At 51.1% G+C, this 135,197-nt stretch overlaps 3 protein-coding genes, 1 long non-coding RNA gene and 1 pseudogene across 6 annotated transcripts; 1 reads left to right on the top strand and 4 right to left on the bottom strand.

The window, feature by feature from the left end:
- The first annotated feature begins 2,982 nt into the window (after nt 1–2,982).
- Nucleotides 2,983–9,001, top strand: TRNP1 (TMF1 regulated nuclear protein 1). Of its 2 annotated transcripts, none has more exons than XM_059690653.1 (2): nt 2,983–3,970; nt 8,277–9,001. In XM_059690653.1, the coding sequence occupies exon 1, from the start codon at nt 3,129–3,131 to the stop codon at nt 3,819–3,821; it is 693 nt and encodes a 230-aa protein (XP_059546636.1). In that variant the 5' UTR covers nt 2,983–3,128; the 3' UTR covers nt 3,822–3,970; nt 8,277–9,001. The 2 variants fall into 2 exon arrangements, with proteins under 2 accessions (XP_059546636.1, XP_059546638.1); XM_059690655.1 differs by lacking the exon at nt 8,277–9,001 and adding an exon at nt 6,265–8,227.
- Nucleotides 8,995–20,234, bottom strand: TENT5B (terminal nucleotidyltransferase 5B). 2 transcript variants are annotated; one of them, XM_059690651.1, is made up of 2 exons: nt 19,799–20,234; nt 8,995–13,928 (listed from the first exon to the last, which is right to left on the bottom strand). In XM_059690651.1, the coding sequence occupies exons 1-2, from the start codon at nt 20,057–20,059 to the stop codon at nt 12,906–12,908; spliced, it is 1,284 nt and encodes a 427-aa protein (XP_059546634.1). In that variant the 5' UTR covers nt 20,060–20,234; the 3' UTR covers nt 8,995–12,905. The 2 variants fall into 2 exon arrangements, with proteins under 2 accessions (XP_059546634.1, XP_059546635.1); XM_059690652.1 differs by lacking the exon at nt 19,799–20,234 and adding an exon at nt 19,431–19,466.
- Nucleotides 20,235–46,618: 26,384 nt separating this feature from the next.
- Nucleotides 46,619–47,612, bottom strand: LOC132229111 (large ribosomal subunit protein eL24-like; annotated as a pseudogene).
- An 8,993-nt stretch (nt 47,613–56,605) lies between these two features.
- On the bottom strand, nt 56,606–62,819 carry LOC132231470 (uncharacterized). Its single transcript, XR_009452064.1, has 2 exons — nt 61,233–62,819; nt 56,606–57,603 (listed from the first exon to the last, which is right to left on the bottom strand). It is a non-coding gene; the product is annotated as an uncharacterized LOC132231470 (long non-coding RNA).
- A 4,962-nt stretch (nt 62,820–67,781) lies between these two features.
- On the bottom strand, nt 67,782–118,897 carry SLC9A1 (solute carrier family 9 member A1). The gene is made up of 12 exons (XM_059690650.1): nt 117,753–118,897; nt 81,001–81,461; nt 77,631–77,881; nt 76,641–76,858; nt 75,196–75,398; nt 73,406–73,495; nt 72,932–73,002; nt 72,639–72,812; nt 72,252–72,366; nt 72,036–72,137; nt 70,196–70,268; nt 67,782–69,599 (listed from the first exon to the last, which is right to left on the bottom strand). Exons 1-12 carry the CDS (start codon nt 118,102–118,104, stop codon nt 69,268–69,270), a joined length of 2,442 nt encoding a protein of 813 aa, XP_059546633.1. The 5' UTR covers nt 118,105–118,897; the 3' UTR covers nt 67,782–69,267.
- Nucleotides 118,898–135,197: the final 16,300 nt, after the last annotated feature.

Below are 135,197 nucleotides of genomic sequence, written 5' to 3'. Positions count from 1 at the left end.
CTCCCCACCCAACTGGACTTAATGTCTGCTCTGTGTTCCCAGAGCCTCTGCGTTTCCCCATCCCCAGTAGATAGCTCGCTGAACTGCCATCACATGTCTGTATGCCACTTAGCCTGTTTGCTCCCTAAGGGCAGGGTCCCATCTGATCATTGCTGTAAACTCCAGCAGCCAGCCAAACAGAGGAGGTAATGATCAAATGTGTCAAAGAATGAATAAATGAATGCATGACGAAGGGGACTTTTCTATTCTCAACAAGCTTTATCTACCCTTGTATTATTTTTCAATTCAAACAAATGTTTATTGGATGCTTTCTGGGGCCAAACATCCTACTTAACTTCAGCAGAGTCTAATGATAAGCAAAACCAGTCTAGGGTGAGAGACTATTAAATAAGTAAATAATAAACAAGTACATATATATCTATAACTTGTGGGAAATGCCATAGAGGATAGGAAGAGAGGACATATCAGAGAATAGCAGGGAGATGAGCTATGACTTCGGGCTGGGTCAGATCTGTGTTTGAATTCTTGCTTGACCACTTATCTGCTGTGTGATCCTGAACAAGTCTCTACTTCACGGGGCTTTGGCTTCTCATCAGAAAGAAAAGGTTGCTCATGCTCCTTTCTTGCTTTCTTTTTTAAAAAAATATTTATATTGATTTCAGAGAGGGAGAGAGATACAGAAACATCAATGATGAGAGAGAATTATTGATCAGCTGCCTCCTGAAGGTGCACACTGGGGATCGAACCCACAACCTGGCCATGTGCCCTGACCGGAATCAAACTGTGACCTCCTGATTCATTGGTCAACACTCCACCACTGAGCCACGCCAGCCAGGCTATGCTCCTTTCTTTCTTTCTTTTTAAAAAAAATATATTTTATTGATTTTTTTTTTTTTTTTTTTTTTTACAGAGAGGAAGGGAGGAGAGAGATAGTTAGAAACATCGATGAGAAAGAAACATCAATCAGCTGCTTCCTGCACATTCCCTACTGGGGATGTGCCCGCAACCAAGGTACATGCCCTTGACCGGAATAAAACCTGGGACCCTTCAGTCCGCAGGCCGACGCTCTATCCACTGAGCCAAACCAGTCAGGGCCTATGCTCCTTTCTTATGTATGATGTGGGGAGATAGAGAACATTCATCCACTAAATAAAAATAGGCTGAGTATTTCTTCCTACTTAGAGAAAGGGCTTTCCCAAGGTCACCCAGATGGGCCCTGTGTGGGATTTTAACTGGTTGGTTCTCTGGATCTGGCTGGTGGTGGGGGTAATTCCTAGTCTTGTTCCCCTTATTCATCCCCCAGAAGTTGGGAGCAGTGATCTGCCTGCTTCAGATAAAACACCTGTCAATCTCCCCAGAGTGATGATGATGATGTGTGTGTGCTGCACAGGGAAAGACACAAGGTTTGATGACACAAAGGAGCTCATTCAAAGGGATCACACCATTAAGCAGGTCATTCCGTCTTACTGGGGGCAACCTGGTAACTCCTGAGCCTCCATTATCCCCATTGAACCCCTGTGAGTCCCAGAGGCCCTGTCTCCTTCACTGAACTTCCCTTCTCCTTCTTCCTCTGTGACCCTCTAGAACCAATGCACCCACTAAACTCCTCCCCCCTCCCTGGGCCGTCAGTCATTGAACCCCTCTTCTTGCCCTCACTGATCCCCTCTACTTGTCCTCCAGTGAGTCTCCACCACTCCTAGACACTGAACACCTCCTCCCTCACTCCTCCTAAGTCTTCCTTCCTTCACAGAGCCTGGTCCCCTCATGGATCTCTCTGTCCTCTCTGAGCCCCTTCTGAGCTGCCTCTCAGGAGCCCAGGTGTCTCGCCCACCAGTCCTAATCACTCAATCTAAGGCACCTGAAAGCATGGAGGGGGCGGCTCCCTGTTCTCTTCCACATCAAGCCCGTGCAGCTCCCCCATCTGCCTCCTCTTCAGCCTGGGCAATAATCACACTGGCCACACTTTTGGCGGGTCCCCCTGAGCCCAGGGTTAGCTGCAGTTCCCAGTCCCTCTGAACTAGTTTCTAGCCCTCCAGCCTCCGCCCCACCCATTACAGGGACTTCCCATCTCTGATGGCACCTTTAAAGGGATGGAAACGGAGGCAGGGCCCTGGCGTCTGGGCCAGTGTTTAGAGAGGGTATGGCAGGGTCATTTCTGTTCTGGGGGAAATGGGCAGGATGACAGTGTTCCTCCCCAGTGGCAGGAGGAAACCCAGGTATCTGAGCCCCCAGAGGGCGTACATGGCTGAGCTGCTCCCATCCAGTGGTCCAGATTCAGCGACCGACCTGCAATGTGACCTTGGGGAAGGCACCACTGTATTTTCTGGGTCTGTATCCCCTCTGTGTAAAGGCGTGAGATATCTCCTGGGAGCAGCAAACAGGAGCAGGAGCATGGGAAGAATTTTGCACACTGTGGGGTCGGGGGCTCCTCTGGTGGGTCCATCAAAGTTTGCGAAAGCCCAGAGGGACACAGCGGCAGCGCTGTAGTTTGTTTTGCAGGCGCAAAGGGCCTGCCTGATGGGGAACAAACCCTCTCCGATCCCTACCAGGACTCCAGTCCCCCCTCTGTGTTAATCTCTCCACTGCCCCAGGGAGATCGGAGGAGGGGGTCCTGGTGGGCCTTGTGGCGCAAAAGACCAGGCAGAACCGATTGGACCAAGGGGTGCGGTACGGGAAGGAGCACTGTGCAGAGTTAAGCCTCCTGAGTTCTAGTCCAGGCTCTCACTGTCACATAGGCAAAACCCTCCCCCAGGTGGAGACGGGAGTCCATGATTCCTAAGCACCAGCTCCCAGAGCTTATGACTCGGGGCCAAAACAGAGAAGATGGGAGAGGTGGTTGGAGACCGGATGCCCTAGCAGCAGAGCTGAGAGGGACGGAGGACGACCTAGAGGGTGTGGGCAATGTCGTGAACGGGCGGGGAAGAGGCGGGGCCAGAGCATGCCAGCCCTTGATTGGCTGCGCTGGCTAGCGCTCCGCCCGAATTCTATAAGAGGCACTGGCGGCTGGCGAGGCGCGGGTGCGGGGGCTGCGGCCGCTTCGTGTGCGTTCTTGACGTCCATCCTCCCCCGCGCAGGGGCGGCCGGCCTAACCCGAGGACCGACTGCAGCAGACCGCCGGGGGGCGGGGGATGCCGGGCTGCCGCATTAGCGCCTGCGGCCCGGGGGCCCAGGAAGGGGCAGCGGAACCTGGGTCGCCGCCGCCGCCCCCGCCCCGGGAGCCCCTGCCATCCCCTCAGCCCCCGCCCCCAACTCCGACCTTGACCCCGGCACCAACGCAGGCCTCGTCGCTGCCAGAGGGGACCCCGGCGTCGGAGGGCTTGGCCGAGGGGCAGGAGGTGCAGCGCTGGCGTCAGGGCGCTGACGGGGGTGCGGGGGCCACCGGGCCGGCAGGGGGCGCGGGCGGCGGCCCGGGTGCGGCGGGGTCCGGGGGGCGCGCCCTGGAGCTGGCCGAAGCGCGGCGGCGACTGCTGGAGGTGGAGGGCCGCCGGCGCCTGGTGTCGGAGCTGGAGAGCCGCGTGCTTCAGCTGCACCGCGTCTTCCTGGCGGCCGAGCTGCGCCTGGCGCACCGGGCCGAAAGCCTGAGCCGCCTGGGCGGCGGCGTGGCGCAGTCCGAGCTCTACCTGGCGGCGCACGGGTCGCGTCTCAAGAAGGGCCCGCGCCGGGGCCGCCGCGGCCGCCCGCCCGCGCTGCTCGCCTCGGCGCTGGGTCTGGGTAGCTGCGTGCCCTGGGGCGCCGGACGCCTGCGGCGGGGCCGCGGCCCGGAGCCGGATTCGCCCTTCCGCCGAAGCCCGCCCCGCGGCCCCGCCTCGCCCCAGCGCTGACCTCAGCGCCGCGACCCCTGGCCACCCGACAGGCCGTTGCCGAGGCGCGGATGGAGGACTGCGGACCGCGTCACTGACGCGGATGGATGGACTGGTCGGTCACAGGAGGAGACGGTCGGGCGGCCGGGGGACCAGTAAAGGAGGCTGAGGTGCGGTCTTAGCGGCTGGTGCTTCCGGGGGCGGGGGAGGATGGTGCGGGGGACCGGATCTCCCTTCCTGGGGGCGCCTGGAGCCCGCTGGGTCCCTAATAAAGTTGTCCACCTTCTGTTGCGGCCTCTCCCAGACCTGGGAAGCGAGGCGGTAGCACCAAGCCCCTATTGTAGAGATGGACAGATGGAGGGTGCTCAGACCCCAGGACGGTTTGCCAGCAAAGTTTGACCAGTTGGAGCCCGCTGCGCTGACGCAGCACTCCCTCTCCTCCCCTGCACCTGCATTGACTTTGCCGAGTCCCTTGGGGCTGTAAGGCGAGTCTTGCCCTTGAGGCTGCTGTTTTCTGACACCTCCTAGCGCCCTACCTTTGGGCGGACAGAATAATGAAGTCCCAAGATGGGGTGGGGGCTGGTACTGAGCTCTCTCCTAGGCCCCGGTTTTCCATTGGTGAGATGGCATCCCAGAGAGATTGAGGGGTTTCGTCCCACAATGCGGCAGCCCTTCCTCTTCTAGGAGAGGGTTTTTTCTCCTGCCCGCATGCAGCTCAGCTCAGAGTACAGCCTTAGATAACCAGTGTTTGGAAACTGCCTGAAGCCTCACTTGTTCTCTGAGGGACCCCTCCCCCCCAACTTGGCTCTAAAATGGCTCTGCCAGGGATGGAGTCAGGTAACATCTTTTAACAGGCCCAAGGGTGCAGGTATGTCATTGGCTTCTAGAAAGGGGGTCCTTAAAGGGCCAGACCTGAAATGAGCTCTGCTTCTCTTCCTGTCCACATGCCCTTCAGGCTCCCCTTCCCCGGCCCCCACTCAGCTGTGAATGGCCTCACTGCTGCTTTGCTGCTCACCAGCTGAGTTGACTGCAGCCTTCACCTCCAGGAAGGGCTGTAGTGAGGTTAACACAGGGCAGAGGTCTGAATTCTCCCCCATAAATCATGGAAGAATGGTTTATTCTCTTAAATCACACCTAGAAACAGCCAGGTGGAGTCAGGAGCTAATTTAAAGTCCTCATTTTGCAGAGTGGCAAGGTCACATGCCAGCAAAGGGACAGAACTAGATCCCAGGCTTTCTCTTCGTGTCTCTCCCTGCGTAGGGGCAGGGGCTAGAGAGAACCGATGTCCAGCTTGTCCATCATGTGACCTGGAACAACTCTGCCCCCTCTTTGGGCTGGTTTCCTCAGTCTCTCTCTGGATATAGCTGCCCCTCCTCATGTCAGGACTTGGGAATGGGGAGGTGGGGGTAGAATGAGAATGTCCGAGTCAAGGGAATCTGGTTTAATCTTAGAGTCCTGAGGGTCAGGTGTATTGCTCTGAAAGGCAGAGTCCCAGGGGCTCTCACCTGGCCCTCCATCCCCCACCAGCCTTTTCTTTCCCCAGGTACCAAACTTTTGGGTTGGTTTCTTAGCTAACAGCCAGGCCTTCCTGAACCCATTTTTAGCTGGGGAAGGAAAGTCCAGGGGAGGTCTCAGAGACTGAGGAGAGCTTGGGGACCAGGAGAGCAGTAGGTGGCCCTGACATCCTCTGGCCCCCCCAGAGAGGAGAACCTTCTGAAGCTACTCTGGTCTTTGGGGTCTGGAGGTGAAGAAAGGACAGTGACTTTGCAGGAGTGACGCAGTGAGGAGCTATGGCCACAGCACTGGGGTGTAGCCAGACTGTTTGTTTTCTGGGTTGCACAGAAGAGCACTTGGTCCAGAGAAGCTTTTAGCTAATGGTGTATAGTGCTCTGTGCCACCACAATTTTGCCTTTCTCTGGGATTTATTAGTAATCAGCTTTGTCCTGATTTGGAGGTGGAGGTGGGGGGAGGGAATTAGAGATGGTAGGAAATGGAGATGGTCCTGGAGTCACAGGCAGCTCTGCCTCCTCCCTCCACTTCCAGATGTCCCACTGCTTCCCACCAAGGACCTTGGCCATGTCACGTGGCGCTCAGTGGCTTGAACCCCAGCTCTTGGTTTAGTGCTCTGCCCACTACCCCCTCAGCCCAGGGCCTCCTCTAGGAAGCTCCATTTTCTTCTCAATCAACAAACATTGACATCTACTCAGTCCAGAGGCTCAAGAAGCAGCACTTAATCAGAGGGTGTCTGCTTTGAAGATTCTGTCTCCCAGTCCTCCTCTAGGCAGCCTTCCCTGACAGTCACCATCCCAGGGGACCCTCTGGGGGCTGAGCAATTTGTGGTGTTTAGAGGACTGTTTTTAGGCCTTCATAAATAAGTATAGCCTCTGATCAAGAAATTGATCCCCTTCCCTGTCCTCCCCCCACCCCCCCATGACTTCCTGAACACTTTCTTGATGGCCTCCAGCCCTGGGGACTGGACCTGTGCATTGAGGACATTATGGCTACCAGTGAATCTGCGATCTCAACAAAGGGAAATGAGGGAGGGAGGAGCCTTTCTTCAGGTTAATGCCTGGGGCTGGGGAACCAGTTCAGAGTTCTAGTCTGGAACCGGGTCTCCCCTGGGTAAGCCACTTCCCTCTCTTGGCTGGCCCTAGCCAAGTGAAGGCATCTCTGGGTGGTGCCACCAGAGGGCAGTGTGGGGCTGCTTCCCTGGGTACCTGGGCGTAGCCTGGTGCAGCTAGACTCCCAGTGTCCCCGCCCCTAACCAGCCTCCTGATTGGCAGAAGAGGGGTTAGGGGAGGTCACTTAGAGAAGAGGCTCAAAGGAAGCCTTCTGGTTGGGCCAGTCCCATCAGGAAAGACTTTCCAGGAAAGAGGCTGCCCCTGTTGATGATCACCAGGACTCACTTTGCTTCTCACAGATTCGTTACACTGAAAACTCAACAGACATTGATGAACACCCTCTCCCACTGCCACCTGGGGACCAAGGTGGCTTCCTAAAGATGAGGCTATGCCACAGTTCTTGGCTCAGGTGCTCCAAGCCTGCAAATGGGTGTCTCCAAGAGGCTCCTCCCTGACAGCAGCTCTGGAGAAAACTGGGGGCCCCGGCTTCTCAGGGCTGGAGAGGTCTTTAGAGCCAGCAGGGAAGGGGGTGTTTGGGAAAGCTGGGAGGCCCCTAGCCTATTTCTTCCCCCATTAGTGCTGACCAGCTGCACCATAGCCAGGAGTTATGGGAGAAGGAATCCTTGGTTCTGGAATAATACATTACCCGCCTCCTCTATGTGGCACTGTGCTAAGCACTTTACACCCACTATCCATTTCAATCCTCCTAACTATTCTGCAACGTAGGGGTTATTCCCATTTCCACAGGTGACTTGCGCAAGGTCATAGAACCTGTATGCGGGAGATCCCTTAACATCGGGCTATGTGACTTCATTTATCAGATGAGTGTGGGTGGATTCTGGGCTCTCACCTTTATGTCTGGGTCCAGTGATCCCTGGTTCTGGGAGAGATGTAATAAGATGCTGGAGGGGTAGCAGAAAGTGCCCCTCCCCAAGGTCTGGGCACACCCCCAGAGGCTGGCTCCCCAGCCTGGTTGTCTGGGTTCTGGGGGAAGGGATAGGGGTGAGTTAGGCTGAGTCAGCACACCTGGCTTCAGGCAAAGGCAGCCCAACTATGCTGAGGGCCTGTGCTTGCTTTGGACGGCTTCTTCCTTCCACACCTGGGCTAGGATGTTTGGTGCCAAGGAGAGCAAAGATCCTGGGATGGCAGAGGAGGAGGATGACAGGCTCCATAGTGGGGCAGAAAGTACCCCAGGCTTGGAACAAGACAGACCTGGGATTCTGTCCTGGCCTGGAACTTCTCCTCTGGGAGACCTTAGGCAAATAATTTACCTTCTCCCTGAACCATTTTCTGTGTGTGTGTGTGTGTGTGTGTGTGTGTGTGTGTGTGTGTGTGTTGGGCAGCTAGGGAGGAGATAGCTTCTGAGTATGAAATGAGTGGCCACACTAAGTGCCTAGCACATAGTGGAGCTCTGTACACATGTAATGGAGCAGATCTGCCCAGCTTAGGAGAAGCTGCCAGGACATAGCCCCCAGCAGTGTGGGCCTTTGCTTCTCCAGAGCATCACCATATGAGGAATCCCTGGAACCTCCCCGTCTCTCCACCATGGGCCCTGGGGAACTCCATAAGGGGAGAGATGGAGGAAGGGGCAGGCTTTTCATCCCAGGAACATTCCATTCTAGCTGCTCAGACCAGTGGGGATCCCAGCCAAGGACAAAGGCTCAAGGGAACCTCTGCTTACCCAAGGAGCCCCCACTCCTTCCAGGACAGGAGTCAATGGAGCCCAGTTCCATAATATTACCCCAGCACCTTCTCTCCATAATGGCCCCTCTTAAGGAGGTAGATGAAGGTTTTGGGTGGGGCTGGGTGGCTGTGGGGAAGAGGTCATTGAAAATCTTGAAATTGTTCTCTCCAGCTTCTCCCAGCAACTCTATGGATCTGAACTCCTGGGATTCTGTTCCTTCCCTGAGCACCTCCTCCAGGAAGACTTCTTCACTGGACCCTTCACAAGGCGGAGCCTCCGTACTTCACAAGGGCACTTGGTTTTGCAGAGACAGGGGCAGGATTCTGGGGACGTTCCTGTATGTGAATTTCTTTATGTATGCCACATTTGACTTTGGCTTATGTTGTACAATTGGAAGTCCCTGAGATGCAATCAGATTATTTAAGAGTGTAAGCAAACCTTTCCAATGTGAAAGTGAAAAGGATTTCTTTAAAAAATAGAGTCATCACTCTTAAACAAGTCACAACACGGCTTGGTAGCTGCCCTCGCTTCTCAGTCTAACAACTTGGAGACCTGTTTGAGGGAAACCAGTTTGAGAAATCCCTGTCGTCCTCATTCACTGTTCTTGCCCTGTCCCTGTGGGAACATGCCTGTGGCCCCTCAGAAACATGATCAGCTCTGGCTCCTGAGGGAACACACCTCTTTCTGAGAAAGAGGTAGTGGCTACATAGTTCTAAGCAAAGTTTTAAAGGAGAAAAGGAACCACACTTATTCAAATGTCCTGGTAATAGAGGGAAGAGGGTCACATTTACTCACCCACAACCCAGAACTTATAGAATTCTGCGAAATGAATGTATATTGAGTCAGTCCCCTGATTCATACATTCAGGAAGAATAAATTTCAATGATGTGAGACAACTGCATGTGGTTTTGAGTTTACTTTGCAAGTGTCCTTGCCAATTTTCCTTTATGTGTCTGTCACCACTCTTTAAGTTGGCAATTCCTCAAGCAGTTTCTGTTTAGTTTCATTTGACAGTCTTGGGACTGTTGACTGATTTGCAGACTGATTTCTTCCTTGACCTGGCTCAACGCTGACTCTCTCCAGGAAGTCTCCCCTGATGAAGACTGTGATGAGGAAGTTAGGGGTTGGGAATGCACATGTGAGATGTGTGACTGGGAGGGAGGTTGTGCATGTTCGTGATAACCTGGCAGCATACGACCATGCTGGCAATGGTATGCACCTGTTTGTCACTCAGGGTCCCAGCAGGAGACAGGCGCATTCAAACTGGGCAGAGGTTGAAAAGGGACTCTTTCCAAAGATGTGGGCATAAGAAATTAACGAGGAATGGTGCCCCTCTCAGGGGATAGCAAAAGTTGGAAGCCTTTACAACTCCTGGCTCTAAGATGGGGGAGGGAAGGAGAGGGCAAAGGGATGAGAGGACAGCTGTGTGGAGAGTCCCTGACAGGAGCAGTGGCCTGTGACTGAGATAGATGAGTAAGACAACCTGGTAGGGAGGGAACAGGGGAATAAATGCCCCATTCTTCTCCAATTTCCTGCTGGGGCCTCTCATTGGCCAAACCCAACAGGAAGGTAGGGAACAGGGAGTCACTGATGCACAGTTCCCAGAGGTCATCCTCCTCAGGGCAAAGAGCAGGGAGAAGGGTGGGGAGTGAGACTGGAGGGGCCAACACTTTGTAGCTGCTTGGGGGCATATCTCCGGTTCCCTAACGTTTACAGCAGGGCTTCTTTGCCCCTCTGGAGTCCCCCCACCTGCTGTGGTCATAAGGGGTGGGTGGGTTGTTACTTGGAGAGCACTGTGGGGAATGGGGCTTTCCTTCCTCACCCTTCCCCTCTCTGGCTCTGGGATTTCCAGTTCTTGATAACTGCCTGTCCTGGCATCTTACATGGCTGCAGGAATTGTCCACAAGAGAACAAGGCCAGCCACTGAGCCCGTGTTTTTCTCCCACCCACTGTCACACTCTTAAACATACTCACAGGAATGCCTGTTAGCACCACAGGCCTCACCACAAGTCATGGCTGTTGTCACATGTACATCAAGAAAATGTCTGTCTTGTCACATTGATACACTCTGCATAGTCATACATACAATGTCACAGAAATATAAACTCTGTCACTTGCCAACATGCCCTGTCACATATATGTATAGAAGACATACTGTCATGCTCTTCCATGGGACATCAGAGCGTAGGGGCAGGATGGTGCAGGGGTTAACAGCAAAGGCTTTGGAGTCAGACTAACTTCTCTGATCTTTCTGGTATTAGTTTCCTGGTCTGTGACATGGAGATAATCCTTACTCTTGTGGCATTGTGAAGATGAAATGAGGGGTACTGATCGGGGAGACCTAGCATAGTTTTGGCCTGGAGTAAAGCACTCTAGAAACAGTAGCTGTTACCGGGAACTCCTGTCTCTCTCCTGCTTCTCACCCCATGCAGGTTACACATGGACACTAGTGAGCATGTGCACCTGCACAAGGCCAGTTAGACACCCTTGGGCGCATGCGCCCTTCCCGCACATGCCTCCTGGGAACATGTGCACATTATCAGACAAGCTCCCTCTGCCTGAACACTCTTCCCCCGATCTGCATGGCTTGCTTTCCACTACCTTTAAATCTGTGCAATCAAATGTCACACTTTCGATGAGGCCCACCCTGACTTCTTTTAAAATTCGCAAAATCCAGCTATTCCACTCCCTTACCCTGCTGTGTATATTTTTGAGCATCACTGACCTTCTAGGACTATATAATTTAGTTTATGATCTGTAATCTTCAAGAGGGCAGGGATCTTAGTCTTGGGTTTGCTGACATATTCCCAGTCACTAGAACGCGTAGCTGGCTCACCGGGGGCTGACTGCCGGTATATGCACTGAAGTACTATTGGTTCCTGGCTTCTCACCTTCTGAAACAAACATATCCAGGTGAAGCCTGCACCCTGCCCTAACAAGCTAAGCCTCTGTGCTTCTACTGTGAGCATCCCCTATGTGCCCAAATCAGGAGCTGGGACAAACTCTGTCCCTCCCAGGACCTTAGTTAGGTGGGTATGGGCAGAGTGGAGACGGGAGCTATTTTAATCACCCAGCAAAGGAAGCCTTTCCACTCACCCTTCTAGCCATTTTGAGCCCAGCAGGGACCCATTGAGCAGGTGAGGTGGCTGGACTTACCCAGATGACCTGGGGCCTCCTCTGTGGCCTTGGGTGTGTGTTTTTTTCACTCTGGCTGAAACCATCAAAGCCACCACTTCAGAGACCACTAATGAGGATGAATGTGGATCAAAGGGGCTGGGTAAACAGTGGGAAGCGTCCAGGACCATGACTGGCTGATGCCCTGAGGGAAGAGCTCCTGGAGAGCTTGACATTCACTCCCAGACAGCCTTGTGTGGCCCCTGGTGATGGAAAGGAGATGACAAACCTGCTTAGAACAAGTTGGATGTGTCCTTTGCAACTTGGGGGGTGACAGAACCGGAGGACTGAGGGAACCTCTCCCAGATAGGGTGGCCAAACCTGGGCTCAAGCTCTGGGGGACCCTAGAAGTCCCCCAGTCTTAGCTGCCACTAGTGGAGATCGTCTCCAGTCTGGATTCACCCAACTTGTTTTCCACTTGCTTCCTGGGAAGGGATGGGGTGGAGTGGGCAGAAATGGGGTCAAGCAGCCCCGAGCACCACAGTGTGAGACCAGGTCCAGGATCATTTGGATTCTAGGTGGGAAACACTGAAATAATTACTCTTGACCAGGAGACTTGCTGAGGCAATGTGCAGGTGCAAGTCATACATGTAGACATGAGCTCCTAGCACAGTTGTCAAGCTGGGGCTGGTGTTGATGGAAGAAGGGGCGTGCCCTCAGCCACAGCCCAGGACTCAGACCTCACCCCACAAAGTCCCCTCCCACCATATAAGCCAGACTCAGGCTCGGGGAGGCAGTCACAGCCCCACAGCCATGGAAGGTCCTTCTCCCAGGAGAAAGCATGGTGCTAGGCTCAGTGTAGACAATTTTTATTGGCAGGTGTTAAGAGTGCAGAGGCGGGGCATGGTTCTCCTCCACCAACTGAGGACCCTGTAACCAGACCAGTGGGGTGGGAACACTTGACTGTGGCCAATTTGGGCCCTGTACCATCCTAAGACAAGCTCCCAGGCAGGAGGGCTCCTCGTGACATGGGGGAAGGGAGCAACACCCTGGAAGGGTCTTGGGCTGTGTCCTACCCCAGGCCACTTGGCCCTGTCCACCACATACCTTGACTGTTCAAGTTGGGAGTGTTAGGGGACTGGGCCAAACATATCCCTCTCCAGGTATCCGTCTCATGCCTCCCCTTCCCTCCCCAGTGATTAGCCAGGTTGGACTACTAGGCCTGTGAGTGGCCCAACCTGACCCAAAGTGACTAGTTCCCATAATGCACCATATTTTAGCCATTGTGTGGGCTGCAGACCCTTGGGGCTGCTGGGCTCACTATAGGCTGGCCCTAGCCAAAAAGACCCTTCTTAGGCCATAGAAATCAACCCACGATGATGGACATTGAGACTAACACCCCAAACATGCTTTGTCTCCTAAAGGCAATTAACCCCCAAGACAAACAGCTCCTGCACCCCACAAACATGTTAGTCTAAAAGTGTGCTGCAATAAGCAGAACCCCAGCTTGGCCGTAAGCCCACAGAGGCCTCACTCAAGGAGTCTGATCTGTTAGTCGAAGGCCCAACCCTGTAGCAGTGCTGGGCCACCTGGCACAGGCTGCCTGTCTCTGGTCATGCCCTCCACACAGGCCTTGAGGCCCCACTCCATCTGGGGAGACCCAGTCTCTCCTGACCAGGGTCTCAGTCAGTTACAAGGCAGCCAGGTGGGATAGCAGGAGTGGGTCCAGGCCAGCAGAGGCTGCACAGGGGTCACATAGTAATTGAAAGTGGCAGGCACAGCCCCATCAGGGCCTGGAGGGCGCCAGGCCAGGGCAGCGGCAGCAGCTGGGCCCTGCTCAGCCAGAGCCTGGAGTGCCATGGTGGCGATGAGGTCCAGTGTCTGGCGACGCTCGTGGCTCATGAGGCACACAGTGCTCTCGTTGACCACCTGATGCAGTGTCACCAGGCAGGCGTAGCGGCGGGCTGAGTCGGCCCCGCTGAAGTGGGCCTCCAGGTAGCGCTCCAGGGTGCGCTGCTGCTCCACCAGGTCCGGGAAGTCAATGAAGAACCGGGAGCACATGTAACGTTGCAGGGCGCGCACGTCGGTGCTGGGCTGTGGCCGGAAGCCACGCACCAGGAGGTGGCAGTACTTGAGGAGGCCGCCGCCGCGGATCTCTTCAGGGTTGCGTGTGGCGATGACTCTGTGCCGCAGGTGCTCCAGGGCTTCGCTGAAGTCCCCGTACAGGCTCTCGCCCGTCACCGTTGGATGGAAGGCCTCAGACATGGGCGTGGATGAGCACTGGCCGAAGAGCAGCAGGGAGTCCAGCATGATCTGGAAGGAGTCTACGCTGAACTCGAACTGGCGCCTGACCGAGTCCACAAATTTGAGCTCCATGTTCTTGCCGCTCTTGTTGGACAGCGAGATGAGGCTCCAGCGGTCCGTGTCTGTGCACACTTTCACCAGCTTCTGCACGTAGGCCTCCTTGAGTGTCAGTGGCGTGATCTTGGCCCGGCTCACGCCAGCCGGCAGGAAGTCCAGCAGGCAGGCCAGCACCACCTCCTTGGTCAGCTGGAAGGATGCCTCGCTGCGCAGGTCCACGCGGAACACTAAGTCTAGGTCCTTATAGCCCAAGCCATTCTCGGGGTGCAGCACGTGGCTGGCAGCTGAGCCGTGTAGCCGCACACCATGCACACGCAGTCCCTGTTCTTCTAGGCTGCTGCGGACGACCTGTGGAGGGGACGGCAGGAAGGAGAGGTGTTAGGAGCTTGTCCCCCGTTCCCAGGTCTGCTATGGGCTTCCAGGTAATAGTGATAATAATATCAACCACTGTTGACCACTTATCAGCTGTCGTGCCTTTGGAAAGACGTTTAACTCTCTAAGCCAAACTTCTCTAAGTTAGAGAATGGCCTATTTGGAGGAAAGCCTCAGAAAGGACAGCAATAACAAAAAATGCAAGCATAGAATTTACTAAAAGCCAGGTACTGATCTAAGCACTTTATACATTAGGATATAAATTCACGTAATTCTCACAATAACTCTGTGAGGTAGGTACAAATATCCCCACGTTACAGATGGGGAAATGGAAACACAGAGGGGCCAAGTAACTTGCCCAAGGTCACCCAGCTGGTGAATGCAGAGCTGGGAATTAAACTCAGAGTCCATGTCTTAACCACTATGCTATCCTACTTTTCTAAAACTGTAAGTAAAACAGTTTTGTGTCAGGCATAATGCTAATTGCTCAAATGTGTTTGGAACATAATTGTTAGTTCACATTCATTACTACATTATTCCTCCCAATAATTCTATGTTTGAGTATTATTATTCCAATTTACAGATGGGGGACCTGAGGCACAGAGAGGTTAACAAACACATCCAAGGTCAGAGAGTGGCCAGGGTGAGACTAGAACCCATGTCAGTTGGATTCTCAAATCCATGCACGCTCTTTTGACTCTGAGATCCACATCTTAATTCATCTTTACAAGATCCCGGTGAGGCAAATATTATACTCATTTTACAGATGGGGAAACTGAGGCTTACAGTGGTGAAATATCTAGGGGAAGCCATTCAGAAATGGCAGGCCTGGCAGTTAAAACCCAGAACCTTTCCACTCTTAGAAAGCCTCCCCGAACAAGTGGGAAGAGATGTAGCAGATCCTATCTGCTGACACAGGGACATGACAGGCAAACCTACAAGTCATCTTAAACCTGCTCCTCTAGCCAGAGGCGTCTTCCCAGGCCTAGGACCAGGTGGGGAGAAGAGGGGAGCTGGGCTGGACACTCAGAGACCCAGAGTGCTTCACACACTGTCCTGAAAGTGACCAGGCAGCATTCCTACCCTGAGTGATTCTGCAGCCCTTGTTGCCAGGTCAGCGCCTGCCGCCTGCTGGAGGGGCTGCCCTCCTAGCTCAGGAGGAATTACTGTAAAGAATGCATCTAAGTGCTGAGGAGGCAAGATGCAGTGGAGCAATCTGAGGCGGGCGGCTCCCTCCAGGAAGGCTTCCGGGAGGAGGACCTTGACCATGGGCAGGTATTTTCATGGCTATGGGGAGTGAGCAACTGGCCATCAAAAACTTGCGAGAGGGTGAGGGGGACGCTGGGGGAGGGAAAGAGGAATATTAGATGCCAGGCACTAGACCTTACCGGGATCTATAAGAGAGGTCTTTATGATCGCTAAGTTATAAATTGGGATACTGAGGCTCACAACAGTGAAGTCACCTGCCCAAGATAAGTCTCTGAGTTTAATTCCCAGCTCTGCATTCACCAGCTGGGTGACCTTGGACAAGATACTTGGCCCCTCTGTGTTTCCATTTCCCCATCTGTAACGTGGGGATATTTGTACCTACCTCACAGAGTTATTGTGAGAATTACGCGAATTTATATCCTAATGCATAAACCTTCAAATCCAGGTATGACTGACTCCAAAGCATAACCTCTTTCTACCGCATTACCATTTTCCACGGTTCAGAGGGAGCAGAGACCAGAAACTAGGGTTCTAATCCTCCTTCCCTCTTAAAATTTCAAAGCGAGGCCAAAGCTTCCAGTCACTGAAGCCCAGAGTCAGAGTAGTCACGAGCAGGAGGTTAGGGTTGGGGAATGCCTTGGCCAGACAGGCAGGGGAGGCTGGAGGTAAGGAGCCACTTGCTGCAGTCCAGCCTGTGGGACTTCTAACCCACACCCTGGCAGCTGTATCCATGTAGGTCCAGGAGAGAAATGGCCAAAGACTTTGTCCCAAGGACCCTGGTCAGGCCTGCAGAGCAGACCAGCCCCCTCCCATGTCCCATTAGAGCTGACTAAGCCTTACTCAGTGCCAGCTCCTGCTCCCAGGCGATGCCCACCCCAGGGCATGGCATCTGGCCTGGTGAGTAGGTACCAGTACCCTTGTTAAATCTCCTGCGTCAGGCCATGGGGTTGGCTGTGTCAGCCAGCCAGAGGCTGTTGTCTCTTTCCCAGGTGTGACTACAGCCAGATACTGCCACACCCAAGGACTGCAGGGCAGCTTGGAGCCTCCTGAATCAGATGAGGGGGCAGTGGCTACACCCTCCTTTCTCCTGTGCCAAGGCCTTCCCCAGAAGGCCCCCACCATACACACCAGCACTCCCACCACTCTGCTCCCAGGCCACTGCTGAGACCTGCAGGGAGACCGTAGGTGCTGCCAGATAGCAGGCTTATAAAAATTCAGAGCCATCTAATGTAAGTCCTAGGGCTGCAGCTGAGAGATAAGATTGTGACCTTGACAAAGGACTTTTCCAAGGTCACACAGGCAATAAATGGCTGAACTTAATTAGCACCAGGCTTCCCAGAGGGCAGGGACCTCTTACAGAAGAGTGGGCCCCCTAGCCCAGGTACAAGCAAGAACTGTATTTCTTGCTGCTCAGATTGCTGTTGTAGGCGAAACCTTGCAGGGGGGAGGGGAGAGGGTGGGGAGACGGGGGAATAGGGAGAAAGATTCTAATTCTAGAACTGTGGGGAAACCCAGCACTGGTAAGAAGCCCAAAGTCAATAACCAGCGCCCCCACCACACACACACCAGCACTCCCACCACACACACCCAGCGCCCCCACCACACACACCCAGCGCCCCCACCACACACACCCAGCGCTCCCACCACACACACCCAGCGCTCCCACCACACACACCCAGTGCCCCCACCATACACACCAGCACTTCCACCACACACACACAGTGCCCCCACCACACACACCCAGCACTCCTACCACACACACCCAGCGCCCCCACCACACACACCCAGTGCCCCCACCACACACACCCACCCAGTGCCCCCACCATACACACCAGCACTCCCACCACACACACCCAGTGCCCCCACCACACACACCCAGTGCCCCCACCACACACACCCAGTGCCCCCCCAGCGCTCCCACCACACACACCCAGCACTCCCACCACACACACCCAGCACCCCCACCACACACACCCAGTGCCCCCACCACACACACCCACCCAGTGCCCCCACCACACACACCCAGTGCCCCCACCACACACACCCAGTGCCCCCCCAGCGCTCCCACCACACACACCCAGCACTCCCACCACACACACCCAGTGCCCCCACCACACACACCCAGCACTCCCACCACACACACCCAGCGCCCCCACCACACACACCCAGTGCCCCCACCACACACACCCAGTGCCCCCACCACACACACCCAGTGCCCCCCCAGCGCTCCCACCACACACACCCAGCACTCCCACCACACACACCCAGCACCCCCACCACACACACCCAGTGCCCCCACCACACACACCCACCCAGTGCCCCCACCACACATACCAGCACTCCCACACACACACCCAGCGCTCCCACCACACACACCCAGTGCCCCCACCACACACACCCAGTGCCCCCACCACACATACCAGCACTCCCACACACACACCCAGCGCTCCCACCACACAAACCCAGTGCCCCCACCACACACACCCAGCGCCCCCACTATGCACACCCAGCGCCCCCACCACACACACCCAGTGCCCCCACCACACATACCAGCACTCCCACACACACACCCAGCGCTCCCACCACACATACCAGCACTCCCACACACACACCCAGTGCCCCCACCACACATACCAGCACTCCCACACACACACCCAGTGCCCCCACACACACCAGCACTCCCACACACACACCCAGTGCCCCCACTATGCACACCCAGAGCTCCCACCACACACTTCCCAACCGCTTGTGAAGCTGCCAGCTACAGATTCCTGGCGGAAGATGGACTCTCTTTCCTGTGGAGGCAATTGTACAGGCCAGGTGAAGGCACCTGTTCCCTTTGGATTCTAGAACCAGAAAGGGTGTTGGAGAGCAGTCCAATCCATCCCCATTGAACAGATAGGAACACTGGGTCCAGCAGAGGAAAGAGACAACAGTACAGGTCCTAAAGCCAGATGTTCGACCTTCCAGTCCAGCTCTGAAGTCTCTGCTGCCCTCCCCACCACAGCAGGCAGCTCCCTGTTCTGTGCCATCTCTGGCCCTTGTCTAGGAGGACATTATATACTATTATCACATTGTAACATCAGCTCCCCCACTTAGCTGGGAGGACCTGGAAGCAGGAAGGCTAGGTCCCAGTCATATCTATGCTCCCCCTAGGGTTCCAAAGAGGGCTTGGCACCGAGCTGGCACCCATAAAGGCAGTTTGGATCATATTGGTACTTCCCACCCAGGGCACCTCTTGTCCTTGCAGAGGGAAGCTGTCCCACTGGGCTCCTCACTTCCTTCCCCATTCCTGAAGCAACAGTCCTGGAGGTTCAGAAGTTGGGGCCCCAAGGTTGACCTGACTGTCCCGGGGAGAAAAGCCTCAACTGGTTTCCTAATTACCCCATGACAGAGGGCAGCGGAGGCATGCCTCTGTGAGGCGCCATGGGCTGCACATGAGTCAGCCCTGGAGAATCTGCTCCCACCCTTTCCCATTCCTCAGAAGGGAGGGCAAGGTTAATCCCCCAGCGAGCACCCCTGCCCTTCTGTGGAAGCTAAGGCTTCACCTCGCTTGTCAGCTACTGCCCCAGAAAGCCCATCTCTGGTAGGCATGTGCAGGAATTGTGGATGATTTTCTGGTTTCTGCTTATTCCACAGACCTACACGTTGAGTCTTGGGAACTGGGGAAGGAGTGAAAACACCTTGTACCTGCAGCAGTGGCTCTGGGTTTGATATTCACTTATTTAGGTCGTCTTAGGCAGCTCATCTGTGGGGCCTCAGCTTCCCCAGCTATAAAATGGGGACAACAGTGACCATATTCTGGTATTTCAGAGCATGACAGTGCCTGGTCTAAACAGATGAAAGAGCAAATTTAGGGTTGCTGAAGGTCACGTGAAGGGAAGAGGAGTCTGAGGAAGAGGAGAGGGGTTGCCAGAATTCTCTTCTGCTCGTCAGTACAGAAATGGGGCTTGGGATTTGGGCTGACACTCATTTCCAGTCTTGGGAAGGGGAAGAAACACCTAAACTGGACACCCGAGGTTGCCTCCCAGCATGCAGGCATCAGGTCTGGCCTGGTGCTTAGCTAACCCCTCCTACCACAACCCAGCTGAGAGGGACTCCTTGTCCACATAATAGCTAGAGGGCTCTTGTGGTAGCAAAGGGCTGTGGGAGCACAGGACAGAGTCTGCCCCCCAGAACTTTGAGAGAGGGAAGGAATGAGAATGAGGCCCAGGAATGATGATTTGGGGATGAAAAGAACCATTTTTGGATGCAAGAATGTATACCTACCCACCCAGGGCTGCCTGGCATCTTTTGTCCTTGGAGGCAGGACTGTTCTTCCCCAACTGCTGTGTCTCTCCTCATCCTGTTCTCCTCTCCAAGCCAGGGCCTGGGTGAACAGTCCGGGAGGCATCCGGACTCCCCAGGGGCGGGGGAAGGGAAAGCCAAGTGGGGAGGGACTATGAGGCGCAGGGGAAAGGGAGTATGGTCTACTATCAATGCTGTGCGATTTTGTTACAGCCCCTGTCCCTCTCTGAACCTCATTTCCCCTAGCTGTCGAGCGAATCGAACAGACTCCGGGTTCCTTCCAGCCGCGAGGACCTCAGGATAGAGACCCCAGCCTCCCCCCCCCCCCCCCCCCCCCAGCGCCCTCTCACCTGCACGATCTGCCGGGGCTGCACGCTCAGCGTTGGAAAGTTGCCGCGCCCGTGAATGGGGATTGGCTCGCTCAGGAGCGCGTCCAGCCGCTTCACCTGCGGCCAGCCTAGCCCACTCAGGTGCGGTCCGAGGGAGGCTGATGCGGCTCCCGGGTCGGGGCCGCCGCTTGCCTGGGCGGCCGTGGCCACCGCCGAGGCTGCAGCCGTCCCTACCAGCGCAGCCGCCCGGTCCGAGCGCTCCACTCCGTTCTCCGGCATCATTAGCCCGGCCCGGGACCCCGACGGCAGAAACCCGGGATGGTTAAGGGGAGGAGGGCGAGGAGAGCGGATGAGCCGGGTCCCAGGCGGGAGGCGCGGCTGCAGGGACCGCACGGCAGCGACGGCGAGGCAACCCCAGGGCACACCTGTGACAGCGGCGACCTACCGACCCTAAAGCTCGTTGCTTCGGACCCAGTTGACTTTTATAGGCCGCGGGCGACATGCCCATTGGTCCCGGTAGCTGTCACACAGCGGGAGCATCTCTCGACAACCCTACCATTGGTCAGAAGAGCCATGGAGATTCTGATTGGCTGGAAGGCACTCCTCCGCCCTGCCCTCCTTCTCGGCTGAATTCCCTGCTTTGGTCCTTCAAGAACTTCTGTTCTCGGTGATTGGCCCCAGCGGAGCCGGCCCTGACCCTGGACTTAAAGGGATTGCGCTCTGTAGGGGCGGACGGGAGGGAGTTTGCGGTGGTTTGTAGCGGAGTCCGACCACTAATGTTCCAGGTGTTTCTGTTTGTTTTTGGCGCTGGAAGGAATTTATAAATCACCTGGCCTGGTCCTAGTCATCCACTATTTTCAGAAGCCCAGAGAGATCGCGCTGTTTGTTCAACTCTACACAGCGCTCCTCTGCTTTCCCGCAATCTTCCACCGTTGGAGAAAGGTAACAAACTCAGAATATACCGAGGTAGGGATTTTTTTTTAATATATTTTATTGATTTTTTACAGAGAGGAAGGGAGAGAGAGAGTTAGAAACATTGATGAGAGAGAAACATCGATCAGCTGCCTCCTGCACATCTCCCACTGGGGATGTGCCCGCAACCCAGGTACATGCCCTTGACCGGAATCGAACCTGAGACCTTTCAGTCCGCAGGCCGACGCTCTATCCACTGAGCCAAACCGGTTTCGGCGAGGTAGGGATTTTTAACGCACTCTCTTGATTGTCCCTTGTCAATTGTCCCTTGTTACAGCCTGGCCAGCCTTAAAGTCCAAGTTCAGAGAAGGGGAAACACTGCTTGGAGAAGGGAGGTACCTGCCTGACTCCCCAAGGTCACACAGCACCGAACAAGTCGGGCCTTTGTGCTGGCTCTGGGCCGTAGAGTATGTGGGCGCATGCGCATTCCACTACACTTGCACAAACCCAGGGCCTTTATGGAGGATGGAAGGAAGCTGGAACTGGGAGGTTGGTTTTCCTGACCCAGCGTCTCAGGCCCTTCTGCAGCCCCGTCTGCAGGGGCTTCTTGGTGGCTGGCAGAAAACTCTCCTGCCAGCCTGTGCTCAGCCTTCTCAGGTCCTGTGCTTCCTTAAGCAAGTCACCAACCCCCCTCAGTCAGTTCCTCATCTGCCCCAGAGAAGGTGGTCAGTAACTATTTTTGAAGCTTTGATTTATATATAGTTGGCCAAAGATTATTTCAATATGACCGGTGAAAATATATAAGACGAAAAGAGAAAAAATAAAAAATATAAGACATTTCAGATAGTGCTAAGAAGAAAATCAAATAGGGTAATGAAGAGGGAGCAACCATGTATGTATGTGAAAAAAGAGAGAGATAGTGAGAAAGATAACTGGGGAGATCGATTACATCATTAGATGGTGTAATCATGGAAGGCCTCCTTAATGAGGTGACATTCCCATTGCTTCTGCTGGACTGACTTCTGCCCTATCTCCCCCCTGCTTGTTCCTAGACAGTCAGGGCAGCAGAGAGGGTGCTAAGCCACACATTCCTAGAACCTTGACAGTCATTTTGTTCACCCTCTTTGCACTTTATAAATGGGAAAATTGGGGTATTGGGGTCCAGAAAGTAGAAGGGATTTTCCCCAGGAAGACTGGATGGGGCTGGAACTACATAGGGGCAGGGCCTTGTGAGAGTGGCCTGGTGCTGTGACCACCCCACACATTTGAATCAAGCTCTCTAAGGAAAGGCACAGATTTCTTTTCCTCTTTCCTTCTATTGGCACTAGGAAGAGCAATTAACAAATTCATGTACTGTCAATCGCCATACTGTAGACACCTCTATTCCCAAAGGTAATTGGTCCAATGTTTGCCCAATCACAGGACATAAACATCATTGTGATGGGAGTGGGGTGACTTGAGGTTATAGGAAGAGGAGAGAGAAGATGACAGAGAAGGGGTGGGAGAGAGAGAGAGAAGGGGTATACTCAATACAGTTTTTCTTTTTCACCAAAAACAAAATTTAATTGTCCTAATGAATGGCTGGGTTACATACACTCTGAAAAGTCCAACTGGCTTTCAAATGTTATATATGAGTCTTTCTCCCCTGTACAAATTTCACATATTCATTCTTTGATTGATTTTAAAAGGGAACTTAGTTTCTATGATCATTGAGTCTTTGTGACATGAGTAAGACACTTTCCCTATCTGGACCTGTTTCCTATTTTGTAAAATGGGAATGAAATAGGAGTCAGTCTCTTCCATTCACATCTTCTATGATTTAAGGTAGTTGGAAGGGAAAAGGAGTTCTGGGGAGAGTCTTGGTCCCTACATTGCCTCCTCCTCAGCTTTGGGTTGCCAAACAAGAGCTTGGAATCACACTAGGCACTAAACTTTTTTAAAAAATATTTTTTTATTGATTTCAGAGAGGAAGGGAGAGGAGATAGAAACATCAATGATGAGAGAGAATCATTGATCAGCTGCCTCCTGCATGCTCCCTACTGAGGATCAAGCCCGCAACCCTGGCATGTGCCCTTGACCGGAAGTGAACCCAGGACCCTTCAGTCCGCAGGCCGATGCTCTAACCACTGAACAAAACCAGCTAGGGCAAGGCACTAAACTTTTGATACAGGAGCGGTCTCTCACTTCACCCGTATAAAGTGTACAAGTCAATATTGATTTGTATACTCACGGAGTTATTCAACCAATGCCATAATTGATTTTAGAACATTTTTATCACCCCCTATGGAAACCATGTCCCCTTTAGCAGTCACTCCCCCATTTTTTCCCAACCCCCTCAGGTCACAGTCCTAGGGAACCACTAAACTATTTTCTGTCTCTATGTAGATTGGCCTATTCTGAACATTTCATATACATGGAATCATATAATATGTGGTCTTTGCAATTTGTCTTTTTTACTCAGCATAATGTTTTCAAGGTTCATCTATGTTGTAGCATGTATTAGTATTTCATTTTTTCTTGATCTGTTCATTGGGTCATTATCACCTACACTCAGGGCGGCTTAAAAGTCGATGCCAACATGTAGTCAGCACTCAATCATGCTTGCCCTCACAGAAACAGGGCTAATTGGCTAATTTGGAGCAAGATTCAGACAAGTGGTGTTTTTTCTTCCTTTTTTTTCTTTTCTTTTTTCAGCACAGGAAGGGTGTAGAGCAGCGGTTCTCAACCTGTGGGTCGCGACCCTTTTGGCGGTCGAACGACCCTTTCACAGGGGTCGCCTAAGACCATCCTGCATATCAGATATTTACATGACGATTCATAACAGCAGCAACATTACAGTTATGAAGTAGTAATGAAAATAATTTTATGGTTGGGTCACAACATGAGGAACTGTATTTAAAGGGCCAGAAGGTTGAGAACCACTGGTGTAGAGAGAAGGAGATCATAGAGAATGAAGCTCTGAGAGAGAATCAGAGGGCTCAGGGCAAACTCTGAAGGACAGAGAGGGACAGCAGAGGGTAGAGCTGTGAGCAGGGCACTCCTGGGTTTCACCTCACTCAGGTTCCAGGCAGTTCACAGGGCCCCTCCCTGTCCCCCTGCTCCTCTGAGCCTGTGCAACCCTGTGGGGAGGCAGGTGGAGATGACTGATGATAAAGCCCATTTCATGGGTGAGGAAACTGAGGCTTAGGCAAGCAGGGCAGAGGTGGTGGGAGTCTCTCCTGCCTCAGCGCTAAGGATGTCTGTGGCTTAGGCAAGCTCCTTGCAGGGAGCAGGCCTAAGCTGTCAGTTGGACATCCCCTGAAGGCTCCTGTACTCAACCCCCCCACTACCTTAAATCATAGAAGATGTGAATGGAAGAGACTGACTCCTATTTCATTCCCATTTTGTCTCATCTCCTCTGCTAGAGTAGAAGCTTCTCAGGCTCAAGGGCTGCTCGCTCCTATTTTATCCCCTCAAGGCTGATGCCAATAAAAACAGGAGTGGCTGCTCATCAGTGATTCCCAGTCCCAGCAGACCCCACCTCTCTTTTTAACAAGTATCTTGCAATATCTTCTTCCCTGTAATGAAATGCAATTCACAGATAATAGATACTAATTATACACTCCTAATATTTTTTGGAGGGGAAATGAAGATAATGCTATAACTGAAATGTAAAGAAGAAAAAGGAAGATAATCTGTCTTTTTATGGTTTATTTTTTCATTGAGATATAATTGACATATAATGTGTTTCAGGTGTACAATGATTCCATATTTGTATATATTGTGAAATGATCACCACAATACGTCTAGTTATCTGTCACCATATAGTTACAATTTTTCTTGTGATAGAGAACTTTTAAGATCTGTTTCTTAGCAACTTTCAAATATGCAATACAGTAATGTTAACTATAGTCACCATGCTGTACATTACATCTCCAGGACTTATTTATTTTATAATTGGAAGTTTTGTAATGCCTTTTACTTATTTACTAGAGGCCTGGTGCACAACATTTGTGAATTGGGGGTTGGAGGTGGGGAAGTGGGGGGGTTGAGTACAGGAGCCTTCAGGGGATGTCCAACTGACAGCTTAGGCCTGCTCCCTGCAAGGAGCTTGCCTAAGCCACAGACATCCTTAGCGCTGAGGCAGGAGAGACTCCCACCACCTCTGCCCTGCTTGCCATCAGCTGGACCTGTGGCTGAGCGGTGCTCCCCCTGTGGGAGCTCACTGACCACCAGGAGGCAGCTCCTGCATTGAGCGTCTGCCCCATGGTGGTCAGTGAGCGTCATAGCAACTGGTCGTTCTGCCATTCAGTCGATTTGCATATTACCCTTTTATTACATAGGATTTTTAAACCTGTAAGTGCATACATAGGCCGACCAACCTCTTGTAGAATAGGGCTTCTCAATCGGAATGTGCATAGGAGTCACCTGGGGAGCTTGTTAAAATACAGATTATGAATCAGCAGGTCTGGGAAGCACCTGAGTCTGCGTCTCTAACCAGCTCCCAGGTGTTGTTCCGCTGCCGCTCCAAAGGCTGCAGAAGTAGGTGTCTGGTTCCCTGAGCCCACGGAGGGGCACCGCCCAGAGCCACCCGCTTCCCCAGGACCAAGCAAGGGGCAGCCCTGTCTGGGGCTTCCCCAGTGGCTGCCCAGGAAACTGCCTGCCCTGCAACCCAGCCTCATTCCTGGCTGGGCGCCTGCTGCCGAAACAGCAGTTCCCACGGAGGAGCCCGCCCTGGGGAATGAGCCGCGGGGAAGGGAGGGAGGGAGGCTGGGAATTGAATTGACGTCCGAGTGGGTGGGGCTTCTGTGTCCTGCTCCCCCTCACGCCAGCCCCACCCTCCTCCCTACTACTGCTTGGTCAGTAAATCCCAGTGCTCCACCCACCCTCCCATCCCTTTTCTCCCAGTGGTCCCTTCTTCTGTTTTCCCTCAGTCTGGGCTGGGCCCCTGCGGTGGGGAGCCCAGATTACACTCAGTCTGGGTAGGGGCCAGCAGATAGGCAAACAGACACCTTTTATCTTTAAGCAGTTTTCTGTCAAAGGAGGTGGGTAGGAGGGAACTCACTTCTAGCTTCCTGGGGCAAATCTTTCTCTTGTCTGGGCTAACATAAAGGGGTGGGATCTGAGGATCCCCAAGGCTGGTCCAGCTCTAAAGCCCGGATCCCTTGATAGCGGTGAGGATTTTTCCAACCTTGAGGCAGAGAGGCCATCATAGTCCTTAACTTTGGATATTAGAGCTGGAAGGCTAAGTCTCTCACTATATAGTTGTGCACCAAATGATGAGATTGGGTCACCTTTGACCACATACATATAGGATGGTGGTCCCATAAAATTATACTGGAGCTGAAAAGTTCATATTGCATAGTGACGTCTTAGCCTTGTAGCATGCTGACTTTGCAGAGCAACGCATTACACACTTACTTACCATTGTGTTATAATTGCCTACAGTCTTCAGTACAGTAACGTGCTATACAGGTTTGTAGCCTGAGAGCTGTAGGGAAGCAGAATTTGTCATCCTCAAATATGTCTCTTTGGCATAGGGTTACTTTAGGCTGCTTAATTTTAAGGAGAACAGACAGGGAGAAACTCTGAAAACCAAGTAGAGGTTACACCCTTCGTAAGGTATTGATTTTCGTAAGGAAAATATCCACTTGTGTCTCCCTTGCTGTACCTGGAAGTGGGCGTTGGGGTGACCTTTCCTCTAGTAACTCATATCAATTTAGAAGGCCAAGACTGAAATCTGCATAATAACCTTACTGTGCTTTTCCTGGTAGCCGCCCAGAGCTGTCTCCATCCTCAACACCTTTTATCTTCAGCTGGAAATAATATTTAAGGTGGTGGCTTCAGCCATTTGGGCCAGTTACAGAATTTTCCTGGATCCCGCCCATATATACAGGAGGTATACATATTATTAAACTTTTGTTTGTTTTTCTCTTGTCAATCTGTCTCTCATTAGAGGATATGTCAGCCAAGAACCCAGAAGCATAGAGGGAAAATTATTTTTCCTTCCCTACAGAGCAAGAGGCTAGAGGCAGCTAGACCATATCTATAGCATCTAGGTTTGTGTAAGTGCACTCTATGATGTTTGCACAGCGCAATTGCCTAACAACCTATTTCTCAGACTGTATCCCATCATAAACTGGCACAAGACTTTATAAATGGGGAAACTGAGACCCAGTGAGAGGAAGGGTCTTGCCTCAGCCCATAAGCCAGATAAGGTCCTAGCCTTCACCTCCCATGCGCTCTCAGATTAAGTTCCTGGGCTTTCACAGCTCCCTCTCTTCCTGGGGACCTGGAGGCTACTTGGGAGATAGTGGGGAGGGGGCGTTTAAGGCAAGAATCCTCCAAATCAAACAGGAAGCCCAGCAGGGGCAGGCAGGGTTTAGGGCCTTAGAACAGAGTCTTTGCTTCTAGGCGTCATTTCCTAAGACGGGATGTGCCGCCACTAAAGCAAGGAGGATATGATGATGGGCTTTATTTGGTTTTGTTTTCGCGGTTTGCTCTCCAGGCAGGAGCTCAAGCCCCAACTGCAGAGGCGAACAACGGTGCTGAGCCAAGCCGGCTCCTGGCCTGCTCCCCTTTGGGCTCAAGGATTAGGCTTGTCATGATTCCAGGGCTGAGCCAGGGCCTGTGTCAGGCACAGATGGAGGTGAGAGTGTTTTCTGTGGCCCAATCAGTGTCCAACCCAGAAGCTGGGTGGGGCGCTCTCAGGGCTTGGGTGGAGATCTTTGTCACCAGGCTCAGACCAGTCTATGACCAAGGTCAGGGCTCATCCTGGGATCAGGAACAGGGAGAAGCAGCCTTTGGTCCCTCCCAGGACAGACCCACCTCATGATTCCAACTTCAGGAAGGTGAGTCAGGCTGCCGGGCTGAGAGCCACAGGCCTAAGGCTCCTGGGCGACTGCAGAGTCTCTGGTGAAGGGGATGGCCCTGAGCTGATGCCCAGAGCTCCTGGTCCACCATCAGGTGTGTCTTCGGGGATGTGACCTCCGACCTCCCCTGCAGGCCCTCACCGGAGGACCTGCCCTCCAGAACAGCGATGGCGAACCTTCTGAGCTCGGCGTGTCAGCATTTTGAAAAACCCTAACTTAAGTCAGGTGCCGTGTCACATATAGAAATTTTTTGATATTTGCAACCATAGTAAAACAAAGACTTATATTTTTGATATTTATTTTATATATTTAAATGCCATTTAACAAAGAAAAATCAACCAAAGAAATGAGTTTGCGTGTCACCTCTGACACGCATGTCATAGGTTCGCCATCACTGTTCTAGAACTATGCACACGTTGACTGGCTCCTTCCATTGGCCCTGCTCCAGGCTCTGGAGTTTACAGAGGCAAGTGGTGGGGATCAAGGCCTCAGAGTCCCCAGGGCTCTGTCCAGAGATATGCTGATGAACATGCTGGGAAAAATAGCCCAAAGCCCTCCACTGTGGCTGGTTTCAAGTTGCCCACCTACATTCTGAAGAGATTCACAGAATCGGCTCTTTCAAGCTGGTGGGCTCGAGCTCCGGCTCTGACCCAGGGCAGTCCCATTGCCTTCACAGGCCCAAGAAGGGACAGGGGCCCTGCCAACTCTCATGGTCAGGGTGCCCTTGAGGCTTTCCTATCCTGTCCTTGTATCTGTTGGTGTGAGGTGAGGGTGATTATGATGTGGCTGTAGTTGACTTTGTGACTGATTGTGAAGACTGAGGCTTCAGTTGCTACCACTGGCCTCTTCTCAGCGACCAGGGAAGTGTCAGTCAAGGAAGTGCCACTGTTTCCCTAGGGCCGTGGTCAGCAAACTGGCTCGCGAGCCACATGCGGCTCTTTGGCCCCTTGAGTGTGGCTCTTCCTAAGCCTAAGGAATACCCTAATTAAGTTAATAACAGTGTACCTACCTATATAGTTTAAGTTTAAAAAATTTGGCTCTCAAAAGAAATTTCAATTGTTGTACTGTTGATATTTGGCTCTGTTGACGAATGAGTTTGCCGACCACAGCCCTAGGGAAACTGCCAGGAGGTGCCCAGGAGAATGAGGGCCGATTAGGGCTGGGCTCCTCAGGGCTCTATCATAGCTCTATCCAGGACAGCGGAAACCCAATGTGGCCTAAAGGACACATGTCCTGCCACTTTCCCCCTCCCCCTTGCAGTGATGACTTGACGAGGACACAGGAACCCAGTGTGGGGGGAGCCCTCACCTTACCACCACTGAATCTGTACACCTGCCCGCACTGTGCCCATCTTCTACTTCCTGATTCATTCCTGAGGATGAGTTCCTCCTCTTATCAAAGGACAGCCCTTACTGATAATAAAATGCCACTTTAAAAAAAAATATTTTTTTTATTGCTTAAAGTATTACAAAAAGTATTACATATGTCTCCTTTTTTTTCCCCCCGCCCTAAAAAATATTTTTAATATATATTTATTTATTTCAGGAAGGAAGGGAGAGGGAGAGAGAGATAGAAACATCAATGCTGAGAATCATTGATCGGCTGCCTCCTGCACGCCCCCTATGGGGGATTGAGCCCACAACTCGGGCATGCATGCGCCTTGACTGGAGTTGGACCCGGGACCCTTCAGTCTGCAGGCCGAGGCTCTATCCACTGAGCTAAACAGGCTAGGGCTAAAATGCCACTTCTTTATCCAGTTGACTTTAACCTCATCTCCTCCTCCCACCCCTGGCCCTCATGCTCCAGCAACACTGCCACTTTTCTTCGCCACAGGCTTGTTCTTGCCGCAGGGACGTGGAGCCCAGCTTGCCTAGAGCTCGGCTGGCTCATCCTCCCAGCTTTAGCGTGAAGAGTGCTTCCCCGAATCCACTCTTAAGGGGCTCCCCCAGTTCCTCGCCATCGCATCCTCCTTGTGCTTCCAGCCCCACACTTACCTTGTCTGCTTGTTTGCTACTAGTTAGAGTGTCTTCCCCACTAGATTGTAAGCTCCATGGGGTAGGGCCCTCATTCTCTGCTCTAATGGGTACCCGGTTGGTGCTAAATAAGTGGACATGGAATAAGTGAAGAGATGTCGGTGCCTCTTTCCCCTTTGGTCTCCCTGGGCCACTGATAGCATCTTGGTTGAATATCAGGTTCCTGCTCTACACTGGGTTATAAAGGGAAGGGGCAGTGTCCCCTCTGCTCTTGACTTAGAGTGTGAAAGATGGACCAGTGCCCACAGGGGCACTTGTGGTGGGGACAGCAGAAGTCCCTGGGTGATCACAGTGGACTTTGGGTCTTGCCAGGGCTGAAAGGTCTGGCTGCCCCCAACCTTGGTTTGGTTTTAATAAAGAAGGCAGCTTCTCTTTCAGCTTTATTCCACCATCACCACCAGGCATCCTTACTGCGTGGGTTTTGGTTGGCTTCTGGCTGCCCTGCAGTCAAATCCCCTTTCTTTTTAGGGAGAAGCCCCCACTGTGTGAACCTTTGGACATCACAGCCCCACTGCCTACTACTGAAGCTGGGAGGGACCACAGACCCCTCCTCCCACACTCTCGCAGATAGGACAGGGCACCCAACCTGGGCTCTGCCAAGTGGATGCTTCAGCCCAGGGCATCAGTTCCCTAAATAGCATCTCTAGCCACAAAGAACAACAGCTGAAGTGAGCAGTAAGGGGAGTCATTGGGAGAGTGATTGTAAGGGCCTTGTCCAGCGAAGGCAGGACATGGAGGGATGTCAGCACTTCCTGGTCAGAGTCCTGGTCCATCTCTTGGCAAGCCCAGAAGCCCCATTTTACCTATATGCAAATTTGTAGTCATCCAAAGCTTCTCACCCCCTTCACAGCCCCCACCAGGTGGAGGAAACAGCTACATGGTGGTCTTTAACCTTCCTAGCTCTGACTCTTTTTTTTTTTTAAATATATTTTATTGATTTTTTACAGAGAGGAAGGTAGAGGGATAGAGAGTTAGAAACATCACTGAGAGAGAAACACCAATCAGCTGCCTCCTGCACACTCCCCACTGGGGATGTGCCTGCAACCAAGGTACATGCCCTTGACCGGAATCGAACCTGGGACCCTTGAGTCCGCAGGCCGACGCTCTATCCACTGAGCAAAAACCGGTTAGGGCCCTAGCTCTGACTCTTGATAGGCATCCTCACAAAAGGCTGGGGAGCAGATCAGATGAGGCCTTTGAGGCCTTACATCAGGGGTCCTCAAACTACGGCCCGCGGGCCACATGCAAATACAAATATTGTATTTGTTCCCGTTTTGTTTTTTTACTTCAAAATAAGATATGTGCAGTGTGCATAGGAATTTGTTCATAGTGGTTTTTTTTTTTTTTTTTTTTTTAAAAACTATAGTCAGGCCCTCCAACAGTCTGAGGGACAGTGAACTGGCCCCCTGTTTAAAAAGTTTGAGGACCCCTGGCTTTAACCATCAGGCTCTCAAACTGTATTTGTCAGGGATTAGGGCAGGAAACAGAAACCTCCCTTGGTCTTTTTAGCAGGAAGGTATTCAATATCGGACAATTGTTGGAGAGGCTCAGTGACCACGCCTCCAGGAATGACTCCTAGAACTCTACACAACTGATCCACCAAGAGAGCCACTATTTCTGGAGCTGGGCTGTGAATTCAAGAAGCTTCAATCCAGGGGTCAGGGAGCTGCATTTAAGAAACTGCTTTCACCACTGCCACGGCCTCTGGGCCATCTGGAAGCTGGAGAGAATGCCGGACACCTGACACCAGAGAGCTGCTGCACAAACACCTCCTGTTCTTGCAGCCTTGCTAGCGGGCAGAAACAGCCAAAAGGGGGCAGGAAAGAGATGAAATAAATTTAAAAAACAATAATAGCAACAACAACCAACACTTACATAGTGCTTATTATGTGGCAGGTACTGTCCTATTGTGTCCCTATTTTATAAATGAAGCGCAGAAACGACTGAGTCTCACTTAGCTCCCAGTCTTGCCTGCCTGAATCTAATTTGCCTGTTCCACGTGCAAACGCTGCGAGGGAGGGAACTGTATTTGTTGGCTTTCCAACCTTCCCATCTAGGAGGGTGGAATGGAGGCTGAGAGCCCGGCCACAGGGTCATCACTGCCACTGTCACCTCTCCATCAATGCTAGGATCTGCCACCAGCATTAGCCATCACCTTAACCACCACCAAGTCAATTACCGGTCCCGTCGCCTCCTCCACCGACATCAAGATCTGACAGAGCTGTCATCTTTCCATCACTTGACAACATCACCATCAATGTCATTACCATCACTGCCATGATTATCCCCATTACCTCCAGCCCCAGCAGCAGGGTGGTGTCAAGTGACCAATGAAGTCACTTCCTCGCCTTGGCTCTCCCAGAGCTAATTGCTTAATGAGATGGTTGTAGCTCTGAGCTATTAGTTACACTGCACAACTAGGAAATCTTCCCAGGCTTTTGCAAGCCTGGGATGGTTCATATATGGGAGGGGTCTTCAGCTGTGAGTGTGAGTGAGAAGGTCCAAGACAGGCCTCATCCATCCCCCTGCTTTTGTGGTGGAGAAAAGCAACATACAGTGGGGCCTTGACTTACGAGTGTCCCGACTAACGAGTTTTTCGAGATACGAGCCGTCTCTCAGCCGATTTTTTGCTTTGAGTTGCGAGCTAAAATTCGGGTTACAAGCCAGCTTCAGATACCCCACCGCTAGTTGGCGCAGCGAACGTCACAGTGAACGCCACAACATCAGTCCAGCATTCAATTCATTGTAATGGTGAAAATTGATTTGACATACGAGTAATTTGAGTTACGAGCTCCGTCACGGAACGAATTAAACTCGTAAGTCAAGGCCCCACTGTAGTGTAGTACAGTACAGAGGGCTGCTAGTCAGCTTAGGTCAGCTCAGACAAGTGGCTTCACCTGGGTCTCGGTTTCTTCATCTGTAAAATGGGAACTATAAGAACTATCTTACACAGCAGTGGTTCTCAACCTTCGCTGCACATTAGAATCACCTGGGAATCTTTTTAAAATCCTGATTTCTGGGTCTCATCCTCCGGAAATTCTGTCTCTTTGTTATGGGCTGGGGCCACAACATTAGTAACAAAGAAACAGAATTTCTGGAGGATGAGACCCAGAAATCAGGATTTTAAAAAGATTCCCAGGTGATTCTAATGTGCAGCCAAGGTTGAGAAGCACTGTTATAGAGGAATGTGGAGATTAACGGTAATGTAAATAAAGAAGCTGCTACAGTTCTCAGTGCCCAGGATGCTCTCAAATGGAAGTCGCTAATATCTTTTATTTATTTTATAAAATGCTTATACAGGGTGGTGTAAAAGTAGGTCTACAGTTATGACTACACAAAACACAGATAATTCTTGTATTATTATTTATTAATTATTGTACTATTTTCCATACGAACAACTGTAAATCTATTTCTGTCCCACCCTGTTTAGTGCTCACTTTGTGCCAGGCATTATTCTGAGCACTTTACACTTTTCAGTTCATCAACTGGCACTTCATGAGAACCCTAAGGGATAGGTACCCATGTTACAGATGAGGAAACAGGGGCACAGAGAGGTTAAGGAGCTTACCTAAGGTTGCACAGCTGGTTAGTGATGGAGCTGGGATTTTAACACAGGGAGTCTAGCTGAAGTCTGAGCGAGAAGTGGTTGGACTTGGGATGGACAGGGTAGAGCCAACAGGACATACATATGGATTGGCTGAGACAGGGAGAGATGCCACATGGATAAGGCCTGTGAATCGAACTCCTGGCTTTTATATGATTATTTGATTACTTTCTGTTTGAAGAGTCCTTGGTAAGTCTGTGTTTTTTTTTTAAACTTTTTGTTGTTGTTAATCCTCACCCGAGGATATTTTTCCATTTATTTATATTTTTTAAATTTAAATTCTTTATTGTTTAAAGTATTACATATGTCTCCTTTTCCCCCCATTGACCTCTCCCTGGTCCATTTAATTTTAGCGAGAGTGGAAGGGAGGAGGAGAGACAGAGAGAAACATTGATGTGTCTCACATTGATTGGTTGCTTCCTGCACTTGCCCTGACCAGGGCGGGGAATGGTGCCCTTGACCGGAATCGAACCCTGAATGCTTTAATCCGAGGGCCAGTGCTCTATCCACTGAGCCAAACCGGCTAGGGTGGTTGGTCTGTTTTTGCTCACTGCACTTAGTAGAGTGCCCTGCACACTGTAGCTGCTTTGTGAATGTTTGTTGAGTGACTGAATGAAAGACATGTGGCACTTGGTAGAACTTGGCCCCTGGTCTTCCAGCTCCATGCCCAGTGCCTTTTCTTTCCTGCCAGGTTTTTGGTGAGGATCAGAAGAGATAGGGGCTTTGCAAGGGCTTTGCAAGTAGCAAAACAGAGCCCATGGGTTGGTCATTACCAAATAGCAGCTCAATAAACTCAACTCAGAGTCAGCGTAGCCTCTGGCCTGCTCTGCCTGCAAGGTGGACACCCGGCCAAGCCAGCCTGGCACATCCTCCCCTGGGGAGCAACCCTCCCCGCCAGAGTCCAAGCTTGGCATAGCTGTGTGTAACCGGGGCCCCCCTGCCCCCGTTGGTGCCCTTCAGAACCTAGGGGCCTGAGCCAGCCCCTCGCCCCTCAGGTGATGCAAAGCAGATGTGAAGGGACTAGGACTCCATGAAGGTCCCTTTCCCTTTCCTGGCAGCTCGGCAGGCCTCACTCCAGGGGGATTCCTTTGGCAGAGCTCTCCTTCCCCTGGGCCAGCGTCGTGGGGAAGGAGTCAGCTGGATGCTGACTTCCTGGGACCTTCACCCTACCTCATCGGTGCCCTGGGGCCAGTGCCTGCCCTGCTCTGGGGTCCAAGGTCTCCATCCCAGGCATTGGGGGTGAGAGTTATCCTTGGTGCTGCTGTGCAGGTTTGTTGAGGTTGAATTGGGGCCTCTTGTGATGCTCTCTCCTGGCCCCTCTACATTTTTCTCTCCCAGCCCTTAACCCAGTTCCTAACTCTGTGTTTACTTGTATGGTTAACTACTTGATGTCTGCTCTCTGGGTGCAGGGACAGTGTCAGGAGATACCCAGGGCCCGACACTGTGCTGGTTTGTCCAGGAGGCACTCAGGAAATGTCCAATGAATAAATGACAGCACTCTGTAAAGTATAAACAAGGGTGATGGAAATGCTGAACTGTGACAAGTGTACAATAACTGGAGTCCGCCAGCGCATGACTGTGGCTGGGTGGGGTGTAATCTGAACAGCCTCCTCCCCACTCTGTCCCACCCCACCCCTTACCCCAGGACTTGGTAAGATTGAAAATAACAATAATAACAGCAGCTGTTTCACCCATACTACCTCATTTTAATCTGCATAACAAAATCACGAGGTACTGGCATTATTCCCATTGTAGAGATTTGCAAATCGAGGTTCAGGGAGTTCAAGGAATTTACCCATCTATAATAATAAAAGAGTAATATGCAATCAGACCAGATGACCTTCTGGGCGAAGCCGCGGTGGTGGTGGGGGCCAAGCCCTTTGCACGAATTTTGTGCATCAGGCCTCTAGTAGTTAATAAACGGTGGGACTGGGACTCAAACCCAGATTTATCTGAGGTCATGATCCTTCAGATGGTTAGCAAGGACACTCTCCTGCTCTTCTCCCCACTTTAAACTTTTAAATCTTCCCCCATATTCATCTTGCCTTCTTCAGACTCCCTGCTCCATCCTCAGCCACTTTCAGCAGGGTCCTCTCAGAGCCTCAGCATATCCATCTGTAAAATGGACACACTAATCTCTGTCCATTTTGTATCAAAGGTCCATGAAGATGCTCTCTGTACATGGTCAAGGGCTGGGTCAGGTGAGGCAGAGGTAGTGGAAGACACTGCAGGGATCTGCCCAAGGCCACCTGAGGTGGAGTGAGTGTGAGTGTGTGTATGTGAGGGTGTGGGTGAGTGTGAGTGTAGACCCGTCTCCAGGAAACTCTTGGAGGTCAAGAAAAGTTTCCTCTGCTTCCCCTGTTAAGGCTTCCAGTTTATTAAATAAAAAAAAAGTAAAAAGTGTTGCATAATACATGTTATATTTTAAGTGTTTACACTTAACAAACAAATGCTTTTAATACACACAAACACAATGCAATATAATTGCGCTATTCACAGGATAATTACAGGATTTATAGAAAATATTAATTCATGCTGCACTGTGGGAGGTGTGGTTGGGTGATGAGACACAGTTTCAAGTTGTCTAACGAGCGGCTCTGTGCTTGTCTCCATTGCGCACCTTTGTCACTACGCGCTGTATCCTCATGTGGGCATCCCAGTGGCCTGTGAGACCCTGCGCCATCTGGCTCCCTCCTTCCAGCCCCCACCCCCAAGTTTCTTCACTGCTCCTTGAACCACAGCAGGCGCAATCATAACCCAGGGCATTTGCACGTGCCTTCCCCTTTGCCTGGACACTCCTCCCTCAGATATCCTCATGGCTTACTCCTACCACATCTCTGGTCTCCTTGCACCATCCTATTTAAAATTGCAAACCATTCCCACCGTCCCTATTTCCCTGTCTATCTTTAATTTATTAGCCCTAGGACTTTTCAGCATCTCATACACCACACACATGCACACACACAAACTCACACACTGTATTGGTTTATTTGCGGCATCCCCAGGGCGTCTAACGGCCAAAACATAGGAGCTGCTTGATAAACATCTGTTGGAGGAAAGGATGAATGACGGGTGTCTAAGTCTCCATCCCGTACCCTCCGTGTGAGGCCCATCCCAGGTCTTTGGCCTGGCTCCATGCATTGTAGGATGAAGTTCCTTCATCTCATGGGGATCGGATGCTTGGACCCCAAGGAGTCTCCTGATGCTGCCATCTCAGAGCTGCTGACTTAAGCCCGCTGGATGCCATGGTCCCTCCTGCACTGGGTCTCAGACCATTTTCCGCTTGGATTCTGGGGCCCTGATACTGGCCGCTGGTGGTCATCCTCCTGAAGTTCATCTAGTGGTGGGGAGACCTCAAAGCTACTGTGTGCCAGGCCCTGCCTCGTTCCATTCTTATTCCCGTTCTGTGGACGAGGAATCTGAGGCAGAGGCGAGGGAGGGATTGTTTCCAATGGCTCACTTGATGGCTTCCCTGCAAACCTCCCTTACCCCCTTTACGTTCCTCATTGAGGCTTAGAATTCGTGTGCACACCATGCAGGCCCTCCTCTCCAGGCACTGGCTCATGTGGCCTCTACCTGGAGTGTCTTTCCCCTACCTTCCTTCATAGTTCTCAGCTCCGCTGCCTCATCCCTCCCCAGGAAGCCTGCCATGAGGCCCTTAGTTCCCTCTGGCAAAGCACCGAGAGGAGATGAGGGTGGCAGGGTGGGGGGACAGGAACCACTTTTGCCCTCTATCAGTCTGCCTTACGAGGCTGTCAGCACCTTCAGGGCGGGGACTAATTTGTGTTTAAAACCTTGTATTATTCATTGATTTATTACTTCACTCATGAATGTTTATTGGGACCTACTCTGTGTTCTGAGATCAAGTTAGAGCTCTGGAGACACACAGTGAAGAAGACAGACTAGGCCCCTGCTCTCAGGAAGCCCACAGTCTTAGTCGGAGACTGGCACCTGACAAGTAAGTCAGGCCAGACAAACGGTGATTGGCGCTGTGGAAGGGATTAATGGGATCAAGACAGAGGATTACAGGAGCTACCAGTGCCCCGTAGAGGGTCTGGCCCCCCAAACATACTGGAATAGAGCTGAAAGGTCCCAAGGCCAACGGATATTCAGAGCGGGGCCACCTGCCTCACTGTCCCTCCCCTGTTCAGCGAGAAGCCCTTCTGGTCAACTTCCTCGCTGTGTGGCCTTCGGAAAACGCCTTCACCTCTCCGTGCCTCCGTTTCCTCATCTGTAAAATGGTATTAAGTGGTACCTACCTTTCAAGGCTGTTCCAAGAATTAGACATGCAAACGTCCTAAAAAGGGCTGAGCACTGAGCCTGGAATACAGTCAGTGCTCAATAAATGGGAAGGGAAAGGTGAGGATGAAGAGGCTGAAGACTAGGAATGTTGGAAAAGTGTTGGCTTGGCTCCCTCTGAACCTTGAACATCGGGGCTCTGCGCAGCCTGGGTGGGCAGTTTCAGCAATGGCCACAAGGTGACGCCTGAATCCCAGTTATCAGGGAGTCAGCAATTCTTAGCTGATGAAACTGTTTGGGGGCCAGAGAAGCAGATGGGCTCCTGTGGCTTGGGATGAGTTGGGGTTGGGGTGGGGACTTGAGGCTCCTTGAGATCCAGCCTCTCTCTCCCTTTGGTTTTCTCTTGGAGTTTCCCTGTTTGTTTCCAGGCACACCCGCCTTTCCCTTCAACTCCCCCAGCATCTGTGCCAAGGCTCCTGCTAAGTAAGTCCTGCTTTTTTTTTTTTTTTATATTTTATTGATTTTTTACAGAGAGGAAGGGAGAGGGATAGAGAGTTAGAAACATCAATGAGAGAGAAACATCAATCAGCTGCCTCCTGCACACCCTCTACTGGGGATGTGCCTGCAACCAAGGTACATGCCCTTGGCTGGAATCGAACCTGGGACCTTTCAGTCCGCAGGCTGATGCTCTATCCACTGAGCCAAACCGGTTATGGCAAGTCCTGCTTCTTGTCCACTTGATGAGGGGCCCCTCAGCCACCTACTCTTTCCCTTCTCATTCATGAGCCAGGCAGGGAGCATGAACCAACACTTCCTGTGGGCCTGGCAGGGTGCAGAGCCAGAGGAAATGACCCTGTTCCTGTATGTAGCATCCTGGAGGTGGTGGTGGTGGTGGGGTGGGAGTGGGGGGAGGCGGGTGGGGGTGGGGAGGTAGGACTAGAAACTAAAAGAGGGAAATGGAAGACATGCAGTAGTTACTTAAGACTTCCTTCCCATCTGTATGTTCAACACATACGAAATATTATCCTCATTTCACAGATGTGGAAACTGAGGCCCAGGAGTGTTATATCCCATGTAGGTCTGCCCGGCTTCCTGTTCCGAACTTTCACCAGCAGTGAGGTGTGGTTCAAATTAATGATATTCATAAATTCATTCAACCGAGCTCTGCAGATCCAGAGAGAAGCAGAGCTGCCCCCTGCCCCGGGAGCTGGCAGCCTGGAGGAAGAGGTTGGCAGGGCAGCTTGTCCTTGAAATCTGTGCTGGGCACAGTGGGGACCCAGAGAATGCTTTTGCTGGTGCTACCTGACAGGTGGGGAGCAGGAAGGGAAGGGAGGTGTGACTTCGTACATTTCTTGGGAACCAAGAACCTGCTCAAGTATAATTTTTAAAAAGGAAATCTCTTGGGCCCTAACCCGTTTGGCTCAGTGGATAGAGCATCGGCCTGGGGACTGAAGGGTCCCAGGTTTGATTCTGGTCAAGGGCACGTACCTTGGTTGCGGGCTCGATCCCCAGTAGGGGGCGTACAGGAGGCAGCTGATCCTGACCGATGTTTCTCTCTCATCAATGTTTCTAACTTTCTATCCGTCTCCCTTTCTCTCTGTAAAAATCAATAAAAAAATATTTTTAAGGAAGGTAAAATCTTGGCCCTCATACAAATAAAAAGTAAACACATGTCAAAGATTTTCTTGAGCTCATTCAGCCAGCAAGATGCTGAAAATAGCATCTGGACAAAATTCCTTTGCACGGCTGTGAACAGTAACCACTTGCATTGTAATCTGTTTTGAACAAGCTACCTCTATTCCTATGGCATTATAAAGTCAGTCAAAGGTAATCAATCTTACGCACCTTTAAAGAATCAAATCATCATCAGCGGACGCCTAGCGGGGAAAGCCCCCCTCTGAAGGGAAAAGCAGGAATCTCTTTTTCCTTTTCCAAGGCTTTGCTATGTTTTCTGGACTGACCCTCTGGAATAAATCAGGTAAATGCTGTTCCCGGAGAGAGACTCCTCCCGCATCCTTGTGACAGGCTCCCGGCTCTAGTGGGAGCTGGCCAGTCAGTGCCCGCCAGCAGGTGGCGCTGAGGCAGACCGCATCAGGGGCTGGGAGCTGAGGGGTAGCTCCCAATTTTCGACCATTGCCAGCCTCTAGGAGTTAGGTTTTATAATTTCACAATTTCTTTTTTTTTAAAAATATATTTCATTGATTTTTTTTTTTTACAGAGAGGAAGAGAGAGGGGTAGAGAGTTAGAAACATCGATGAGAGAGACACATCGAGGTACATGCCCTTGACCAGAATCGAACCTGGGACCTTTCAGTCCGCAGGCTGATGCTCTACCCACTGAGCCAAACCGGTCAGGGCTGGTTTCACAATTTCACAGGGCCGTTTCCCCGAATGGTTTCACCTGGAGTCATGAATTCATTCACCGATTCAGTCCCATCAATCATATTCCTGAGAGTCTCCAGACAGATTTATGAGTGTCAAAACATCAGTCCTTGTCTCTGTTTGCCTGGCTTTGCTGCCAGGACTCAGCCTAAATTCTGAAATCTCAGGGTCTCGCTCCACCCCTGCTCTGCCTACCAGTGTGTCACTGGAAAATTCACCTCATCAGAGGTTGAATAAAGGCATTACTCCTATAATCTCCTTATTTTTAAAATTTTATTTTTATTGATTTCAGAGAGGAAGGAAGAGGGAGAGAGAGAAACATCAACGATGAGATAGAATCATCAATTGGCTGCCTCCTGCATGCCCTGCCCCCCACTGGGGATGGAGCCCACAACCTGGGCATGTGCACTGAGTGGGAATTGAACCATGACCTCCTGGTTCATAGGTCTACACTGAGCCATGCCGGGTCGGGCTATAATTTCATTATTCCTATTTTCCAGGTGGGGAAGCAGACTCCTCCTCTTCTGGGGCTATCTTGGCTGTGGGTGCGGGAAGGCCGTGGCTCCATCCTTCTTTGCTGCACCCTGACAATGCTGAGGACCGAGCATGGCTGGTACCACCCAGACCTCGTCCTTTCTCTGGCCTTCCTATCAGCTCACACTCACAGAGGCCTGCAGCAGAAAAAGCACCACCCCAGCTCTTCCCAGGTCTAAAAGTTCTCCAGAATGTAGTGGGAATAACTACAAGCTCAGTCTCACCCCAACTCAGTAGTCAAGGTTTTCTGGAGTGACCTCACTTCCCTGTTCAGCTGAGACCCCTGCTCTGGGATGCGGACAGCTGGCCCAGGGATGGGGAGTGGCAGGCAGGGTCCTGAAAGCCGTCGTGATGGTAAGGTCTGTGCTGGGACACAAGAGTGATGGTGGGGGCTGTAGTGTGGGGCCACCCAAGGGTGCATTTATCCCACTAGGGGCTGGGCAGAGGTCCCCAGGAGGGTCCTACCCTGGCTTCTTGGCACTTCTCTGCATGCTGAGCCCAGGATTGTGGGAGAAAATCTTCCTCCCATCATGGGAGGTGGGGAGTGAGCTTGGGTGAGGGTCCCTGCCCCCACACCATGACTATAACATCAGGAGCGCAGAGGTCACCACAATGCTGTTGCCAAGCCCATCAGAAATTTCCCCAAAGAGGAACCTTTGAGAGAAAGGAGTGGGACTATTTAGGAGGTGGACCCTGAGGGTAAAGGTCTCTGAGCACCTTGGGCCTGCAGGCAGTGAGATGTGGTGGGGGTGAAGTAGAGAGGGTAGAGTGAGAAGCATGTGGAAAAGTAGAAGGCAGAAAAGAGAAGCATCAGGAGCCCTCAGAGGCCTGCCTTTCCCTGAGGGACATGGCAAGCCCAGACAGGCCAGGAGCAGTCCCCACGCTATGAGCACACCTGGAGTCTCCCTTCCTTTCCCGGGAAGCGTGCAGACTGACTCAGCATTGCAGGACGGCTTGTACCGAAGGCCTGGACTTCTTGTTCTAAGAAATTGGGACACCCCTGAGCCACTCCTTTAGGACGGGTCCCTGGGTGTCTTGTGAAGGCAATATTTCCCGTCCTCAGAGGTGCTCTGAGGAACTGCTGAAGCTTCTGATTTGGGGAAGGCTGTGCAGCTGAGACTGGGTCCCCTCTGTGGTCTAGACCAGATTTTCTGGTTTCCTCCTCTACTAGAAAAACGAACCATGATGGCTTCCTTTGGATGGATAGGCACTCTGGGATGCTTGGACCTACCTCAGGAAAAAAGAAGGTGGACCTTTGACGATCACTGTGCTGGGCGCTCAGAAATCCTGGTATTTTGAGTATCAGGGGAGTTGTGACTTTATTTTGGCTCTCAGGACGATGAAGCCGGACATACCCTAAAAGGACATGGAAGTTAGCAGTTCTTTCCAAGGATTTGGGAACCCTGTCCTCAACAGCCAGAGGAGCCCCCCTCCCCTTATCTCCTATATAGGAGAAGGTGGGGCGTCTGCATGGCTGTCTTTGGTGCCTGAGATCCCTTGAGGCGAGTCTGAGCCACACCATCTTATCCTGTCATCCCTTTTGTGACTTCTTTCTGCAGATATTCCAAGTCCAGCACATCCTCATCCTCAGTTGTGTGAGTTACCTATTGCTAGGCCACTGACTACCCCCAAACTTAGCCACAATAAACATGTATTCTCTCACACAGCTTCTGTGGCTCAGAATCCAGGAGCAGCTCAGCTGGTGGTTCTGACTCAGGGTTTCTCGTGAAATGTGGTCGACATGTCACTCACAGAGAGATGGCCGGCAGGAAGCTTTAATTCCTCGCGTCATGGGCCTCTCCAGAGGGCTGCGTGTGTATCCTCACAACATGGCGGCTGGCTTCTCCATCCAGGAGAGTGAGGCTGGATATAGTCTTGAAAATCACATACCATCTCTCCTGTCATATCCTGTTGGTCACCCAGGTCAGCCCTATTTAACGTGGGAGGGGCCTATATAAGGACCTGACCAATAGGAGGTGGGGGTTTCTGGGGACAGTGGAGGCTGGCTACTACACCAGCCTTCAGGGAAATCTTCAGAAATATGAAACTCATACCCTGAGGTTTCCCTGTCTCGCAGCCTTTGGCATCTCATGATTTCCTCAGGAAACTGACTAGATGCACCCATTTCTTAGGGACAGTCCAGTCTGGGATCATAGAGACAACCTCAAACCCACTAACTCTGACCCCATCTCACTCTGCCAGCCTGTAGCAGTTAAGGTGCTTTTGGAAGCCAGGGACTGAAGCTGATTCAGCCAAAAGTAGAATATATTGGAAGATTGCCAGAGTTTGTCACAGGATGGAGGGAAGCCGAAGAGCCAGGATCCAGGAAGGGCAGGGACCAGGCAACCCTTTAGAGCATTAACAGTGGGTTTGTGGCCTATCACTATGGAGCATAGCCATCAGTGGACTTAATACTAAAGCCCTCTGCCTCTGCTCCAATTTCCTGGCAGAGAGAATCTGATTAGTCCAACTGGAGTCAGGTGCCCACCCTGGATCCAATCAGCAACAAGTGGGGAAGGGGGGCAGGTCCCCTAGAGCCAATAATATTGCTGAGGGCTGAGAGACTCATTAAGAGATATCTATTCAGGGAAGAGGATGGTTCTATGCAGCAGTAAAGTAACTGAAATATTAGGGAGCTCCAAGATCACATTGCATCCCTTTCATTCTAGAATCTCCCTGGGACTTTGAGAAGCTCCTCACTTATTCAAGAAGTGCCGGGAGCCGGTCCGTCCTTGCTGTTTCAAAGGACCTGGCATATATGGCATACTGTTCTTAAAATGTTTGCTCACCTTCTTGGCACTATGTGTTTTAACCAAGGTTTCCTCTCTGAGAAAGGTTGTTTCCCCAGGTAGGGATTTTCCCCTGAAGTTAGGGAGGGAATAAAACCCCTCAACTAAGTGCCAGGCTGGTAATTAATCACTTTAACGACGAACAATCATGCTTAAGCTACATAATCTTTACTCCCTGGAATGGAGATAAGAAACGCCCTAACCTTTGTAATAGAGATTGATAGGATTGAATCAACTGGTATAAATATAGATGTAACAAGACAGCAAGACACAGAACTTAGAAGACAGAACCAAGAGGCACAGAACCTAGACCAGAACCTACACAGAACCTAGAGACAGAACATGGCAAAAGATCCTGGACAGAAACTGGCCTCAGAACCTAGAGACAGAACCTAGCGAGAGAACATGGCAAAAGATCCTGGACTGAACCTGACTACAGAAATTGGCAAGAGAACCTGACTAGAACCTGGTGACTGAACCTGGCTGGAGAACCTGGACAGAACCTGGCTGGAGAACCTAGCGAGGGAACATGGCTACAGAACCTGGCTGGAGATCCTAACCAGAACTTCGCTGGAGATCCTGACCAGAAATTCGCCGGAGATCCTGAACAGAACTTGGCTGGAGATCCTGGCTAGAGATCCTGGCTAGGCTGCTGATCAACTGAACGCTGTCTCCGTGTCATTCCTTCTTCGCCGACTCTGTCCACACCTCTGGGGACCCCTGGACCTGCTGGGGTTGGACCCCAGCAAAGAAGCTTTCCTCTTGCTTATTCTCCCCCATTGAATACTCTGCCTGGAGTCTTGCACCAGCTTATGGGCTTCAAAATCACTTCAAAATGTGGTTCAAAGGCTACCTACTTCAGAATCGTCTGGGAAGCTGGTTAGAAATCCAGGTTATAGGGATTGGGGCTGGGACTCTGTATTTAAACCCACTCCACAGGTGATCCTAACACACAGCAAAGGGTGAGAAGCACCACCTTAGAGGGCTTCAGATGTAGCCTCATCCCAGCTGGCATGAGCCCCACAAGATGGTAGAACTCTCTGGAAGGCCAATTCTTCATCCCCATCCCCTCCACTATCTCCTGACAATTTATTTGATCTGTCCCAGCCCTTTCTGGAGATTCTCATGCCCCTCTCCTAGCAGGAGTACTGCCCCGTGGGACATGCACCTTGTGTTCTGACCCTCAGCCGAGTGCATTTCCCTCCCCCCCACCTTCATGTTCCTTCTGTTCTGATTCTCTCCAATGCTCTTTTAAATTTAATTTTACCATTTAAAAACCTTTTATATTTACATAAATAATCTGAAATACTTCCTTGAAGTTAGGTGATAAATAACCAAATAAAGGAAAGAATTTCAATTATCCCTATTCCTAGGGTGTTATTAGTCCCTGTGCAGATGGGCCTAATGAGCATTGCACGAGGATGTCTAATTATCCTTAATGAGCTTCCAAAATTCATGGGGCATGAGAGGGTGAGGTTGATTGTTACCCAAATGACTCAGTGAATCAAGTCTCCTGGTATCTACACCCATCATGTTGACTCTTGGCTTGACCATGTGACATGCTTTGGCCAGTGGAGTATCGGCAACCATGACACAAACAGAGCTGTGATGAGTGCTGTGCTTTGAGACTTCCTGTGGAACTCTCATGGAACCACCATGTGAGGAAACCTAGCTTGGACGATCTTCCTAGAAGATGAAGGACTTCAGGGAGAGAGAGGCCTAGCCATTCTCACTGTCCCAGCTGAACCCAGCCCTCCGCTATTCCTCTAAATACTCTGCGCATGGGCCACAAAGTTTCAATCACACTGTACGTGCGCACCCGCACATGTGGTATTTTGTGGAAGAGCCACACGCAAGGGGCCAAAGAGCCGCATGTGGCTCACGAATCACAGTTTGCCGACCACTGCTCTAACTGAATGCAGCTGCACAAACAAGCCACAGAATAAGAATGCAACCAACCCACAGAATTATAAGAAATAATAAATCATTGTTTTTAAGTCCTAAATTTTGGGTGTTTTGTTATGCAGCAATAGTCAACTGATACATAGGGTCATAATACTAACCACAGAACAGTATTTCTGTGCCACTAATTCCACCTGATACTCTGTAGCCTCATAAAGATCTACAGTAGGGGAGCAACCCCAAACACAATGATTTAAAGAAGATTGTTTCTTTTTCTTGAATTAAGAGGTCAGAAGTAGGTGGTTCAGGGCTGGTGGGACAACTCTGCCCACCCTCCAAATGGCTTTGGATCCAAGGTGACTGCTCCAGCTCTTGCTATCTTCCCACCAGTTAGAAGAGAGAAGAGTGAAGGGAGGGCATGTCCATTCCTTTTAAGGGCCAATCCTGAATGTAGCACACATCACTTCTATTTCTATTCCCTTGGCTTGAAGTTGGCCATATGGCTTCACCTACTTGGAAAGGAAATATAGTTTCTAGCTAGGCAGCATGTGCCAGCTAAAATATTGCAGTTTTGTTTTTTAATTTAAGGAGAAACTAAATATTTGAGAATAATCAGCAATCCATGCCACAGTCTGCCTCCTTTGTAAGTACTCTCATCAATAAATATGAGTGTTCCATAGACTAATGTACCAATTGGTTAGGATGCTTTGGGTTGCAAATAATAATACTCAACTACAAGTTGTCTAAGAGTTGGAAGTTTTACTGTCTTCACACTTGATCTTTGCCAAAAGAGATTATTATGAACTTAGGAGGTCTTGAGGTAGACATTTTTGAATCAATACTCCTTTCTTCTTTCTGCCTTCCCATCTTCTGTGTTGAGGGTCCCTTCTTCACGGCTAGAAGATGGCTACAGTGGCTCCAAGCATCATAATCCACAGGTAAAAATAACAACAGCTATCATGAATCGGGTGCTCACCAGGTGCCAGAACTGTCTAAAGCAGTGGTTCTCAACCTTCCTAATGCCGCGACCCTTTAATATAGTCCCTCATGTTGTGGTGACCCTCAACCATAAAATTATTTTCGTTGCTACTTCATAACTGTAATTTTGCTACTGTTATGAATCATAATGTAAATATCTGATATGCAGGATATATTTTCATTGTTACAAGTTGAACATAATTAAAGCCTAGTGATTAATCACAAAAACAGTATGTAATTATATATGTGTTTTCTGATGGTCTTAGGCAACCCCTGTGAAAGGGTCGTTCGACCCCCAAAGGGGTTGTGACCCACAGGTTGAGAACCGCTGGTCTAAACATTTGAGGTGAATTCACTCATTTGATCTTCACAACAACCCTATGAAGAAGGAACCATTATTATTTTAATTTTGCAGATGAGGAACATAAGGCAGAAAGATCAAGCAACTTGCTCAAGATCGCACAGCTAATCAGAGGCAGGTTCACACTTTTAACCCTGATTCTGAACCCTCCCCTCCCCGCTCTTCCTATTTATTTATTTATTTATTTATTTATTTATTTATTTATTTATATGTTTTAGTTATAGTTTGGTCTTTATTTTAAAATCTCATCTGCCAACTTAGTGTTTTCCACCAACATGGGGAGCAGAAGTCTTCACAATCTTTTGCTTAAGTGCTGCCTTTGTGGGAGCCTTAGGAGCAGCCATTGCTGTCTTTTGAGACGCTTGCTTAGCCTTTTTGCTTCCTGAGCAGCCTTGATAGCTTGTTCACGCTGAGCTTTCCTAACTTCAGGTTTCTGGTTCCTCTTGGCCATTATATCAGCAAGATGTGCACCAGTGATGGCCCTCTGGAATCTGCCTGCACAGCGGGTTCTTTTCATTTGAATTTCTTCCGACTGTACCTTTTGGTGCTTTCTTCTGTAGAGGACAGCCCAGTTTATCTGTCCAGGATTCCTCTTGGGAAGGAATACCGACTCCCGTGGGTCCTGGCATAGCGCCTCCCGTGTCCAGGATGGAACTTGTATCCACTGAAACCACACAGCTCTACCTTCATGGCTGTGGCCGCCTGCTCAGCTGATCTACCACAGGAAGGAAAGCTGAGAAGGTCTCCCTGTCTCCATTTATTAGAGAGGGAAGACCTTCCCAACAGCCCCCAGGAGATTGCCCACTCTGCCTCATTGGCCAGAACAAGGTCTACCTACCCTAACCCAGTCACAGTGGAGGGGAGTAGAAACACATATAATTATCTGTGACCCATCATAATGCCCTCCTACCTCCACCCTCTCACCTGAACAAAACAGACTTCTTTTAGCCTAGGAAGCCGGGGGCAAACCATCTGTCCTGAAGGCGATGGGGGAACCAGGCCTAGTTGGGGGTTCCCAGCTCATAGGGATTGAAATAAGGGTGGCTCAGACCCCCCCTCTCACCCTCCACCAGACTCCTGCTATTTCTCAGGCTTACAATCGTGTGGTTCTGGTTTCCTGTTTCTGCTGAATTCTAGCAGCTGTTCCCTTTAGTTTTATCTTGGAATTGACTCAAACGTAGGCTGCATTTCTTCTCCCAAGAAACCATGACTAACAGGCTGCTCTCCGAGCAGAATTTCACTGGAGACGTGCGAGTCTGAAAGTGATAGCGCTGCTCAGCACACAACTGAGAGTGGCACTGGGGCATCCCTGGGGTGTGGCCACCAGGTGGCCCTCATCCATTCTTCACTGCCCCGCCCCCCCCCTCCCTCTCCCTGCCACCCACGCTGGACTGCCTGCTCCCCTCCGCTGGCTCTTCTCCACCTTCCCTCCTTCCTCACACCCATGGGCTTCGTGTGCTCCCTCCTGACACCAACAGTTTGAGCAGTTTGGCCCTTCCCAGCCTCTCCCCCGAAACTGCTACCAGGTGCCTCTGCAGGGCCAAACCCAGCAAGGGCCTCAGAACAAAAGGGCCTCAGAACAAGTCTTTCCCTTAACAATGCAGGGTCTGCTCTCCTGAGAGGGAATCGGGTTATAAACACCAACGCCTCCCTCTGGACACGCCAGGTGCATTGGAAATTGAAGTTTCAGAATAAGCTGACTTCCAAGAGGGCCTCCCTCCCGGTGTCTGGACTGCGAGGCACCCTCAGTTCACAGTGAAGGGCATGGTCACTTTTCCAGAATCTGAGGAGATGAAACCAACTGCATTCAAAGATACTGTCTTCCTGGAGTTTTATAAACGCCTGTTCCCCAAACTGGTGCCTCTGGACGCCTTCAGGGGTCACCCCTCCTGGCCAACCGGTTCGCAGCCTCAGAGGCTCAAAACCCTCCCAGATTCCTTTTAGGAGCCTGGGAAGGAGGGGTGTGTAGGAGGAGGGAAGGCGGGAGGCGGCAGCCGGCTGGGCGCTGTGTGGAGCAAAGGGCTGTGAGAACGTGAGAACCCTGCGTCAGGGCGGCCTCAGGGCTGAGAACAGGAATGTCTCTTGTGCTACTTTCCATCGTGTGCTGCTCACACAACAGCCCGTCCCCACGGTTGCTCTGGGAGCAGGGAAATGCTCTCCCTCCCTCATCACTCATTTGGTTCAATTCCAGGTCAGAAAGAAAGGCAACAGCTGCAAGAAATCAGCAGAAGCAGAACGGTGGCCATAAGAACATAAGCCCTGAAAACTGGCAGAAATCTCTAGGAGGCCTTCATATAGCCACTGTCTCACACACCCCATTTCAGGGGTGGAGATGGCAGTCGGGGACTGGGTTACGGTTTGGGGGCATTTATCCCTCTTGCCTGCCAGGATTCTCAAACTGTGGTCCCTAGCCACCCGCATGGGCAGCATCTGGAAACTTGTGAGAATGCAATTTATTTTGTATTTTCTTTAGGATTTTTAAAATTGACTTTTTTTTTTTTTTTAGAGAGTGGAAGGTAGAGGGAGAAAGAAACAGTGAAAGAAACAGCAATGTGAGAGGGAAGCATCGATTGGCTGCTTCCTACATGCCCCCTACTGGGGATCAAGGCCTGACCTGGAATCCAACCTGCAACCTTTCGGTGCACAGGGCGACCCTCAAGCAGTGCACAACACCGGCCAGGCAAGAATGCAATTTCTTTTTTTTTTTTTAAAATATATATTTTTATTGATTTCAGAGAGGAAGGGAGAGGGAGAGAGAAATAGAAACATCAACGATGAGAGAGAATCATTGATTGGCTGCCTCCTGCACATCCCCCACTGGGGATCGAGCCCGAAACCTGGGCATATGCCCTTGACCAGGAATCAAACCTGGGACCCTTCAGTCCCCAGGCTGACGCTCTATCCACTGAGCCAAACCAGCTGCTAGGGCAAAAATGCAGTTTCTTGGTCCCACCACGGACCTACCTCATCAAGCTTGCAGGGTGGGGCCCTGATATCTGTGTTTTAAGAAGCTCCCCAGGTGACCCTTGGCAAACACCTGGAGTCTGAGAAGTGCTGCTCAGAGCTAGCAGGAGGCTGATTTGTTCAGGTGTTGTGTAACTAGGCTGTTCCATTTATTCCCTCTCTGCTCGCTATTCATTTAGGGGCAGGTGTGGGATCCTGTTCCGGTCAAGGAGGCAGTAGGGGCTTTTGGAAAGACCCCCCTCCCCCCCATAAAACAAGGAGAAGCCTTGCCCTGCTGTTTTGCCTTTGGATGCTGTCAGAGGTCACGAAGCTGAGGGGTTGTAGGTGGGGGCTCAGTCAGGCTGCTGGGGTGTGCATCCCAGGGGAGAGGGCAAAGGGAATAATGGGACAAAATAATGATAGTAATCGCTGCTGACACTTCTCAAGGGCTTGCCACATGCCAGGTGCTGTTCTGCTCACTTAGCATATTTGCCCTCATAACAGCTCTATGAGGTAGGCCCTGTTGTTCTCATTTTATACGGGAAAAGTGAGGCAGAGAAACGTCTAAATGAATTGTCCAAAGTCACACAACTAATATATGGAAGCCAGGATTCAGACATAGGCCATCGTGTATGGCTTCAAGGTCACGGTGGGGATCTTGGCATTTTTCTTAGGCCAATGGGAAGCTGTTGAAAGGATCTAACCAGGAGGCAGCAGCTCTGATTCACCATTTATTTATTTGTTTATTTATTTCAGAGCGGAAGGGAGAGGGAGATAGAAACATCAATGATGAGAGAGAATTATTGATTGGCTGCCTCCTGTACACCCCTTACCCAGGACTGAGCACAATACAGCGCGTGCCCTTGACCAGAATCGAACCCAGGACCCTTCAGTCCACAGGGCGGCGCTTTATCCACTGAGCTAAACCGGCTAGGGCTCTGATTCACCTTTTAAAATTCACTAAAATGCTTTGCTTATAAAATTCTCTGGGTGGTTGGGGACAAGCCAGACACACTTGCACAGCCTGTTCTTCAGCCTCTTTCGCTTGTCTCTGAGACGTCACCACCGTGAGCAAACCCAGAGGCTTGGGTGACTGTTTGGGACCAGGGTGACTCAGGTGCTGACAGGGCAGGAGAACCACTAATCCCAGTCACCCTCTGGAAGTAGGGGACAGAGAAAAAAAGCACCAAATAACTATGATATTAGTTAAATTGAAGAATAGAAAGATGGCCCAGCCGGTGTGGTTCAGTGGTTGACCTATGAACTAGGAGGTCATGGATTGATTCCCGGTCAGGGCACATGCCCGGGTTGTGGGCTTGATCCCCAGTGTGGGGCATGCAGGAGGTAGCCGATTAATGATTCTTTCTCATCATTGATGTTTCTATATCTCTCTCCCTCTCCCTTCCTCTCTGAAATCAATAAAAACATATTTTTTTAAAGAAGGATAATCTTTGAAGAGTGGGATTGTTGGTGATTTTTTAACCTGAATTTTTACATTTTCTGACAGTTGTTCATTAAAGACGAATTTTATTATGTGCAAAGAAGAGTCCTCCGCCCCCTGTGGGGTGGTTGGCCTCTGCTGCTTTAGCTGAAATAGTCCTAATGGTGGCTGACGCTTCAAAATTGTTGACAGCGCGCCAGCCCCTTTCTCCATGCTTCACGTGATGTGTATTAACGTACTGAATCCTCACTGGCTTGGTCAGGGTCAGGAAGCTGAGGAGTGCCAGGCTAGAGTCCAGGCTCTCAACTGTACGCTATTCTGCGTTTCTGGAAATTGTTTCCACGTCCCCTGTGGATGAGAGGCCCGTGTTCCCTCGCTGCCTCCGCAGCGAAAATGGCCTCCATTCTGTGCTGTGCAGGCTCACGCAGCGGGAGTGAGGGGGCTGGGGGAGGAAATACAGGAGACAGACAAGAGTGTCCAGCAGTTGTTTGAGTCCTTGGGAGCCCAGGCAAAGCTCATTCTCCCCGTGGGTGTCGGCCCACAGGACCACCAGCCTCGACCCAGGCTCTGTGCGGGTGGAAAAGGTGGCTACGTGAGGGCTGTAGACATCTGGGCATTGGCTTCAAATCCCAGCTCTGCCATAGCAGGTGTGAGACCTTGAAAGTGCCTTGCTTTTGTGAGTCTCACTTTCTTCTTTGGTAAAATGAAGATCTTGGCAGTTGTTTGTGTCAAATGGCTCTGAGCACAGTGCCTGGCACATGGTAAGCACTTATTAAGACATGGTTATGTCCTGGCTGGGTGACTCCGTTGGAGCATCGTCCCGTACACCAAAAGGTTGTGGGTTTGATCCCTGGTCAAGGCAGGTACTGAAGGCAACTGATCTTTCTCTCTCTCATTGATATTTCTCTCTCTCCCTCCTTCTCTCTTTACAATCAATAAAAACATATCATCCAGTGAGGATTAAATAATGGTTATTACCATCCTATATAATAAAAGCCTAATATGCAAATTGTTCGACTGGGAGTTCGACTGGGAGTTCAACCAGTTCTACCACTTGCTATGATGTGAGCTGACCACCAGGGGGCGGAATGGAACAGGGTGGGTGTTGGCGACATGGCGCTGGCAGTGGGCAGCAGTGGAAGCGCTGCTGGCCCTGATGGGCCCCGACGAGAGTGGGACCCCGGCAGGACGGTGGAGCAGGTGAGCCGGGGGTGCTAGGCCAAGGCATGTGTGCATCGGGGGAGGGGAGGGGGGGGGCAGGGAGCCTGGCCCCTATCGATTGCCCCGCAGGCAGGTGAAGGGGCGATGCCAGGCCACAGCAGGGTGCCAGCCAGGGCTGCGGGGCTGCAAGCCTGGGGACGCAAGCTGGGGCCCAATCCCTAGAGGCCACCCCAAGGGACCCCACCCACGCATGGATTCATGCACCAGGTTTCTAGTTATTATTGATAAACATTTATGGAGCATCCAGTTTGTGCCCAGCATTGTGCCAACAGCAGACCCTGCCCCCAGGGTGCCAGAGCCCAGCAATTACACCTCCAGGCTCCAAACACCACAGACAGAATTCAGCAGAAGCAAGAAGCCCAAGCCTGAAATCCCTAGTGTGTCCAGAGGCACAAGATGGGGTTTGAGCAAAACTTCCCTCGGTCTCATGGGACACCCCTGCTGACACCTGGTTTCTACCCTTCCTCCAGGCTGGCAGAGGCTCTGTCAAGGTTTTGGGGGGCATTGTATCCAGGTCTTGGGGGTGTAAATTGTGTCTGGTCTGAACTAAGTATGGTTTTCCTCCTCTCTTTTGTCAGCAAAGAGCTTGCTGAGAGTCGGTTAGGGAGTAAGAGGCAAGGCTAATCTTCCGGTCTGTGTGTTTTCGGGGTAGGTGTGTGACCCCATCAAGGCACATAAGATCGCAGGATTGTTAGAAGAATGAAATTCATGGTTATGTATAAAGTGCTTAGAACGGTGACTGGCAGCAGTACGTACACAAGTGATGTTAGCTGATTTGATCTTTCACTTTCGTCACCCTGTCTGCCTGTCTCAGCTACTTTGGACACTCTTTCTGTGCCTAAGTCATCCCATATAATAAAGATGTAATATGCAAATGATCGTTACACCTGAAGTGTAACAACCGACCACGTCACAACTGGATCAGCAGGAGGGTGGGGCAGCGAGCTACAAGCGGGTGGCTGAGAGCTATGGGAGGGGGCAGGGCAGCAAGCTATGGGGGGAGGGAGAGGGGCCGGGGGAGCTACAGGAGGGGGGGCGGCAGCAGGTGGAGAGCTACAGGAGGGCGACAGCAAGCTACTGGTGCACGGATTTGTGTGCAGGGCTACTAGTCATTTATAAACAAATAAAAATCGACATGTTCCCTCCTTCCTTGCAGAATATCTAGCCATATAACCAAGTCCTGGCCGGTGGGATGTAAGTGGAAGTGGTGAGTGCAACTTGGACGAATTACCCTTAAATGGAGGACTCGTGCTCCTCCCTTCCCTCGTTCCTGCTCCACGAAACACCAGCATGATGGCTGGACCTGGAGCAGCCATTTTGGACCAAGAGGCCAAAGCTGAATGCGGAGGATTTGTTAACAGGATAGACAATGTCCATGACCTTAAGGACTGTGGTGCCACCATACCAGCCCGGACTGCGTTCCTAGACATTCGCATGAGAGACGTAATCTTCTATCCTGTTGAGACCCCTGATCTTTTGGATATCCATCGCTCATAGCTGAAATGGTCCCAAACTAACACGGGAACAGAACTTGGACTTGGACCCAGGCTTGCCTGGCCCTGAGGCGTTCCACCAGCGTGGCTGGCAGGCTCCCCGGGTGAGAATCATAGGGTGGGGAGCGTGGATAGACTGTGTATTTGAGTCCCACTTCAGCTTTGCTGCTTTAGGCTCTCCAGCGCTGGGGCCTGAGCAGCTCTATTTTCAGCAAGCTGCCCACACAGAGGTTCTGATGTACACTCAAGTGAAAACACGGTGTGCTATTGTACTTCCTCTAATAAGTCGTAAGAAGATCAGGGGTCCATTCTGATCCGTTGGGTGGAACTAAAGGCAGGTAGAGCTCAGGGTCCCCGTAGGGGACTCTGGGGCTGGGGAAGGCTTGTGGGCAGAGGTCCAGGCCCAGGGCCCCAGCCAATCTGTATCCCTTCCTGAGGCAGGCGCTGTGCAGCCCTCTCCCAGGAGGCAGCCCTGTCACCCGGGTCCTGGATGGTGTGAGGACCAGCTGCCTGCCCTCGCACACGGCAGTTGCTCCAAAGCTGGAGTTGTTCGAGGCCCCGAGTGTCTGTGGCATATTGAGATGCCCTTATGGAGCCTGGGACAAGCCCCAGGAGGCAAGGCTCCGCTCAGGAGCCAGGATTTTAGAGCAAAGCTGTGTCTCATTCTGCAAGCCACTGTTCTCCTTTTGAGAAACAGCTCATTGCTTTCATAAGCTGCTGGGCCTCGGGGAGACGGCAAGCCTGACGCGAGGCACCTGGGGACCATGTGATGAGAGCTGAGTGCTGTCTGACCTTGCCACAAAGGCAGGTCTGCCCAGCAGCATCTGTTGTCGAGGGGAGCAGGCACACGTGGGAGAGGGACTGGGTCTAGGCGTGTCCTGAAGCCCAGGAGGCTGCTGAGCACGCAGCTCATTCGCCCGAGTCCCTCTCAGGCTGCCCCTCCCCCCGCCTGCTCCTCAGGGGCAGGTCCCTAGGACCAGTTGCCCAAGGATTGGAGACTCTAGTCTGTGCTATGCAAAGAGCTCGGGGACACTCAGCCGCACCGGGTCTCTGGCTGAGGCTGGAGGCAGCACCCTGGTCCCCCTGCCATGTTTGCCCTTGACATTGGCGAGTGTGAGAATGACCTTGGGGGCAATGGAATGTGGGGAATGAATGGTAAGCAGTCTCAACTGAAGTGTCAGCTGTTTGGGAAAGTGCTGGCCTGGAGGCCCTGGCCCCACCTCAAGCTCATCCCGTGGGAGGTTGAGTTCAGGCACAGCCCCTCCTTAGGGACAGGGAGCCATTGGTTGGCTTGCTAGTTGCCAGGTAACCCAGGATGAGCCTCGGAGGTCATGTCTCAGACAATTCTGAGCTCTCTCCACAGCCTGTTAGCAGATGGTTCTGCAAGCAGCCAGCCCCAGCCAGAGATCGATCGCTGTGACGCCGCTGCCCGTTTCCGGCAGCGGCAGCGACGAGAACCCGTTCCATTTTGCTCAGAAGGAGAAGCAGCCTGAGGTCAGCTCTGGGCAGTGGCTGGTGGCCTTGCCATGCGAGCAGGAGGGCCATGGAAGGAGGGAGACTGGAGGTGGTGGCAAGGAGGTGCTATGTGGTTAGACTCTCAGAACGGGCCCAGATTGTGAGAGAGTGCTTGTGCCAAGTGGCTGGCCAACAGAGAGCAATGTTAACAGTCAGGGGACACCCGTGGGCGCCACTACTTTCTTCCCCTCTCTGGTTTCAGGACCTGGACAAAATTCAAGAAGCTATCTCAGCCTCAGCTGAGCCTAAACTTTGATGCTTCTAATTGCAACGAGTCTTCGATTTGAGGACAAGAGACCCAGGCTTTTCCCTGCCCCATTATCATGATCTAAGATAATACTAAGCCACGTTTGGCTATTATTTCCTGGGAACAGAATCGGTCATAACTTGGTTGTGACTCTTACTAGTTTGAGGCAGCTACAGAGGTGACATACCAGCATGACTTTCCTGTCTTATTGGAGGTACAAAGAGCTTCAACTTTCTAATAGAAACGTTAAACAGCAAGCCAGCATTTTTTTTTTTTTTTTTTAGGACAAGGACAAATTCCCGTAAGAATTTTGCAAACCTCACATGTTCTCCTTCCCCTTATTGCAGTATGTATAATTTATCTTCTGGTAGAACTTGCTTGATAGTCACAGCTTATTAATTCCATCTGCTTCCCAAGAGGAGGACAAATTGTTGCATGGTGATGTCCTGGGTTCTGAGAGTCTCCCACAAGCCACAGATGCTCAAGAACAGAATTAAGGGGCCCAGGAACAAAGTGGCCAGGGAGGCAGGCGGAGCCTCTGCCTGGCCTCTCAGCACGAATATACCCCACCTCAGCCAGCCTGGCCACCATCACCTCTGAGTGGCCAAAACGGTGTCTTTGAGGCTCTGTCAGGCATCAGGGGATAGCTTATGTTTTGGAAAAACCCACAGTTCTTCCTTACTACGTGTCCTTCTCCTGTGTGTTTCTCTCCTGTGTCTCCTTTCCTGGTCACAGAACACTTCACACTGAAATATGTGGGAGTTTTTCCCCCATACAAAGCAGTTCTCCAGGACAGCAGCTGGGTGTCCTGAAATTTAATTCAGTTCTGACCCAAGTACCTGGAGATAGTGTCAGATCCCACAGGTTAAGGGCTCGGTCCCAGGAGACAGCCCCCCCCCCCCACTTCAGAGGCCAATCACAAGTAGTAGGTCCCCAGGTTACCCACAATGTCTGTCTGACTTGGGTACAAATCAGAGGTTCCCATGACCTCCTCCTCTTGGATTTGATTAGTGTGCTAGAGAGGCTCACAGAACTCGGGAAGACACTTACTTATATTTACCAGTTTATAAAAGGCTACAGTAAAGGATACAGATGAACACCCGGATGAAGAAGTACATAGGGTGAGGTCTGGGAGGCTCCCAAGTGCAGGAGCTTCTGTCCCATGGAGTTGGGGTACATCACCCTCCTGGTATGTGGATGTGCTCACTCACCTGGAAGCTCTCTGAATCCCATACTATAGGGATTTTATGGATTTTATAGTATAGAATTCCATACTATAGGGATTTCATGTAGTCATGATCCATTACTAACCCCATGTTTAGCCCTTCTCCCCTCTCTGAAGGATGATGGGTGGTGCTGAACATTTTAAGCTTCTGATCATGGCTTTTGTTTTGTTTTTTGGTGACCAGCCCCCACCCAGGAGCCATCCAATAGCCCACCCAAAGTCATCTTAATAGAACAAAAGATGCTCCTATCACTTATGAAAAAAGGGTTTAGGGGCTCTGTGCCAGGAACCCAGGGGCAGAATATATATCTCTCTATATAATTTTTTTCTGACTTCACAGTCTGATTACACAAACTCCCTCCATGGAGGGGCAGCCATTTGTCCACCTGCAATGGATCCTATTGTAGAGTTGGATTTGCTTTCTCATCCTCCCGCTGCCTCCCTCTGCACCTCCACTCATAAACCTACTGATGCCACTGTTAGGCATTGTCCAACACCAAGAAGCTCATGTTCCTATGAAAACCAAAGATGTATGCTAATAGGCCAGTGCCCATGGGGTTCCCTGGTCTTTCCTTGTACCCATTATCCAGGACCAGGTGGCCTTAACGCATGGCGGAACACCCTCCTGCAGGCTCGGTTACTATGTGAGCTGAGAGGAACCACCTGTGGGACCTGCTGGTCTGCAGATTGTGGAGCATGCTGAACCAGTACCAACATATGGTGCTAGTTCTCCTGGGGTCAAATATGTGAGCCTGAGAGTGGGGGGCATGGGGGGGGGCAGAGATTGGAATTGTACATCCTTACCACCCAGTGGGGAACTGGGTCCCTTGAGAGATGCAAAAATGACTTATCTGAATAGGAGCTGAGACTGTCACTGGCCACTGAGAAAATAAGTAATCAGGTGGATTATGGTATTGGCTGGGGTGTTGACCTTGACTATGAAAAAGAAGTGGAGGCTGCTATAAAGTAGAGTTGGGGAGAAATCTGGAGAGAGCCCAGGTTGGGTGGGATCACCTGTGATGTCTCCTTGTTCTCCTGGGTCCAGTAGTAAAAGTAAATGGAGGATTTTCACCCCTCCATGGGTGGAAATACACCCAAGGGTTGTGATTCTTCAAGAATAAAGGTTTGAGTCATGAATGAATCCTCCAGATGTGGTGCTGTAAGCACAAGGACCAAAGAATAAGTAGTGCCAGAGAGAAATATTGTCCACAGTCGATCAACAGGGTCCAAAGCCCCTTGGGTCTTGCGGAGGGTAGTGGGGGCTAAACCGGGACAGGCAGAGGAAGCCTGGTCAGACCGTCCAGACAGTCCCAGAGTTCTTCCAGCCTCTCTTCCCTCCTTCTCCAGCTCCCTGTGCCCAGCTGTCTCTTCCTGTAGGAAAGGACAGAGGCCACCGGCCCTAGAGAATAGTTTGGTCTGATTTCCGCCCTTCCCCACACTTTTTGAAAGCGGTCCATAGTGGTGAATCAGAGTTCGGGTCTGGCATCTGACCTGGATTCCAGTCCCAGTACAACTGCTTACTAAGGATGTGTGTGTGTGTGTGTGTGTGTGTGTGTGCGTGCGCGCGCACACCACGTGCAAGTTACTTAGCCTTTCTGTGGTCCCAGTTTCTTCCCCTTTAAAAGGGGAAAAAGCATCTAACTCTTAGGAGTTGTTGAAATTAAATGTACAATTAAAGCCATAAAGCTTCTAGAATAAAACATAGGAGAAAAGCTTTGCAATCTGGAGGTAGGCAAAGATTTCTTGGACTGGACTAAGGAAGCAATAACAATTAAAAACAATTGATTGGACTTCATCATAGTTTAAAACTGCTCATCAAAAGTCATCATTAAGAAAATAAATAGAATTGCCCAGCCAGCGTGGCTCAGTGGTTGAGTGTAGACCTATGAACCACGAGATCACGGTTTGATTCCCCTCAGGGTACATGTCCGGATTGCAGGCTCAAACCCCAGTGGGGAGGTGTGCAGGAGGCAGCCGATCAATACTAGTATTTCTCTCTCATCATTGATGTTTCTATCTCTCTCTCCCTCTCTCTTCCTCTCTGAAATCAATAAAAAATATTTTTAAAAAAGAAAATGAATAGACAAGCCATACCGTGTAAGAAAATATTCACAAAGCACACATCTTGGCAAGTGGCTTGCTTCCAGAAAACAAAGTGCTTATAAAATTCAATAATAGAAAAACAATTTTTAAATGGACAAAAGATTTGAACGGATACTTTGCAAAGAAAGATATACACATAGCCAATACATGTGAGACAAGATATTCAACATTTTAGTCATTAAGAAAATGTAAATTGAAGCCACAATGAGATGCTGCTGAACAACTCCTCAGAATGAAAAGATGAAAAGACCACCAACCCCAAGAGTTGAGGAAGACATGGAGTACCTGGGAAGTCCATATAGTGTTGATGGAAGGAAAAAATGGATCAGCCACTTTGGGAAAAGATTCTAACCAATGTAACATGGCAAAGATGACAGAATGTCACTTCCATGAGTAGGTTACAGAAGACTGTAACTTCTGTCTTGCAACAGGCTCTCCCTCTTGCACCCTTTGATGAAGCAAGTGGCTGTGTTAAAGAGATCCATGTGGCAAGAAACAGATAGTAACCAGAGGCCACCAGCCAGCTAGGAACAGAGGCCCACAGTCCAACAACCCTTGAGGAACTGGATTCTACCAACAGCTATGTGAACTTGGATGTAGATCTTTCCCTAACTCAGCCTTCAGATGCGATCCTAGCCCTGGCCAACAATTGCAGCCTTGTGAGAGGTCTTGAATCAGAGCACCCAGTTAAGATGCACCCAGACTCTTAACTCACAGAAGTCATGAGGTAATAAATGTGCTTTTCTAAATTGTTAAATTTTTGGTAATCTGTTCATAGCAATAGATTACTAGTTATAGAACTATTCAGATATCTCATTTTTTTTTATTTGCTTCAGTTTTGGAAAGTAATAGTTTTCTAGAAATTTACCCATCTTGCCTACATTTTCAAGTATATCAGCATAAAATTGTTCATAATATCTTGTTTCTGTTTAAAGATTTGATTGTAAAATATAACTCACACACAAAAAGTTGCATTAAATACAAATGCACAGTATAATATATAATTATAAAACAAACATCTGTGTAATCACTGCCCAAATCAAGAAATAGACTATTGCCAATGCCACAGGAATCCCGTGTGCCCCTTCTCAATCACACCCCCTCCTTTCCTCTTAAGGATAATCATTCTTGTATTTATGGAAATCCTGCCTTACAGTTTTACAGTTCTTTATAGTTTATCCATCCTTATACAATACAGTTTAGAGTTTTCTGGTTTTGAATTTTATATAACTGGTATGATTCCCTATGTACCTTTTATGTTTTGCTTCTTTTGCTCAGCACTGGATTTATAACATTAATCCATGTCATTTGTTCATTTTCATTGCTTTTTAATATTCCATGGTATGATATAATAACATTTATTTATCTACTTTACTGTTGATAGGCATTTTGATTGTTTCCAGTTTGAGCTACATAAATAATTCTCCTCTAAACACTTTTTAAAAATGTTTTTATTGGAGAGAGAGAGAGAGAGAAACATCGATGTAAGAGAGAGACATCAATCAGTTGCCTCCTGCATGAACCCTGACCAGCGCCAAACCTGCAACCTAAGAATGTGCCCTGACTGGGAATCGAACTGCAACCTTTTGGTGTACAGGACAATGCTCCAACCAAGCCCCCCAGCCAGGCCTTCCTTTTTTTTTTTTCTTTAAATATATATTTTTATTGATTTCAGAGAGGAAGAGAGGAGAGAGAGAGATAGAAACATCAATGATGAGAGAGAATCATTGATTGGCTGCCTCCTGCACACCCACTACAAGTGGGCATGTGCCCTAGCCAGGAATCGAACCGCGACCTCCTGGTTCATAGGTCAATGTTCAACCACTGAGCCACACCGGTCAGACCCAGGCCTCCTTTGAACACTTCTGTACATGTGTCCCGGTGCACAGTGCATGTACTTTTTGGGGCATTTTTCCAGCGTGGTATTGTTGGAGCACAGGGTATAAGTATTTATACCACTTTACTGGAAAATGCCCAACTTGCCCCCAAAGTAGTTGGGCTAATCACCAGCAGAAATGAGAGTTCCCATTGTTTCACACCCTGTTCTACTGGTCTACGAGACTTCTGAATTTGACCCACCTGGTGTGTGTATAGTGGTATTTCAATATAGTTTCGGCACTTTCCTGATTATTTTTGGAGTTAAGCACTCAGGGGGTGTTGGGGTTTCAAAATTCTACCCAAACGTCCCCACCCCATGTCTGGGGTCCCATTCCCTCTTGACCAGTGCCCTTCCAAATGGTGGGACTGCTCATCTCATTGGCTCTGCAACCCTGGGATCCTGACAGTCAGGGCCCAGGCTTGGTCCTTTGCCATATGTGTGCCCTGTAGCTACTAGAGAGCAAAGATCCCTTCAGGACTACCCTAGAGGCTTTCTGAAGTTCTGTCCTTGCATTGAGCCCCAAGTTCAAGACTTTCAATCTGTTCTAAGCCCATGTGGATCCAGTGGGACCACAGACCCATCCTGTGTCTGTAAATTAACTGGCAGAATCTCCCTGCTGATTTCCTAACTCATGGAATGAGAGCTTTAGGGGTGGCAGGGCCGAATGGGAGTCTCTGAACTACAATCTCACCACCATCAAAATAGCAAACCAAAGGCAATTCCACATCCCTAAAGAAGTTTCAGAAATTAGTGCCACCATCAAAGATCATGCAGTCATCCCTATCAAGACTCAGTTTAACTCACCTACTTGGCTGGTGTAACAACCAGGTGGGCCTTGGAGAATGACCATAGATTACTGTGAAGATAGGTGGGATGTCAATTGCAGCTGTGGTTCTAGACATGACATTTTTACTGGAACACGTCAACACCACTTTGGGCCTGATGTACATCTTGATCCCAAGTGCTTTCTTTTCCATTCCGCTCAGTAAAGATAATCAGAAATAGTTTGCCTTTGTGTATCTGGGACAGCAGTACATCTTCACTCTACGACCTCAGGGCTTTGTCTCCCGATTTCTGTCATATTACAGTCCAAAGGGACATAGGTCACCTTGCTATAGTTCAAAACATTATGCTGGTCCATTATATTGATGACTTATGATAATTGGGCCCACTGAGCAGGAAATTGCAAACACTTTAGATTCTTAGTAGAACATATGTATGTCAAGGGAAGGGTAATAAATCTCACAAAAATGGAGAGGCATGTCATGTCAATAAACTTTTTGGAATATTCAGTGATCTGGGGCATGTTGGAATATCTCCTCTAAAGTGAAAGGCAATTGTTGAAACTTTATTGCCCATTATAAAGAAAGAAGCAGAATGTTGGATGGGACTCTGGATTTTTGAGGCAACATATAACATACTAGAGGACTGGTGCACGAAATTCGTGCACTGGGGGTGGGGGGTGGGGGTCCCTCAGCCTGGTCTGCACCCTCTTGCAGTCCAGGACCCCTCGCTCCTTACCACCCGCCTGCTCACTGCATCTGCCCCCTGGTGGGGAGGGACATCGGGAGGGTTCCAGGGTGTGTCCAGCCTGTCTTGCTCAGTCCCTATCGGCCAGACCCCAGCAGCAAGCTAACCTACCGGTTGGAGCATCTGCCCCCTGGTAGTCAGTGCACGTCATAGCGAGCAGTTGAGCGGCCTTAGCATATCATTAGCATATTATGCTTTGACTGGTTGAATGGCTGACTGGATGACCAGACACTTAGCATATTAGGCTCTTATTATATAGGATCTGTCAGTGTTGTTCTACCCATTTACTGGGAAACCCATAGGACTGCAAGTTTTGAGTGAGGCCTGCAGCAACATAAGACTGCAGCAGGTCCAGACTGCAGAGCAAGCTGCCCTGTCACATGAGCTTTATGATTTGCAAGTGAGTATGGCAGAAAAAGATGCTGTATGGACAAGTTCCATAGGCGTGTCGCAGCAGAGTTACAGACCCTTGGGGTCTGGCATTAATTCATGCCCTCTCTGCCAGTAATCAGTCTGCACTTTAAAACAGTTCCTGGCTCACAACTGGACACTAAGAGACTGAATATCTCACTGTGGGACAACAAGTGACCCATAGCAAGAACTGGATATTATCTGATCCATCAAACATGCAATTGGACATGCACGGTAGCATTCTGTTCTTTTTCTTTTTGGTAGCATTCTGTTCTTAAAGAGTGCATATGAGATCAGGTCTGAGCAAGTCCAGAAGGTACAAGGAGAGTGCATGAGCGGGTGGACCAAATCCTTACTGTACCTACACTTATGGCTTCACTGCTTCTCCCTTAACCTACATTTGGGGAAGTTGCTTTGACCAGTTCACATGGAGGAAAAAGGACAGACATGATTTCTTTTTTTTTTTTTTTTTTTTTTAATATATTTTTATTGATTTTTTACAGAGAGGAAGGGAGAGAGATAGAGAGTCAGAAACATCGATGAGAGAGAAACATCGATCAGCTGCCTCCTGCACATCTCCCACTGGGGATGTGCCTGCAACCCAGGTACATGCCCTTGACCGGAATCGAACCTGGGACCTTTCAGTCCGCAAGCCGACGCTCTATCCACTGAGCCAAACCGGTTTCGGCGGGACAGACATGATTTCTAAGCGAGTCCGTATGTTAGCACCTGCCACATATGGACAACTACTGCATTAAAGCTACAGTCAGGGTGTCTCTAAAAGACAGCGATGAAGAGGTAGCCTCTTCTAGTTATATCAATTGTCCATTTTGCATGAAAGAAAAGATGACACTCAACCATGAGCCACACTGGCTGGGTAATCTTGGTGTTTCCAAGTCTCTGACCAGCCAGTCAACTTGCCAGCCACTGCTCATGAATCAAAGTAGATCTGTAACTTAGGTCATCTGGGTGGGCCTGATGTAATCACAAGGGTCTTTAAATGTGGAAGTCAGAGGCCGAGCCAGTGTCAGAGTGGTGTATGTGATGTGAGAAAGACTTGACTGGCCATGACTGGTTTTGAAGATGGAAAGAGGGCAAAAGCCAAGGAATACAGGCAGCCTCTAGAACAGCCGTGGGCAAACTACGGCCCGCGGGCCGGATCCGGCCCTTTTGAAATGAATAAAACTAAAAAAAAAAAAGGACCGTACCCTTTTATGTAATGATGTTTACTTTGAATTTATATTAGTTCACACAAACACTCCATCCATGCTTTTGTTCCGGCCCTCCGGTCCAGTTTAAGAACCCATTGTGGCCCTCGAGTCAAAAAGTTTGCCCACCCCTGCTCTAGAATCTGGAAAAGGCAAAGAAAACAGATTCTCCTCTAGAGACTCCAGAAAGGAACACAGCCTGGCCAACACCTTCATTTTAGCCCTGTGAGATGCATTTCAGGCTTCTGATGTCCAGAACTGTAAGATAGATCTGTGTTGGTTTAAGCCACTATGTTTGTGGTGATTTATTACAGTAGCCATAGAAAACTGATATACAAGGGCTCAACACATTTCCCTTACCAAATCTGATCTGGCAACTGGAAGTGCTGAGTGCTCAAGCTGCTGGCAGCAAAGACCAAGCTGTTTCCAATATGGTACCACTCCCTGGGACAATGGTTCTCAAAGTGGGGACCACGAACCCTTGGGGGGTCCCCAAGATTCTTTCATGGGTTTTGTGAGGCCAAATCTACTTTCATCCTTACACCAAGACATTCTTTGTCATTTTCACTGTCATTCTTTCAAGTGGACAGTGGAATTTTCCAGAGGCTATGTGAGATGTGTACAACAGACTGAATGCCAAAGCAGATTTGAGAATCTATCTGTCTTCTATTAAGCCAGATTCTAGAGAGATCTGCAAAAATGTCACATAATGCCACTTCTCACAATTTTTGTTTTGAAGTTGTTTTTCATTTAAAAGGTTATATTTGTATTAATCTGAAATGGGTTTATTAGTTTTAAATAAAATAATATTTTAAAGCTTTAATTTCTTTTTTAAAATTGAATTTATTGGAGCAACACTGGTTAATAAATTATGTAGGTTTCAGGTGTACAATTCTATAATACATCATCTGTATATTGCATTGTGTTCACCACCCCAAGTCAAGTTAAAGCTTTAACCTCTAATCCAGTAAAATACATATGACCCACATGGGAAACCCTTTGTAATTTTTAAGAGTATAAACAACGCGTGGGGCCCAAACTTTGAGAGCCACTGCTCTAGAGTGACCCGCTAGCTACCTATTGGCAGGCTGACCTCATTGCCCCCTTGTTTCATAAAAGGAACAGTTTTTGTTACCTCAGGCTAATAAATATGTATTCCAGATATGGACTTCCTGCCTGCAATGCTTCTGCACCATCACTTCTGGACTTTCCAGAATACCTGATTCATCACGATGCTACCCGCACATGCCTATCTTCATGATAGGGTGAAGGGCATACGGCCTCCCCCCTGGAACACACTGGACTTACAGTGTGGCCTGCCACTCAGAGCTGTTGACTGGACGGTCAGTACCAGCTTGGAGACACCACCTGCAAGGCTAGGTTATTGACGGCCAGGATGCAGTACACGCTTTAAATCTGGGGTGGGGAACCTTACTTCTGCCCAGGGCCATGTGGATATTTATAACATCATTCGAGGGCCATACGAAATGATCAACTTAAACATTAGCCGCTATAGTTGGTCAAACATTTGATTAACTCACCCTTAATGCCCTGGTAGGGCCAGAATGAATGATTTCATGGGCCGGGCGTTCCCACCCCTGCTTTAAACCAATGGCCAATATATGGCTCCACCTCTCTCACATCCAGAACACAGAGGCCCAGAGACCCTGGGGTAGAGATGGGGGAGGCTCTTCTCACTATTTTTCCAAGTAACCTACTGGAGAAATTTTTGTTTTCCATCCCCTCAACTTTGTGTTCAGTGGGTCTGAAGTCCTTGGTGCCCAAAGGAGGAATGCTTACTTCCCCCAGGGAACACAGATATGGTTTCTTAAACTGGAAGGTCTTCCCACTGGTCTTTTGTTGTTATTGTTGTTAATCCTCATAAAAGGATATTTTTTCCATTGATTTTTTGAGAGAGTGGAAGGGAAGGAGGGAGGTGGGGGAGAGAGAGAGAGAAATATTGATATGAGGGACACATCAATTGGTTGCCTCCTACACCCACCCTGACCAGGGTTGGGGATCGAACCCACAATCCAAGTATGTGCCTTTGAGAATCGAACCTGTGACTCTTTGGTGCTGACACTCTAACCACTGAAAAACGCTGGTCAGGGCCCCACTGGTCATTTTGAGCTTTGTATGTTACTGAATCAAAAGGCAGAGAGGGGTATTACCAGAAAGGCTGGGTAATCTGGATGACCAGAAGGAAAAATGGGGGGTGGGCAGGAAGGCTATGTCTGCATCCAGGATTTACTGGGTGCCTCTCAGATCTCCCAGTACAAATATGACAGTTATCAGGAAGCTTCACAACCAGACAAACCTTAGATCAATAAGAGCCCGAATTGCCTAGGAATAAAGGTTTAGGACACTCCACCAGGTAAAGAACCTAATAAGTGCTGGCCACTGGTAAGAGGAACATGGAGGGGGTGGAAGGACGATGCATAATTGCTCACTTAGACCTGTGACCAGATACAGCAGGGGCGCTATAGCAGGTTTTTGTTATTTCCTCCTCCTGTCTTATTGAAAGAGCCCTAGTGATGACTAAAGTTTTAAATTTGGCTCAAGGTGAGAATGACTGAAGGATAAGGATATGGTCAATGTGACAACAGGTCCTGTTGGAAATAAACTTTCTTTCCCTTCCATTTAAAAAAACGGAGGTGAAACTCATCCTATATAATAAAAGGGTAATATGCAAATTGACCGAACAGCAGAATGACCAGTTGCTATGACCCGCGCCGACCACCAGGGGGCAGATGCTCAACACAGGAGCTGCTCCCTGGTGGTCAGTGCGCTCCTACAGGGGGAGCACCATTGAGCCAGAAGCTGGGCTCACAGCTCACAGCTGGCAAGCACAGTGGCAGTGGTGGCAGCACTAAGGATGTCCAACTGACGGCTTAGGCCCATGGGGAGCAGGCCTAAGCCGTCAGTTGGACATCCCCCAAGGGCTCCCAGACTGCGAGAGGGCACAGGCCAGGCTGAGGGACACCCCGCCCCCCCGCACACACACACACACACTGTGCATGAATCTCGTGCACCAGGCCTCTAGTATAACATAAAGAGAACCATTTTAAAGTGAACAATCAGTGGCATTTAGTACCTTCACAAAGTTGTGCAAGCATCACCATAATCGATTTCCAAAACTTTTCCATCGCCCCAAACTGAAATTCTGTAGCCTCTGGGACATGAGCTTTGCATCTGAAGGGCAGAGTGGATGGTGGGGACACAAGAAATCGCTCTGCTCGGATACCCTGCTCCCCTCCAAGCCCATTCTCCCCTTGCTCCACTTCCTGGAAGGCTGACCCGTGTGGATTGAATTCAGTGAAACCACTCAGAGGCCTTTCATTCTGGCTTCCAGCTGGGTCTGGCCAAGGAGAGGCCCCAGCAGGATCCAAGGCAGAACACTTGTCCGGTGGGCCCATGCCTGGCAGGGGCTGCATTCTGCTCCCCAGGGCTGCGGCTCCAGCAGGGCAGCCCCCTCCCATGGTCACAGCTCTCTCCTTCACCCTTCAGGTACAGAGGTGGTAATGGCTTCCAGTAGTGTGAGCTCCCTGGGCACCCCCCTGGTGGGTCCCCTGCCCCTGCCCACACCCCTGTAAAGGATCCCTTAGTTGAAGGCTCTTCAGTATCCTTTGAGCATACCATCCGTTTCTTGGTGGGGCACCAACTGATAGAGAAATGGCATGGTCCCCCCCTACAGTCCTTGGCACTGAATACTTCCGATTTCATGGGTCAGATCAGCTCTGTACAGAGGCCCCAGGCTGGGCAAAGGGGACGCTTCCTGGGCAGCCCAGGTTCCAACACCCTGACGCAGCCACACTGGTCTTCTTGTTAGATCCTAGGGTGCTGGCTGTGCAGCTCCCAGTCAGAACACTGGGCAACACTCTAAAGCAGCCTTCACCTGTTAACCTCAGCTCGTTCTTAGGATATCACTTGGGAGAGTCCTCCTCACCACCCCCGCCTTTCATTCACAAACACACTGGGCTTCCCTGGTTTACATGAATGTTTCATGAATCTGCTCTCCCTGAGGCCGGGGCCGGGAGCGCTCTGCTCTGCCCACGCTGTGTCCCTGAAGCCTGGCACGCAGTCACAACCACAGCAGCAGCTGACGGGGACTGAGTGTTTCTCTGTGCCAGCCACTGAGCTAAGCCTTTCAGGTCCCCAGGCCACCCTCCGCCCCAAAGCCCGTTCCCAGGAAACAGCCCTCGACTCTATTAAAAACTCGTATGGATTTATTAGAATATGAAAAAATTTTGGTTTCTTCTGTACAGGCGGCAGAGCAGCAGCAGCTGTGGTGGCTTTGAACATGGCTGTCACGTCACCCTTACATGGTGACTCCTGCCCAAAACAGCACTTGCATGGAGAGGGGACAGATGAGCACCCGCTGCCCAGTCCACTGGGAAGAGGGACTCTGACTATTGCACGATCCTGGGGGAGTGACCCGGGGAGGACAGACACCACTCCCCCTGGGCCTGGCCATGGTAGCAGTGGGGATGGGAGTGTGTGCCTGTGGGCAAAGGCCCCTGGGAGCCTAGGACTCTGCCCCCCACCAGCCCCAGCTGGGTGGGCGATGCTCAGGGGAGGTCTGTTCCCCTGAGGTCTGGGCTCCACAGCCAGCTGGGTGCGGGGAACCTAAGAGGGAGAGGTTCCTGGGGCCGATGGGAGGGATGAGAGAAAGAACAGGCCAGCAGGACTGAGGGGCAGGCCCAAGAGCAAAGGACCAGACGGCCCAGCATCTGTGAATGGGAGAGGACCATGATTGGGTATGGGGGTTCACTTCTGAAATCAGGGTCTTGGGGCCACAGTTACGGGTCCAGGAGGTAGAGGACCAACTTGGGGAGTGTTGGGCAGACAGGCCCAAATGAGGGGGATTCTCTGGAGGAGGGCCATGCAGGTCAGGGGAGGCCCCCCAGCTCCCAGCAGCCCCTGCTCTGGTGGGAGAGTCTGTGGTGGGACAGGCATGGCCAGGGGCTTTGAAAATGTTTTACAAACAGGAATGGCCTCTGTGCAAACAGATCATACATGGAAGTGGGACAAACGAAACAGGTAAAAAGGCAGCACTGCCTGGAGCCCGTGATGGCCTCTCCTGACACCAGCCACCGAGCGCTCACTGGTCCCCGCGGAGCAATCTGGGAAGCGGTTACTCACGGTCCGAGGCGCCCCAGCTCCACACAGAGGAGCTCAGGGTGCAGCTCTGAGAAGGGGCGTGTCAGGGTCGCTGGCCAGGATGACAAAGCTGGCAGGGGGGTGGGTCAGCTATCTGCTCCCCTCATCTTTCCTCCGTTAATGAAGGGCCTGGCCTAGGCCAAGGGAGGCCTGGGTCCTTCCCTTCCCAGGCGGGACCCAGGCTGAGCCAGAGGCTCTTTGGTGAGAAACCAAGACTGGTTTGCATGAGGAGGTGACGGAGGAGGGGGGGGCACCGAGGTCCGGGAAACTCGAGGCCCTCCTCTGGGGATGGGAGAGAGCGGACAGGAAGGGGCAGGTCTGCTCACAGCCCAGCAGTTCTGCCCAATGGATGGGGAAGGCAGTTCTGGTGGTGGTGGCGGGGGGTGCTTCCCAGGAGGCAGGGGGAAGCCGTGCTGGGCCCAGCTGCCATGCAGGTCAGGAAGGAGGAGGGGAGGCCCCCCAGCTCCCAGCAGCCCCTGCTCTGGTGGGAGAGTCTTTGGTGGGACAGGCATGGCCCACTGGCCCCAGCGCTACTGCCCCTTGGGGATGAAAGGCTCTCCCTCCCCAGGCTCAGGGTGGGGGCCTGGGTCGCTGAGGCAGCGCTGTATCCTCTGGGAGCTGGGGCTGTCACTGGGCCCAGAGGTGAAGACGTCGTCAGTGCCGGGGGAAGGGGGCTCCTTGGTCCGTATCATGATGCCCCCGTCATCATCCTCCTCATCGGCCACCCTGGGGTCCCGGTTCAGCCCGAGGACCTTGCCCTTTAGCTCCTCATTCACCAGGTCCACAGACTCGGGCGACTGCGGGGAGGCGGGGTCGATGGTGATGACTGGCAAGTCAGCCTTCGGCTCATAGGCCAGCGGGTCTGGGGACCAAGAACAAGGCACAGTTGGCTTCTGCCCCTGAGCCCTGCCCAGCATGCGCCCAAGCTCTCCCGTGCCAGCCGCTCCCACAGAGCCCCTGCGAGGGCAGCAATCCTGGTGTCTCGGGATTACTCCTCGTGGGCCGTTATGAACCCTCATCAGATAGTCGATCATCCCGTCTGGGACCGCAAAGGCAGGGCCGTGTTCCTCTCCTCACACCGGGGCTCCCATGCATGTTCCCCGTCAGACCAAGAATTAGGGCTCCTTCCTGAGTCACTGACACCCCGGGGGCCCAGGCCTAAGAGAAGGTCCGCCCTCGCTTCCTCCACCTGGTGGAGGTCCCAATGGTGCAGACCCCTCCTGCTCCCCTGCCAGGCACCCAGCTCCCCGCACAGACCTCACCGTCAGCCCACGTGGAGCACCTCTGTCCCTGGGGGAGGGGGAGGGAGGGCCATCCCCCGCCTCCACTGGATGTAGGAGGAGCTCAAGACTTGGGAGGAGGTCAGTGAAGGAGAAGCCTGTCCTCCTTGCTGGCTCTGGAAGGCCCTGAGTGCCCAGCCGCCAGGCCCCTTGCCAGGCACCCTGGGCCCTGCCTTACCTGAGCCGATGCGGGCCCGAGACATGGTAGGCGAGTCCAGTTTGTGGGCCGGCACCGTCAGGTAGTTGTTGATCTGACAGAAAGAGCAGACAGGTGTGAGCTCAGGCAACCTCTCTAACGGCCCTGGAGGCTAATGGCCACAGGCGTGCTTGGGCACCCGCTCCCCCCTGGCAATTCCTCATTAGGCTGTGCCACGCTGGCACTTCAGGGGTTCCTGGGGGCTTGGCCCAGGCTCCCCTCAAGCTATGCAATCTCCTGGGTGGCCCTGAACCTCCTGCGCTGCCCTGCCTTTCCCATGGTGCCACTGTCCCGGTCTAGCTCCAGCCACACCTACCCGCGAGGTACAGATCCATAAAGTCAACTCAGGAGCGGACACCCGGGTCCTGGATGGCCCCCAGGCATCGCAATGCCACATGTTGGAATGAACTCGGTTTCTTACCTCCCCTCATAACCTTATTCCTTTCTTGGCTTCCCCTGTCACAGCCACCACTCCCACCTACCCCAATCAGAAGGCTAGACGTGACCCCTGACTCCTCTTCCTCTTCCTTCAGCCCACCTCAAACTGATGACCAAGTCTTACTAGTTCCCCCTCCTAAATGCCCCTTGACCCCGGCTGGTGTTGCTCAGTGGTTGAACCTTGACCTATGAACCAAGAGATCCCTGGTTTGATTCCCCATCAGGGCACATGCCCGGGCTGCAACTCGATCCCCAGTAGGGGGCATGCAGGAGGCAGCCAATCGATGTTTCTCTCTCATTGATGTTTCTGTCCCTCTTCCCCTCTCCCCTCCTCTCTCTCTAAAAGTCAATAAAAACATATTAAAAAATAAATGTCTCTTGAATCTACCCACTCCTTTCCATCTCCCCCTGCCACCACCCTAATCTGGGTTGCCTCCACCCCTCCCCATGTCACTCCCTTACACAGAACCCTTCATGGCTCTCCATGCTTGTAGAATAAAGCCCAAACTGTACTCCATTAACAATCTTCCTTGAAAGCTGAATCCTCTGTTTCCTTTTTAAAATATTATTTTTTAAAATTTTTTTACATTTTTATTGATTTCAGAGAGGAAGGAAGGGGAGAGCTAGAAACATCGATGATGAGAGAGAACCACTGATTGGCTACCTCCTGCATACCCCCTACTAGGGATCGAGCCCGAAACCTGGGCATGTGCCCCTGACTGGAATCGAACCTGGGACCCTTCAGTCCACAGGCCAACACTCTATCCACTGAGCCAAACCAGCGAGGGCTGAACCCTCTGTTTCTAGAATGGGCCACATTCTGTGATTGGGAACTTATGCACATGTTCTTCCTTCTGCCTGGACCTTCCTTGGCCCACACTCCCCCCATCGTGGCTCTGATTCCTAAGCTTACCCCACGCCCTCCCTCGAGGCCCCTTGCACTTCCTGTCCTACATGGGCCTCTGGTGAGAAGTTTCGTAAGGGAGGGACTGGGCTGACTCACTCGGATTCACAGAGGCTTAGCCCTTAAAGGCCACTCAACAAATGTTTCCTGAATGAATGAATGAATGAATGAATGAGGTGTGCCTTGCTTTGTGATTCTGGGCACCTGTCTTTTCCCTGGGCCTTAGTTTTCTCACAAGAAAAAGAGGAGTCAAAGCACAGGTGCCGGAGGATGTGATGAGGGGCCTGTCTCTTCACTGCCCCTAGCGGGGGGAAGGCTTTCTGGAACCCGCCCTGCGCTCAGCTTTCAGCTTTCGAAACAGGTGGGGAAGGCAGAGAAACAAGACCCCAGATCAGAGCGCTCTGTGTGCACACGGGCTTAGGGACGAGGATGCAGGAGGAAGGGCCGGGGAGAGGAAGGAGCCACTCGTCCTGGACGCACCCTCTGCTCCAGCTGCCGGGCCTTCTGTCTCCGGAGCAGCATCTGGTTCCAGGCCTCCTCGTAGGGGTCTGCCACCAGCGTGTGTCTGTTGTAAGACCGCAGCTGCGGAAGGAACAGCTGTCAGGCGGGGCGCCCGGACAGGTGCGGGGCAGGGCTGGAGCCGCCGGGGGCAGAGGGGCTCCTGTCCGGAAGGGGGTGGCGGGAGCAGCCCCTCACCCGCTGCCTGGTCTTCTGCAAGTTGTTCCTCAGGATTTTTCGAATCTCCTCCTCCTTGTCCTTGGAGAGTGCTGGCAGGATGCGCTCAGCAGGCAGGTTCTTGGGGTGGATGTTCCTGGGACAACACGACACAGGTTAGGTCCCCAAGAAAATGCCTGTGACCCTGGAGCCTTCGGGGCTGGGCCGGAAGAAAGCCACTCAGGGGAAGGCCTGGGTGGGTGGGCAGAGCCCCAGGTCCTCAGTGTGACCCTGCAGCTCTCACCAGCCCGGGCAGGATGACAGAGGGGCCTTGCTCACCGCCCCCGGCCCCAGCGTGGCCTGCTCCAGGTTGGTGTTGAGGGGGTTAGTGCGGGTGCAGAACCTGCCAGGTTGGCCACTAGCACTCACTGCATGGAGACGGTGGAGACAGCAGAGGGGATCTTGCCTATGCCACCACTTTCCACCAGCTCAATAGCCTGCTTCATCTCCATCTTGTGGTAGAAAGCGATGAGCTGGGGCTCCTTGGAGCGCTCGCCGGCTATCAGGCACTTCTTCACATACTTCTTGTTAAACCGGTTGAGCCTGGGGGGAGAAGGGAAAAGGTGGATGGAGCCAGCTCCTCGGGGTGGGGTGACACCCAGGCCCTGGGAGACCCTTACCTGCCCCTCCCCACCCACGTACCCACCAGGCCTGCCACCTACTTGTCCTTCCAGTGGTGGTGGCCGTAGTGGCCACAGATGTCCTCGATGCCTGTCAGAAGGTGGTCCAGGAACTGAAACGGGCCCAGGGCCAGGTCAAGCCTCACTACTGGGCTCTTTCCCTACCAAGACTTCTGAGGAGGCCCCCCCACCTTCAAAACCAGTGCTTCTCTGCTCAGGTTAGCCCTGTAGTTCCAGAAGCAGCCAGGAGGTGGTGCCCATACCGCACTCATCCTGAACCCCAGTGGCACCTCAAACCCTCTGCCGCCGAGGCATGGCTGAACTCCCTTCTCTGAACCCACCTGGGCCTGAGGCTCCCTCCTCAGGCTCCCAGCTGCTCATACTACACCTCCCTTTGACCTGTGACCTCAAGAGGCTCAAGGACCACCTGGTCCTGGGATAAGGGCCAAGGCATGGACTCAAGGACTAGCTACTCCCCAAACTTTCTCCTGCAACCGAGGGCCCAGCTTCCAGTACCTGCGTGTGGATCTCCTCGTTGATGGAGCGCTTCGTTTCCTGCTTTTTCTTCACAGCCAAAAGGTCTACCAGGGGCCGAATGGTCATACCCTAGGGGCAGGTGGGTGTCAGGCCTCCATGCAGCCTCCCATCTCCCCGGGGTCCCCGGAGGCCGGCATGCCCTCTGCTCCAAGGCCCCCAAGATCTCAACCTCCATGTGATCATTCCTATAAAGGCAGGTCCCCAAGCCCGGCTCTTCCTGAAGACAGCCAGAGGTCTGAGAGCCCACCCAGCCACATGGCTCACACGGGTCACCTAGCCCAGGCCAGGGGTCGAGGGCCTGGGGTGAAGTGTGGGCTCCACCACAGGCGTGTTCTTCAACCCCAAGAAGGCTAATGGGGAGGACCACCTGGGCTCGGCCTCCCTGGCGGGACTGTGGCCGAGGGGCACCAAGCAGTGGCAGCAGCAGCAGCTAAGTGAACTGCGCACTGCCTGTGCCAGAGCCGGTTGTTTTACTAGGATTAGCTCCTTAACGCCTACAGCGCCCACAAGGGGGAGGTTCTTTCACTCTCCCCGTTTCACAGATGAGGAAACTGAAGTTCGGGGGTTAAGTAACTTTCTAAGGTCTCACAGAAGTAGTAGAGCTGGATTCAAACCACCTCAATGCTGCCTTCATTGAAAATGGACTTGATAAGCCATTAGCATACACAACTGCAAAGGCAAGGTGATAAAATATTTTTGAGATGTAAGCAGGGCAAGAGGACAAAAGAGGCAGCCCCGTCTCCTCTTAAATCAGGAAGTAAGTGCCACCCCAAGGCTTCCTCTACATTTTCTCCTCCTGGGCAGGCGATGATGCTTGCCAGGATCCGAGTCCCAGGAAGACGGAGGGGATGGCAGGGTCTCGGAGGCACAGACAGTATTTTCTCACTTGCCCACGGTCACAGGTCAGGTAAGGTGCTCACACCATCCCAGGCGGGGCTTGCGTGGGGACTAGAAGCAGGGCCGGGGAGGGCTCTCAGCTAAGCCTGGGTCATTCAAATGACAGAAACCACTGCCCAGCGAGCGGGAAGGATTCTTCAGGATCACCTCGTCCAGGGGTCCTCAAACTACGGCCCGCGGGCCACATGCAAACACAAATATTGTATTTGTTCCCGTTTTGTTTTTTCACTTCAAAATAAGATATGTGCAGTGTGCACAGGAATTTGTTCATAGTGGTTTTTTTTTTTAAACTATAGTCCAGCCCTCCAACGGTCTGAGGGACAGTGAACTGGCCCCCTGTTTAAAAAGTTTGAGGACCCCTGATCTAGTCCAATCCCCTCACTTCAACGATGGGGAACTGAGAGCCAGAAATGGGAGGAGGGTCTTTCCCAGGGTCACGCAGACAGCAGCAGAGCTTGGGCTGACTCCAGACCTCCTGCTGCCTGGCTCAGCAACCTTTCCAATTCCCTGTGTTCCCATCTTACAGATGCAGAAACTGAGACCCTAAGATATTAAGTCACTTCCCTAAAGCCCTATAATGAGCAGCGTGGGCCTGCTAACTGTACCTACTTCTCTCCCACTGGGTTCCTAAGTTAGGCAGCATGCTCACTCCTTTATACTCCGATTGGTCACGTCACAATGACTCATCACAATTCCCCCTTAACAACTGAGGAACCTGAAGCCCAGAAAGGAGGAGTGGCTTGCCCAAGGTTGTGAAGCAAGCTATTGGTGGAGCTGGGACTAGAACCGGTGGCCCCCTCTTGGGTCACATGCTTCCTCTTTCCACTGGCAGAGTCGGGTCCCTGGCAGGGCTGCTCCACCCTGTCCAGCACCTGCACAAACACGGTGAAGAAGATGACGGTGATGATGGCAGTGAGGAACAGGTCGCACATGGGGAAGTGCTTCTTGTCCAGCAGGTAGCCCAGGGAGAAGGCGATGGCCCCTCGCAGGCCCCCGTAGGCGATGATGAACTGGTCCTTGGGCGTCAGCTTCACGATGCGGAACTTGTTGATGAACCAGGTCAGGCCCAGCACACCTGCCGGGGGAGGAAGAAGAGGGGTCAGCTGTCTCCAGCCCCTCCTGGCTTCCTGTCTGCAGGAAGCCTCCACTGGTAAGCCCCACCCAGTTCACTCATTTCCTGGGCCCCTCAGCCCAGGGTGCTCTGACTCCTTCAATCCAAGAGCTGGGTGGATTCTTAAAGGGCCCCCCAACCTGGATGTATTGTAGAGACATCAAAGAGGCCTCCAGTGGCCAAAGGTTGGGAGGAGGATGGGAAAGAGATGAAACAGGGTGAAACCTATTAAATAAATATGATGGGAATATGGGGTCTACTTTTCTCTGGTTTGAGATTTTCCATAATAAAAAATTACACAATGCAGAGTCTGGGTCCAACCTCAACCCTCAGAATCTGTGGAGGACGGAGCAGTGGACTAGGGGTTCTAAACAGTGCACCAGGGAACCGTGACGCCCCAGGCTCAGGACCACGGGCCTAACCGCGGAGCGGAGTCAGTGAGGTGCAGGGCGAGGAAGCAGCAGCCGCCGAGGGAGGTGCGTCTGGAAAGTGTGAGCACCCGAGGCCCAAGGCCCGGCCCGTGTGCAGCCCCAGTGGCAGCGCAGCTTTGCAGGAGCTGAAGTCACCTGCGCCATGGACGGCACGGGGACACTCGCGGACCCGGTGGTGTGTGCCTCAGTTCCTTCCTCAGATCCAACAGGCCCAGAACCGCGGGGTCCCTGAGGCCCCTCCACTCCGACACACCCTGACTGTCTCCCCAGAGATCAGACTTGTTCCCCGAGGGACGGGCACAGCCTCAGTCCTGCAGAGAGGAGGACTGGGGGAGGACTGGGGAAGCCCTGCCGTCCGGCTGTGCTGGGAACAGCCAGGCACCAACCCGGGCCCCTACACATGCACACACACGCACGCACGCACGCACTAACACACATACACGCACTAACACACACACGCACACACATACACACGCACGCACTAACACACACTAACACACTAACACACATGCACACACACGCACACACTAACACACGCATGCACATGCACACACCAACACATACACACGCACACACACATACACATGCACGCACTAACACACACTAACACACATACACGCGCGCGCACACACTGACATATGCACACTAACACACACGAACGCAATAACACATGCACACGTATGCACTAACACATGAATGCACTAACACACACACACACACACACACACACACACACACACACACACCTCCCCTGGCTCCGGCCCGGGGACCTCACCCAGCACTCGGGCGATGAGGCAGAAGAGCAGGGTGCTGATGACAAAGGTCCAGTTCCAGTGGTGGGAGCCGGCCACGGTGGAGACGCCGAGGAAGATGAAGATGAGGGTCTCACTGACACTGCTCCACATCTTCAGAAAATACTTGATGGTTGTGTGGGACTTGTGGGAGATGTTGGCCTCCACGTAGGGGCGCATCACCACTCCCGAGGCAATGAGTCTGGGGGTGGGGAAGAGCAGGGTTCAGGGTCGGAGCCGAGCTGCACCCTCCCAGAGCCCCTCTGCTGCCGGAGGCTGACAGCGGTCTGTTGACTGAGCTGCTCTTATGGGCTTTCCACACCTGCTCTCAATCCTCTTAACCCCGCATACTCTTGTACTTTATAAGATGAGGGAAACTAAGTCGCCTGCCCACTGTCACACGGCGGGTGAGTGACAGAGCTAAGACACAAACTAAGGTCTGACCAACTCCAAAGCCTGTGCCTTGTCCCGATGCCACGGTGCCTCTCTGCCTGCCTCACAGGCATCACTGACACCTGTCCGTGGTTGGGGTTTACTCCCACACCTGGGCCCACGGGCCCAGCTTTCTCCCTCTCACCCCGAATCCCGCAGTCCAGCTCCACCTCTGCACTTCCAAAGTCCTCCCCTACCGGGAACACCTCTGCATCTCCCTGTCTCTGACTTCAAGACCCAGCTGAGGCCTCAGGACTCCCGGCCTCCTCCCTTCAATTGCAGCCTTGAGCCTCCTGGCTGGGCTGCTGAGGGGAACAGCTACAACCAAGGGGCTTCCTTTGAGACAAATAAGGGGAAAAAGTAGCAAGGCTGGACTCCCCAGAACTTTAAGGTCAGTGCTTCCAGGGGTGGTTCCAGGGCCTGGAGCCCGGCGCTCCATCTCCTCCCTGGAGTTGGAGGCTGAGCCCTGGGGAGCTCCCCTGTGACCCTACGGGCCCAGGGAATCCAAGTGGGGGGCCTCCCCGTGCCACGCCCAGACTCACGCCATGATGCCCGACAGGTGGAAGAGCTCAGCCGACAGGTAGGCCATGTAGCTGTAGAGGAAGACGAAGAGCGGCTCGATGACACGAATGTGGGCAGTGAATCGGGAGGTGAAGGCGGCGATGACCCCGTAGACCACGCCCACAAAGACCCCGCCCAGGGACACCACGAAGAAGCTCAGGAAGCCGAGGACGATGTCCACGATGCCCACGCGGTCATAGTTGGCAAACTCCTCAAAGAGGTGATACAGGACCTGCAGAAGGTAGGAGGCTGGTCGGCAGGAGGGCGGGGTCCTGCCCAAGGCTCCCTGGGGTCGGACCAGTGTGACCCCATCCCCGTCATGACCATGGCCACAAGAAGAGGCCACATGGTAACGGAGAAACCCTCATGCCGACAGGTGCTCAGGGGACCTTGCTTGGCCCTGCAGTGCCCAGCTGGTTATGAGGGGGGCTCGGAAGCCCACCTCTGGGCTGGGCTCGGGCTCTGCTGCTCCCTAGAGGAGTCACGAGGCAGACTGTTCAGTCTCCCTGTGCTCGTTTTCCTCTCCACAAAGTGGGGTAATAGGACCAACCTCACAGGGCTGCTGTGAGGGCTAAACTAGTTAATAAAGGCAGAATGCCCAGATCCGCACCAGTGACAGTGTTAGCTGCGCCTGGCACTGCTCTGTGGGCCTCTCACTGTGTGATCTGGGCAGATCAGGACCCTCCTTCAGCATAAAGCAGGGAGGGTTCAGACAATGAACTACAACAGGACTTCTTAACCTCTGACCCTTTCTGAACATACATATGGCCAGGCCGTACCCTGCCTGGACTCTCTGCCGGGGGTGGGGTGGGGCGTGGGAGGGGCGGACAGAAATCTCTACTCAACAAGCTCCGCAGGTGGTTGTGATGAACAGCCAGGTTCAGATGAGAGGTTCTCTAAGGCAGCCCCACCTCCTGGACTGGGAATAAACAGTCGCTGTAACACTTCGGTCAGATGCCCAAGTGGCACTTCAGACACTGTGGAGCCCTTTGACGGTGGTCACCCTGCTTGGCGCACAACAGCCCTACGAGGCAGGCGGGCCACGGGTGCCTGCCCCTCGCTAACGGGGGCTCAGAGCGGCCCGAGCCCGGGGGCAGCAGAACTGGGCCCAGAACTAGTTCCCTAGCAGGTTCAGCTTTGAGGTTCTGCCCCCTCTCAGGTGCTGGCTCCCTGACCTGTTCCTAGACAGGTGCTAGGAGACCAGGTAGGAAGTTTCCAGACAAGGGGGCTGCGAGGATCCCCGAGAGGAGACCCTCCAAAGCTCCTAGTACCTGGGCAGCACCTGGAGGCAGGGAGGGGGTGGGGACTTGCTCTGAGACCGAGCAGCTCAGAGGCAGCCTTCAGGTTTACTGTCTGGGAATCGAGGCACTCACGTCCCACCCAGAGCTCCAGAAAGGGCCCAAGCCGGAGTCAGGGCAGGTCAGCAGCAGACGGCAGGTACGTTCTCAGCTCCGGGCTACCTAACCTCCCTCCCAGCCTGGAGCTCTTCATGGTCCTCAGGGTATACTGCTGGGGCCAATGGGGTGGGTGGAGAGGACAAGGTCCTCCTTTCCGGCCTGGCATCACTGCCACTGGGACTAGGGAGGCGGTGGAGCATAGTGGTAAGCACCTGGGCTCTGGACTCAGACTGTAGATTTGAACCTTGGCCACATCCCTTATCAGAGAATGTGACCTTGGATGAGTTAGGTAACCTCTCAGTGTCTAAGTTTCCTCAGTAAAACAATGGGCAGAGCCCAGCCGGCGTGGCTCAGTGGCTGAGCATTGACCTATGAACTAGGAGGTGAAGGTTCGATTCCCAGTCTGGGCACATGCCCAGGTTGCGGGCTTCATCCCCAGTGTGGGGCACGCATGAGGCAGCCAATCAATGATTCTCTCTCATCGTTGACATTGCTATCTCTCGCTACCTCTCTGAAAAAAAATTTTTTTTTTAAATATTTTTTAATGGGCATAACAACAGCGCCCACCTCATGTTTCTGTGCAGATTGGATGAGGCAATGCATAGTCAGACAGGAAGTGCTCAATGAACACCAGCGGTTACTACCACCACTGCCACTGCTGTGGGGAGGCGTGGCATGGGCCCGAGGTGGCCAGACTGAGGTGTCTACCTGACACAACCACGCCCCACTTGCTCCCTGGTAGTGCCAACCCAACACCCAGACCCAATGGGAGGACTTCATGTTTGGCACCCAGTGGTTTCAGACATTCGTGAGTGGGACTCCTGTAAGAACCCTGCAACCTCTGTTGCAGATGGAGAAACAGACTCATGTGGTGACTCTGGGCGAGAGGCCTTGCTAAAAGAGGCCAGGACCACGGCCTGCCTGCTCACGCCAGGCTGCTGCTCTGCCAGCCTCATGAGGAGCCGGGGAGGGGGCGGGGGAAGGAGAGGAAGCCAAGGCTGTCAGCAGCCGACCACCACTGTCTGCCTCTTCTTTGAGGTGCAGCTTCCTGAGGGGCTGGAGGTGGAGGAGAGGGGGTGCATGTGCAAGCATGCAGGGGTGCACACGTGCCCTTGTGTTTTCCTGTGTGCGCAGCTACTGAGGGGTCCATCTGGCAGGGGGGATGTTTTCACAACACAATGTGAGTTGCACATACATGTATCTGTTTCCTGAGGAAACTGGCTGGGAGGAAGGTACGTGCAAGCATACAGAGCTGCTGTGTGCAGACCCTGCGTTGGGGCTGTCCGTTCTCACTAGACCCTGGGAGGGAAGCACTAACTCCTCTGCCACACTGCAGATGTCCAGGTGATGCCCAGAGAGGTACAGTCACTTGCTTAATGTCACACAGTGAGCAAGTGGCCAACCCATTTTACTTAATCACTTTTGGGGGTTCTGGGAGCAAGGTCCCTTTCCACAACGGTTGCCCTAGAACTCTGCACATATGAAACTCTTAACTTAAGGCATAATTATCAACACGAAAGCCGAAACACCCCTCCCAGACTGGTCCATAAAGGTTAAACTGAGGTAGGAAGAGGATAAGCAATTTAATCAAGATCATATCACAATCCAAGTCAGGGCTGGCGCATACGACCTGGTAAGGCCAAGAGCTCAGGCCCTGGAGTCAGACGGACTTGGCTTCTAACCTTGGTTCTCTCATACGGTAGCAAGTTATTGAACTTCTTTGGGCCTGATTCCTCCTCTGTAAAGTGAGACTATTAAGCACCTCCTAAGGGTGCCATGAGGGTTAAATGAAATCACCCGTGTCTCATGCTCAGCGTGATGCCTGGCCCACAGCGAGCAGGAATGGACATTTGCTGTTTTATTACGATTCTTAGCAGGTGGATGTGGGTCACTCTGGACTAGGATTGGGGCCTGTGCCCTGTGTGCACATGGGTGTGCTTCCCAACCCCCTCACCACAGTGACGGCGTCATTGAGCAGGGACTCCCCAAAGACGAGGATATGTAGCAGCTCGTTGATGTGAATTTCCTCAAAGACAGCCAGCACGGCCACGGGGTCCACGGCCGAGATGATGCTGCCAAAGAGCAGGTTCTCCAGGAGGCCGATGTTGTTGATCTGCTCGCCACCCACCAGGCACACGGCGTACATGAGGCCGCCCAGGAAGAAGGCGTTCCACAGCGTGCCCACCACGGCGAAGATCAGGATGGTGCCCAGGTTCTCTGTGAACTGCCGCAGCGGCAGGAAGTAGCCTGCGTCCAGGATGATGGGTGGCAGCAGGAAGAGGAAGAAGATGTCCGACTGAAGGATGGGGGGTGTCTCACCCACACCCTTGATCAGGCCCCCTACCAGCAGCCCCACCACGATCAGCAGGCAGCTCTCCGGGACGATGTTCGAGATTGTGGGAATCACATGGAAACCTGAGGAGGGCGAGAGAACGGGAGGCCGTGGCTTGTGGGGAGCCGGAACGGAAGGTTGGGGACAGGGTGGGGAGGAGGAAGGAAGCTGGCCAGAGGGGTACAGGCTTGATCTCAGGGGCCGTTCTGTTAACTCTCTAATCTCAACTTCCTCGCTGTAAAATGGAGGTGATAATAACATAGGGTTCACAGGGTTGCTGTATAAGCTAAGTGACAATGTTTTTAAAGTGCTTTTTTCAAAGGATATACAGATGCTATCTCTGTCACTGTCATAAAATAGCAGAAAGCCGTGGCTCTGTATGCCTCCCGAAGGCAGAAATTATATATCCATCACTGAGGCTCCAAGTACAAAGGCATTACCTAGGCCTGAGCCCAAGCCATCCATCATCCGGGCCCAAGACCAGGCATAACAATCTGACAATTCTGTCTGAGGGAAGACAGTGAGTTCCCCATCAGGAAGGCTTTAAGCTGAAGGCAGACCACGGGTTGGTGGAGAAGTGACACAGGAGAGAGAGGGAAGCACAGAAGAATCGAAGCGCATCAGCGCAGGATGGAGCGTGAGGATCGTGCCCTGCAGAATGCATGCAGCGACCTCCAATCCCAGACGTGCATGCTTTCCTGCCGAGCCCAGATAGCTGCTTAAGAAGCCAACAGCAATCCATCCGTTTTGCATGTGAGACAAAAACCTACTTGCCACCCTGTTCCGAGTCCAACCCCACCTACTTTAAAGAGGGGACAACTGAGGCTCAAAAAGGGGAAAGGGCTTGCCCAAGGTCACAACAGCAAATGAGTAGCAGAGTCAGGACAAACTCCAGGGACAGATTCCCCAGCTCCCATTAAACTCTACAGTTCTGTAAGTCAACCTGTCCAATTTTCTCTCCCTATCAAGGCCTGAACATGCCCCTCAGCCTGAGACACACCAACGATCTCCCCCAGCCAGGTCCTGGTCAGCCAGCAGCAGCAGGCCACTCTGCAGTGGTCCACCCAGGGCTCTAAACCCAGAGCTGGGAGGTAGCAAATGTCCCCTTCTGAGACAGCTTCTCTCAATGCCATGTTTGGCCCCAAGTTTCCTCTGGGTTTTTGGTCTGTTTTTGGGTGGGGAGGTGAAAGAAGGCCTGGGCATCTAGCTGCATGTTGGGTACCATAACCCCAGGGTCAGCTTGGTTAAGATGGCTTGGCACTTTGCTCAAGGTAAAAAGTCTTGCTTTCCTCCCTGTGAGCTCTGAGCAGGCAGATTCCATATCTATTTATACTTATACTAGAGGCCCGGTGCACAGAAATTCGTGCACTGTGTGTGGGGGGGGTCCCTCAGCCCAGCCTGCCCCCTCTCACAGTCTGGGAGCCCTCAGGGGATGTCCTACTGATGGCTTAGGCCCGCTCCTGTGGAGAGGAGCCTAAGCCACAGTCTGGCCTCCCTCTGCAGGAGGCAACCAGCCAATTAGGGGAAGGCGATGCCCCCATCACGCCTCTGCTGCTGCCGCTGCCGGCCGCCACAGCTGCCTGAGCCTCGGCCCGGCCCTCGTTGCCTGAGCATCAGCTCGGTCCTCATTGCCTGAGCCTCAGGCCTTCCCAGTGGCAACCGCCATCTGCGGCCTGCCTGAGTCTGGGGCAGCCGCTGTGGCTTTGTCCGGAAGGACGTCTGGAAGGATGTCTGGAAGATGTCCGCTCTAATTAGCATATTACCCTTTTATTAGTATAGATTCCCAGGGCTGGGGACACAGTAGACGCTCAACAAGTATCTACTGACTTGAAAATGCACACAAGAGCCCTAACTGGTTTGGCTCAGTGGATAGAGCGTTGGCCTGTGGGCTCAAGGGTCCCAGGTTCGATTCCAGTCAAGGGCATGTACCTTGGTTGCAGGCACGTACCTTGGTTGCAGGCACATCCCCAGTAGGGGGTGTGCAGGAGGCAGCTGATTGAAGTTTCTCTCTCATCAATGTTTCCAACTATCATAAAATATATTAAGAAAAAAAATCTTGCCTTACAAAAAACAAAAGAAAAACGTTTAAAAAAAATTGCATGAGGCTGGGCCATTCCTCATGTGATTCCCAATAGCCTGCCTGACCAGGTCTCTGTCTCATTACCGCTGTGGTCTGTGGGAAGGAGGAGAAACATCCCTCCCATGTCCAAAGCCCCTTCTACTCTCAGGTACTGATCTGGGAAGTGTCAGAATAGCTACAGGTCAAGACTCACACTCCAAATACTCTCTAGGCCCAGAACCTGTCACAGCATGAAGCACCCAGGAAACATTCAAAACATGGGGGGAAAAGAACACATCTCCATTCTAGGCCAGGAGAGGACCCCAAAGCCATCGTGTCCTGACTTCAAAACAGACCTGACGAAAAGTCACCTCTTTTGCTAAAAAGTCCTCCAGTCTTTGCAGTGTCCACCAGTAAACCCCCAGTGTTCAGCTGGTTGGTACTGGGAAGGGTGAGGTCTTATTGATTCCAAGTCTCTTGCTATACAAGTTAAAGTCCAGACACTCAGCACTGCCTCCATCGTTTGGTCTTCCTCATGTCCCATGCTCCCTACTGTAAATTATTACGGTTCAGCCTTGCCAAATTCTTTGTAATTCCCCCAAATAAGCCATGTCCTCTTTTTCCTGCAGATTCCAGCTTGTCTCTTCAGAACAGTTCCTGTACCTCTACCCCCACAATGTGCGGCTGAAACTATAAACTTCTGCCTGCCTCCTCCAGGAAGCATTCCCTGACCACTCCCGTCCATCCTTCTCTGATGTCTCTCATCATCTTCAATCCACAGTTGTCACTCAGCTTCCTCTCTCTCCCTGGCACCCAGCAAGGCCAGACAACCCATGCAAAAGTGGTGGAAACAGGACAATGGCACCACACTCCCAGAGAAGATGGGATGGCATGGAGGCTTAGGGGAGCTGAGCTCCTCCTGCAGGCAGGAGCCAGGAGTCCAGCTCTAGCTCTAGCCAGCAGACCTTGTCAGCACCCACCCCCACCTGCCCTAGAACTGAGCACCAATGGCTGCCTTAGGAGAAGGCAGACTTTAAAGAGACAGCACAGGGCAGGTGGCTGATAGCTTCCACTTCTACCTAGCAGGTCAGATCTTTAAAAGGCCCACAAAACTTTCCTGGCTCTAAGAAGTGCCAGACAGTGCACTGGAGACCCAGAGAGGGGCCACAGCCCCTAGGGAGGGGCGGGGGGCATGTGAAACAAGCCAAGAGCAGTAACATGACGAATGTTCCTTACTCCTAAAGGTGCACCACAAGCCAGGCTCTGTGCTGGGAGCCTGGCACATAGCATGGCTTTCATGCTCACAGCAGCCCTGTGGGATAGGCATTGTCCCCATTTTGCAGAAGAGAAAGCTGGGGCTCAGCAAGAGTCGGCGGCTTCCCCGGAGTCTAAGGGAAGAGTTCTACTCTAGCTTCAAGCATCTCAAACTTGTAGCAGAGAGAGCTCATTGATTATCACTCAAGTGCGTGTGCGCTCTCTGAGCAAGGCCGGAGCTGTGCACCCTATAGGGACACCCAGGTGGTGCAGGGTCAGAACCTTTGTGAGGAGCTCGTGGGGATCACCATGCTTTCCTCAACCTCGGGACCTTTGCACCACCAGGTCTCCCCCACAGGTGAAGAGACAGTGGCATTCCTAGGAGAGAAAACCTGGAGCTCAGGAGGCAGGACATGACCGGGCCACCCAGGACTAGGGCTCGGGCCTCCTGACTCAGACACAGTGCACCTCCTTCCAAGTAAGGCAGCTCCCAGAGTTCCTGGGGCTGGAGCCAGGTGCTCCCCCAGGTCTTCCTGTGTTGGCCCTGCCCCTTAGGAGGCCCTGCCCCTCAGGAGGAACTCTGGGACCTGACAGGCAAGGGAAGGGGAGGGCCAAACCCAGGCTGGGGAAAAAGGTCTGGGATCCATGCATGGCTCCTTGCCCACGGGAAAGCATTAAAATTTCTCAGGGGCAAGGCAGTGGATTCTGTCATTAGGTACCAAGCTCAGGTTTGGCTGGTCCTCTCTCCAGGCCCTGACTCCACCAGTGGTCCCTATCCTGCAGGCCTGAAGTGTCTCCTCAGAGTGCAGGAAACTTGCTGGCACCAGGTGAGATAGCACATACTTGTGGCTGTTGTGATGTCACCAGCATGGAATCAGGGGCGGGGCAGTGTCAGTTAGAATTAAATCTGAGCTGTGAGAGCTGGAATAGACTGTGGAAAACATACAAAGCCTCTATTACATGGATAGGGAAACCGAGACTCGAAAAGGTGTTAATGGTCATGTGAACGATGGCACCATGAGAGCCCATGGAGCTCCAAGTCCAGTGATCTCACACCACTCGGCTTTTCTGCAGAGGGTGCCCGGTGCTGCCAGAGCAAGGACCCGAGGCGTAGAATTCAGCCTTTCCGAGCCACAGGCAAACCTGCTGACACAGTTCGGCACTGGTCTCCTTTTAGGTGGAAAGACTAGGTGAGGGAAGAGATGTTTTTTTTCTTTCTTTTTTTTTGGGAGGGGGGGGATGTTTCTTATTCTGTCCAGTACAGGTGACATAGGGCAACTGGGGATACTGAGGGCACACACACTCACACACACTCTCGCTCTTTCTTACACACATTCACCCATAGCTCTCTCTCTTAACTACACACATGCTCTCACACAGTTTCACCATGTCTTTTTCACACACCCACACTCACTCTCTGACACACTCTTACATGCACATGCACTCACCCCCACTCTTGCTCTCTTACACACATACTCTCCCTCTATTACACACAGTCTCACAACCTCTCACACACTCACCCACACTCACTCTCTTACACACACACGCGCGCGCACACAGACACACACACACTGAACAGACACTTGACCAAACCTCCCTCCGTAGCTTCTCTGCTCTTCACCATGAGAACGTTTTGTTTATTTCTCCCCAGACTGTCCCCCTCTGCTGAGGCTGGTGCAGAAGCAGGCAGGCAAGGCAGCTCCGTGTCACCCCTGGCTGCCAGGGTGAACGGACACCCCTGGTCCCCCTTTCTGTATCTCTCCCCAGGCCTGGGCAGTCAGCCGGGAGTGCTGGGAAGAGGGGCCTCCTTGGCCCACCAGTGCTGGGTCACCAGGGACTGAGGGGCACACAAGGGGTTCTGCCGCCCTAGTTCCCGGCCTGATGACTCTGGGGCTGCAACTCGGCCAGGTCCCAAAGGATTTCTAGTTGCACAACAATTCCATTTCTTTAACTCCCTCTTCAACTGCCCCAGCAACCAGTCTCAACTACAGTAATGGAAGGGAATACCTCCCAGAGAAAGCCTGGAACTCTACAGTTCGCTCTGACATTCTTTAACTCATCTGCACCTCACCACAGCTCTGGGAAGTCACAATTGCCATCCCTTACTTTTTAAAAAAATATTTTTAAAATTGATTTTTAGAGAGAGCAAGGGAGAGAAGAAAACATCAATGTGAAAGCAAAAACATCGACGGGCTGCCTCCTGCTTGCCCCCTACCGGAGATCGAGCCCACACGTGGGCATGCGCTCAGACCAGGAATCGAACTGCCAACCTTTCGGTGCGCGGGATGACTCCGGACCAACTGAGCCACGCCGGCCAGAGCTGCCCCTACATCTTCTAGATGAAGAAACTAAGGCACAGAAAGGTTAAACAACTTGCTTATAATCATGTAGCTGGTAACTGATTCAAACCCAGGAAGAGTCTGTGTTCTTAGCCACCCACCACATTTTCCCTGGTTTTATTCTAATTTTGTTTCTAAGAGGAACATGGACGCCCAAGACTACCGAGGCCCAAAATGGTTCCGAGAGGGCCAGATGTGGCATTTATTTCCATGAGCTCTTCTCCAGGGAAGTCTCAGTACTCTTCCCCTCTATCTGGTGGCCTAGCAAAACCTCAGAAAATTCTATCTTTTAAGCCTTCCTCCTCCAGGAAGCCCCAAGTTAACCAAGCCAGAAGGGATCCGTCTTCTCTACTAAACTTCTAAGGCAGGAGGTGGGAATGATCGGACGGCTCAGCCCCTGCCTGCCTGATCTGCACTCAGCTCCGGTCTCCTCTGGGGATGCAGTGTTCTTTGGGGTACAGGGGCTCTGATTCTTCTCAATGTTGATTCCTCCCACCATCAACATCAGCCATGAGGACCAGAGAGAAAGAGAAGCCAGGCTCAGCGGCTGCTTCAGCAGGTTCACACCAGACCAACAGAGACGAAGACACGCGGCAGTTGTCCTGCCCTGGGTTCCACGCAGGGTGCAGCCTGACTAGCTGGGTGACCGTGGGCAAGTGACACTTTTTCTCCTCACCCACCTCACCCCACCTGAGCAGCACCGCTTGGCATCCACCCTGTCCTCTGCCCTCCTCCCCAATCACCTAAGCTCTCCATAAACATCTGTGGAATGAATTTCACTCCAGCGGATTCTCCCCACCCCCACAGGAAAGGCAACTGGATTGAGAGTCCCCGTGCAGGGAGGTGGAGAATGACTCACACTGGAGAGGAAGCCAGGGCCAGGGACTCAGACTATCCGTAAACAGTCCCTATGTGTTGACAAGATACAGAGCCCAGCAGGCAACAACAGGTCCGCCGAGGGAGAGGTATCCAGGCAGCCAGCAGGAGTTGCAGCTAAGAGGGGTGGGGCAAGACCTCAGGCTCCAACGACTCTTCTCCTGTCTTGTTTTGGGTCCCTGGCAGTTGCTGAAGGGATCCACACTGGCTGATTTTGATTTTTTTCAAAATAGAAATATGCTGCTTTGGTGGTTTTATTTTACTTTTTTATTTATTGATTGAAATTTTTTTTTATTAGAAAGGAGAGAAGAAACATTTTCCACTTATTTATGCATTTACTAGAGGCCTGGTGCATGAAAATTCATGCACTGGAGGGGGGGTCCCTCAGCCCAGCCTGCCCCCTCTCACAGTCTGGGAAACCTCAGGGGCGAGAGGTGACCCGGCGATCAAGGGAAGGTGATGCCCCATCACACCTCTGCTGCTGCCACTGCCGGCAGCGCAAGCCTCGGCCGGCCTGGTTACCTGAGCCTTGGGCGGCCCTGGGTGGCTGGGCAGCTGCCCTCCGAGGCTTGCCTGCACCTTGGGCCATCCCTGAGGGGCTGGGGGGCTGAGGGACTCTGGAGGCAGGTGCGCGGAGCAGCTGGGCCCGCCTGGGGGCAGGCCTGGTCTTGCCACATGCCTGCCACCCCAGCAGGGCTGAGGGGACTGGGCGCCACCATTTTTGAGGGCATGGCAGTCAATTAGCATATTCCCTCCTTATTGGCTGTGGGCACCGCCATCTTCAGCAATGGCGTGAGGGTCAATTAGCATATTCCCTCCTTATTGGCTGTGGGCACCGCCATCTTTAGCGATGGTGTGAGGGTCAATTAGCATATTCACTCTTTATTAGATAGGATTATTTGAGTCTCATATGTGCCCTGATCAGGGATCAAACCTGCAACTTTGGTGTATCGGAACGACACTCTAACCAACTAAGCTACCCAACCAGGGATGCTTTGATGATTTTAAATGGAACCGATGTTCACTGACAACTCTTTTCCAACAGTATGAAGTAGAAGGAGAAAACCTCCCAGTGATTCTCCCTTCCCTGCACCCACTGAACAAGCTCTTCTCAACCCCCAAATCTACAGTGTTAATAGAGTGGGATACAAAACTTCAAAATGTTCTACTCTCTAGCTTTAAAAGTTTGTATAAATGGTACATTCTACCCACTGTGCTATAACTTCTATAAGGCAGAGCACTTTACTGCAGCATCTCATTTTATTTTCTCAACAATCCTATTATCCCCAACTTAAGTAAAGAGAACGTCAGAGGGATGCCCACTTATTGCTCCAAGGAGCCGGGGCTACAGAGCAGTATTTCAGACCCAGGATGACCCACCCTGCATCCCCCCAACCCCCGTGGAGTGACCTCACTGCCATAATGGATTGAACAGTCAGTCCCTCCACATGGCATTCCGGTGAAGGCAGGTTTCTTACACTGAGATCTTCCAGCCAGGCCCTAGCTGATTTGTCTCGGTGGATAAAACGTCGATCTGTGGATTGAAGGGTCCCGGGTTCGATTCCAGTCAGAGGCGCATACCCGGGTTGCAGGCTCAATCCCCAGTAGGGGGCGTGCAGGAGGCAGCCAGTCAGTGATTCCTCTCATCACTGATGTTTCTAGCTCTCTCCCCCTCTCCCTTCCTCTCTGAAATCAATAAAAATATATTAAAAAAAAAAAAAAAAAAAAGAGCCCAGGCAGGCCTTGCCTGTGTGGCTGGCAATGAAACCAGAGGGCCTCAGCTTGCACTCTCTCTGCACTTTCACCTGACCCTGTGGGACCACTGGCAGCAGAAAAACCTAAATCACATCCCTTTAAAGAAGGCCCTTCTTGGCTCCACAAATTTGACCATGCAGAGTAGAGAGGGTGGAAGCACAGAATGCCAGAGCTGGAGAAGAACCTGGGATTAGTCTGGTTTCCAGCCTCCATATCCTTCCTTTTCTGGGGTCCAGGTGTGGGGTTCCCCAGCTCAGGCTCTCCCTACCCCTGCCCAGCCCCTCCCTGGCCCTGTCCATGACTCCTTGCAGACAGTAGCAGGAGCTCTAAGCACCAGTCTGCCACACGCCTGGGGTAGGGGAAGAAATAAGAGGCTTGATAAGAAAGGTTCCATTTCAGAAATTTTAGAGCCATGGGAAAGCTGGATTTAACTTTTCTCTCCTTTTGGTGGGGGTAGGGTAGAATTTGCAAAATGCAAATTCTGTAAAATTGAGTATATCAAGTACCTGTTGTTTTTAGTGTCCCTTCCAGGTGAAAGTCACTTAGCTTAGCAGCCTAACAGTGAATTAAATCCATTATATAGAGAGGTTGCAATAGGAAAGCAACACAAAGAGAAATTCTACCATTTCCAGGACAACAGCTCTGCAGAAAGCGAGTCAGGTGTCCCATTTTCAGCTGCTACAGACAGAGGAGGAAGGGAGCTGCAAAGGGAGAGCCAACCTCAGGCAGGGCTGCTGGGCGGGAAGAGAGAACAGCTGCCCAGGGAGGTATGGGGCCCCTGTACTGCTATGGAGTCTATTAGGTGCTTCAGTGTCTGGGTGGTGATGAAGAAGGGGTGTCCCGCACCTCTCATCGATAAGAGAAAATGACTCTCAGACAACAGAACTTGGAGTAGGCCCAAGAAAGCAGAGAGCTTCCTGGAGAGGTGTGTCTGGGTGCGGGATGGGGTGGACCTACAGAGTGGCAAGGTCACAGGAGCAGAACTCGCATTTCCCCACCTCCAAACCTGTGCATCCTACAATGGTCTCTATCTCCCCAGCATCGCTCAGCTGCTCAGGCCCCAAACCCTGGAATCATTCTGACTTCTTTCTCTCATACCCCATGTCCAATCCAGTGGCAAACCTGCTGGCTCCACTCCCTCCCTCTACCTCTACTGGCCGCCCTGCCTTTCCTGGAGCACAAATACAATCCTAACCTACGACCTTTGCAGTTGCTGTTCCCTCTGCCTGAAACTCTGCACTACAAAGATGGACGGCAGATTCTCCTCATTCCTTTCAGGTTCTTGCTCAAACGCCACCTCCTCAGGGAAGTCTTCTCCAAGCCTCTCTACTGGCTTCCCCTGCGGTATCCTCTTAGAGCACTTACCACTTCCTGACAGGCAGCATGTGCTCACTGATGGTTCCCCTTCCTCAGAACACAAGCTCCGAGAGGGCAGACCATCACGACCACTGTGAACCCCAGCACCTAGAATTGTGCCTGGCACATAGGAGGCTCAAAACCAGTATCTCTGCTCAATGGATGATCATCTCCTGCCTCAAGGACCTCACAAGGTTGTTGTGAGGATCACGTGAGATGAGAGCATGGAGCAGACCCTGACCTTGTCAGGGTGGGCTAAGGAAGAGCCATGCCAGCTCCTAAGGCAGCTTTCCCCAATTACCCCCACCCCCAGGGCAGGAACTGGTCACACTCAGCCCGGCAGAGCCTAGGGCACATGGCCCTCCACTGAGTCTGCTCACACCATGTGCTTGGTTGGTTGCCTTCCCTGCCACACCACTCCTTAAGGGCAGGGGCCCAGTTTTATCCATCTTCTCAACTCTCCAGTACTTAGCACAGAGCATGGCACATGGCGAGGATCAAGACTTGTTCTCTGAGCCTGCTTGACTCAAGGGCAGAATTCCTGTCTGATCTCCTCATCTCCAGTGTTTGGCACTAAATGCTAGCTGAACTAGCCTGAACCCAAAGGAAGGGCTGGAGGTAGGGAGGGACTGGAGGCACTGGGGATGCCTTCGGGGAAAGCAGCAGTATGTGGAAAGGAAGGGCAGCGGGAAGGAGGTGAGGATTTCTTTCTTTTCTTTCTTTCTTTCTTTCTTTCTTTCTTTCTTTCTTTCTTTCTTTCTTTCTTTCTAATGAATTCATCATTTCTTCTCATGAACTCTTTATTTATTGATTTGAGAGAGAGGAAGGGTGAGAAGGAAAGAGGTGGGGGGGAAGAGAGAGAGAGAGAGAGAGAAACACTGATTTGTTGCTCCACTTACTTATGCATTCACTGATTGTTTCTTATATGTACCCTGACTGGGATTGAACCCACAACCTTGGCATATCGGGACGATTCTCTAACCAACTGAGCCACTTGGCCAGGGCAGGGTAATAGAGGATTTCTATTGGGAGCAAATGGCAATGAAGGCTGGAGAGGAAATAACTACTTAGGTGGTCATAAAGCAGCCATTCCTCTGGTTCTCACTAAAATGCTGAATGGCAAGTAACAGATGAGGAAAAGGAGAGGTCCAAACATTCACCCAAGGTCACAGGGTAGCCCAGAACCAGGGCTCAAATCTGTGACCACTGACTCCCAGCCCAGTGCTCACCTAGACCAGATTATAAAAGGCCTTACGTATCCTTAAGAGGGATGTCTGAGGCAACCTGGTGAGCCAGGCAGAGCCACCAAAGGGCTCTGACCTGGGATCACGTGAAAGTCCTGCCTGCAAGCACCTCAGGGAGGAAGTCAAAGGAGAAGACACAGGCCCCACTCTCACGCTGGCTCAGCACCCTGGGGTGGGGCAGAGCTGTCCACGGCGTGTTATTAAGTCTAGGCTCCAGGGGCAGCTGCCTCTTGAATATTCCAGCAGGATGGGTGAGCCCTCCCCCACCCCACCTCCAAATATGCCTCAAGAGACCAGAAAGCTACATTCGGAGAGAGGAAGGGCCTGAGCCTAGCCCAGGCTGGGGATCAGGAGACTTGAGTTCCAGCCTAGACCCTGCCACTAACTCACTAGGTGCTTTGAACAAGTCCTTGCCTTTCTCTGGCCTCAGTTTCCCCATCCTCGAGGTGTATGGAGAGCCTCTCCAGCTCTGAAATCTGACCTCTGCTATTGGATAAAGCCGGGCTCTGTAACATCCACCACCTCCATCTAGGCCAACAAGCACAGCGTCTGGGCCCAGAACAGTCTTCCTGCACAGCAAGTTCCCACAAGGCAGAAAGGGCAGTGTAGAGAGGCCTGGTCTGCTACCATGGGAGCTGGCTTCTATCCCAGTTCTTAACCTGAACTTCTCCGTGATCTCTGGCAAATCATGATACTGCCCTGAGCCTCACTTCCTTCCTCTCTAGCATGAGGATAAGCAATGCTCACGGTCCAGGGTAGCTGTGAGAAAGATAAATGGAGGCAGAAGAAACCAAGATAGAGGCATAGGTAAACACCGGAAATCGCTGCCTCCCACAACAAATTCAAAAATACAACTAAAAGACAAAACGGACATCATCCAGAACCACAGGAAGGCTGGCTGAGTGGAAGTTCTACAACTAGAAGGAAAGAGAAAAGCACACTGAGACTCAGAGGAGGTGCGGTGCAGAAGTAAAGTGCAGAGGTACGGAGGCGCACGCGGCAAGGGCTGGCAACTGAGGACGCGGCTGTCTTTTTTAATCTGGAGGGAGTCACAAGCCCCCGACTGCTCTGAACTCCAGTTCTGGGTGAGTCTCTGGGGACCCAGACTCATACAGGGAGAAACTGGACTGTCTGGCAGCGGGCAGAACTCGGAACTCGAGGGCGGCTTTCTCTCAGAGGTGCTTGCAGTGATTACTGGGACACTGAGACGCGGGGCCCCTTAGGGCAGGACTGAGGATCAGCCATAGCTGTTTGCTCCGCCCTGTTGATTCTCTGAGACCCCGCCCCGCCCAAGCTACGGCAGAGGCTTTTGCATATGAATGCCCTGGCCCTTTGCAATCTAAAATTACCTAACAAACTGCAGTTGGGCCAGACAGACCCAGAACTTCCAAGAGAAGGCCCAAGGCCCCACAGCAGCTTGCATTGCTTCACAACTGGGCCTCATTTGGGCACCTCCAAGCCCCAAACAAGGAAGGGGAATCTGCAGATATCCTCGTAGCTCCTGCTGGGTAGCCTCAGGCAGAGGCTAAATTAGCACCTCCTTAGATCCAAAAGCCAGTGTACCCAGTGGTCAGAGTGGGACCATCCAATTACAACTCCTCAGATCCATAAGGGACACACTCAGGGGGCAGACTCAGTGAGCACCAAAGCCCCACTAAAGCAAGGCTTGCCTCATAAGGGTGTCTTCAGCACAGAAGTTCTCCCACCATAGACACAGCTGACTCTCACAGCCAATTGGCCTGGAGGTCAATTCCTCCCAGTGATACCTACAACAATCAAGGCTTAACTACAACAAGACTGTGCACAAAGCCCACAAAGGGGTGCACCAAGAGTGTCCACCTCAGGTAATTGGGGAGGCTGAGCCACTGGGCCCTATAGGACACCTAGCACACAAAGCCAGTCTACCAACACAGGGAAGCATAAAAAATGCAGAGACAAAGAAATAGGTCACAAATGACAGAAATGGAGGAAAGCAAATGACTGGATATAGAGTTCAAAACCACACTTTTAAGGTTTTTCGAGAACTTTCTAGAAACCACCAATAAATTTAGTAAGACCCTCAAAAAATCTGGTGAGACCGCCGATAAATGTAGTGAGACCCTCAAGAAATCTAGTGAGACCCTCGAGGTTTTGAAAAAGGACCAACTAGAAATTAAGCATACACTGACTGAAATAAAGGATATTATGCAGAGTTCCAACAGCAGACTAGAGGATCGCAAGAATCAAGTCAAAGATTTGAAATACGAAGAAGCAAAAAACCCCAACTGGAAAAGCAAAATGAAAAAAGAATCCAAAAATACAAAGATAGTGTAAGGAGCCTCTGGGACAGCTTCAAGTGTACCAACATCCGAATTAAGGGGTGCCAGAAGAAGAGAAAGAGCAAGATATTGAAAACCTATTTAAAGAAATAATGACAGAAAACTTCCCCTACTTGGTGAAAGAAATAGACTTACAAGTCCAGGAAGCGCAGAGAACCCCAAACAAAAGGAATCCAAAGAGGACCACACCAAGACATATCATAATTAAAATGCCAAGAGCAAAAGACAGAGAGAGAATCTTAAAAGCAGCAAGAGAAAGAAACTCAGTTACCTACAAGGGAATACCCATACGACTGTCAGCTGATTTCTCAACAGAAACTTTGCAGGCCAGAAGGGAGTGGCAAGAAATATTCAAAGTGATGAATGCCAAGAATCTACAACCAAGACTACTTTATCCAGCAAAGCTATCATTCAGAATTGAAGGTCAGATAAAGAGCTTCACAGATAAGGAAAAGCTAAAGGAGTTCATCACCACCAAACCAGTCTTATATGAAATGCTGAAAGGTATCCTTTAAGAAGAGGAAGAAGAAGAAGAAGGTAAAGATACAAATTATGAACAACAAATACACATCTATCAACAAGTGAATCTAAAAATCAAGTTAATAAAAAAAAATAAAAATAAAAAATAAAAATCAAGTTAATAAATAATCTGATGAACAGAATAAACTGGTGATTATAATAGAATCAGGAGCATAGAAAGGGAATGGACTGACTATTCTTGGGGGGGAAGAGACTGGACAAAAATCGTGCACCTATGGATGAGGATAGTGGGGGGGGGGGTGAGGGCTGAGGGTGGGGTGGGAACCGGGTGGAGGGGAGCTATGCGGGGGGGAAAGAGGAACAACTATAATAATCTGAACAATAAAGATTAAAAAAAAAGAAAGAAACGGAGGCAAACACACACACACACACACACACACACACACGCACACACACACCCCACTCCAAAAAAACAAAACAAAACACCAAGAGAGCTGCAGTGATCAATGTGACAGCTCTGTGTTGAAAGAACACAATGGGGACCAAGGACACCTAAGTTGGGTTCCACAAGAGCACAGCAGGAAAATCATGACTATAGAGAGAGGCTGGGCCCTCTGCTGGAGCCAGTTTCCCTCACTGCCGGGCTCACTCTGGAGCCTCAGCCCAGCCCCATAGCCAGGCCCCAGTGAGAAGAGGGCCCACCAGTCAGGTGGCAGCTTGTACCAAAGGCACCTTCTCTTGGAGGCTGGGCAGCCAGCACTCTGGGGGCTGAGGCAGAGGGACTGGGCCTGGGCTACCGTGAGGGCTGGTCTGGGGAGGTGGTCCCACATGCAGGCTGGGAGATCCTGAATGAGACGGCTGGGAGTGGAAAATGTGGAAAAACAAGCAGGAGTGTTGGCTAAGGGATCTGTCCAAAGTTTCAACTCAAACTCAGCCACTCGGCAGGGGAGGCAGGGAGCCCTGTGGTTACGAGAGAGCCTGGCTCTGCCATCTGCTAGCCATGTCTCGTTGGCAGGTACGCGCCCTGAGTCTCCTTTCTTTACCTGAAAAGTGAGTTCATAATCATTTCTATCTTAAAGAACTCTCACCTGAAGATTTGATGAGATTACGCGTTTGGAGCAAAGGGCTGCCAAAGAAAGTGGGCGGCAAAGGGCACAGTTCCATCCCTGCACCCCGACCCCCAGGCCCAGGCAGAGCCCGTAAAGTTGCCAGGGAAGCGGCCAGAGCCAGGAGACCGAGGCCCCACTCTTAGGCGGCCCCCCTGAAGCAGAGCTTGGTGCTCTGTCCTGTCATCATTGGTTCTAGACTCAGCCTTGCTGACAGGAGTGTCCAGAGGTGCTGAGGGAGGCTACGGGGAGGCTGAGAGGAGGCAGAAGCCCTCTGAAGCCCCACTGAATTGCCTTCTTGTCCCTGTAAAAGCTGTAAAACTTCCTTCCAGAGGACCTGCGTACCGGCCACAAGAGCTGTAGAAGTAGCTGGGCCAGGCAAACGCAGGTTCCCCGAGGCCTGGGCAGCAGGTGCCTGAGGCTCGCTGGCAGGGTGGGGAGGCCAGAGGTTCCCCCTAGGCAAGTGTCCGAGGCATCCATGTCCAGGGGGTCCCCTGAAAGTCTCCCCCACACATCTCCTAAAAACAGCCCAGCTGGCTGGGCGTCATGAAGGAGGGGAACAGCTTCTCCCGGCCTCCTCTCCCTGCCCACTGGCGACAATTTGTCGCCTCAGGCCTCTAGGAGCCAGAAGGTGCACTGAGTAGATGGGAGAGCTGAGCATGCTCAGAGAATGCTGCCCTTTTGAGGACACTGCAGAGAAAAGGTGAGGACACGGCCGGCTGCAGGCCTTGGTCCCGGTGTGGGCAGTCAGGCCTCGCCTGGGCAGAGGAGTGCCAAGAAGCCACTGGAAGTGAAAGGAGGCAGGGCCTTCCAAGACCACTCTGGGGGACATTTGAGATCTTGCTCCCCAGCAGATGCCATCAGTTTGGCTCAAATAAACTCTTATAAAAATTTTTTAAAAAAGACCATTCCAATCCCATCTTTCCATTTCACATATGCAAAGAATGAAGCCCAGAGAGGGCGGGAACTTGGTCAAGGTCACACAGCAAGGCAGTGGCTGGGATTCACCGCCAGGACTCATTCCAAAGCTGGTCCTTGCCTGGAACACAGCCACCCACATCTACTCCCACCTTTGTGTAAACTGCCTTTTATTGAGTACTTCATGGTGACGCATCACAGACCGTAACTACGGTCTGATTCTCTAGAAGTTCTCTGATGTAGGTATCACCATCCTCATGGTGCAGCTGAGGAAACTGAGGCAGAGAGAGGTGAAGGGACTTAACCAAGGCCCTTCAGTTAGTCCTCTGACTCCAGAGCCACAGCCCCACCGTGCTTCCTCCAGCTTTGAGCCCTGTCTGCTATGCTGGGAACAGGAACCCGGTTCACTTAAGACTGTCACTCGCTTGCTATGTGGCCTCAGGGTGAGCCACCCACTCACCCTAAACCTCTGGTTTCCTGACTCCTGGCAGACCCATCTGCCCTGGTACTGTGTGAGCCGAAGCAGGAGGACCAGGAGCCATCTGGCACCCTGGTGAGAAGGAATGGAACTCTTTCGAGAACACCTGCAAGGCCCCTGCTTATCACCTGTGTCACTGCCTTGGGGGACACAGTACAGCCCTCCAGCCACACACACACCAGCATGGGGAGGGAGGATTATCACCAAGCCCTGTGCTTTCTCATTAGCTCAGCAATGCCATGAGACTGGCACTATTTCCATTTTCCAGAGGAGAAATTGAGGCTCGGAGCTTAAAGAACTTGCCCAAATGCCACACAACCAGTAAGCCACAAAACTGGTCCTTGGTCCCAGGAATGCCTGACCCTGGAGGCCAAGCTCTGCCCTCACACCAGGCTGCTCGATGGGAACGGCCGTAACTGCCTCCTGCTGCTGCTCTCATCCTCAGGGCACAGGTCCCAGCGTCTGGCTCAGGTGTGCTGTGTGTGAGAACCTGGCTGAGTATGTGACCGAGTATGGCTTGCCTGCCGCCCACCCCATAATAGTCCCTGCCCCACGACCAGGAAGGAGTAAAGAAAGCCTCCATCAGTACCTGCTTCCACCTGGGCAGGGCCCTGCACGTGGCACAGAGGCAGGGAAGCGTGAAGCAGGAGGAGGTACTGGGGAGGCAGCCGTGCACGGCAGGACACAGAAGGGCCTGGGCCTCAGGCTGGAGCCCTGGTTCTAACCAGCTCAGCGCTCAGCCTCCTCGGGAGACAAGGATGTTGATGATGGGAGCACTCGTTGAGGGCTCCTTAGGCCTCACAACTACCAGTGAAAGGCACTATCATACCCACATCACAGATGAGGAACCTGAGGCTCAGAGAGACCAGGGCACTTGCCCAACGCCACCTGGCAGGCAGTGGCAAGGCCACGCAGGACTCAAGCCCCGGAAGCTGACTTGCAGCTGAGAGGTGTTCATCCTCCAGGGCATTTCTCAACCATCAGAGCCACAGAGCAAAGGAGCTGGATAGCTATTTTCTCTATCTTTTTATTTTTTTATTTTTATAAGAGTTTATATGAGCCAAACTGGTGACATATGGCAGGGAGCAAGATCCCAAGTGCTCTGGATAACTATTTTCTCAATTCTCCAAAGGATGGACCTGACTAGAATGGTCTCCGAATGTTCAAAGGAGCAGGCTGCTGTCCGCAGAGTGGAAGGAACATGTTCCTGACGCCTCGCCACACTGCCCTCACCCTGGGCCTTGGGTTTGCGCACCCACATGAGGAAAGAGGACCAGGGAACCTCAAATGGCTCTTTCACTCTGGCTTCATGATTCGAGGTCTTTCAGTCCCACCACTTTCTTGTGCGATAACTTCTGTGGCATCACCATTCACAGCCACTGGAATACGTGTCACTCCACAACCTCGCCCTGAAATCGGATACCTGGGCTCAGAGCCATTCCCCAAACCCTACCCTGGACCAACAGGGCACTCCCAGGCTGGCCCTGCCCGGCCCCCTGATATCACTGCCACAGGCATTATCATAACTGAGCTTTGGCTCCAAGAGAGGTGGGAGCCAGAACAGGGGAGCCATTTCCACCACCGTGTACCTGGCACTGTGTGTGTGCGGTGGCTAAACACAGGGGAGAATGGAGCCCACCTGGGCTGGTACCGTGCAAACCTTATCATGCCAAATTCTTCCGGAGTGAGACACAGGCCTCAGCCCATGGCGACCAGGGTTTGGTTTCCGGATTCTTGACCTCAGCCTAGGCCATAATCTCATCAGGCTGAGGAACGCCTCTCTATCCTCTTACAGAAGCTGTGAGGGCAAAGGCTAAGGAGATCTGAACCTTGAGCTAAAAGAAGTCTAAGAGAATACTCAGATCCACGCCACCATCTGCCCACGAGGGCAGGGAGCAGGAGTGCTGGTCTGGCTTCTCAGGGAGAGGGAATGGGCTCTGTAGGCTGGGAGACGGACAGAGGCCCAGGTTTGGGAGTACAGTTAGGACAGGGAAGGTGCTATGGCCTAGGCCGGGGAAGCATGTCCCTCCCCATCCAAGCCCCCAATCCTCTGCCCATCTTTCTGCTTCTTCATCCTCTTGGACCAGAGGATGGTGGGCACTGATCACTGCCTGGACGTTCTAGTTATCCCTGTGGCCTCTGCCAGGGAAGGGGGGGTGGGAGGGCGGGACGAGACAGGGCTGGGAAATTTTCTGAGGGCTGCAGTGGGGAGTCCCTGCAGTGAGAGCCAAGCTCTGGCCCAGGGAGACTGGGAACCAGTGGATTTAAGGGAGCCTGGGAAGCTACAATACTGATGCCCCCTTCGGTTTGGTTCTGGCTCCAACACTTGCTGGCTCTGTGGCCTTCCCTGGCTCATGGTTTCCTGGTGTGTAAGACAATGAGCTGGGTTAGAGGCTTCCTCTAGCTCTGGCAGCCCATGATTTTACATAATAACCAGCATACATGCATCACTTTGCATTCTGCTTTGAGATACTCATTGAAACCTCATGGGCATCCCTCTGAGGTGGGTATGGGTTCTCTTTTGTTAAAGATGAGAAAACCAAAGCTCAGGGCATTTAAGCCCAAGAACACACCCAGACAGGGCGCAACAGAGCCAGGACTTGCACCCAGGGCTCTGGATTCCACAGAAAGGAAAGCCCAAGATTGGCCCTGCCAGGCCAGCGTGAAAGGCCCCGAGGGACAGGAGCTCATTCCAGCCTGTCCCTCTCGAAGCTGCTCCTTTGGTGCAGATAAGGGAACGCTTAGATTTAGCCCTAGGCAGTGTAGCTCAGTGGTTAGAGCGCCGGCCAGTGGACCACAGGGTCGGGGCCTGGTCTGGGCTTCTTTCACATTGATGTTGCTCTCTCTCTCTCTCCCACTTCCTCCCTTCCTTCCACTCTCTCTCTAATAAAATAAAAAAAAAATCAATGGAAAAATATCTTCAGGTAAGGATTAACAAAAATAAATAAATAAAAATTTAAAAAACTGATTTAATGAAAAAAACTGCAAGAGCATAAACAGCATTATTATTAAAATAAAGGTTTATGAAAAAAATTTTCATACAATTATAGGGAAAAGTGCAGGCAGACACGATGAACTGTGAAGAGTGATTAGCCTGAGGAGCAGGGGCATGAAAGGGATACGACCTGTGTTTTTTTTATATATACTTATGTAGTGTTTGACTTGTCTTCCTTTTACAAACAAACAAACAAAAAATCTGGGGGAAATTTTTTGAGCACCTACGCTAAGTCAAAACTCAGCATTAAACACTTTACTATAATTTAATTTTCACAAAAACCCCATGAAGTCTAAGAATGTTCAGAGCAGCTTTGTTCGTAATTGTCAAAAAAGGGAACCAACCCAAATGCCTGGCAACACAAGAATGGCCCAACTGTGGCGCATTCACACCAGGCAACGCCGCACAGCAACACAAAGAACACACCTCTGGTACAGGCGGCAACAAAGAGGAACCTCGTGGAGACGCTGATCAAAAGCCAGGCAGGAAAGAGCACCTGTTGTCTGATTCCAGCTTTGTGAAGTTCAAGAACAGGTGCAACCAACTGGTGACCGAAATCAGAATACGGGTCACCTTAGGGGTGTGTGGGGGCACAGACGAGGAAGGGCAGGAGGGGACATTAGGGGGGTGCACAAATGTCCTTTATCTGGATCTGGGTGGTTGTTAACAGGGACGTAAACATTTGTAAATAATCACTGAGGTACACACTTTAAGATTATCACTTTAATTGGGTATGTTATTTCTTAATTTAACAAATAGAGGGAGAAAAGTTAAAAAAAATAAAAATAAAAAAACATGCAGGGGAGATTTATCTCCAGGAAAAATGATGCTCATAAGTCAGGTACCCAGCCCAAGAGTGAAGCTGGGATCCAAAGACATGTCTGATGACCTTAAGCCACCAGGTCCTTGACGCCCACCATCCGGCACTGCACAGGCAGCCTTGCCCCTGGGTTCAAATGTAAGACCCACTTGCTCCTCCCTGCTAATCAGTGGTTAATGTGGTTCAGTCACCCGCTCACGCTAACTAGAGCCTGGCTCCCCGAGAGCCTTAGCACATTGACAGCTGCTGGTTAACTGTTAAGGCCAAACAAGAGCAGAGGTCAGGCCCACAACTAAAGCTTTGGGCCCGCAGGGAACTAGGTGGGAAGGAGTGCGTGCTCTGTGCCAGGAAAGGGTGCCCGGTGCACATCCACTTGCCATAGTAGGCTCTGGCCCACAGTGATGGAATTTCAGCTGAAGGATAGCAGAGCAGCAGACCTGGACAGTGCCCGGGCCGCTGGGCCACACTGCCTCACACTTTTCCCATTAGGATCCCAGCCCCTGTTGATTCAGAAAAGCCAGACCCTGCCAGTCAACCTTACCCTCTTACCCAGCAGGAACCAGGAGCAGAGGAGCTTTGAGGAACTTGGCTTCCCCAGAGCCACCCACTCTCTGCTTCAAATCCCCAGCCTGTGCTGTCTCTCTTCCTCCCCCTGCAAAGGGAGTCACTCCTGCTGCTTGGCATGTGTCCTCCTCTCCTGCTATATCCTCTCCATCCTCCCCCCAACTCCTACACAATCCTTGTCCTAAACCATTTCCTGCAGTTTCCCGTCTGATCAGTTTCTTAGGAAGGATAATTATCCACAGATAGAGGAGGTAGAAAATTCCCGGAGCCAGAAACACCAGGAAAAACTTCATTTGGTCCATTCTCCACCTGCCAGGACAGCCTTGTCCTAAACACAGGCCAATCATGGTTACGTCCCCAAAATTTCTGCAGTTCACGCTCGAATGCATTGAATCAGAGGCTTTCCTGATCTGTCTCAAAGTAGGTTCGGGCCTCAAGGCTACGTCATCTAAATGGCAGAGCCAGACCCGTCTGCCACCAGGGCCCACTCTGCATTGTGCCGCCTCCTTGTCACGTCAGCTGCTTTGTGTTCTGTTTACATGTCTTATCTCCCACGCAAAACTGGCAGCACCACAAGGGTGGGAAGCTCCTCCCACACAGCAGTGCTAACACAGAGAAGGTGCTTAGAGGCCAGCTGAAGAGAAGGTGGGACACCCAGGGACAGCCACCTGACCCCTGCAGAAGGAACGGGGGACTGCTCAAGAGGGAAATGGGCAGGAAAGAATGACATGTACACACTCACAGACTATGAGCTGGGAGACCTGAACTAACCCAGCTCTGCCACCGCCCCCTGTGGCCTGTGGACACATTTCCCCTTGGGGCTTCCGCTTCCTCCTCTGTGAAATGAGGCGGTTGGGCCAGGCTCCGTCACGGGTCATTGCTCACCAAACATTTCCAAGCCCTTATGGCACCACAGCAGTCACTGAACCTCCCCATCCTGCATATCAGGCACCACAGACTAGTAACTGCAGGAGCCAGAGCCAGGATTCAAGTCCAGGCCTTTTGACTCCACCCCCTTATCTTGTCCACTACACCTCCTGGACTTCTCACTCTGTTTCTAGGATTCCTCCCAACAATAAAATCCGATTCTGATTCTAGGCCAGCCCTTTCCCGGAATGAAAACTCCCCAGGCCACATGGGGCCACAGAATTCAGCCGGAACATGCATATCAGGGTCCTGGTGCTGGGCTGGGCGGTACCACACCTCCCACATGACAGGTCTGGTGACCGCCTGCCTGCAGATGCTGGGGCTGGGCAAAGGAGGGGGCAGGAGTCCAGCAGAGCCTGGCATCCACTCAACCGTTCCTTTCCTCACGTGCCTTCATCCCTTCCTGCTCTGCTCCTGCTCCCTGTTCACCCCTCCCTGGGAATAGCTCTCTCGGCCGGAGCTTCTGTCCCACCCTGGCCTGGCCAGGGGTGCCTGTTGGAAGCTTCGCTTTTGATGCTTTCACAGACCCCGGCGAGTAGCTGTGGGCCAGCGACCTGCTTTGCATGGCTCACTGTGGCCAGCACAAAGCCAGGGCCAACTCTCCATCTCTGGCTCCCAGGCTGCTCTGCACTTCCCTCCCCAGGTCAGACCACGTCATCCTGCTCAAAGCCTCCGATGGCACCACATAGCACCTAGAATCCAATCCAATGTCTAACCCAGACCCACACACAGGCCCCATGCGCCCTGGCCCTTGCCGTCCTCTCCATTCTCACACACCTCCCTCTCTACTCTACTCCAGGTTCCTTGAACCCACTCGCCCATCGACTGGCTACCTCCCAGGGGCTCCTTAAGTCCCCTGGTCTTTGAAAGGCAGCTCCTTCTTGTCATTGCTCAGCTCAAAAGCCGTCTTCCTAGAGAGGCCTTCGTTGACCATCCAGAGTAGCGCATCTCTCTCATGTTTAGTTCCTTCAGGACATCTACTGCTGCCCAACATTGCTGTGTCCACTCTGGCAAGTGAGCGCTTGACATCAGGAGTCTCCCTGTCTTGCTCCTGCCTGTGTCCTTAGCACTGAGAACAGTGTCTGACATGGGGGGGGGGGGGGGCGGGGGCGGGGGGGGCATGCTACACATCAGACTGGGTGGCCAGGCCTCTCTGTGGAGATGGTATTTGATCCAGGGCCGGAATGAGAGAGCTGGTGGTGTACGGGCAGTATTCTAGGCTGGGGAAAGCAAGTGTGGTGGCCGCCTGGAGGAACAGGCCTGGCAAGGCTCGGTGTGTTTGAGGAACCCAAGAAGGCTGGCGTGAGCGGAGCAGGGGAAAGAGCAGCAGGAAGTGAAGTTGAGAGAGGTACAGGCCACACCTCCCCTGGAGTTTACCGCAAGTTCACCAAGAAGCAATGGGAAGGTTTCTAGCAGGGGAGCACCACATTCTAGTTTACATTTCTAAATAATCCCTCTGGCTGCTCTGCAGAGAGCTGGTAACAAGCAGAGGGGGGTGGAGCCAGAAGGACCATTCAATAGACACCTGGAATCACCAGGTCAGATGCTCAGGACAGACAGGGAGAGCAGAAGAGGAAATGAAACAAAGGGACAAGCATTCAAGCCACAGAGCCACGCTTTCCACCAGCCTGAGAAGCCGTGCCAAGTCTACCCCCATCTGGCTGGAGCTCTAGATGCTCCCACCCACCCAATCTTATTTCTCACGGACGCCCAGCCAGACCAAGCCTCAGCTAGCTGGGCCTCCTCTCAGGTGCCACGCACACCCACCGCTCAGAGCCTCAGCTGGTATTGTGACCCTCGCCTGATCCACCACCTCCCCTCTTATGAGAGTCTTGTGATCACACCTGCACAAAGGCCTCTGCTCCCTGCTCATTCCAGCCACCTTTCTCCCCTCCCTGAAGTCCTTCTGGGCTTTGAGGCAAAGACACCGTAATCATCATGCACTTAATTATCCCCTGTTTTACCTTCCGGAGGTAGCTGCAAGCTGGATAAAGACAGATAGCACAACTCACATCCCTCAGGGTTGACATGACACCCGGACGGTGATGTGCTATGTGGAGCCTTCAGCACAAAGCCAGGCACTCGGTAGGTCTTAATCAACTAGGTCTCAGTCAACGGTAGCGGTAACTGACCACTGACCTATGGCAACACCAAATCCTCCTGCTCACAGCCCCACAGAGAGGCTCAGCTTCTCCTCCCAGCCAAGCAAGTGGGTGAACAATGCATTGGGGATGAGGTGGAGGGGGTTTTAGAAGCAAAAGGCAGTGGCTCTGCATTATTCAGACCTCTCCCTGCCTTTCTCCAGCTCCTCCCTCCGTGTGAGTGGAGCAAACTTCTGCTTAACCTTCAAACCTCAGCTTAAAGTTCTGGGAAGCCTTCTCTGATTCGCCCCCCACCCATCACAGCACATCACAAGTGCCTATTTGCATGTTGGCCTCCCCCTCCCCCCAGCTTCCCGCCCGCCCTGCACTGTGAGGCTGAGGTTATATTTATTCATCTTTCCACCTTTAGCACAGCATGTATCAGGCATGAATCAGTGTTTGCTGAGTGTGGGTCTCCTGCTCTCCCAAACTCAGATGCCTCAGCTCAGATGACATCAGCCTGACCCCAATCAATGCCCTCTGGCCCATAGTCACCCTCCACTTCTAGATTCTACTCTCATCTCCTCTTCCTTTGATGCTACCAGGATGGTGGCACCTCCCATTTCTGAATGTTTATGATGTGCTTGGGCTTTAAAGACATTGCCCCACTGATTGGGGAAACTGAGGTTCAGACAGAGTGATGCAGTGACTAAGTGGCAGAATCTTCTGCCCTTAACACTGGCACATCATAGCTGGGTCTATTTTAAAAACCGTCATCTGTTCTGCAAAAGTGTAGCTTTTATAGCTACGCGTCAGGTTGTCATACAAAATCGTGCTTTGTTCGTTAAACGTTTCAAGTGGCAAGTCTTCCTATTCCAGTTAGGTGGTGACATGCCTGTTCAGTGGGAGAAACAGTACGGGACCTGGAATGGGAAGCCCTGGGACTGGCCACTATGACCCTAGGCAAGTCACGTAGCCTCTGTGGGCCGGCTTCTTCATTGATAAAAAAAAGTGAATAGCGGCATATCCCCAAAAGGTTTCCCGATGCATGCTGGAAAGCGCTCTGCCGCCTTAGGGGGGCACGCAATAAAAGGAGAATATTATTCAGCACAGCCCTGGGCACACAAAGGCACCACTGCCGAGTGATTGTTCAGAGCCTGAGAAGCTCAGCAGTCAGAGAAAACAAGCCAGCATGTCTCTTCCTCCTGGATCCGAAGGGGGCTCCTAAGGGCCCCCATTCACTGTGTGTTCAGAATGTGCCAAACACTGTACCACGCATCTTACAAGGGCACTCTCCCCAAATCCTCCTGACATCCCTGCCAGGTGTTACCCCATGTTCCAGATGAACAAATTGAGACTCAAAGAGGGGAAGTGACTTGCCCAAAGTCATGGTGCTACGAAGTGACAGTGCTGAGATTTGAAGCGAAGTCTGTTGAGCTGCAAAGCCTGTGTTCCCAACCACCAAGTTTCCAAAGGGAACTACTCTGGGACGCTCCTATGCAATCCCAAGGTCCCCAAGTAGAACCTTCTGTTTGTGTCCGGATGCTGTTTCATTCAAGCTTCTCATCTAAATCCGAGTTCACCCATCACCTTCACAAAGCCATTCCCCACCCTCCCAGGTGAGGTCTTTCTGCCTCCTCTAAACCTCCACAGAATTCCATCTGTACCTCGAATCACAGCCACTTTCTACTGCCTCTGTGTCTATACTGCATTTCTCAAACCAGTTCCTGAACTCCTTAAGAGAGAGCCATTCTTCTGCATCTCTGCTAGCTCCACCAGCCAGGCAGGCATGGAAGGGTCGGGGGAGGGTGCTTGCTCCCCGCTCCACTAAGCTGTAACTTGAGGCTGGGGCTGTGCTCAGCTAGGTGAGCTGCTCCACCTCACACGGGCATCCTGCCTACCTGGTACAGCATCCAGAGTCCTGTAGGCCCTGGCCCAGGACCCAGGAGATCTCATTCCCCGGTTTGATGGCAAAGATGCTATAAAAAGCACAGCACCCAGGCTCAACATTATTTCCTGATGGAATACAAAGGCCTGAGGAATTTGATGGGTGAGGGAAGCCTCCAGGCTGGCTCAGAAGTCCCAGGCCTTTCACTTGGTCCGCCTGCGAGGACCTTTGTGGCCAGGCCAAATGGTTTCCCTGCCATGAATAGTTCTCTGATAAGACACTCCAGCAGGAAGCTGCCCTTCCTTAGCCTTAAAGGGCTCACTACAGAGTAACTAATGCTTAGATACCAACATCTAGGCCAAAGACCTCAGTCCTTCCTCTTGGTCCAGTTCTTACTGCCCAGAGACCCCTGGGTTAGTTAACAGAACAGAAAAAGCCCTCCCTCTGCCATTGACTTATGTGTGGTTCTGGGTACATCCTCTCTGGGCCTCAACTGGAAAACGAGCGGACTGGATCAAAACATCTCCATTTACCCTTTGCGTCCTTGGGCCACAGGCTAAAATAAGGTTCTGCCTAACCCTAATGTTCTAGAGGCAGAATAACAGTCTCTACTTTCACTTCCAAAAGCAGGGTGAGAGCAGCAAATGGGGGCTTAGTTTTCTCAGAAAACAGTAGAGGCCAATTGGGGCTGCCTAACACGACACCCTCAGAGCCTGTCCCTGCAGTGGCAATCCCTTGCTTCTGCTGCCTCAAAGGTAGCTGATCCCCCTAACAAAACCTCAGGGGTGTGCTCGGGCCCCAGCCACTTTAGGAAAAAGGGCAGGGGCCTGAGTTACCGCTGGGCTCACCATAGAAACCCAGCAAACCCAGGGGGCAGAAGGAGCCCAGGATCTCCCTGCCTGAACAGGGGAGGGAGGAGCCTGCTGCAGCTGCTTTGCTCCCCAGTCCAGACGAGTTTCTCTACTTTACAGAGTCACTTTCCCTTCTCTTCTCCCAGGACACAGCTTACTCATTCTGAGTAGGTTCAGTCCCCTAGCCTAGGAATTCGACAGTTCCCCAGGCAAATGCCACTCATCCCAGGGTTAGTACCACTTTGTCCTTTACCCTTCTTCAAATTCCCACCGCACATAAGGCTGAAGCTCTTAGCCTTTGGGGAGCCACAGATCTGTCTGAAAATCTGTGGCTACTATGGGTCTTCTCCCTCTGGTAAAAGCATCCATACTAATAAAAGGGTAATATGCTAATTAGACAGGACATCCTTCTGGAAAAAGCCACAGTGGCGGGGGCAGAGGCAGAGGTGGTTAGTGGTGACCAGGCCAGCAGGAGAGGGCAGTTAGGGGCGACCAGGCAGGCAGAGAGGTGAGCGGTTAGGAGCCAGCAGTCCCGGATTACGAGAGGGATATCGACTGCCGGTTTAGGCCCAATCCCACACCGGCAGTCAGACATCCCCTGAGGGGTCCCAGAATGGAGAGGGTGCAGGCTGGGCTGAGGGACACCCCCACACACCGCCGCCCCACAAGAATTCCGTGCACTAGGCCACAATACATATATAAATGTCTGTAGGCTACTTTAGGGGATCCATGCACCTTCAACTCGATCATGCACTCAGGAGGAATCTTAGAAACCTATATCCTAGAGTAGCAGATCCCCCGGCCATTCTCCCACCTAAGCCAGAATCCCTTCTAAAAGCCCTCCTGAGTGATGTTCCTCTTCTCCACCTGGCCCACTGCTCAGGATCACCTCCTTCACGACCAGCCAGTGTGGGTCAGTGGTTGAGCGTCGACCTATGAACCAGGAGGTCAGGGTTTAATTCCTGGTCAGAACACATGCTTGGGTTGCAGGGCTTGATTCCCAGAAGGGGCATGCAGGAGGCAGCCAATCAATGATTCTCTCTCATCACTGATGTTTTTATCTCTTTTTCCCCTCTCCCTTTCTCTCTCTGAAATTAATAAAAATATATATTTTTTAAACAGATCACCTCCTTCAGGAAGCCTTCCCTCATCTCTCTTCCTTTCTGATAGCCTCAGCATCCCAGCCTGAGCGACACAATTTCCCACCTGTGCTTTCTCCCTCGTGTGTTATCTTACTTCCCCAGCAAGAGAGTGGGCTCTCTGAGAACCCATTTATTTAATCCCATAACCCAGAGCTGGAGTCGGAAATGACCATTATCTTGTATTCTAGGATTCTGTGCTCTGAAGCCAGGGATCATGATAGCAGTGACCCATCCCCCAAAGAATGGGTTGTGTAGATCCCTCTCCAAGGGCCTCACAAGTCTGCCCAGGCCTCCCCAGAACAGAGGCCCCCCCTGGGATGACTGCCTTTCCTGTTGGAAAGTCGCAGAGAGCCTTTTACCAGTGGAAATTGACAGATAGGGAAACTAAGGCCCGGGGTGGCAAAATGACTTACCATAGGTCAATATGTAAGAAAGAGGCAGAGCGCCCTAACTGGTTTGGCTCAGTGGATGGAGCGTCGGCCTGCGGACTGAAGGGTCCCAGGTTCGATTCCAGTCAAGGGCATGTACCTTGGTTGCGGGCACATCCCCAGTTGGGGGTGTGCAGGAGGCAGCTGATCAATGTTTCTCTCTCATTGGTGTTTCTATCTCTCTATCCCTCTCCCTTCCTCTCTGTAAAAAAATCAATAAAATATATTTTTTAAAAAAAGAAAGAGGCAGAGCTAGGACTGGGACCCAGATCCCCAATTCCCAGCCTAGAGCTCTGTCCCTTTACAAATGGTTTATGAAAATTAAACCTGCCCTCATATTCCTACACTCATATATTCATAGAGAATTTCTGAAAAGATACACAAGAAAGTTAACACTGCCAACCTCTGGGGAGTATGACAGTGGGGGGTGGTCAGAAAAGTGAGAAGGGGAACTTTTACTTTATACCTTAATACCCTTCTGTACTTCTGGGGTTTATTTTTGTTTGTTTGGGTTTTTGTATTTTTTTTTTTTACCATGAACATGTTTTATTTATTCATTATTATAAAAATAAAAACAAATCTGCCACAGAAAGGAGATTCTGGCCCCAGTCCACTCCCAACACACACATAAAAACAAAGAGAAGCCATAAGTCAACCTGTCCAGGTACAACTATAATGAGGCTGCTTTCTTGTGGGTTTATGGGCACTAGTCTCATTAATTCCCAGGCACAGTGTGGTTGATGGCTTGAGGAATCTTCCCGGGAAAAGCTTAATTCAATTAGGGCTCTTGGCAGCCCCCTGAGGAAGCTCTGGTATCTTGCTTTTACTTACACAAATCAAGAGCCGACCAAACAAACCCAGACTTTCCTAGACAGACCCCACCCAGCCCGGAGAGGATGCCTTTGCAAGACCCTCCATTATGAGAGCCAGCTGCAGGAGGCTGGGAGGGACCGGGACAGGCAGCAACACACAGAAAGCATGATCTGTCACCTCGCGAGCGCATTCTGCTCCCTGGCCTGGCCTTCAGTCTGGTGACTAGCCTCTCCAGACTTTGCTCTCCCTCCTCTCGGAGCAGTCAAAGTGGTTTCTGTGTGGCCAAAGGCTGCATGTGGACCCTAAGTCAATCAGGCATTCATTCATCCCTCAAACATTTTGGAGCCAGACACAGAAAGGCTGTGTCCTGAAGGGGCTTACATTCTTGTAGGAATCTGTACTAAGAATAGCTCTCTCTGTCACGCCTGCTTATCTAATTCTCTACCCTTCAAGACTGGCTCAAGTTCCACCTCCTCTGAGAAGCCTTCCCTAACCACCCCTGCCCTCGGGGACTGATTGTACCTCAGCACGTTGCTTCTGCCAGGAATCCGCCCAGCCCTGCACACAGATCGACCACTTTCTCCTAAGCAGACCGGGAGCTCTTAATGAGCAGAGCTGGGGTTTCACTCTTGTTGGTTCCCCGATGGGCTACAAGTTAAATGCCTGATGGATATTTCAGCTGACCTGTCTCTTCCACCCCAGCTTAAACAGACGAATTAATTAGCTGCTCGCAGTCCTGGCCGGCCAGCACAAACACACAGCCTTTAACTTTGCCTGGCACAAGGCAAGTGCTATGTAAGTGTTAGCTGTCTATTATTTTGGTGAGTTTGTGGGCCCTGACACACAGCTGTGATGTCACCTCTCCACCTTCAGTGGCCAGGTCTCAAACAGCCTGAGCACTGTGGAATGGCCAGTCCGGCCTGAGGGGTAAGTGTCTCCCCCCGCCGCACCCTCTCCCCCCCCAAAAAAAAAGATCAGGAAGGGGGCCTGGGAAGGAACAGGACTTCTCATCCTTAGCCCCACTTAGAGCTGCTTAAGGAAACATCTTTTCAGGAAAAAGCTTGCTGGGGTAATTTGGGGAACTCCAGATTTTCAGCAAGTCAGTATCAGAACTCAGGGGTCAGGTCTGGCCTAGTAGACCCTGAGAACTGGCCCCCTCATCATGTTGGATGAGCTTTAGAGGAAAGAAAATGAAGTCAGCATGATCCCAGGGAAAGGGAGCAGTCACTGATCCAGGCCCAATCCAAAACTTAGTTCAGTTAAAATTAGATTAGCCCATAAGATTAAAAATACCCACATATAATCATGGGCTGCCTTAAAGTGCCAGTTGATGTTTATCAGCATCTAAAGAGATGGTTTGGCCCAGTGCGGTGTGCGCAGACAACCTTGGGGAGATATGTCTGACTCAGACGTTTGCAGGGGGAATGAGTGCTGCAAAATGAGGCCCACACAGGCGATGGATGACTCAGGAATAACCCAGGTCCTGGGTTTGCTGAGTGAGCCTTCTCCCCAGCACGGAAGGAAAGGGGCGGGGGTGGGGAGTGATGGGAAAAGGGAGGGAAGGAGGAAGGCCTGCCAGCTGTGTATAGGCTGGCATTCCCAAAGGGAGCCTGGGGCCCCTCAGCTCCAATCCCCAGCTCCTCCTGTGTTTCTTAATGCCAGCCACCTCTGAGGACTATTTGCTTTGCTTCACAGTGGGACTTGGAGAGGGTCACAGTTTTCCCCCAAACCCAAGAAAGACCCACAGAGAGCATCCAAGACTTGAAACACTAAAACCTTTCAACCTTTATAAAACTACTGACCTGAACGGGAGTCAGGGCAGGATGATAAAGAAAACATGGCTCCCAAGTCAGACGGATCTCGGCTTACGCCCCAATGTTTTCTAGCTGTGCAAGTACCCGACACAGCCTCTCAAACAGGAGTTTAATAAGTGCCGGCTAATATAATGAACAAATATTTAACACAAATATTATAAATTAGAAAACAGGGCTCAGAGAGGTTGTGCCTTGTCTAAGGTCACACAGCTAGGCAGCAAAGAGCTAAGACCAGATCTCAGACCTCTTCACCTCCCCCCTCCCTCCCCTCCAGCATGTTTTCTGTGTAATTTTGTTGCTGTTGTTATTTATTTGTTTTTAATGATTTCAGAGAGAAGAAGGGAGAGGGAAAGAAGGATAGAAACATCAAAGATGAGAATCATTGATCGGCTGCCTCCTGCACGCCCCCTACTGGGGATCAAGCCCAAAACCTGGGCATGTGCCCTGATTTGAAATCAAACCCTGATCTTCTGGTTCATGGGTCGAGTAACCACTGAACCACACCGGCCGGGCATGTTTTCTGTTTTAATTCACTTCTCTGCCTCTCCTGTCTCCTCTTAGAGGACCTACAACACTTCAAGGGAAAGGAAAAGCCCTCCATTTCAAAGGTTTGTTGCTCCACACAGAGAGCTCTGAGTCCAGCCCTCATGCTCCTCCTCCAAGCAATTACAGATGTGTTCGAGGGGGTGGTAAGAACTCAGACCTGTGCTGACCTGAACCCTAGGTCACCCCGCTCCTTAAGCCCTTCCCTCCTGCAGGAAGAACTGGTGTTCCTCCTGACAACCATTCAGGTTGCCAACATGGATGTGTCTGGTCATTTACTCTCCTCAGAGCCCTTTTGGATCGCTGGTTCCCCTTGATCCTCTCAATGAGCCAATGCCAGTCGGCAGGAAAGAGGACGGGTACACCAATATCACCTGCTACTCTAACCCACAGGACCTTCATTGAGATGACCAGAATTAAATACCGGATACGCAAATTACAGTACCCATAAGAATTACTACTAAATTCCACCTGCCTCTTAGGGATAAAGAGACCCGTGCCACCTGATGCCAACACAGAGCTGTCTCCCAGGGACCTTGCTGAGCCCTGAGGGTGAGCAAAAGCAACCCAGCACCCTTTCTGCCCAGGCAGGAGTTCACAGCAGGTTAGCCACCCGCTGCTGGATAAAGACAACCACCCTTTAACGGAAACCCCTCCTGCCCAAGCAGGGAAGAAGCAGTCAGACTACCGAGAGGGCACCAGCAAAGAGATGGCAAGGTCACTACCAGAGGACAAGGGACAGGCCCAGCCTCAGCTGCACCCATTTGGGCTCATAGGGACGGAGAATGGGTCCAATGCCAGCACGGAGAACCCTTACAGTTTTCTCAGGGCAGGGACAGGGCTCCCACCATTGACATCTGCCTGATCCCTAAAGAGAGTCCTACAACTGCCCAGGGCAGGTGCAGTGAACTGGGCACCTACTCAGTGCAGGGCCGTGTGCATCTGCCAAGGGGAATGTGAGGGGCAGATGTAACTGTACCCCTCAAGGAGGCTATGCCAAGACTCAAACAGAAAATAAAGAGCAATTCAGCATCACAGCAGATAACCTCTTTGAGCTGTTTCCTCATCTGCCAAACAGAGAGCCTTTATCTCATATGATTTTAGTAGGGATTAAATGAGATCACTTTTATAAAGTGTCCGACTCTACTCTGTAGATACTCAATAAATGGTTACTCTTATTTAAACACACACACACACACACACACACACACACACACACCAGAAGAGATGTCACAGGGCAGGCTAGGCCTAATGCCAAAGCTTCGGATAAACAATAAGGGAGATAAGGGAGATGGGTTCAGGGGGAGAAGTGAAAGCAACTGCTGTGGGCTGGGAGTGGGCTGGGAAGACCGCCCAAAGGGGATGAATCGGAACAGGCCCTGAGAGCTGCCACAGCGAGCTGGGCACTGTGCTGGGCATTCCCACATTCAATCTCTACATGGGTCCTAGAAAGCAGAGATGGCACGCCACCTCACTGATGAGGCAAGCCAGGTTCAGAGGAACAAGGTGCCTGGCCCAGGCTTGCTGACCATGTCTCTCCTTGCCACCAGGGCTGGAGGGGTGGGTGGGGCAGGGCCCAGAGGAAAGGCGTGCCTCGTGGGTGCTCAGCTAAATGGACTCCAAGCAGAATGACCAACTCAGGCCCTCTCACACCAACCCTGGCACTTCTAGGGACACATGTCCTACTCGAAGGCTTCTTCCTGGTCCTCAGTTGACCTCCACTGTCCTGCAGTCACTCAGCTGTTTTCCCAAAGAGCAAAAGGTCACCTTTCTTTTTAGAAAGGTCCCATCCGGGCTTCTTGTAACAGTTTCAAGGTGACCTTTAAGTTGTTCCTCTCTTCTTTTGAGAAGTGGGAGAGGAGAGTGCTAGTCTTATTTTTACAGGAAACCAGTTGCTGGCTCTGATAGCCACACATGTGAAGTGGGCAATAATGACTCCCATTCTCCTCGACTCACAGACGTGTTCTAAGAGTAAATGTCAGGGTACACCTTGCAAAGACCAAAACAAGCTATAAGATGGAAAGGGACAAAGGAAGGCTTTTCTGCCTCTGGTCAGGAGACAACATGAATACCTGCTTTCTGGGCTCCCAGGCCTCTGCCAGGAGTTCCGGGTCAGGAACGTGGACAAACAAATGCAGTGGGTGCCAGTGGTGAGCTGGGTTACAGGGAGGCTCTGCCTTGGCACGAGCACTGGACTGGGAGCCAGGTGAACTGGGGACAAAGCAGAATTCATGCAGGGTCCAAATCACCATGTGTGGTGGGCGTGGAGAATGGACCTAACTAAGGCTTGGGGTCACTCTCCTAGTTCTTGCAGTCATTTAAACACCCTCCCGCCACTAGCCCACCCCACCAAGGAAAGGACAAGAATGCCTGACTATTGCAGAGAGAAAAAGGCCAGAGAAGGGAAGTGATTTGCCCACTCACCACTGAATCAGTTAGAGAAGCCAGAGCGTCTACTCTAAAACTTCAGCTCCGACCCCGCCCCTCCCACACTCATCTCTGTCTGCCTAAAGCTCTGCTCGACGACTAGGGTAGGAATGAGAACTGCATACAGCACTTTCTATTCTTAAAGGAGGGGCACCTTGCAAGGGAAGCAGATGACAGAATGAGGGCTCCAGCATAGCTGCTACCCACACTGGGGCTCTGAGAGAATAGGCAAGACCCCAAATTAACTCCAAGGTTCCTGGGTAGTGCAGAGGGAGCATGGCTTCAGCCCCCAACCCCATCTCCTAAGTCAGTGGGTGCCATCTCCCCTCCCTCCAGCACTAGCTCCAGGAGACAGCTTAAGTGAAAGGAAAACAAAGTCAGCAGGACACACCCCAAACCCTGACACCCTGTGGCAGCCTAGGGTTGAGATCTGTAATCCTCCAGCCTCAAAGGATGTTGTAGGAGGCTGAGGTGGGGATGCCCGTAGGTGATTAAAATACCAACAGGAGCAGTTGCCACTCACCGAGTGCTTCGTGTGGGTACAAAGACAACTTTATGTGCATTAATTTATGTCATCAGCACATCAGTAGCACTATGGCTAGATGTTATTTCCCCATTTTATACAAGAGGAAACTGAGGCACAGAGAGGTAAGTGGCAAAGTGGTGGAGCCCTTATCTAACCCCAATTCTGCACTGCAAAAGGAAAGGGAAAACACGGGCTTTCACTTTCGGTCACATTTCTCTCTATTTCCTTCCCAGGATGGCCAGATGCTAGGACGCCTCTGTTTTCAGACACGGAAAAAATGCCCTCCAAAGCGAGAAACTCAGGCTTTTGGAACTGTGAAGGCCTCAGAGATCATATCCAACCTCCTCATTTTACAATAGGAAAACTGAGGTCCCAAGATTCAGTGACTTGCCAGGGTTACCTAAGTCAGTGAAATGGCAGAAATGGTCAGAAAGAGCCACGTAGGTCAATTAACAAGTGGAGATGGGTGACTGGTCCAAGGTCACACAGAGAGGTGGGATGAGAAGCCAAGTTTCCTAACTTCTAGACTAATGCCCCTGCCATGGCACCATCTCTGTTCTCCTGCTCCCCAGGATCCCTGGCACAGGTTCTGGTGGGGACAAAGCAGGCCAAGTCTGGCCCCATTAGAACCAGAGATATCAGGCCTATATAGACAAACTCCTGACTGCCCACAGTAGGATCTCTGTGGTCATGCTGTCATCCCACCAGAAGTCACTGAGACCTGCAATGTGTACCCGTCCCCAGTGCCCTAACACCGTGGCAGGTGTGGTTGAAAGGAGAGGCGGTTGGAGAGAGGAGGGCAGTTTATAGACAGCGCTTGTGAGGTCTCTTCCTGGTCTCACACAAGTAAATGACATATCATGGTCACTTCAGTTTCTTACAACAAATTAAAACATAGGTTTCATGACTGGATTGATATGGTCAAATTTAGATTCTTGCCAGTTTTGCAGGTGGGCGAGACCTGCAGAAAAAGGACCCAGCTTGTTCAAGGTCATGTTATTTGTCAGAATCAGTACACATGGCTCCCCTTGTCCAGTCCTTGATTTTTTTCCAGGAAACTGGCTGCCATCAGGGTATAGGTGCCAATGGCCCAGGTCCATGAATAGGCCAGGCCCTGCTACTGTCACAGGAAGCAAGCTCCATCCGGGATGTGTCAAAACAGAGCGCCTTCCTGCAGCATGTCCCAGAGTCTGCCTCACACCAGCCTCGCATTGCCACTCAGCTCCAGCTTGTCCTTGGAAAAGCTGCAAGGCTTCCTGCCAAGAGTCACAAACTCCCCAAACCCAAACCACCGGAGTACCAGGCCCTCGTGCCTTCTACAGCTAGCTGGGGCTAAAAAAGCAAAGGCAGCTTTTAAAGTGCCCCCTCCCCCTTCCAGGGACTTCTGAGCTATGCAGGCTCTGGTGAGCTCCATCCATCACCCAGCAGAACGGAGTGCTCAGGCCTAGCAGGGAGACCAACCCTCTGGGAGGGAACAACTTTTCTGTTTCCTCTTCTCCCATAAAGAACATTTCAAAGTCTCCTCAGACCAGAACATCCTGAACCCCTCCACCTGTCCCTCTCCCACTTGGTGGAGCAGCAGGCCAATGTGACTGGCCAGCTCAGACACCGCCCTGAGACCTAGCCAGGTGCCAATCTGGAAGTGAGCTGGGGCCAGACCAAGATTCAACCGCCTCCACTCCCCTCCACACTCAAAACAAACTACAGAAATTCCAGGGCCCCCTGTCCCATAAACTAAAGAATAGCAGTCCTAGGCCACAAACTGATTCAGGGGCTCCTCAGCAGGCAGGGCAAGCAAAGCTGATAGATAATATTCCAGGGAAAAAGGAAGGTGAAAATATTGGGATTCCTCATGTTTTACCACACTTCTAGGTCTCCAGCACACGGACTGACCGTCCCCCTCCCCCCACTATAATCAAACTCCTTAGCTAGGCAAAGTAGAAATATACTCCACCCTGGAAAACCCTCCCATGCAGCATTTAATTGCACCGGTTGCTGTTGACAGAGCAGGCTGTGCCCCTTGCGGGAAGACACTTCTCTCTGCCTTACACACAGCTGGGTGCCTGGCTCCCCTCAGGGTCTGGTCCAGCCAGAGACTTGCCAGGCCTGGTAGTCTTGCTGAAAGTTCCTCGTATCAGAAGCATCTCATGCTCTGATCCTGTCCTCTCCCAGGCACAATGCTGGTCCTAATCGTGGGAGGCCTCCGCCCACGGAGGCCACAGAGCTCAAGCTTGAGGAGGACCAAGATGGCAGGATGGAGGCGGCCTACATTACAGGAGCCCAGGCCTTTATTCCTGCCTCGAGTGGTAAGGACGGGGCCAGAAGCTCACCAGTTTGGTGGCGGCAGACGCATGGGAGCAAACCAGACTTACCTATCTTCATGAGGCAGGCCAGCAGGATCCAGAGGGAGATCTCGAAGGGTCTCTGCACGTGTGGGTAGTCGATGCCCAGGACTGGAAAGGGCTTTCGAGCCTTGGGGCTATGCTCAGTGATGGAATGGTTGACAGGGTGGCTCTCGGGGGTGAAATCCGGTGGGGCCGTGGTGACATCCCCAATTGAGCGTTCTCGTGGCGGCTCTGAGCCTCGGATGGTGCTGGCGGTAGGGCTGTGCTGGAGGCCATGGCTCCTGAGAACAGGTAGTAGCCCCACCAAGGCTACGACCACGAGCAAGGAAGAGAAGACTCGAGGCAGAGCGGGACCCCAGACGCCAGGCCAGAGAAGCATCCTCCCTCCCTCAGCCCAGTAGGCCTTGACCCTTAGCAAAGTGAGAGTAAGCCCTGGGACACAGGTGGCAAGGGGGTCAGCGGGTGGGAAGAGACTGGGGTAGTCTCTAGGGAAAGTTCATGTTCTAGAGAGGTCTTTTCGTGTGGAAGCAGTCCTCTGGGGGTGGAGGGAGGCTGGGTTCTCGATCTAGAACTCCAAGCTGAGCAAGAGGGACGGGGACCCAGGAAGCACCACAGCAGGAGACCGCAAGGTCTGGGCCTCCAGGCCAGGGAAACGGAGGGTGGGGACCGGACTGCGCCTAGGACAGAGGAAGGAAGAGGATGGGTTGCAAGGAAAAGGAAGAGGGGAGGCTGGGACCTGGGCTGAGAAAGTGACTGAGGAGCGGGGACTACGGGAAGAAGCAGGGAACGTGAGCTAAAGGAAGGAGACAGAAGCGGGTGGGACCCAGTCCAGGAAAAGAAGCGAGGGGGCTGGGAGCCCCGGCTGCGAGGAAGGAGTGAAGCCAGAAAGCGGCCGGGAGCTTCCCCACCCAGAGAAGCGCCGGGGTGCAGGCGTGCCGGGCTGAGATTCCAGGGAAATGGAGGGGGGAGGAGGGCGGAGGCAGGCGGCCCGGCGGGAGAGCGCGGCGCGGGCTGGGGGCGGCTCGCGGTGGGCCCCCGGCAACGCGCCCCTCCTTGCGGCCCCGGCGCGGCGCGGCGCTCCGCCCCGGCCCAGCGTCAGCTTCTCGGCGTCTAGATCCAGCTCGGGTTCCTGCGCCGGGTGCAGCCCCGGCGGCGATGGGCTGAAGCCTAGCCGAGCCGGTCACTGCTATTTATAGGCATCAACGAGCACCCCGCGTGAGCGGGCTAGAGGGACCTGTCAGCGCCCGTGCGGCGCAGCGACCCCTTGCCGCCGGCGGAAGGAAGTATTACGTCCCGTAGGCAGAGAAAGGAGAGGCAGAGATGGCACACACAAAAAAGTCCTGGATCTGTAGAGATTCTATCCAACAGAGGTAAAATGCTTTACTATTTACAAAGCGCTTTCACACCCACACCCGCAGTCTCATAAGGCTTCCCATGAGCCTTGTGAAGGATATATTATTATCTTATGTATTCAGTTACCACGTGACCTTGAGCAAGTTGCTTAACCTCCCTGTTCCACGCTTTTTCCTCTGTAAAGTGGTAATGGCAGCAGGACCTCTCAGAGGCTTACTGAGACGGCCAAATGCGATCGTCTGTGTAAAGGGTTTAGGATAGAGCCCCGCACGTAGAACTATTATTATGGTTTCAGTTTTGCACATGAGAAAATGGGTGAAAAAGGGTTCCTTAGCTAGTATGTAAATAGTTGTATTCGTTTGCTAGCGCTGCTGTCACAAAATTCCACAAACTAGGTGGCTTAAAAAAACACCCAGAAATGTATTGTCTCATATTCTGGAGTCTTGAGGTCTGAAGTCAAGGTGTTGGCAGAGTTGGGTGTGAGGGAGAATCTATTCCATGCTTCCAGCTTCTGGTGCTTTGCTGACAATCTTTGGTGTTCCTTGACTGTAGCAGCATAACTCCTGTCTTCACATGGCAACCTCCCTGTGTCACTGTCCCTGCGTCCAAATCTCCCCTTTTCATAAGGTTACCAATAAGACTGGATTAGGGGTCCACCCTAATGAACTCATCTTGACTTGATCATCTTCAATAACACTGTTTCCAAATAAGACCACATTCGTAGGTACTGGTGGTTTGAACTTCAACATCTTTTGGGAACATACAATTCAACCCGCAGCAGTAGTGGAATTGATATTTCAATGTATAGTGTTGGTTGGAATTGGTGAGATTCAAGATTCATTGTACACTGGAATCATTGTAAAATTTTTAAAAACAACCATTGACTGGCCCAGCCAGCACGCCTCAGAGGTTGGGCATCGACTTATGAACCAGGAGGTCACGGTTCGATTTCTGGTCAGGGCACATGAATTGGTTTCGGGCTCGATCCCCAGTAGGGGGCATGGAGGACACAACTGATCAATGATTCTCTCTCATCACTGATGGTTCTATCTCTCTCTCCCTTCCTCTCTGAAATCAATTAAGAAATTACTGAAATTCTGGCCCTATTTTTCAGAAAAGTAAATCAAGGCCAAGAAAGTCAAGGTGACTAGCTCCAAAGGCATTCGGTTCAGTTTGGCAAATATTTACGGGGCCTCTTGGCAGGGCTTTGTGCTGGGCTCTGGCAACACAGAGATAAGGCATGGGAGGAGGGAAGTGGAAGTGATTGGGAGGGGGCACACAGGGGCACAATGAGGGCTTCTAGGGTGCCGATAATGTTCTATTTCTTTACTGGGTGGTAGTAACAAAAGTTACACAGATGTAGTTGTTTTGTGATAATTCATCGAACACTCATGATTTGTGTGCTTTTCTTAAGATATGGTATCTTTTCACAAACAGGTATATTAAAATAATAGATGATGTGATAGTGAGTGAGGTGTTGACATTAAACTGAATTCTCTGTACCTCACATTCTCCTGGCACAGGTCCAGCCATTTGAGAGATGATAGAAGAGCCTAGAGGAGTCTTCAGAGAAAGCCAAGGACCTCATGTCACCTGGGAGCAGGTGAAAAGAAAACATCAGTTATACAGGAAATAACCGAAGAAAGAAATAGCTTTTAGGGCAAGGATCAGAATAATGACGATAATGCCTCACAATGGTTCAGTCCCTTATAGTTCACAACCAAATGCCCCAGGTTTATCAATGACCCAAGTCCTGGTACATAGTGAGGGCTCAATAGATAGTAGCTATTATTAATCTTCATTTTATAGATTAAAAACACCAGACTCAGACATGAAGCCATTTGGCCAAGGTCACACAGCTATTAGGTAGCAGATCCTGAACTCAAGTCAGCTTTCTAGTGTCTGAATCCAGAACTACTTCAAAACACCACAGGTCAAAAAAGAGGGGGGAAGCGTGGGGCTACTAGAGGGACTCTCCACAGGTGACATGAGGTCAGAACCCTGAGACCTCTAATCCTTTCCAGTCTTGAGGGCAATGTTCACTGTTGTGCTCCCATCCTCCCTACTCTCTGTCTCTCCCTCTCTGCATTCTCAGTGACTCCTTGGTGGGTAGCAGATCCCATGAGGTTCAGCCCTGAGATCCTCCATAGCCTGGAGAAGGTTGTAACAGCATGACAGAAAATAGGAAAGAGCACTTGGGAGAAATTATCTAGGCAGCCCATGGCCAAGATCCAGCCCAGACCAGGCAGTATAGTATAAAAGTTAAGTACAGGCGTGGACTCATGTAGATAGCCATATTACCTAGTTCAAATCCCAGCACCACCACTCACTAATTGTATGACCTTCGGTAAATCAATCAAACCCCCTGTTCCAGTTTCTCCCTCCATAATCTGGGGTGCATGACAGTTTCATGGGGCTGTTATGAGGATATTAACCAATGCACTTAGAACAGCACCCAGGAACTACCTGATTAGCTTTCATGAATGAAATGTATGTCACCTCTATCAATGATGGGCAACCGCTATCATGCATATAATGTATTATTTTGACATTTTTAACACCAATATCTTCACCTCTAACTCCCTTCCGGTTACTGCCAAAAACTTGAGAGAGAATTGTCTATAATGTTTGCATCATTTCTCTCCTCCCAGTCTCTTTAATCTGGTCCAATTAGATTTTCACACCTAAATATTGTACCTACTTTGCTCTTGTCTATGTCACTAAGGACCTCTGTAGGAGAGGAAAAGTTCTTCCTCCACCCATCTTAGGTTCTCCATCTGGGGCCTATGGATGAGACTGGCCAAGTACACATCAACAAGAGAAAAGCAGAAGTTCAGGAATATGTCCAATGTGTATCCAGAGATGAGTGACTCAAATGCTTAGTTAGAACTTGGGCTTATATAGCATCTTAGAAAAGGAACAATACAGTTTTAGAGAAGTGACAAGACAAAGGAAAAGGAACTGCATTTAGGACTAGCAAATTGTGGGAAGGCAAATATATGGGAAACTATTGGTAGATAAAGGCTATTAGTAAAGTTTGTTCTATAGATTCCTCTGGTGCTGTCTCCAGGCTGATAAGGGTCTAAAGTTGTCTCTGGTGAATAACTTATTTTTTCTGGTAGAGAGAGACACTTCCATCAATTTTTGTCCTACTTTTATACAAATAGAGGCAGGCAGAGAGCTTTTCTCAGATCTGCTTCTTCTCAACTGCTTTCAGCTCAAAATAATCCGCGTGCCAAAGTGGTATATTTTGAGCGGTATATATTGCTCAGTCAAATGGTGATGTCTGTCTCAGCCCTTGTTTTTCTTTACCTATCAGCAACCCCAACACATTTAGTCATTCTCTCTTTCTTAGACTGCTGGGCCACACTACCCACTTTCTCCTTCCTGAAACACTTTCCTCAATTAGCTGATCAGATCCCTTTCTCTCCTGGCTTTTCTCTTGGTTTCCCCCCCCACTTTACTGGCTGTTCCTGCTCAGCCTCCTGTTGCTGAATCCTCCCCCTTCTCCTCTTCCTCCTCCTCAGCAGCTCTCTCTCTCTCTCTCTCTCTCTCTCTCTCTCTCTATATATATATATATATATATATATATATATATATATATATATACTAGAGGCCTGGTGCATGAAATTCATGCACAGGTGGGGGGTCCCCTCAGCCCAGCCTCCACCCTCTCCAATCCAGGACCACTCGAGGGATGTCCGACTGCGGGTTTAGGCCCGATCCTGGGGATAGGGCCTAAACCAGCAGTCAGACATCCCTCTCACAATCCGGGACCGCTAGCTCCTAACTGCCCACCTACCTGCCTGATCACCCCTAACTGGCCCTCCTGCCAGCCTGATCACCCCTAACCACCTCTGGCTGCCAACCTGATCGCCCCTAACTGCCCCTCCTGCCAGCCTGGTCACCCCTAACTGCACCCCCCTGCCAGCCTAGTTGCCTCCAACTTCCCCCCCACCAACCTGGTTTCCCCTAACTCCCCCCCGCCCCCGCCAGCCTGGTTATCCCTAACTGTCCCCCCCCCCGCTACCATGGTTGCCCCCTACTGCCCCCCCGATGGCCTGGTCACCCCCAACATCCCCCCTCTGCCAGCCTGGTTGCCCCTAACTGCCCCCCTTCCAGCCTAGTTGCCCCCCCCCACCAGCCTAGTTGCCCCTTACTGTCTCCCCTGCCGGCCTGGTCACCCCAACTGCCCCCCTCTGTCGGCCTGGTCACCCCTAACTTCCCGCCCTGCCAGCCTGGTCGTCCCATGCAGCCTGCTGCTCAGTCATTTGTTTGTCCCTCACTAACCCCTTGGCCAGCCTGGTCGCCCCACACAGCCTTCTTGTTCAGTCATTCTGTTGTCCCTCACTAACCCCCCTGCCGGCTTTGTTTCCCCACTCAGCCTGTTCGGTCATCCATTCGGTTGTTTCGAATGTGACGGCCCCTGGCTCTTTATATATATAGATATGTGTGTGTGTGTGTGTGTGTGTGTATATATATATAATTTTTGTAAATCTATGTATTGATTTCAGAGACGAAGGGAGAGGGAGAGAGATAGAAACAACAATGATGAGAGAGTATCATTGATCGGCTGCCTCCTGCATGCCCCACACTGGGATCGAGTCCACAACCTGGGCATATGCTCTGACCAGGAATTGAACCATGACCTCCTGGTTCATAGATCAACACTCAACACTGAGCCACGCCAACTGGGTGCAGCAACACCTTCTAAATGTTAGGGCCCCAGGTTCAGTTCTCATCTTTTCATGTTCTATATCTATATTAATTTATCTGATGATCTCATCCTTTCTTGTGATTTCAAATAACATCTGTATGCAGACAATGCATAGATTTCTATCTTCTCTATTCTAAACTTCAGACTACCACATCCAGCTGATCACTCGACACATCCATCTGGTTGTCCAAGAGAAATCTTAGACTCAACATGTCCAAACGGAACTCCAGGCCTTGCCACCTTCCTCAAACCTGCTTCTCCCACTGTCTTTCGAGTCCAGGAAACAGTCACTCCTTCCATTTACTCAGGTCAAAAATCTGAGTCATCTTTGATTCCCTTCCTTCCTTCCTTCCTTCCTTCCTTCCTTCCTTCCTCCCTCCCTCCCTCCCTCCCTCCCTCCCTCCCTCCCTCCTCCCTCCCTTCCTTCCTTCCTTCCATGTTTCAGGTGCACAACATTATAATTTGACATCTGTACATACTACAAAGTGATCACTCCCAATACCATCCATCACACCTATCACCATATAATAACCCCCTTCACCCATTTCACCCATCCCTAACCCCCTTCTCCTCTGGCAACCCCCGTCTGTTCTCTCTATGCATTTGTTTTTGTTTTATTTTGTTTGCTTGCTTATTATTTGTTTTAGGTTCCACATATGAGTGAAATGATATGGCAGTTCTAGCCTTAATTCGTTGAGGAATCTCCATACTGTTCTCCACAGCGGCTGCACTAATTTACAGGCCCACCAGCAGTGGACAAAGGTTCCTTTTTCTCCACATTCTCTCCAACACTTGTTGCATTTGCCTAATAATGAGTGATGTTGAACATCTTTTCATATGCCTGTTGGCCATTTGCATGTCTTCTTTGGAAAAATGCTTGTTCAAATTCTCTGCCCATTTTAAAATCAGGTTGCTTGTTTTTTTTTATTGTTGAGTTGTATGAATTATTTATATATTTTATATATTAACCCCTTATCAGATGTATGCTTAGCAAATATCTTCTCCCATTCGGTAGGTTACCTTTTCATTTTGATAATAATTTCCTTTGTTGTGCAGAAGCTTTTTAGTTTGATGTAGTCCCACTTGTTTGAATTTGCTGTTGTTTCCCTTGACTTTGAATGACTTCTTTATTTTTTTCATGTTAGTCCTCAGCAAATAATGTCAATTCGATCTTTGAAATATATCCAGAATCCAACCACTTCTTACCACCTCCAATGCTACCACTCTGGTCCAAGCCACCACCATTTCTTGCCCAGATTATTATAATATCCTTTAGCAGCCTCCTCTCAAGAAAGCAGCCAGAGGGATTGCTCTAAAACAGGGGTCCTCAAACTTTTTAAACAGGGGGCTAGTTCACTGTCCCTCAGACCATTGGAGGGCCGGACTATAGTTTTAAAAAAACTATGAACAAATGCCTATGCACACTGCACATATCTTATTTTGAAGTAAAAAAGCAAAATGGGAACAAATACAATATTTGTATTTGCATGTGGCCCACGGGCCGTAGTTTGAGGACCCCTGCTCTAAAACCTAATTCAGTGCTGCCACCCCCTGCTCAACCCCCTCCAAGGTTCTTATTATGACACTAGAGGCCTGTTGCACGAAGAGATTCGTGCAATAGGCCTTCCCTTCCCCTGGCTGCCGGCACCGGTTTTCCTCCGGCAACGGGGACCCAGGCCTTTGCTCTGGCCACGGCCGGAGCCTTCAGTCTTCGCTCAGACACTCCGCCCTATGTATGCAAATTAACCGCCATCTTTGTTGGGTTAATTTGCATACTCTCCTGATTGGCTGGTGAGCATAGTGGAGGGGTGGTTAATTTACATGTTTGTCTATTATTAGGTAAGATAAGGCCCCACCCAATCTAACCCCCACATTGCTCTGCCCTCATCACTGACTCTTTTCCCATTATTCTCTCTGTTTTAGCCACCCTGGCTTCCTTGCTATTTATTTTTTAGACACTCAGAGTTTACTGCTACCTCAGAGCTTTGACCTTGTTGCAATTACCCTTAAGATATCTGCTTGGTGCCCTGCTTCACTTCCTTAGGGTTTTTGTCCAGCTGTTACCTCTCAGTGAGGCCTTCCCTGACCCCCAAACCCATCTTTTAAATGTAATACCTCCCATCCCACCTTTCCTTTTTCTTTTCCTCCTTTCTTTTTCTCTATAACTCTTTTTTAAAATATTTGTATTGATTTCATAGAGGAAGGGAAAGGAAGAGAGAGAACCATCAATGATGAGAGAGAACCATTGATTGGCTGCCTCCTGCCTGCCCCCTACTGGGGATCGAGCCTGCAACTGTGGGCATGTGCCCTTGACTGGACTCCAACTTGGGACCCTTTGGTCCCACAGGCCCGTGCTCTATCCACTGAGTCAAACCAGCCAGGGCCTCTATAGCTCTTTTACTGCCTGACATACTACGTATTTTTATGGCCTGTCTTGCCCTCACTAGAATGTAAGCTCCACAACAGCAGGGACTCAAGGCAGAGAGCACAATGGTTGGAGGACAGACGTAGAGCCAGGCTGCCTGGATTTGAATGTTGTCTCTACCGCTGCCTGGCCCTGTGACCCTTGGCAAGGTACTTAACTTGGCTGCACCTCAGTGTCTTCATATATAAGATGGAGGCAATAATAGAACCTATGTTACAAGATTACTCTGAGGATTAAATAAGTTAAGGCATATAAAGTGCTTAGAATTACACCTGTTGTACAGTAAATGCTGCATGTGCTTTCTATTATTATTATCACAGAACTAGAGGCCCAATGCACGAAATTCATGCAAGAGTAGGCCTTCCTTCCCCCAGCTGCTGGCATCAGCTTCTCTCTGGTACCCAGGACCCAGGCTGCCCTCACAGCCCCGGCTTCATCCAAAGGTCATCCGGAAGGACATCCGGTCTAATTAGCATATTATGCTTTTTATTATTATAGACTAGAGGCCCAGTGCACGATATTCATGCACAGGCGGTGGGGGAGGGCTGTTCCTCAGCCCAGCCTGGACCCTCTCCAATCTGGGGCCCCTTGGGGGATGTCTGACTGCCGTTTACAGGGATCAGGCTTAAACCGGCAGTTGGACATCCCTCTCACAATCAGGGACTGCCAGCTCCTAACCACTCGCCTGCCTGTCTGCCTGATTGCCCCTAACCGCTTCTGCCTGCCAGCCCAATCGCCCCCAACTGCCCTCCCCTGCAGGCCTGGTCGCCCCCAGCTGCCCTCCCCATTATTCTCTCTGCTTTATTCTCTCTGCCAGCCTGATTGCCCACAACTGCCCTCCCCTGCTGGCCCCCAACTGCACTCCCCTACCGGCCTGGTTGCCCCCAACTGCCCTCCCCTGCCGGCCATCTTGTGGCAGCCATCTTGTGATGACGTTGCACACAACGCCACCTAGGCTTTTATTATATAGGATGCTTGGCTCATAGTAAGTCCTATACAATTGTTAGCTTTTATTGTTCTGTATCCTGAACATATATAGCTGCCATATCTTCAGAGCTGAGAATAGCACTTGGCACAAAAGTCATTCAAGCGTGATCTGTTAGATGAATGAATTAGGATACATGGATACATAAACAATATAGAGTATTTTTGAGTGCTTTTTAAATTTATACCAATGCCATTATATCATATATATCCTTCTTCATCTTTTAGTCAGACTTTTAATTCTTTGTGAACTTGATGGGTAGAAAATAGTACCTCACCATTTTTAAAAATAAACGTTTTATTTTGGAATCTCTTTAGATCTATAGAAAAGTTACAGTAGTAGTTAAGACAGTTCCCATATACCCACACCTCACTCAATTTCCGCTGTTAACAGTTTACATTACCATGGTAGATTTGTCAAAACTAAGAAGCCAATATTGGCTTATTACTGTTAATTAATCTCCAGACGTTATTCAGATTTCACTAATCATTTTTCCAGGACACTATGTTGCAGTTAGTCCTCATGTCTCCTTAGTCACCTCTGGTCTGGGACAGCTTCTCAGTCTTTCTTGTTCCTATGACCTTGATAGTCTTGAGGAGCACTAGTCAGGTATTCAGCAGAATGCCCCTCGATTTGGACTTATTTGATGTCTTCCTCGTGACTAGACAGGAGTTATTGGTTTAGGGGAAGAACAACACAGGTGAAATGCCCTTCTCATCACACCCTTTCAGGGGGGACAGGCTACCCACACGACTTATTACTGGTGATGTTATTACCCTTGAACACCCTGTTAATGTGGTGTTTCCAGGTTTCTCCACTGTAAAGTTACTATTTTTCCTCTTTCCCTACTTTATTCTTTGGAAGTGGCATCAATCATTTTAATTTGCATTTCCCTGCTGTTGAAAGTACCTTTTCCGAGAATTGCCTGTTCATATCCTTGCCTATGTTTCAACTTGTTTGCTTTAGTACTTACTGATATCTAGGTGTTATTTATATATAAATTACAATTATCTTCTCCCAGGGAGGAATTTAGTACTTTAATTTTGTTTATAGTGCCTTTGCCATGTAGAAGTCTTTTAATTTAATCATACTTACATGTTTTTGCTTTATTCTTTGTGCTTTTTGAGCACCCAGCCATGACTCAGCAATACCCTAATAACCATTGGTTCTAGTGACTATTCACATTACCCTTTTGCCTGAATGCCTTCCCTCCCTTTCCTTTCCAAGCAAACTCCTACTTATCTTTAATGCCATAAACCAAATGGAAACTCCTCTGCAAAGCCCTCCCTAGTTCCCCAGGTAGAATTTGGTGGTTGCTCTCTCCACAGTGCTCCCACACATATTAGCCCTATCTTTTTAAAAAATATTTTTGTAATGATTTCAGAGAGGAAGGGAGAGGGCGAGAGAGATAGAAACATCAATGATGAGCGAGAATCATTGATTGGCTGCCTTCTGCACGCCCCACACTGGGTTGAGCCCACAACCCTGTCATGTGCCCTGACCAGGAATCGAACTGTGACCTCCTGATTCATACATAGGTCGACCCTCAACCACTGAGCCACACCGGCTAGGCTTGACCCTATCTTTATTACAGCATATATCACATGCTATCATGTTGCCCTTTGCTTAATTGTTTGTGTCTTTGTCCCACTAGATGTAATTGCTGGAGGAGAGGGACACCATGCAATTCATCTCTGTAAATGAGCACGGGGCATGATGCTGTCACTGTTTATTGGATAAATGAATGAGGCTGCAGTCTGCATCAGCAGTCTCCAGGCTTTATGCTCTTGTGCCCGCTTTAAGATTTTTTTAAAAAAAAAACCTGCACCCGCTCTGTATTTGTGAAGACTTCAGCAGGAGACAAATGGCACCCTCCAGACAGTTCAACAAGATTGTATTTACAAAGAGCTAATTTAGAAGGTGCGGTCAAGGTATAGGAAAATTACAAGGGATCACGCAAGAAGCTGGGATGGGCCCCAGCCAGGCTGTTACTATACAATTTCTCTGCCTTAAGAAGAGCACTAACTTCCTGTCCAGGGACAGAGCCAGACTGACTAGACCTTCAGAGTTGGGAACCAGGGGAATAGAGACCCTGACATCACTTTCTTCCCTCCCTCTGGCTCCTGCCAAGACCCCCTTGTGGCCAAAGCCAAACCAAGGCAAATAGACACATTCAAGTCAGCCAACCAGGGGAGAGTCAGGATGAAGGAAGGTGGAGACTGGATCCACGTGCAGGATACCTGGCATATTTTTAAATCAACAACTAAAAGGTATGCCGTTACAAAGGATATGCTTCCGAGCATATTGTAAATATTAATATTTTAAGTAAAACTGTTCCCTCATCAACTGAATGTAAGTATCATTGTGATTTAATACTCTTTAATTTCAAGAGGATACTGGGACAAGCTCCACTTTAACTGACAGACATGCTACATTATTTTCTTCTTGAATGCTTCCTCTCACAGGATGTTATCCTAAGATGATATATTTTATTCTTTTTTATTTTGTATTTATTGATTTTAGAGAAAAAGAGGAAGGGAGAGAGAGAGGAGCATGAGAGAGGAACACAGATCTGTAGTTCCACTCTTTTATGCATGTACTAGAGGCCCGGTGCACGAAATTCGTGCACAGGGGCGGTTGCCTCAGCCTGGCCTGCACCCTCTCCAATCCGGGACATCCCTCTCACAATCCGGGACCACTGGCTCCTAACTGCTCACCTGCCTGCCTGTTTCATCGTCCCTAACTCCCCCCCTCCCCGCTGACCTGGTCATCCCTTACTGCCCCCCCTGCCGGCCTGGTCGCCCATCACTGCCCCCCTCCCCCGGCTGGCCTGGTTGCCCCCAACTGCCCCCCCTGCCGGCCTGGTTGCCTCACGCAGTCTGCTGCTTGGTCATTTGGTCGCCCCTCACTAACCCCCTTGCCGGCCTGGTCATCCCATGCAGCCTGTTCAGTCGTCCATTCGGGTGCAATGGTCACTTAGGCTTTTATATGTATAGATTGGTTGATTCTTGTGTGTGCCCTGAATGCGGATCGAACCTGAAACCTTGGTGTATCAAGACGACACTCTAACCAACTGAGCTACCAGGGCCAGGACTATTTTACGCTTGAAAGTCTGTTATTGATTACCCAATTCATACTTAGAAATTTATATATCTAATTGAAATTTAATTTTTTTAATGTAAAAGTTTTTGAAATTTAAAAACTTTAAAAGTTTGATTGACTTTAAAGCTCTATGTCTTTGAAATTTCTTCTGGATTGAAGTATGACCAGTATTATTGTTATATTAGTACACAATTGATCAGAGGAACATAACATATCTTTTAATAAATAATGATTAAACAAAGAGTAAAATAAAACTGGAAAAGCATCTCTTACTGAAATAGGTATTTTGCAATTAGTTTATATATCTATGGATAAATATTGCTGGAATGCAACTGGATTCAGCATCAATTTTAATCTATTTTGTATTTTTAGAAATAGGGTCACTGAGAAACCATGTTCACATAAACCAGTAAATGAGAATGGAGGAAGTTTTGTTTTAATAATGTCAATTATTTGAATTCCTTTTGAGTTACAAGCCATAAATTCACATAGTGAACTATTATTTTTTTTAGTGAACTATTATTAAAAGTTATTTTTAATGACAACAAAATTAGAACCTTCTTCAACTTTATTGAAAGCAAAGAACTAGCAACTGCCAGTTTGCTAAATGCTTTGGTGTCCAGTTATTAGAGTCCTTCATCTTTGATTGGTGCCCTGAGGTCTTTAGCCCTGGGTAATGCTGTGGGTAAAAACTGAGCTGGAGATTTTGTAAAGTGTGAGCAGGGGAGGTGGGAAAGAAGATGGACCTAGACTTCAGCATGTATTCTCCAGAGGATGGATCTTAGGAAAGAGCACATGTAAAGTTTGAAGATCTGGACGTCAGTTCTTGGAAGTATCTGTGCCAAATACTCCTGACTTCAAGGTGCTTGAGAAAGAAGTTAGCAAATTGCCAGACCACAGAATTATTGAGGGGTTGGTTGGTGAGTAGTGCTGGAGGCATTCAGAGTTACTTTCCACCTATGGGGGCCCAGGAAAGGCTTCAGGGATGAGGTGGCATGTGAGTTGCTTTTCAGGTTCTGTAGGATTTTGACAAAAGAGATAGTAAAGAGGTCATTCCAGATAAATGAACTGGGTAAACAGAGGGTCAGAGACAAAAAAACCAAAGTGTGTGTTTGAGGAATAACACTTTAGCAGAAGCAGAGGGGAGGTATAGTCAAAGAGAGGGAGAAAAGGCTGGAAACATCTATAATAATAAAAGGGTAATATGCTAATTAGACCGGACAAACTTCCGGAAGTCATTCCGGACATCCTTCCGGACGAAGCCGGGGCTGGAGTGAAGCCTGGGTCCCAGGTGCCTGCCAGCAGCCAGAGGAGGGAAGCCGCCCAGGTCCTGGGTGCCGGAGGGAAGCCAGTGCCAGAGGGAAGCCAGTGCCAGCAGCCAGGGAAAGGAAGGCCTACTTTTGCACGAATTTTCAGGCATGGGGCCTCTTAGAAGAATCATAAACTCACAAAGCTAAAATCTACCTCGCAGACCAGTTAATTCAACTTCCACTGCTACCATCACCACTCCACCAAAATCCACTCCGTGTTTAAATGCATCTGGTTGTGAGGAGTTCACTCATTATAGAATACCTCTGTCCAATGTATAATTTAAAATTTTCTGGTAACTACAAAAAATAAACAGTAAAAAGAAACAGATGAAATTAATGTTTTATTCAATTCAACACATTCAAAATATTATCCCTTGGCATGTAATTAATATAAAAACTGTTATGAGAATTTTACATTCTCTTTTAAAAATTATATTGATTGATTGATTGATTGATTGATTTGAGAGAGAGAGGAGAGAGAAACGTTGATTTGTTGTTCTACTTATTTATGCATCCATTGGTTGGTCCTAGTATGTGCCCTGATCCTAGATTAGGGGCACTCGGTGCTGGCCTTGCAGGTCAGGGGAAAGTTTCGGGAGGAAGATATAAAGGAATGAACATAATGCTAAAAACAGATTTGGTTATGTTCAGTTTATAGTTATTCTTTAGGCCATATTTATATGTTTGATGTACTCTTCTGTATATATGATATATTTCATGATTTAAAAACATAGCTTTCCAGGCCAACCAGCGTAGCTTAGTGGTTGAGCATCGACCTATGAACCAGGAGGTTACGGTTCAGTTCCCGGTCAGGGCACATTCTGGGGTTGCAGGCTCGATCCCCAGTAGGGGGCGTGCAGTAGGCAGTGTATCATTGATTCTCGCTCATCATTGGTGTTTCTATCTCTCCCTCTCTCATTCTCTCTGAAATCAATAAGTATTATATTTTTAAAAAGTTATATGCCTGGGGCATTATTAGCCACCATGACCTGCCCAAGTAGGAATTTATAATCAGACTAGTGGCCCGGTGGTCCCTCGGCCTGGCCTGCGCCCTCCCGCAGTCCAGGAGCCCTCGGGGGATGCACGACTGATGGCTTAGGCCTGCTTCCCATGGAAAGCGGGCCTAAGCTGTCAGTTGGACATTCTTAGCGCTGCCACCACTGCTGTGCTCTCCAGCTGTGAGCCCCGCTCAGGGCTTCTGGCTGAGTTGCGTTCCCCCTGTGGGAGCACACTGACCACCAGGGGGCAGCTCCTGCGTTGAGCATCTGCCCCCTGGTGGTCAGTGCACATCATAGTGGCCAGTCGTTTGACGGTTCAGTCGATTTGTAGATTAGCCTTTTATTATATAGGATCACCCTGTGAGGTTACTTTCCATAGAATTCCTTTTTCCATCCACAACATAATATGAAACCCAGGGGAGAGAGGCATCAAAAAAAGAAAGGTCTTACTATTCCAAGAGGCCTCTGGTGAGGCTGCATTGCAGGAAGCTCGGGCAAGGGGTGTGGTAGGGTAGCAGGCCCGACTGAAATTGTAGATTGGGACCAGGTTAGGCCTATGGGACTTTATCCTGTGCCGTAGCCTTTGAAGGCTATTGGGCAAGGGTGTGGCTGATTACACAGTGATTCAGTCAAGGGCACACAGTTCAGCCGTCAGAGGCTCCCTACCCCAGTGAAGCTGCCTTCCACCTGCTCTTCCTTCTTTGCCTGCAGGGCAAGCTCTGGCATGAATCTAAGTCACTAGCACAGAGACGATCACCTCCACTGCCCACCCTGCCACCCACATCTCACCCTGCTCCAGAGGTCTTCAAAGGCTCCGCATTTAGAATCTCAACCTGCCACACCTGGTCAGGGCTGTGCACCCAACCCAGAGACCTCAGGGCAGGAAGTGAAAGGGTGGAGCTCATGCCAAAGTCAACATACTCTTGGTTGAGTCATTTCTTCCACCACACCCCCTCTGCTGATTCCTTCCTCCCATAACGAAAGGAAAGCAGCCCATTGGTGGGGGAAGAGGGCTTGGAGGCAGAACAAGATGAGGCTTCAAGACTGAGCCTAGGATATCATGCACCCAGGAAATTTGTCCATTATCAATCTCTCTTCTGCAGGCCTGCTGGAAATACAAATGTGTCCAGGTCAGAAGTTGGGGGAAGGGAAAGAGGGGAGAGAAAAAGGAGGTGAAGGATGTATGGTGTACAACTTTCTTGCCAGCAGTCGTAGCAATGAGAGTTCAATGCTAGACTGTATCAGATTCTCACACCTCAATGAAACCAGTTTTTCTCCATCCTGTATCTTTTATCCTTCCATGGGAGAAAGAAAAGACTAACACTATTGCGCAATTTCTTCAACAGCAACTGTGTATTGATCCACCCATTGTATAGATGAGAACGTCAAGGCTCAGAGAAAGTAAATGGCATGACAAGGGTTATGCAGCTGGTAAGTGGCAGAGCTGGGAGAGAAAAATGCCAGTTCAAATCTTTAGAAGCATGGGTTCAAAAAATGATCTTGCGGGATTTCACCTCTTAGGGGAAGAGGAAATGGTTTATGGTAAAATTCCATTTTTGTACTGAGTATCCAGCTCCCATTTCCGACCTCACTCTCTGCCATGGTTAGAGTGGCCACAGCCGGTAGAGACCCTCTCACCTCAGAGCCTTGCCCTTCGTTTCGCCCAGAAGGGTGTCCCCCCATATTTCTTCATCACCTCATTTGGTCTCTGCCTAAAAATCAGAGAAGCCTTCCCTGATCACCCCATATCCAAACAGCAGCTTCTAGCACCCACATCCCCGTACGATGTCTCATTTGTCCTCATAGCACCTACGACATCTTGACATATTCATATACAGTTGACCCTTGAACAACACGGGTTTGACCGCCGTGGGTCCACTGATACATAGATTTAAACTACTTATTTTTATGCTTATTGTTTGTCTCTGCTAGACCTTCAACTCCAGGAGGACAAGGACCTGGTCTGTTTGGTTCACTGCTGTAATCCTCGTGTCTGACATATAGTAGCTCCCTAACATGTTCAATGAATAAAAAGGGGAAATTCTACTTTCTTCCACTAAGATTTACTCTCCTAATCCCCATCAGCTGCTAAATCCCTCTCACCCTTAGAAGCCTCACTCCTTGGCTCTCCCTTCAGAGACTTTGTTCCTCATCGTCCCTCGCCCCGGGATTGACACAGCCACCCGTGCAGCTGCTCCAGCCAGAAACCAGAAGTCATCCTCAACTTCTTCTTTCTGCCTGCCTGCCCCACCACCCCCTCTTTCCAATTAATCAGCTCCAGTGCACTTCTGCCTCTTAAATTGTCTCCCAAATCTGCCGTGTTTCCCGATCCCTGCTGTGCTCCCTCCACCAGGCAGCCCTCCTTTCTTGCCTGGGTTGCAGCATTAGCCTTGTAACCAGTCTCTGCCTCCAGTTTAGCCCCTGCCATTCACTCTCCACATTGCAATCAGAGTGATTGGTTTAAAGCTCAAATTGTCTGGGTAAACACGCCATTGAGTTTTCAGTGGCCTGATATAAAGTCCAAGATCTTAAGGGAAAAAAAGCCCTAGGCCAGCGGTTCTCAACCTGTGGGTCACGCCCCC

Source organism: Myotis daubentonii, chromosome 3, assembly GCF_963259705.1.
Source record: "Myotis daubentonii chromosome 3, mMyoDau2.1, whole genome shotgun sequence".
Classification (NCBI taxonomy): Eukaryota; Metazoa; Chordata; class Mammalia; order Chiroptera; family Vespertilionidae; genus Myotis; species Myotis daubentonii.
Note: the sequence above shows the minus strand (reverse complement) of the source record. Positions and strands in the feature narration are given on the sequence as shown.

Bases quoted from the DNA above. Each gene is read 5' to 3' on its own strand.
- TRNP1 (XM_059690653.1), top strand. From the start codon at position 3,129: ATGCCGGGCTGCCGCATTAGCGCCTGCGGCCCGGGGGCCCAGGAAGGG.
- TENT5B (XM_059690651.1), bottom strand. From the start codon at position 20,059: ATGATGCCGGAGAACGGAGTGGAGCGCTCGGACCGGGCGGCTGCGCTG. The intron at 13,929-19,798 runs GTGAGAGGGCGC...TCCCCTCCACAG, and splicing joins AGCCCCGGCAGATCGTGCAG to GTCGTCCGCAGCAGCCTAGA.
- SLC9A1 (XM_059690650.1), bottom strand. From the start codon at position 118,104: ATGCTTCTCTGGCCTGGCGTCTGGGGTCCCGCTCTGCCTCGAGTCTTC. The intron at 75,399-76,640 runs GTGAGGTCCCCG...CTCCCCCGGCAG, and splicing joins CCTCATCGCCCGAGTGCTGG to GTGTGCTGGGCCTGACCTGG. The intron at 73,003-73,405 runs GTACTGGAAGCT...GGCCCGTTTCAG, and splicing joins ACGAGGAGATCCACACGCAG to TTCCTGGACCACCTTCTGAC.